At 47.4% G+C, this 143,039-nt stretch overlaps 3 protein-coding genes and 1 pseudogene across 3 annotated transcripts; 2 read left to right on the forward strand and 2 right to left on the reverse strand.

The window, feature by feature from the left end:
* The first annotated feature begins 2,436 nt into the window (after positions 1-2,436).
* Positions 2,437-17,844, forward strand: DNAJA4 (DnaJ heat shock protein family (Hsp40) member A4). Its single transcript, XM_068991253.1, has 8 exons — positions 2,437-2,516; positions 2,890-3,028; positions 8,799-8,979; positions 10,930-11,034; positions 11,938-12,165; positions 13,097-13,327; positions 16,603-16,703; positions 17,629-17,844. Exons 1-8 carry the CDS (start codon positions 2,437-2,439, stop codon positions 17,842-17,844), a joined length of 1,281 nt encoding a protein of 426 aa, XP_068847354.1.
* A 3,529-nt stretch (positions 17,845-21,373) lies between these two features.
* On the reverse strand, positions 21,374-42,878 carry SKIC8 (SKI8 subunit of superkiller complex). Its single transcript, XM_068991273.1, has 11 exons — positions 42,832-42,878; positions 39,699-39,749; positions 38,978-39,005; positions 36,843-36,948; positions 36,299-36,471; positions 27,379-27,527; positions 27,069-27,162; positions 26,024-26,117; positions 24,081-24,173; positions 23,268-23,346; positions 21,374-21,523 (listed from the first exon to the last, which is right to left on the reverse strand). The coding sequence occupies exons 2-11, from the start codon at positions 39,708-39,710 to the stop codon at positions 21,434-21,436; spliced, it is 918 nt and encodes a 305-aa protein (XP_068847374.1). The 5' UTR covers positions 39,711-39,749; positions 42,832-42,878; the 3' UTR covers positions 21,374-21,433.
* Positions 42,879-86,740: 43,862 nt separating this feature from the next.
* On the forward strand, positions 86,741-93,431 carry CRABP1 (cellular retinoic acid binding protein 1). Its single transcript, XM_068991425.1, has 4 exons — positions 86,741-86,822; positions 87,365-87,543; positions 89,569-89,682; positions 93,381-93,431. Exons 1-4 carry the CDS (start codon positions 86,753-86,755, stop codon positions 93,429-93,431), a joined length of 414 nt encoding a protein of 137 aa, XP_068847526.1. The 5' UTR covers positions 86,741-86,752.
* A 9,629-nt stretch (positions 93,432-103,060) lies between these two features.
* On the reverse strand, positions 103,061-114,868 carry LOC138094974 (POU domain, class 5, transcription factor 1 pseudogene; annotated as a pseudogene).
* Between the last annotated feature and the right edge of the window lie 28,171 nt (positions 114,869-143,039).

Consider the following 143,039-nt stretch of genomic DNA (forward strand, 5'->3'; position numbering starts at 1 on the left):
GTGAAGAGAGATTGTAATCAGTAGTGACTACTGCAATAAGGAAAAGAGATCAGCATGGACTGAACTCTGCTTTAATCTGCACAGAAATAGCTGGCTATTTTAAAGTGAAAATGAAGGAGAAGGGAGGGAGGCAAGGGGGGCGGTGCTCAGGAGTCAGAGACGTGAAAAATGACCACAGGTCAAGTGTAAATTCAACTAGGCCAATAGCGTCTGCTAGCTGATATTACTGAAGTTAGAATTCAACTGTCCCACGGAGATCAGAAGACAGAGGCCCCGCCCTCAGGGGCTGGCTGGAACAGACAATAAAAATCTTTGGCAGCCCCGAGTTTCCTCAGGCAAGCAGTCTGGGGCAGTGTTGGTGTCATCTTAGGGAGGCAGTCTTGAGCAGTTAGAAACTACGTTAGTACGTGTTGGAGTCTTTACAGGTCAAGGTTGAGGCCAAGGTGGAGAAAAGGGCTCCGAGGAGCCTGGCTAGAGTTTCATAAAGGAAAGAATCTTTGTCAGCTTCTTCAGCTTAGATAGGGCTTCCCTGGTGCCTCAGTCGGTAAAGAATCTGCCTTCAATGTGGGAGATTCAGTTTCAACCCCTGGATCAGGAAGATCCCCTGGAGAAGGAAATGGCAACCCACTCCAGATTCTTGCTTGGAGAATTCCATAGACAGAGAAACCTGGTGGGCTACAGTCCATGGGGTCACAAAGAGCTGGACATGAGTGACTAACACTTTTCAGCTTAGATAAAAGCAAAAAGAACAAAATGCATCATGGTGCGATGAGACTATGTGCCAGGTGCTTGAGGAGGTCGTGAGGCAGATACTGTTAATATTATCCCTATTAAAAGGCTGAGGAATCTAAGGCTCAGTTAAATCACCTGGCCAAGGGCAGGCAGCCTGATGTAGCAACTGGAACCTAGGTCTCACTGATTCCAGAGTTCACAGTCCCATTCTATGCATCTGGGCTCTGACCACTCACATAGGCCCTTCCTGCCACTGTCGCTGGTTCAGACTACTGAATCTGGGTAAATGTGTGGTGCAGGGCAGTGGCTCTCAGCTCTGGCTGCACACTGGAATCACCTGGAGAACTTGAAAAGGACTGACACTTGGGTTCCACCAAGAGAAGTTTGGATGCGATTAGTCTGGGGTGCAGCCTGGACACAGGGATTTTTAGACGCGCCCAAGTGATCCCCATGAACAGCCAGGTTTGAGATCCACTGTCTTAGAAGCCTTCAGTCATCATCCCATTTGATCCCTGCAAGAGCCCCGTGGGGGTGGCAGGCAAGAGGCAATGACCATGTCCTGCTGATGAAGGAACAAGTTCAGAGAGGCTAAGGCTTATCTAGTTAATAACATCTGGATATGGAATCAAGCTTGTTGACTTCCAGCTCTGAGTTCTCTGCTCTCCAGTGGTCTAATTGAGAGGGGGAAAGCAATGTTTCCAAGAACAAAAATGAGCAGCTTAATTTCTCTTGGAAGTTAAAAGTCATTTCTCACCCCCACTGACTACCTGAAGGAGGGTATGGTGCTCGCCTCAGCCACAGGACCCAAAACGAGGCCAAGGGATCCCAGGAAGGTGAGCAGCGGCCTCCCCTCGCTGACAGCGTTCCACCCGCAAAGTCAAGGCTGGGCTGGAGCAGAAGGCCTGCAATTCTCTGATAGTGCTGCCTGCCACGCCCACGTCACTACAGTGAGTAGCGATCCTGGTTCCCAGGCACCCACTGGGAGCTGGGCACAGCGGAAGAAGCCAGGGTCTTGTTACCGCACCAGGCAGGGAGGGTCCTGCTGCAGTCTCCAGAACCACTCTCCTACCCGACTCCCCACGCCCATTGCACCCACCAGCCTGGACCAACCTGGGTGGTTCAGAGGAGGAGGGTTCTCTGCCCACCTTTGGGAGACATGCGGGACGTCACTGCTCCTATCTAACGGGCGTCATCTAGGGGACGTCACTGCTTACTCTTGGGAGACTTCAGGGGTTCCCAGTTGTGGGTAGTTGAGAGACCACCATCCACAGCTGGGGCCAGCAAAGCACCACTGTACCCACCTGGAAGGGCTTTGGCTCACCTCAGCCTTGAAGATGCCCCAGGGGGTGCCAGCAGCTGCAGGGCCTCGGGAAATGCGGCCCTAGCACAGTAGAGGGCCCCTACCCACTCCAAACCCCTAAAAAATGCAACAATACGAGGCAGGCCTCAGGGCGCATCCCAGCCATGACCAAACAAGAGGACGGCCACACCCCCAGGGAGAGGCCGGGTGGGGAACGCGGGGCGCAGCCCTCCCAGTCCAACCCCTTGGGGCAGGGTTCCTGCCGACGCTGCCCTCCAGACCACCCGATCCTCGAGCCGGCCAGACCCACGGACCCGCGGAAGGGAAAGGGGACGGCCTCGCGTCGGCGGGACGGCCGTCGGAAGGCGCCCTCCACGCCGAAGCCGTCTTCCAAACACCCCAACATGGCCCGGGGCGGCAGTCAGAACTGGAGCTCCGGGGAGTCAGACGGGCGGCCGGAGGAGCAGACGACCGAGGATACCGGGTGAGCCGGGGGGTGTCGCGCCGGGCCGGGGCGTCGGGAGTCCCGGCCGAGAACCTGTCGCCGCGCTCCAGCCCACCAAGTCCAGGCGCCGCCGGAACCTCCGCGAAGGTTCTGGGCCTTTGTGGCGTCACTGTCTCCTTGCGGAACCTTCCGCCGGCGCCGAATAAAACCCGCCGCGGAGGAGCCGGCGGCTCGAGTGCGGCGGTGCCGGGCGCGGAGGTCGGCCCGGCGCGGGCGGACGGGAGGGCGGGGGCGGCGGCGGCGGCGGCGGCGGCCGTGACCGTGACGCGCGGGCGGGCGGCGGGGGCGCGGGCCGGGGGCCCGGCGGGGGCGTCCGGGGCGCGCTGACCGTCCTGCCCGCCCCACCCCGCAGAGACAAGATGGTGAAGGAGACCCAGTACTATGACATCCTGGGGGTGAAGCCCAGCGCCTCCCCGGAGGAGATCAAGAAGGCCTATCGGAAGCTGGCGCTCAAGTACCACCCAGACAAGAACCCGGATGAGGGCGAGAAGGTGCTGGCCGGGCTCGGGGCGGCGCGGGCCGGGCTCGCGCGGGGCCCGCCGTCAATTATTCAGCCCGCAGCTCGGGGGCTGTGAATTATTGAAGGCGGCGGGGAACCCGAGCCATGCTTGTTGATGAGGCGGTCGCCAGGTGCCGCGAGCACCCCGCCGCGGGGCCGGGCCGGGCCGGGCCCTGGGGTGGCCCGAGGCCGAGGGGGCGCGGCGCGGTCAGATGGAGGGCACTTCGCCGAGCCCCAGGCTCGCCGGGCGGAGTATCGGGACTGGTGACCCCTGGCGACTCTCCGCTCGGCCCATTCATTCCTCTGTTCCGCTCCACAAGTGTTTAGGGGGCGCCTCTGAATGCGGGGGAGGGCCGGGACGGAAACGTGAGGGCCCCCGTTCTCCTAGGGTTTACGGACATTCCTCTAGGAAAGGTTGCCAGCACGCAGGGAAACTGAGGCACACGCGATCAGAAGTTGTGTTCCTGCTGGGAACGACTGGATTTGAGTTAGTCTTGTTCTGGTTTTCCCTGTTGATGCACAAGCCTTGGAGATGAATTTCTTTAATCTTAGCTAGTACCTTGGACATCCCGGTGTCCCTCTGGAGAATAGCTGACTTTGTCCTGTGTGCCTATGTCCTGCCCGATCAAGGTTGTCAGACACTGAATAATCACTTTTTCTTTATTAGTCAGGGACATGGAGATCTTTAACCTGACATCATTTTATATGAACATTCTGGGTTTTCTGTGACCGATGACCCGCAGTTGACCTTAAGGAACAATAGTAGGCTAAAAAATGCTCTGCATACATAAATGAAAGGCCTAAATGAAACTTTTTCATCCTGTTCATAGGAGAGAAGAATCAACCTGCTTTTTATGCCCGAGGCTTGTTACCCACCAGAGCAGGTGTTTAGAAGGATGAGGCATTTATCCTTGGGAAAGCTTATTGGCCTTCTCACTCCTCCTCTGACTTCTTGCTGTTGTCTTATAAAACTTGGGATGTCCTGGATGGTTGTTGGGAGGTGGGGTTTTGTAGTAGGTGATAACGATGACACTTGGACCACTTTTGAAGCCGTAGTTCACTCCTCTAGCACTTAGACTTGCCCGAAACAGCGCCAGTATCAAAATACCTGTCTGTGGGAGCGTTTGCAAGCTGGAGAAAGCTGCCTAAGAAGGTTGGCTGGGTGGCAACAGTGATAGAATGTTTATATTTAGCCACATGTGCCGAGTGTGGCTGTCACAAGTTTAAAATGCTTTCCTGTAAGACCATTTGTCTGTTACTTGTGTTCTTTCTCATCTATATTTAGGTGGCTTACTGTAGCTTTGAAAGTCACTGGCTTTTTATGTAGTGTTGGTGATTCATAGATTTGCTCCCTATATTCATTGTAGGCTGTTTCTGAGAACATCCTTTAAGGAGAGCACAGCCAGGCTTCTAATTTCACGTTTCAGGGGCAGCGTGTGGGACGGCCTGTGACCCCGGTTCAGGTCAGATCTCAAAGCTCTGTTCAAGCGTAAATCATGGCTGTGTGCCTGCAGTTGGAGTGAGTCGGCTGCTGGTGTTCTGAAGCTTTTTTTAAAATTGGACTTGACCAGTAATACATTTCTGTAGGTGTTGCCTTGCATATATGTATACCTATCTGAGCAGAGATGGTTGATTTGTTTTAAACTAATATTTATAACCAGGTATTGAATTAGTGTCATGTAAGTGAGACTCTTGAAGTGTCTGGCAGGTCCCTTTCAGCTTAGAGGGAGGTAGGGGAGGGGTTCTATGATGTTTCAGGAATACAGTACTTCTCTCTCCCCACCGTCCATGAAGGGGATAAAGCCCTTTAATTTAGTTCTCAGCTAAAACTTCTTCCAGGGGACTGCCTCTGACCATAGTGTGAACCACTTTGTCCTCAACCTCCTTTAATTATGCTGCCCATATTCCCCAGAAACGAAAGGGGTTGAGGAGACTGGGAACAGAGTTTGTAGAAACTCTACTATAGGTTGCCTAGAGAGGACTCATGTGTTCATTCACCAGATGCCTCCTTTCTGGTCCTTCTATGTACTGGGCACAATGTGTCGGCCTTTGCTTCTTTGTGCGAGCCTATTTGGTTCTTGTCTACTTTATCTGCCATAGGCAGGACCTTTTTTATTTTTTTCCTGCTAAGTTAGTCACTGTACTAACGTCTCTTCAACAATAGACTAACCCAGTCCCTTGCTCCTTGCTCCGGGGCCACTGAGAAGGCTGCTGGGGTGTTGGCCTTTGTTTTGGGCCCTGTTGTCCTGTGTTGCTAAGCACTGGGTGCCTGTGCTTGTTGTCAGGTGCTCTGTGTGGAGTCTCTACTTTTCTGCAGCTGGTTTTCTGAAAGACACACAGGCAGTGTGTCGGTAAGCGAGTCCCTTTCGGGGGCCGTGACTGGGGCGGGTAGAGTCGTGGCTGTTAACCCCAGCCAGCTTTGGAGATGAGTGCTCGTTTGGCCAATTTCATTGTAACTTTCAGTTTGAATGACAGATGTTCAAATTCAAAAATATGAAGAGGGCAGCACTGTACAGGAAATGTCAGGATATTGAGGAAAACCCACCATTACACATGACCCTCACTGCTGTGGCTGTGCTTCCTTCCAGCCTTTTTCCAGAGTGACTGTATACGGGCATCCGGGCACATAGGTCTTTTTCCCCTCACCAGTTAATATTTTACCATCAGTGCTTTCCCAAGTTGCTGCATAGTCTCCAAAGCCATTTTTCCAGCTGCATAATAATCTTATTAAAAGTCCCATGGCAGGGACTTCGCTGGTGGCCCAGTAGTTAAGCATCTGCCTTCCAGTGCAGGGCATGAAGGTTGTTGGATCCTTGGTCGGGGGACTAAGATCCCACATGCCACAAGGCTGTGAAGCCCACACGCTGCAGCAGAGACCAAAGGAAAAAAAACAAAGCAGTCCTATGGCAGATTATTACTGTCTGAAAGGTGAGCTGGACAGAGTACTAATCTCCTGCTGTGAGAGTGGGGTCAGGCATGGACCTGAATTAGACTCTGGAGTGCTGAGACCCCCGGGGTTGTGGGAGCCCCATGCCCTCCTGAGATCTGGCTTCTGGTTGAATGCCACAAGGAAAAGGGCATTCCTTTTCCTTTGTAGATTAATCACCTGTTCTGTTAAGTGCAAGTGTCTTTTCAAGTATCCATAATATTTGGTGAGTGTTTCTAGCGGACATGAAGTGTATTTACCTAGTGACTATTCACCTAGTGAATATACTTCCCTAGTATATTTACCTAGTGAATATACTTCATGAAGTGTATTTACCCAGTACAGACCCCAGGGACTCTCTCGGGGCAGCCTGGCCTGATTGCTTTCTGATCTTCCGTGCCTTGCACCTCATCCCTAAACCTTCTTTTTCTGCTGTGGAAAGGAGTAGTAGTGAATGCTGCCTCTTTCTTTACAGAAATGGTGTGCAAGAATCAATATATCAAAAGACCTAACTACCTTGAGTATGACTCTGATATCTCTGAGACAGTTTTTAAAATTACTCAGTTGTTAGCTATTACTTATTAGCTATCATCGATTATTTATTATTACTTATTAGATCTCCATCCAGGATCTGCAGTACGGGAGAAAACCTAGTGCCTCTGTCATTCCCATATTTATATATTCAGAGCACTTTTTTCCCTGTATGCTTTCTGGAGCCATCTACAATAGGATGTTTATATAGACATCTGTCTCACAGACTAAACCATACCTCTGAAGAACCAAGACTCTATCTCATTTATTCATTTCTCAATTCCCAGAATTGAGCCATTCATGTAACAAGTATTTCCCAAGTGCCTTCTACATGCTCGGCAGCGTTTTAGGCTTGGATGTGCTAGTGGACACAGCTGACCTAACTCCCTGTCCTCGGGGAACTGACATTGCAGTGGGGGACACAACCCCTGCAGTAAGTGCTCAGGTGTTGGGGAACAGTGAGGAGGCCGGTAGAGCCCAAGCAGAATTTCAGGGAGCTGGAGGCAGTGGTGTCAAGTTGAGCTTGTAGATGAGAATAAGAATTAGGTTTTACTCCAAGTGAAATGGGCCCCTTGAAAGGCTCGAGGCAGAGGGTTGACATGATTAGCTGGCAAGTTCTGGCTGCTGGGTGCAGAAGACTGAAAGCTGGGCTGAGGGTGGAAGGTGGGAATCCACTAGGAAGTCACTGCTGTTATCCAGGCCAAAGAGGGTGGCCTGCACCTGGGCAGGCAGTGGTGGTGGGTGAGAAGGGATGGATTTTGGATGTATTATAGTGATTTATATTAAAAACTTCTCTGTATCTACAGAGAAGACAAGAATGGTACAACAAACATGTTTCTTTCACCCACTTTCACTGATTATAAATATGTCACCACATTTGCTTTCCCCATCTCTATTACTATTATCTGCTAAAGCTTTTGAAAGTAAGTTGCACACATCATAACCTGTCAGCCCTAAATGTTTCTCCTGGGGAAAACAATATCTTTTACATAACCATAATTATGTAAACCACAGCCAGACTCCTCTATCCATGGGATTTTCTAGGCAAGAATACTGGAGTGCCATTTACTCCTCCAGGGGATCTTCCCAACCCAGGGATAGAACCGGCATCTCCTCCATCGGCAGACAGATTCTTTACTACTAGCACCACCTGAGAAGCCCCACATAACCATATTACGGTTATCAAATTAACATTGAAAAATTATCCAATTAACATTGAGAAAAAATTCCTGTTTTTCCAGTTGTTCCAATGTCCTTTGTAGCCATTTTTTTCTCCAGTGTAAGATTCAATACAGAATCCAATTCAGGGTCACATGTTACATTTAGTGTTCCTGCCTTTTAGTTTTGCAGTGTGTGTGTGCATGCATGCTAGTCACTTCAGTCGTGTCTGATTCTTAGCGACCCCATGGACTGTAGCCTGCTAGGCTCCTTAGTCCATGGGATTCTCCAGGCAAGAATACTGGAGTGGGTTGCCATGCCCTCCCCTAGGGGATCTTCCCAACCCAGGGGTTGAAACCGGGTCTCTTATGTCTCCTGCATTGGCAGGCAAGTTCCTTACCACTAGTGCCACCTGGAGTTTTGCTACTTCAGTTTGGGTTCTCTGATTCTTTTCTTACAATTGGATTACAAAATAATTTTTGGCAGACTTGGGTGTTTTGTCTGTCTTAGGGCACTGGAAATAGACCTTTGAAGGTAGCATCAGAAGGATTTGTTGACAGATGAGATGTGAGGGAGAGGAAATGAGGTTTTGGCATTGCCAATAAGTGAGATAGGAGGGAGACTGCAAGAGGGGAGGGACTTTGAGGGGCCATCAGGGCAGTATTATGCATGCTGTCTGCAGCCCGAATGCAGAGTGTTGCTCACAAGATGTTTGTAGTTGAATTTCATGCTAGCGAACTAGGAAAGCAGCCCTCCTGAGCTGGAAAGCCAGCAGTATGCTGGGAGCTCTGGGCCTTTTCTGGTTGTAGGTTAAGCCCTGGCCTGGTCTTGTGGCATCTTAGTTCTGCTCCACTTCTTCCTGTCTGGTACAGCTTGAGGAGGCAAAAAGTCCTTCCTACCGCTCTGTATCCTTACCCTCTGCAGAGAGGCAGTGGTCCTGCCTCTCATCCTGTAGTAATGCATGCCCTATGTATCCCACGCTACAAGGGGATTGAATGGCAAAGACAGGTTCCAAATAACATACAGACCCACCAGTTTTGGGGGGTTGGATGCAGAATCCCTTTGTTACTGCATTCGTATGGTGAGTTTGCTTCATAAACAACTCAAACCTTCTCTCTCTCTCTTTAATCTTTTTTTTCTTTTAAAGTTTAAGCTTATATCCCAGGCATATGAAGTGCTTTCAGATCCAAAGAAAAGGGACATTTATGACCAGGGTGGTGAACAGGCCATTAAGGAAGGAGGCTCAGGCAGCCCCAGCTTCTCTTCTCCCATGGACATCTTTGACATGTTCTTTGGTGGCGGAGGACGGATGGCTCGAGAGAGAAGAGGTAAATAAAGACGTTAAGCAAGTTTTAGTTTCCAAATTGTATGTGTTACTGGAATCAAGAGGGATCTTGCCTTAGAAGGGTGTAGTTACCGTGTTTGGGAAATCATTAACTTTAAGTAGTTCATCACTTGCCTAGTATCCAGGCTACCCAGAGTCTCTTAGTACAGCTAGCAGTTAATTGCCTGACACTCTCCAAACCCCACATAGAAAGGAGCAGATGGTGAATTCCCTGGTGGTCCAGTGCTAAGGATTCCTCCCTTTTACTTTTGGGGCCTGGGTTCAATTCCTAGTCGGGGAACTAAGGTCCCCCAAGTGGTGTGCTCCACCCCACTCCGCCCCCACAAAGGAGCAAATGGTGGTGAGGAGGAAGGAGGAAGGTCAAGATTACCTTGCCCTCCTGTTCTTTCCTGTTGGGGTCAGACTCCCAGTGTCCTAAGAGCCGTGATGCCAGCTCCTGTGGTTAGTGCCGATGACTCTGCCGAGTGCGCGCCTCCTCCCTGAGTCTCCTGACCCGCGTGGGGCCGGCGGGCTGTTTCTGGCTGGTGTTCTGCCATGCAGAGTGCAGCCTCATTTCCTCAGCCTCCTCAGGAGATTCTCTGGTAACAAAATTCACCTCTTGATGTTTGAACATCTTTGTAAAAGAAACTACCTTGCCCATCTCTTCAGAATGCATTAGGACTAGCAGCTTCGTCCCCAGAGGTGAAAGAGGAACGTAGCTCTTGGTGGAATGGCCCCAGGGCTCTGTTTTTGAATTCTGGGGTTTGTTCTTCCTAGTTTTTCTATCTCTTACCTCCTGACAGGCTCTAGCTGTCACCTCTGACTATTACCAGTGGTCTCTTATAGCCCCCTTCCCCTGTCCAGCTTGCAGTTGGTACTCTGCTTTAGACCTCAAAACCAGATAGATAGCCAAGCTTATTACAATCCTAAATGAAATCAAAATAAACAAGCTCTGTATTGAGGTTTAAGAAGGGTGGTTTGGTGTCAACAAGAGGCCCCTGGATGAAGAAGGCTATACCGATTCTCACATTATAATTGACTTTGGGCTTTGAACACCTTGGCTGTCAATTCTGTGAATATAGTGTGCTAAAAATCACAAAGTGTTTATTAGGCAAAAATCTTTACCCTGTTGTCTGGGTGCATTGCCTGCTCATATAATTGACGGTGTGGATGTGATTAAAACCTTTGGGTATCCTCTTGCCCAGCTCTCACTGTCTTGAGATGAACAACTTCACACCCTTAATTAAGTCCTCTCTCAAGGTTGACAGCGAATAACCAAGGACAGCATCTCACTCCTTGACATGAGGACTCCTCTCAGTCCATCTCTCAGACCTCGAGAGCCCTGTGGGCACCAGAGGGGGACCTGATGCTATGGGTCCTGAGAGGCTGGGATGGCACCAGAGCAGACAGATGCCCTCCCTAAAGATGAAAGGCCCACTGTCCTGGGTGAACAGACAGGACTTCCACGGATGAAAGAGTTTGCAGTCAGTCACAAGTCACAGAAGGGCTCAAAAAGTAAAGGGCATTATGTTCAAGAAAGAGTTTCAGTTGAAGGTCCAGAGACTGACTGCGTGTGTCATCTGTAAGGAAAGGTCTCTTTTCATGGGGAACCTACTTCACCAGTCTCACTGGTTAACATAATGGGTTTCCTCATTGATCTCTCATTCTCAGATTTGTTCTCAGAAAATAAAGATGAAACGTCTTTGTTGACATCTATAAATGATTGAATAATTAGCCCATAGCTGGAAAAGGTATTAGTTCTCATATTGGCAGAGGGCCAGAAGGTGGGCCAGGTATAACTGAAGCTTTGCCTCCCCCAGGGAAGGGAATGAATGACAACGGGCACAGTCCGAGTCTCTGGAGACTTCATAAAACTAAAGGTCATACACGTGGTATTTAATACAGTGATATATTTGAGACAGTATTGCTAATTGGTTTCTTTCTCCTCCGTAAGGCAAGAATGTGGTACATCAGTTGTCTGTAACTCTTGAAGATTTATATAATGGAGTCACAAAGAAATTGGCTCTCCAGAAAAATGTAATTTGTGAGAAATGTGAAGGTAAGGATTCATTTCTGAATGAATCTCATAGTTCTGGTTCCTCAGATCTGAAAACAATTCTTATTGTTTTACAATTCAGAGAAAAACAATTGATCTTTTCAAATATGAAGGTCAGAAATTACAAACAGATGGCCTGAGGGCCAAACCCATTTTATTTGGCCCTGTACATTTTTTATTTGGATTGCACATTTATTTAATGTGTTGTCAATTATTTTAAAAATATAAAGATGAAGATAGTTCACCCAGCCCTAGGGGTCAGCACACTTTTGCTGTAAAGGGCCAGATGGTAGATACTTTGGGCTCTGTGAGCCATACTGTGTCTGTCGTAACTATTGAACTCTTAATGCAAAAGCAGCCATAGACAGGAAATAAACAGATAAATAAACAGATGATGCACCTGTCTAATAAAGATTTATTTACAAAACCATGTAGCCGGCCATAGTTTACTGTCTTTGACTTAAATGTAAATGTAATTAGCGTGGGTTTTTAAAATCTAATTTTTCAAGAAAAGTCAGATCCAGTGACTTCATCACACGCTGTCCCACAGAGAAGTGGCTGGGCTGGGTAGCTGTTCCTGTGGGCAGGGATGTGTTCTCCAGCCTCCACGGTCACGTGTAGGCATGGGTGTTTTTCCACGCTGGGGTGGAAGAAAATAGTTGGTGACATTAAAGTGATGTATTTGCCTTGGCACAGCCAAAACCACAAATATTTGCGATCGCATGTTAATATCTGGATATTGTCTGCTTGGCTAGAATCATCCAGACTCTCCCACATGGCTTTTTATGACTGTGAATAGAATTCAAACCACAGTGTCCAGTTTCATGGCTCATCACCCTTCTGTGGTGGCATCCAGCAGAGCCTCTTTTAAGGGAAGAGTACAGCCTCGTTCCTGTCTCCCCGCAGGCGTTGGTGGGAAGAAGGGGTCTGTGGAGAAGTGCCCGGTGTGCAAGGGGCGAGGGATGCAGATTCACATCCAGCAGATTGGGCCGGGCATGGTGCAGCAGATCCAGACCGTGTGCGTCGAGTGCAAGGGCCAGGGGGAGCGCATCAACCCCAAGGACCGCTGCGAAAGCTGCAGCGGTGCCAAGGTCGTCCGAGAGAAGAAGATTATCGAGGTGCATGTGGAGAAAGGTGAGGCAGCACCGCACGAGCACCCCAGGCTGGCAGAAGTGCCCCTCAGGTGCTGAGTATGGAGCACGCAGGTTAGGCATCAGGGAGAGGAGCCACAGCACAGCTGGTGTTTAGATACCCTTAGTATGCGCCATCAACTCTTCCAATCCAAAGCAATTTCTTTTTAAGGTTTTCTGATGCTCCGAAAGTCACTTGACCTTGATTTTGGAAAATTGCCCTTCCTTGCAATTTAAAACCATCCTGTAGAGTCATTTGGAGTACTCTTGCTAATGGCTTTTGTCGTGCATTGGTTGTGAGAGCTCACGTACGTCTGCATAGCTGTGCATCCCTTTCCTCCACACATTTCCCCTCTGTTGCAACAGATTCTCCCAAATGCAGCACCTTACCCCTGCTATTCATTTTGCCAGGGGCATCATTTTAAGGGCTTTCCCCCTCTTAGCTACTCCCCTGATTATTTTGTGTCTTTCTAATCCAGAGAATATATTTTAGGTGAGAGATGAGACCAAAGTACACAGTTCAGTACCCAAACCGACACATAGGTTGAGGGACTTGGCCCTGTGCCTGGGTGCACACGAGACTTGTTAGAGCGCTGCTTGTGCGTCAGGAAGCAGACGTTTGTTCACAGCCCGCTGCCAGCTGTGGTGTCGGGGCCTGGCAGACAGTGCACGGCTGCACCATGCTCGAGGTGGCAGCCTCGTTTCCCATTCTCCCTGCTGTACACTTGGCTGAGGACGCGGAATATGTGGAGGGGAGTGGGCCTCTTTGTCAGTGGTATTCCAGCCACCACTCCCAGCCCCAGGCCCGCGCAAAGTTGGGAGGTTTGACGAGTAAAGAAACCCCCAAAGGGCTCTGTGAAGCCTTCTTCAAAAGCTTTGTTGAAAGTATGGTTTTTAAGAGAAATGGCTAATCAGAAAGGGATGATGTTCCATAGGTATGAAAGATGGGCAAAAGATACTATTTCATGGAGAAGGAGATCAGGAGCCCGAGCTGGAGCCTGGTGATGTCATAATTGTGCTTGATCAGAAGGATCATAGTGTCTTTCAGAGACGAGGCCATGACTTGATCATGAAAATGAAAATTCAGCTTTCTGAAGCCCTTTGTGGCTTCAAGAAGACGATAAAAACACTGGATGATCGAGTCCTTGTTATTACATCCAAATCAGGTAATGTTTCAAATGTGTGTTTTGTTGTAGTTCCTCTGTTTGGCCCGATGATCCTGGCAACTTAACCTTGGTTTCACATTCAAGTTAGTGTGACTTGATTTTTTGTAAATTTAAAGTCATCAGTAGAGACTCGCAAATTTTGTGAATTTCTTTTACAGTCTGCTTGAAAAAAAACTTCAGAGTTGGAATCTCTGGGGATCTAAAATTCTACCTGGAACCTGCCAATCTGACTTAAATTTTTTTAAAAATTAACTTTTGTGTAATAAAACACAGCTAATAATAGGTGTTTTTTTTCCCTATCACGTGGTGATCTGTGCTGATTCATCCACATTCCTCTAGCCTCTCTGTTGTTGATTACATATGAGACATTTTAAAATAGAATGTTCCTGAAAAATGCCATCGCCTGCCAGCTTACCGTTGGTGGCATCTAGAGAACTGCTTATCTGCACACATGCACAGGAGCCGGAGGGAGCTACCTCTGAACCAGAAGGATTCTCACGGGCCTGAGAGCTCAGCCTGCCAGCACGTGTCTAGATGTCAGGCTCCCAGCTCCCAGGAGGGCTAGTGCTCACTGCACCTAGGGCCTCAGAGCACCTGCCTGGAAGGGGCTGTGGGGAGAGGGGAGAGTGACCAGGCTGGGACCCTCGACTTGAAGCTGCCTGTGAACAGCACTTCAGGTCAGTTGTCCATGTCAGAGAATGTCCAGATGGGTGCAGTGGTGGCTGAGCCACCCGGATGCTCGTGACCCCATCACTGGCCATGAGCAGTGCTGTTCTGGTCCCCTCACTGCTGGGGAGTCTAATTTTTCATGTGGGCATCTGAGATTTAAAGCTCGATGGGATGGGTTCAGGGCTGAGCTTGGAGGTAACCAGCCAGTGAGCCTGTCCAACAGCAGTGGAAATAATTAAGACCCTGCAGTCCGGTGGGGTGAGCCACCTGGTCTCCCCAACCACCTTCCGGGCGTTTCCTTCCTCTGTATCCATTTCTCTCTTTCCTTTTCTGGCCTGTTCTCTTTCTCTGCCACTTTCCTTTTGGCTCTTTCTGTTTCTTCTTTCTCTGGGTTATAAATGAAATGGAATTATATGCCCTAGTCTTGATCAGAGGTTTTCTTTTGTCTTTTACATTTTATTTGGAAACAATTTCAAACTTAACAAAAAGTTGTGAAAATAAAAGTAGCACGAGGCCCACCAATACATGATTTGCCTATTGTTAAAATTTTACCAGTTGATTTTTTGTTCTGTGTTTGCACATAGATCTACTTGAGGATTGAGGGAAAGCACTGCACCATAATACAGATATGCCTGAAAAGCTTAAATACAACATCTTCCTTTAGATTCCATTTGTAAGCCTCCCAAGGTACCCAGTTCTTCCCCTCACTTGTGCAGGAGAGTTTGAGGATTGTCGTTTGCACGAAGCCCTAGGTTGTGAGTGGGTGTGTGCCCAAGACCCCTGGTATCATGTCCAGTGTCCCCTAACATTACCTCAACCCTGATTCCAGCCCTTCTGGAAATAGGAGCTGGGTGGCATCTTTGGGATGCTGTGTGACTTCTTTGGGAAAGCTCCCTGGAGCTGGGGCCCATGCCATGGGATGGGAGCCCAGGGCTCCTTGCTGCCTTCCAACTAATCCCAGCCACAGAGACAGGAGAGAGGAGGCGAGCCCCAGAGGGAAAGAAGTGGTAAACCCTGAGAAACCCATTTCTTTGCTTAGTTACAAGGGGGGCAGGGTGTCCAGAAAACCTCCTGCTGGAGATTTCGCTTGTTTTTTCTTTCTGACCATTTGTGGGTTTTTTTGAGTCCTCCCCTTTTCTTTTCAGCTCTTCTTCTGTTGTTTTGGCTTATTTCTCTTTCCTTCGTTCATTTCCTCTTCCTTCCTGTGCTATTGTATTGCCTTCCTCGCTAGAGCCCCTTAGGCTGTCTTGAAAATGGCTGAGAATCTGGAGGTTAGAGAAAAAAGTGCCTTAAGAGCTTCAGCAGGTTGTGATCCCCCTGCCTGAAGGTGGAGCTGTACCTCACAGAAGAGCCAAGTCATCCTCTTCTCCTGTCTTATGTGTGGTTGTCCATACTTGGTCCCAGGGTTTCCTTGCCCTCAGTGAATTAAAGCAGAAGCCTGAGGAGCTGTGCTGAGAGCAATAAGAAGTGACACCTGATAGGAAGAGACAGAAAGCTATTTAAAAACAAAATGAAAACCATGACAAGCCCAGTAGCATGGGGCTGTTTGGCTAAGGCTGCCATCAGCAGCTCTAAGGGCCCTGTGTGAGCCATACAGCCCTGTGCTGAATGACCCCCAAGGAGAGAGTCCTCCGCACGCTTTATTTTGAAAAATTCCCATGAGATACTTCAAAAGATCTCCTCTGCAGAGCATTCATCCAGGAGAGTGGGATGCTGAATAAATAAGGGTTTGCCCCCCGCCGTTCATATTTTTTCCTGGGTATTTATTTCTTTACCCATTTTCATTACTGAGCTGAAAGGCATACTTTAAAAAAAGAAACCCTTTTATCTCTCTTCATATTTGGAAGGAAAAAATATTTTTAAATTTGGAGTGAACCAAGTGCTCTGGTGGAGAAGGAAATGGCAGCGCACTCTAGTACTCTTGCCTGGAGAATCCCAGGGACAGGGGAGCCTGGTGGCCTGCCGTCTCTGGGGTCGCACAGAGTCGGACACGACTGAAGCGATTTAACAGCAGCAGCAGCAGCAAGTGCTCTGGGGGTGCTGAGCTCCCATGATACCTTCTGAAAAAGTGTAGAAATGTAAGACCCAGCGAGTGCAAGCCAGGCCAGCTCTGGCCCACGGGTGTGTGAGGAGACCTCTGTGCCTTTTGAGCTCTCCTCCCGGGCTCCTTCGAGACCAGTTCCTGCTCCAAGATCTGCTTGAGTCTGTGAGGAGGAGAATCTCCTCCCAGTCATGGGAAAGTCATTTTGTAATATCTGAAGAGGCAGGCTAACATAATAGCCCTGTTTTCCCAAACTGAGTGTTGATTCCTAGTTCCCGTCTTTACGCCCGCTTTATGATGGAGGCTCCAGCCCCTCTCCTTGCATACACTGCAGGAGCCCGGCACATGGACCAGAGGGTCCCACTCCCACCCTCCTCTCACCCCCTTCGCCCAGCCAGTTCCTCTGACAGGGACCATTCTGCCCGGGACCAGCTTTCTAGTCAGATGCTCCATGACCCCTGCCTTATCCTGCTGCACTAAGGGGACTCGGGCCTGCCCCAGGCTCCAGGCCGCTGTCCATCTTCCTGTTTCATAAGTAAGCCTTTTGTGTGTGTATGTGTGACAGGTGAGGTGATAAAGCATGGGGACCTGAAATGTGTACGTAATGAAGGAATGCCGATCTACAAATCACCTCTGGAGAAAGGGATTCTGATCATACAGTTTTTAGTAAGTGCCTGTGTGTGTGTGTGTGTGTGTGTGTGTGTGTGTGTGTTATTCCCATGGGGCATAAAATAAAAAGTGCCTCTGTGTGTGTGTGTGTGTGTATGTGTGTGTGTGTGTGTGTGTGTGTGTGTGTGTGTGTTATTCCCATGGGGCATAAAATAAAAAGTGCCTGTGTGTGTGTGTGTGTGTGTGTGTGTGTGTGTGTGTGTGTGTGTGTGTTCCCATGGGGCATAAAATAAAAAGTGCCTGTGTGTGTGTGTGTGTGTGTGTGTGTGTGTGTGTGTGTGTGTTATTCCCATGGGGCATAAAATAAAAAGTGCCTGTGTGTGTGTGTGTGTGTGTGTGTGTGTGTGTGTGTGTGTGTGTGTGATTCCCATGGGGCATAAAATAAAAAGTGCCTCTGTGTGTGTGTGTGTGTGTGTGTGTGTGTGTGTGTTATTCCCATGGGGCATAAAATAAAAAGTGCCTGTGTGTGTGTGTGTGTGTGTGTGTGTGTGTGTGTGTGTGTTATTCCCATGGGGCATAAAATAAAAAGTGCCTGTGTGTGTGTGTGTGTGTGTGTGTGTGTGTGTGTGTGTGTGTGTGTTATTCCCATGGGGCATAAAATAAAAAGTGCCTCTGTGTGTGTGTGTGTGTGTGTGTGTGTGTGTGTGTGTGTGTGTGTGTGATTCCCATGGGGCATAAAATAAAAAGTGCCTCTGTGTGTGTGTGTGTGTGTGTGTGTGTGTGTGTGTGTGTGTGTGTGTGATTCCCATGGGGCATAAAATAAAAAGTGCGTGTGTGTGTGTGTGTGTGTGTGTGTGTGTGTGTGTGTGTGTGTGTGTGTGTGTGTGTGTGTGTGTGTGTGTTATTCCCATGGGGCATAAAATTAAATGCCTTAATTGGGAAGGGAAGAAACAACTACTCTTTCCCACTTCACCCTTCACAGGTTATTTTCCCTGAAAAACACTGGCTTCCCCAAGACAAGCTTTCCCAGCTGGAAGCTCTGCTGCCTCCTCGACAGAAAGTCAGGGTTACAGAGGACATGGATCAGGTGGAGCTGAAGGAGTTTAATCCCAGTGAGCAGAACTGGCGCCAGCACAGGGAGGCCTACGAAGAGGACGATGACGGGCCGCGGGCCGGAGTGCAGTGCCAGACGGCATGACGCGGCCCTGTGCAGCGTGGCCTGGCGGGACTAGCACATCATGAATGTAAAGTTGGCACAATGAAAAATGGCATCGCTTTAATGGCCTCATGTTTGGGGAGTCCTGTGTATATGTTCAGCATTCTCAACTGCTGAGTGTCTTTTGGTTTTTCTTTTGTTTTTCTTTTGGTTGTAACTTAAGTTATAGCTTAATTTATATTTAAATGTTTTAAGTGTAAATCACCTCTAGTCTGCATATGGAATCTGTTTATTTACATTTTCAGGATACTTTTGAGATGCCAGTGAACGCACTGACACTTTGTGCTTCTAGTGGCTTTGCCATAATTCAGTTCCACCAATAAAGCACAGCCAGACAGTAGCACTCGGCCCCCGAGCAAACCTCCAGGCGCGAAGTGGGTGACCTGGCCCATGTCCAGCTCTGCAGTTTCTTCCCCTCTGCACCTGCCTCCCAAGGCAAAGTTATGGAGGACATGATCTCAGGGCTGCTAATGTGACATTTCTGAATCTAGATTCTAGATGGTTCTCCTCAATAAAAGCACATCTGTGGGCTGGATTTGGCTGCAGTGCCTGGCTCACACTGAGTGGGCTGCAGGGCCAACTTGGTTCCTACAGTCTTATGCCCTTGAGTGTTTGGAGTGGGGTGGGTCTGATCATCTCTCTTGGAAGCTTCCTGAGCGTTCCAAGCCTTGTGGTAAGAACAAACAAGTGTTTTAAATGAAACACTGATGAAACTTTGCCTGCGGCCCCTGCACCTTGCCTTTTGTTGTTTTCTGTTGACAGCATTGGCAGTGCTGTCCCACCAAAGTGCTTTCTTGTAAAAATGAAACCATCCACATCCCCAGCAGCCTTAGTGCAGCGACAGAAGCTGTGGGAGATGCTGGTGACTCAGCCATGTGGCACAGCCAGTTTCCCTGCCTGACCAGTGATCCTGGATGACTTGAGGCTCTGGGAAGGCAGGGGACATCTCAGTGTTTTCCACCTCATTCTCCCAGATTCAGCTCCCTTCCAAAGGATGGATGGTTCATCTCCTTGTACAGCCATATCACAAAGGGCTTCCTCCTCAAGGGATAAAGTTTAAGTGAGAACTTAAAAGTTCTACTCTGGACTGCAGTCTGTATAGACTACCACTGTATATGATAACTTGTTCGGAAAGATATTAGTTACTTGTTTACTCCTGGCAGGTAGACTACAATGTAAATTTAGATTCCTCAGCCTTCAGCCGTTACTGCTCCTTTTTTTCACATAACAGTCACAAAGAAAACCTGCTGCCTTCTCAGCTGCTGGGTTAAAGCAGAGGCCACTTTTCAGATCCACCCTTACTTGGTCATACAGTACCTGCAAGTCTGACTCAGACCAGGGACCTCCCCAGGAGGGCCAAACGGCAGATCAGACCCCCGGCAGGTAGGTTCAGCGGATGGACCACTCTAGCAGAACACTGCTGGCTGGTGGGTGGGCATGATTTACCCAAGATAGGTACAGGAGCAGCCTGCCTGTCCCACTTTGACCACTAGTCAAGAAAGAAAGTCTATTCTTCCAGCTAAGCCTGTATGAAAATCAGTTTACAGATGGACCACAACTCCAGGGTGTTCTGTTTCTGTGCTGTGACTTCCTAGAGAATTATTGCCAGAAAACTACTGTAGTTGATAAGGCAAAATTGCATTCAGCTCCTTGTCGTGTAAATGGGATCTGGAGGGTGTTGCTTAAAATTTATTCCACCTGTACATTTGTCACTTTAAAATTAAAATTGAGCTGGTATGAGACAGATGGTTTTGTTTTTATTTACTTTCATTTCCAATAACCAGTGCTAAGGTGCAAGTTTGCCTCATATTGGTTGGTAAAATGGAATGAAGTTTCTACTCTTACGGGGCTTATATTTGGGGTGGGGATAAATACATCAGGCAATGATGACTGCAGTGCCGAATGAGAATAATGGGAAAGGGACCAGGGGAAGGCCTCTTATTGGGAGCAGACACCTGAGAACAACCTGAAAGCAGTGAGACCTGTGAAAGTCTGAGGAAGGGACGTCTGAGGAAGGCAGAGGAAATGGCCAGGGCTATGTGGATGTGACCTCGCGTGGCCTCAGGCTGCAGCATCTTGAAGTGGGGCCTGGGTTCCCAGAGACAGGTCAGGTCATGGCAGGGAGAGCACCAAATCCTAACCATTGGACCAGAGTTCAGTGAAAGGGGCCCTGGCCCTTTGGCTTTGCAGAAAAGAATTTCTACAAAGGCAAAAAACAGTAAAGCGAGTAAAAGGCTGGGGGGCGGGGCAGGGTGGGGGAAGAACAGCACGTGTAGATAGATACATGGGCAGACTCAGAGAAGAGTCCCTGAGTCTCACTCTCCTGCAGTCTGAATGCCTTTTAAGGGGCACTTTTTCTGGGTTTCCTTTGGCCAGTCGTTTAGAGTTGCCCGGTTCACAGTCCATATTTGGTGTATCTCAGGATCTTCCTCTATGTGTGTGCACACATCTCTTAGCCAAGATGGATTCTACTAAAGAGGCCTATGGGTACAACATCCCTTGACATCCCTCCCCTTTGACCTCCAAGGAGCCTTTCTGTGCATGTGTGGTCAGGGAGGTCTCCTGACTTTGAGAATGAGAAATATGTGGTATGACCAGGGCCCAGCTTCCTCCCTTAATTATCCTGCTCTTCTTGTCTTGCAGTTTCAGTCCACAGGGAATGAATCTCCAACTGCTTTACTCTGGTTGGGGGCCTATCTACTTCCTGCTTCAGTTATAGGAGGGTGAACAAGGCAGAGAGCGGCAGGAGAGGGAAGAGAGGCTGGGCTGGATTTAAGGGTTATGGGGAGTCTGGAGGAAAAGCACGGGGCCTGACATGAAGCATATGAAGTTACGATCAGGAAAAAGCAACAGACTTCGGAGTGTTAGCTACTTAACACCTTTCCTGTTACATGCAGACCATGTTTCAAGTGGGCCATTGAGAAAACGGAGGTATAGAGCTCGGGGATAACTGAAGTAGGGCTGGAAGTCAACCAGAGTAGGTACAGGCTTGAGCCTGTAAACATTAAGGCAGCAATACCCACCAGCAGGTTACAGGTTTCTCTGAAATTAACAGGGCGAAAAAGAGTGTGGCATGGATCATTTTTAATCTACCAAACAGAAGAATGCTCAGACAGGACTAAAGAATATTCCCACCCAGTCAAATAACCTGTTTCTTTCAGGATCACATTCTCAAATAGATCAGCTTCCTATCAGCCTCTGCATGGCTCATCCCCGCGAAGAGTGAGCCTAAATTTCTATACTGGAAAGTTAGTACATGCCTGGATGTCCTCATTCCTGAGGCAATACTCGCTGTCACAGAATGATGACAACTCCTCTTACTGCTCTATCAGTAACAGGGCAGATGAGAAAGAAGCATGTTGAAGAACATAAGTGTTTGCATTAAGAACACTTTATGTTAAACTATGAATGGCATTTCCAATAAAACATGAAAAGATTCATATGTATCTACAAAATTTAAGTTTTTGATAAACTTTTTAATAAATGCTATATTAACAAGCTAGAAAGGTAAGGAATGTCATAATCAATCTATACGTTCTGTCTGCAGCATTAGCCTGGAAGATGTTGATGTTCAAATGGGGCAATCATAGATGTGAATTTCCTGGTCATCTCCAACAGACACAATTTTTGAGCCATTTCCATTGTATTTTACTCCCCAGACCTGTAAATAAAAAGAGAAAAAGTTCTACTAACACCTTTATTCTTTATGAACAAATACCCTTACCCTACTCTCATTATACTGAATCCAGAAAAACAGTAGGATGAGGATGTTCTCATGCTTTCTCAACAGTGAGAATGGGGCTTTTCCTTTAATCAGGTAGCTTCTATTACTACTGTTCAATTATCACCACACTCACCTCCCAACTCCAGATAATTCATTTCTAAACATAAATCAAGGTATTCACAAACCTTTCAAAGATTCACAATTGAGGAAGTGGCCTAATGTGAAGATGGAGCCCACGAGGGACCAGCACGGGTTCCCAGGTCTCCAGGAAGGAAAAGGCCTCACAGCTACCCGGAGGTCACTGCCTACAGGGTTAATTGCAAACTGCGCTCCTCGTCCACCTCCTTGTGCCCACAACCCACCTCAGCAATTCTCTCTCTCTTATTAGAGGCCTATAGCACCTGCCTGTCCCCAGGAGCTAGGTAACTTGGTGTTGCAAGTCATTGATTCCATTTCCTACATGTTCAATTAACAGATTCACACCTCCTTCCCAGACAGAACTGATGTGGTAGGAGTTTTATCAGGTCAAGCCTGTCACTCTATCTCTGAGGTGGGTGTTCTAGCCCTAACTTCAATGCTGTGAACAGGCCAGGTGATGGCTTTATTTCCACTCCAAATGTCTTCCTCTGAGGACTGCACCACACACTGACTCTCTCACAGAAAGCAACGTAGCCAGCCAGGACTTCCTTCCTGAGTACAATGTTTAAATCCAGGAGTGAAATGTCAAGATTAACTCCTCTCAACTTCACTGGCAACAATGTAAGATTAAGTGTAAAAAAGCATGAACATTTGTTAACTTTAAAATGCATTCCAAAGAGATTCTATGAGATCATCTTAAGAACATACAAAATACATAATTAATAAAAGATGACTTTATACTGCCATGGGTATTTGATTTTTTATACTGCTTCCCCAAGACCCTTGCTATTCAAAAGTGGTTGGAACTAGCAGTGCTAGTCTCACCTGAAGCTTGGGACAGAAACTCAGGCACAGGCCAGACCTACTGAATCTGTTTTGTTACCAGATCCCCAGGGTACGTTAAAGACGGAGAAGCCCTGCCCGAATGCCTTAACATTTCACATTCATCTCACCGAAGACTCCTGTGAGAATAGAGCCTCTTTTTCCTAATTTAAAGGCTGAAATAAAACTTAGCAATATCTTTAAAGTCAAACAACCTGTTAAGAATTTCTGGCTTCAAGTATATTCAAAGGAAAAAAAATATCACATCACTTCTTTGGGCAGCTCCAAAAGAGATAGTGACGGCTGTGGGATGGAATGGAAACTCCTGAGGAAGCGGGTCCTTCCCGAGACAGCCATGGCCCAGCTGCACCCAGAAAAAGGCCCAGGCATGCCCTAGGCATTGCTGCAACATGTTTCAAAGAAGTCATTTAAAGGCTGTGCAGCTAGTGCAAGTTTTCCGGTCTACCCATATCATGGGTAGACATATCATGCCTTGTGGGTTTCCAGGCTGACAACACATCCCCAGCCTCTGCACCCGAGAGTGTCCACTGGAACACGGGCTGGATGGACATCCAAGCAATCAGAGCAGCTCAGCTCTGAAGGTCATCCAATCTTGACAACCTCAGCAGGGAGGTTAGGAAAATGAATGAGTTTTGGCATAGCAGTCAGACAATGCTAGCAATCCAAAGACAAAGAAATTTCAGTGTTAATTGTGCCATACCTGATCCTGGTGATCAAAGAAGGTGTGAACACAAGTCCTCGTTCCAACATCCCAAACTTTAACACTTTTGTCAGATGAACTATTTTAAAAAAGGAAACAGTATCAGAAAAGTTTTCAGACAGGTGTGAAGTTGGAAAGAATCTGACCAAAAATTCCACACTCCTTGACTCAACCTACCTAGAGGCCCCCTTGGTGCGTGTGTGCACAAGCGGCTGACCTGGTCCCCAAAAGGTGGTCAAGAAAGTTGGCACAACTGGCTGGCATTCCCCACTCACAGAGCAGCTATTTCCCCAAACTTCTGATCTGCTTGGCCCTCATATTAAATATTCTTGTCAGGAGTCTCGGATGAGAGGCTCCCTCTGGATGGGAGGGAGACTGGTTAAAGCTTCAAAATAAAGGCTCTCAGAGTCTTCTATAAACCTCTGTGCAGTGCTATTAAGCTGTCCACCTCCTGGTTTTCAACTGTGTTGGCCATCCTGGGCCTAAACAACATTGGGGTCTCAAAGCATAACATTTTACAGATTTTCATATCTATAGTTACTATCAGAACACAGGTATCCTTATAATGGATACCTACCTACTGTAGGTAGAGGCCTAGATTTATAAGGAAGAAATAAGAACTGAGTTGCTCAAAAGAATCCATCTTTGTTCCAGCTAAGAACAATTAACTTGACAATTTAAAAAACACTGCAGAAAACAAAGGCTACCTGAATAAGAAAAGGGTCACACCATCTTCAAATTTTAAGGCAATTCATACAAGATGACCATCTTCATCTTCCTAACATTTTGGGAACTGATAAGAGTCATAAGTACCTGGAAACAAAGTGTGTGTCATCAGGACAAAATGCAACGTTCAGCACCCAGGATGCGTGGCCACTCAATGTGCCAGCCAAGTTGGCATGTTGTCTGAAATGGGAAAGTTTCAAATAAAATGGAGATGTTAACTTTTGGAATATAATCACTGAAATGGAAGGTATACTGTGTCCATTTAATTGGACCAAATCTGCTATCCTTGAAATGACAGTATTAACATAGAAATTCTCTTTCACTAAAGTGCAGTTTCATCATTAATTTTTTCATCATTCTCTCTTCACATACTGCAGAAACAAAATTTTCAATAGCATTAACCCCAAATATGTCAGAGCCTACAAGAGCCAAAAATAGGACCCTAAACAAGCAGAGCTTAGAAGTTCAAAATAAAGAAGGCTCAACAAGCCAATTCCTAAGGTGAGGAAACAGAACCAGCAGGCAAATAGCCATCTCAGAGTAATTGCAGGTTCTGACCCCTGCCCACCTAGCATCCTTTCCATGTGGAGCCAGTGCCTGTGTCTATGGAAGGTATCAAAATGTATTCTTTACAATAGGTGTGACTTGGACAGACCATTTTTAACTTAACCAAGAATAAGACAGGTCTTATGACTATAGTCATTTTCACTTCTAAAAAAAGTGAAATCAAATCACCCTGGCAGGAGAACAATTCTAAGACCTGACTAAGGTCAGCAGTTTCACCCCTGAAGCCAGCAGAGTAGAGCAGACCCCAGTTAAGAGGAGAGGTGACCTCAGTAGAAAGCTGGAGGACCATGAGAAGGTAAAAGTCCCAGGTGTTCATTCAGTATCAGCACCTTTGCCAAACCACCACCTCAGCTTGGGTTCCTCGCCTGCAATATGACTGGGAGCTTAACCTGTGCTACCTCACCAGTAGTTGGGAAGATGATGAAACTGTAACAGTGAAAGCCTTATTAAAGAGAGCTGAACACTTAAGAAATTGCTAGTATTTATACTGGCCCTGCTGTTGACAAGCAAGCACAACTTGAGACAGGCATCTTTTCTTGGACCCTAATAACTCATTCAGCTGTAACTCTAGAAACTGCAGTTCTAATTCCATGTCTATTTGACAACTTCCTGTTGTCCAAAAGCTCCCAAGTTTAAACTGCAAAACTCTCATAGGCCCACAAAGTAACATGCGTGTGGATGGTCATGGTGTGGCACCCATCGCTGGGGCACAGAGAAGGGTAACGGATGCACCCAGTGGATCAGAATGCCACATTCGGAAGCTAGAAATCAGGCACACTGACTGCAGTACTGAGTCAAAGAATCAGGGACACACGTCAAACACCTTATAGGGGAGACCTCAGTGGGGAACAGGGTGGGGACTGAGAAATATAGGAGAAAAGGAAGAGAAAGGGCCCATGCACAGGCTTACAATGAAAGTGAGCTGTCAAGTGAAGATTAACTAACTCACTTTTATACCTGGGGTCAAAAACCAACAACAAAAAAGCTCCCTTATCTAGACTTGCTGTAAACTGGCTTATAAACAGACAACTCCCTAACTAGGGCAGAGGAATGCCTTCTAGAACGTCACACCCTCAGAAAACAAATGTTCTAATTTTTTCATCATTACTTCAAGCTAGCTACAGCCCATGGCTCTATCTGTTCATCTGTACACTACTCCCCTGTCCAAAAGAATTTAAAATCAGCGTGCCCCACAAGAGACAGGATGTGGAAAAGAAGTAGCAAGTAAGCTGATCCTAGTTGGTAACCCACGTACGTCTTCCTCTGTAACATCCTAAGCGCAAAGCAGAGATACTGACGGGAAGAATGACTGGGGAGACTACAGAGTCTAACAGGACCTGAACACATGTCTTTCCTAGACATAAAGAGGGAGCAGCTCACTTGTTAGGGCTCCTCCTAGTGGTAAGAGACAAAACAGGCATTGATATTAAGAGAGAAGTGTTGAATCCCAACAGGTAACTTACACATCATAGATCTTGATGTAGCCATCATCTGAAGCAGTGACAAGGAGCTGTGAATCCGGGGAAAAAGTCAAGGAGCGAATGGGCATAGCATGGCCTGAAATTCACAAAGACTCTTGTTAAGCTGAAGAATTACTGTCTCTTATCTCTCCATACAGGTTTCCACAAACTATGTCATCTTTAATGGCTGTTAAGTCACTGAGTTGCACTGATCAGGTGCTTCAGTCAGAGGCGAGCCACAGACTGTACCCTTCTTCCTAATGCTCCAGAAACATGCACAAAACGCGGGTCCCTCCTCCTGGGAGCCATTTCTCCTCAGATCCCTTCCCAGAGACCAACTGGACTTCAAGATACATTGCTTAGACAAAACTCCTCTGCCCCTACAAATATGGCCAGACATGGAAACATGCATTGCTTCTGATTTGTGTGTTGAACAGATAGGATGCTAGTTCCCTACCAAATCCTTTGTTGCAGGGTAAAGGATGCACTGGAGAGGTCTCCTCCCAACCCTTCCCCTGTCCTAGTACCCCATCCTCCTGCCCAGAGGTCACCAGCGCAGAGGGGGCACAGAACTTTCATTTACCTTCAAACTATCGACAAAAAGGGGCTATTTTCCAATCACAAAGTTCTTTAGAGCCAAATAGGACAGAAATAAGACACTCATGTAGCTAGGATATATTAACACATAAATAAAAAGTAAGCCTGTTCATCAAAATAAGCATTTAAAACACTGGTACAAAAACTAATATGTCTAGGTTATAACTACAGTGACCAACGGAGAAGGCAGTGGCACCCCACTCCAGTACTCTTGCCTGGAAAATGCCATGCCGTCCACCGGGGTCGCACAGAGTCGGGCACGACTGAGCGACTCAGCAGCAGCAGCAGCAGCGCAGTGACGAAAGTGAACCTTAGAGCCATTTCCGATTTCCAACTGAGAGTCATGTTTTGCAAACCTAAGGCTCATTTACCATTTAGTAGCATTTTAATGAAAGAGTAAGTCTTCCTTTGTGATCTGATAACCCAGTTTGCACAAAATGATTAACCACACCTTCCAGCGTATGCAGAAGTTTCCCAGTTGCAATATCAAAAATATTGATGATTCCGTCTATGGCTCCACTGGCCAGGTATTTCCCATCAGGACTCTGTAGAGAATGTACAAAAATCATTTCAAATTCCATGTTGTTAAGCCATCCCCCCTCAAACACAAGTAATCTGCTGGTTCCAGGTCTAATTGGCTGACTGGCAAATCAAGCCAGCAGCTTCCTAGTGAGACCAATGCAGAATGTTTATCAAGGAATACAATAGGCTACAAGAGTAAACTGAAAGAATCAGACAGAAACAAAGCAATATTTCCTTACATATGCAATACTAAGAATGAATTTTCCTCTTGTGTCCAAAGAATATTCCTTTTTCCCACTTTCCACACCAAAAATGTTCACTTTTCCCACGTGAGTTCCTGTGGCCAGATACTGAGAATCAGGAGAAAAGGCCAAAGTCCAGGCATCCACTGAACAGAAAAAAAGGGAAAACCATAGTGAGAAAAGATCTGACCCTAATTTTAAAAATTGTAAAGCTTTACCAAAAGATACATGTTTTAAAATTGGAGGAATAGTGTCCGGATTCATAACAGGACATTGTAAAGATATTAATTGTATTAATATGGGCATAGCATGGCCTGAAATTCACAAAGACCCTTGTTAAGCTGGAGAATCACTGTCTCCTATCTCCTCATACAGGTTTCCACGAACTATGTCATCTTTAACGGCTATTAAGTCACTGAGTTGCACTGCTCAGGTGCTTCAATCAGAAGCCCAACATTAATATGCCCAATATTAATATGTTGTAAAGATATTAATTCTATACCAGTTTAATGTAAGGGTTTCTTAACTTTTCACTAAAAATGTAGACAGACAGAACAATACCAAGTGTTAGCAAGGGTGTCAGTTCAGTTTAGTCACTCAGTTGTGTCTGACTCTTTGCGACCCCATCAATCACAGCAAACCAGGCCTCCCTGTCCATCACCAACTCCCGGAGTCCACCCAAACCCATGTCCATTGAGTCGATAATGCCATCCAACCATCTCATCCTCTGTCATCCCCTTCTCCTGCCCTCAATCCTTCCCAGCATCAGGGTCTTTTCCAATGAGTCAGCTCTTCACATCAGGTGGCCAAAGTATTGGAGTTTCAGCCTCAACATCAGTCCTTCCAATGAATACTCAGGACTGATTTCCTTTAGAATGGACTGGTTGGATCTCCTTGCAGTCCAAGGGACTCTCCAGAGTCTTCTCCAACACCACAGTTCAAAAGCATCAATTCTTCGGCGGTCAGCTTACTTTATAGTCCAGCTCTCACATTCACACATGACTACTGGAAAAACCATAGCCTTGACTAGATGGACCTTTGTTGGCAAAGTAATGTCTCTGCTTTTGAATATGTTGTCTAGGTTGGTCACAACTTTCCTTCCAAGAAGTAAGCGTCTTTTAATTTCATTGCTGCAATCGCCATCTACAGTGATTTTGGAGCCCAGAAAAATAAAGTCAGCCACTGTTTCCACTGTTTCCCCATCTATCTGCCATGAAGTGATAGGACCGGATGCCATGATCTTAGTTTTCTGATGTTGAGCTTTAAGCCAACTTTTTCACTCTCCTCTTTCACTTTCATCAAGAGGTTCTTTAGTTCTTCTTCACTTTCTCCCATAAGGGTGGTGTCATCTGCATATCTGAGGTTATTGATATTTCTTCCAGCAATCTTGATTCCAGCTTGAGCTACCCCGCATCCAAGGTAAGGAGCAGTGGCTGAGCTTTGCTAGAGCAGCCGTGAAGAGAGACCCCACGTCCAAGGTAAGAGAAACCCAGGTAAGATGGCAGGCACCGAGAGAGGGGATCAGGGGGCAGACAGACTGAAACTACAGTCATGGACAACTAGCCAATCTGATCACAGGGACCACAGCCTTGTCTAACTCAGTGAAACTAACCCATGCTGTATGGGGCCACCCAAGACGGATGGGTCATGGTGGAGCGGTCTGACAGAATGTGGTCTACTGGAGAAGGGAATGGCAAACCACTTCAGTATTCTTGCCTTGAGAACCCCATGAACAGTATGAAAAAACAAAAAGATAGGACACTGAGATGCCCAATATGCTACTGGAGATCAGTGGAGAAATAACTCCAGGAAGAATGAAGGAATGGAGCCAAAGCAAAAACAACACCCAGCTGTGGATGTGACTGGTGATAGAAGCAAGATTCGATGCTGTAAAAAGCAATATTGCATAGGAACCTGGAATGTTAGGTCCATGAATCAAGGCAAATTGGAAGTGGTCAAACAGGAGATGACAAGAGTAAACATCAACATTCTAGGAATCAGTGAACTAAGATGGACTGGAATGGGTGAATTTAACTCAGATGACCATTATATCTATTACTGTGGGCAGGAATCCCTTAGAAGAAACGGAGTAGCCCTCATAGTCAACAAAAGAGTCTAAAATGCAGTACTTGGGTGCAATCTCAAAAACGACAGAATAATCTCTGTTCGTTTCCAAGGCAAACCATTCAATATCACAGTAATCCAAGTCTATGTCCCGACCAGTAACACCAAAGAGCTGAAGTTGAACAGTTCTATGAAGACCTATAAGACATTCTAGAACTAACACCCAAAAAAGATGTACTTTTTATTATAGGGGACTGGAATGCAAAATTAGGAAGTCAAGAAATACCTGGAGTAACAGGCAAATTTGGCCTTGGAGTACCGAATGAAGCAGGGCAAAGGCTGATAGAGTTCTGCCAAGAGAACGCACTGGTCATAGCAAACACCCTCTTCCAACAACACAAGAGAAGACTCTACACATGGACATCACCAGATGGTTGACACCAAAATCAGATTGATTATATTCTCTGCAGCCAAAGATGGAGAAGCTCTATACAGTCAGCAAAAACAAGACTGGGAGCTGACTGTTGCTTGGATCATGAACTCCTTATTGCCAAATTCAGACTGAAATTGAAGAAAGCGGAGAAAACCACTAGACCATTCAGGTATGACCTAAATCAAATCCCTTATGACTATACAGAGGAAGTGAGAAATAGATTTAAGGGACTAGATCTGCTAGACAGAGTGCCTGATGAACTATGGATGGAGGTTCATGACACTGTAGAGCAGACAGGAATCAAGACCACCCCCAAGAAAAAGAAATGCAAAAAAAAAAAAAAAAAAACCAAGAGTGTAGTGAAACCAAAATCCTCATACACTGGTGGGAATATAAAATGGTATAGCTACTTTGAAGAACAGTTTTGATAGCGTAAGTGAAAACACACAACATAATACCTAGCAATTCCACTTCTAGAGAAATGGAAACTCATCTTCATGAACAGAACTGAACCTGGATGCTCACAGCAGCATTATTAAGAATACTCAAAAACTGGAAAGAATCCAAATATCCATCAGTTGATGAATGAATGAACAAAATGTGGAATATCCCTATAATGGAATACTTACTAATAAGCAATGCAAAGGAACAGACTACCAATACATACTACAACATGGATAAACCTCAAAAACATTATGCTAAAGAAAGATAGGTAAGACAATACAATTTCACTTATGTGAAATCTTTCAGAACGGCAAAACTATAGAGACAGAAAGCTGATCAGTGGTTGTCTGAGGCTGAGGGTGGGAGCACAGGTTAACTATATATGGGCATGAGGTAACATTTGGGGGACATGGAAATGTTCTAAAACTGAATTGGAGTGATGGCTACACAACTATGGAAATTTACTAAAACTTGTTAAACTGTATAATGGGTTAATTTCAGAGTGTAATTATAGAGTTGAAAGTCTACCTCACCAAGCTGCAAATAAATGAAGAGGTACCAGAAATATTCTCATATAAAACTATAATATGACAAAGTATTTATCACAAATTGGCAAGAGAATAAGGACTGGAAAGAGGCACTGTTGTTTTTTTTAAATCAACTGGTTTTTAAGTTATATCACACAATCTGATTTCAAAGCTTCTATTCAGATGCTATTTCTGTATTACAGTGCTTCTGTGTAAAGGTCTCCAGACCCCTGGGCAGCCTGGGTAAGCACATGTGCTTTATACTTCCATCTGGACCACTGATGTTATTTCAGCATTTCTTTTCTCAGTTATGTGGGAAACTCTTCATGGGCAATCTCAAAGAGCTTTAGGAGCCTCTGGGGTCAGAGCCTAGAGAGCAAGGAACAGCCCAGTTGTCCGGTGCTGGTCGAGGTCCCTTTGCCCATGCCCAGTCTTATACGGGAACGTTCCCTAAGTCCTGCCCTTCCTGTACCTGCCCAGAAACAGTGCTTGTAAGATCAAAGGGAGAAGAAAGGCTGCTTCCCCAGTCACTCTCCTTACTCCTAGGGGAGGGCTCGAAGAGGTCAAGCCCTTCTCAGCCCACAGGAGAGAGGTCTCCCTGAACGTGACTCATGGCAGATAGGGGCTCCCAGCACAGATGGGTCACTACCATATACCACGGTGAGTTTTAAAATAAAAATCTCTTGCAAATTTTAACACACATACTCAAAGTAGTAACTAATTTACCTCTATCACTTAAGAAATACTTGTTTCAGAAAGGAAATTAACTTCAGAAGTGCTCAACCAAGAAGATCTAAAAAAGCTTTTGTTATAATCAATCTCTCACAAGGCTGCTTTTTAGTGTCTATCTAATGACTACACCATTTATTCCAACAGGATTATGTTCTCTTATTCCTATTATAATTAGTTGTTTACAGGAATAATGGTTATTAGAAAATCTGATTATGATTCCTTGAAGTTTAGTAAAATAACTCTGGAATTACTTTTACATTTCCCTTATTAGCTGTTTGATAACATAAAACTTTTAGTGGTGAATGTCCTTTTCCTCGAAATTGAAGGAATGTTTATTCCTCAATTTAACCTTGCACTCTAAAATTTGCTTTAACATTTGCATAATATTTATTTTAATCACTAAGTTCCACCTCATCAGTGAAGAGAGTAACTCTTCTTTACACTGGGACATCCTGAACCATCTCATGTTGAGAGGCCCCTATGCTTGCACCTTCTGCTTCGACATCTTTGACATCAGTTTGCTGCAGCCACAGCCCGGGTGAGGCGTCAAATAAAGGGTCTTCCCCGTCGTCTTCCCTTTCTTCCCCAGGGTCTGCGCTTTCTCCCTCCTCCTGCTGCTCCTCCTCTCCCACTCGCCAGGCACATTTCCCAGGCTGGCATAACGTGAACGGCCATTCGCCTACATGCATTAGGTCTAGACTTGCTAGTTCTACCTTTAGATGAATTCAACTGAGCTGCTCCTCAGCTGTCAACAGCAATGCTTGATTTTATTATTTACTCAGATAACTGTTGTTTAATGGTCTGGTATAGTTTTTGAAGATTCCTATCCAAAAAAGAAAATAAATCCAACTTTATATTCATCTCAGTATCTTTTTTCTTTCCTAACAGTAATCTTTCAATGATCCCTTGCCACAACTGGAACCACTATGTAGCTTACGATATTATTTGTCAGAAAAGGCAAGCTGGATACAGACTTCATCCTTTTCCTTAGAACCAATCCAGCACTCATTTCTTCAACTGCGGTGTGCCCGGGGCTACAAAGCCACACAGTGACCTTAGCGTCATGGGAGGGCTTAGGTGCCCACGATGAAGAGGCAGCAATAGATCCACCTCTTCCTCCTCTTCTCAGCTTAACAGACTCTGTGCACTAGTTTGGGGACCCAGGTCCTCCGTAAAAGATAGCAATAGGGCAAGGACACATGTAAAAACAATTATCTGGGGAGTCAGAATGTTTGAATGACTTTTTTCAAATACATATCCTGGCCCACAGACCCCAAAACTGATTCAGTGGATCCAAAATAGGAACTGGACAGATGTATTCAATGGACATGAGTCTGAGCAAACTCAGGGAGATAGTGAAGGACACGGAAGCCTGGCACGCTAGTCCATGAGGTCACAAAAAGTCAGATACGACTGAGCAACTAAACAACAACAACATATGTGTTCCTTAAAAAGCTCCAACAGTGAAGACTCAGAGATGTCAAATATTGGCACTGAGGGGAAATGAACTCAGTTTTCAGACAACACAGAGTCCTTAAAACCCTGGGACCATCATTCTTTCCAAAATAAGTACAACTTATAGGATGCTACTGAACATAACACAAGAGAAGACTCTACACATGACATCACCAGATGGTCAACACCGAAATCAGATTGATTATATTCTGTGTAGCCAAAGATGGAGAAGCTCTATACAGTCAATAAAAACAAGACCAGGAGCTGACTGTGGCTCAGATCATGAACTCCTTATTACCAGATTCAGACTAAAATTGAAGAAAGTAGGGAAAACCGCTAGACCATTCAGGTATGACCTAAACCAAATCCCTTATGATTATACAGTGGAAGTGAGAAATAGATTTAAGGGCCTAGATCTGATAGAGTACCTGATGAACTATGGAATGAGGTTTGTGACACTGTACAGGAGCCAGGGATCAAGACCATCCCCATGGAAAAGAAATGCAAAAAAGCAAAATGGCTGTCTGGGGAGACCTTACAAATAGCTGTGAAAAGAAGAGAGGCAAAAACCAAAGGAGAAAAGGAAAGATATAAGCATCTGAATGCAGAGTTCCAAAGAATAGCAAGAAGAGATAAGAAAGCCTTCTTCAGCGATCAATGCAAAGAAATAGAGGAAAACAACAGAATGGGAAAGACTAGAGATCTCTTCAAGAAAATGAGAGATACCAAGGGAACATTTCATGCAAAGATGGGCTCGATAAAGGACAGAAATGGTATGGACCTAACAGAAGCAGAAGATATTAGGAAGAGGTGGCAAGAATACACGGAAGAACTGTACAAAAAAGATCTTCACGACCCAGATAATCATGATGATGTGATCACTAATCTAGAGCCAGACATCTTGGAAAGTGAAGTCAAGTGGGCCTTAGAAAGCATCACTACGAACAAAGCTAGTGGAGATGATGGAATTCCAGTTGAGCTGTTTCAAATCCTGAAAGATGATGCTATGAAAGTGCTGCACTCAATATGCCAGCACATTTGGAAAACTCAGCAGTGGCCACAGGACTGGAAAAGGTCCGTTTTCATTCCAATCCCAAAGAAAGGCAATCCCAAAGAATGCTCAAACTACCACACAATTGCACTCATCTCACATGCTAGTAAAGTAATGCTCAAAATTCTCCAAGCCAGGTTTCAGCAATACGTGAACCGTGAACTCCCTGATGTTCAAGCTGGTTTTAGAAAAGGCAGAGGAACCAGAGATCAAATTGCCACCATCCGCTGGATCATGGAAAAAGCAAAAGAGTTCCAGAAAAACATCTATTTCTGCTTTACTGACTATACCAAAGCCTTTGACTGTGTGGATCACAGTAAACTGTGGAAAATTCTGAAAGAGATGGGAATACCAGACCATCTAACCTGCTTCTTGAGAAATCTGTATGCAGGTCAGGAAGCAACAGTTAGAACTGGACATGGAACAACAGACTGGTTCCAAATAGGAAAAGCAATACGTCAAGGCTGTATATTGTCACCCTGCTTATTTAACTTATATGCAGAGTACATCATGAGAAACCCTGGACTGGAAGAAACACAAGCTGGAATCAAGATTGCTGGGAGAAATATCAATAACCTCAGATATGCAGATGATACCACCCTTATGGCAGAAAGTGAAGAGGAGCTAGAGTCTCTTGATGAAAGTGAAACAGGAGAATGAAAAAGTTGGCTTAAAGCTCCACATTCAGAAAATAAAGATCATGGCATCCAGTCCCATCACTTCATGGCAAATAGATGGGGAAACAGTGGAAACAGTGTCAGACTTTATTTTGGGGGGCTCCAAAATCACTGCAGATGGTGACTGCAGCCATGAAATTAAAAGATGCTTACTCCTTGGAAGGAAAGTTATGACCAACCTAGATAGCATATTCAAAAGCAGAGACATTACTTTGCCGACTAAGGTCCGTCTAGTCAAGGCTATGGTTTTTCCTGTGGTCATGTATGGATGTGAGAGCTGGACTGTGAAGAAGGCTGAGTGCCGAAGAATTGATGCTTTTCAACTGTGGTGTTGGAGAAGACTCTTGAGAATCCCTTGGACTGCAAGGAGATCCAACCAGTCCATTCTGAAGGAGATCAGCCCTGGGATTTCTTTGGAAGGAATGATGCTAAAGCTGAAACTCCAGTCCTTTGGCCACCTCATGAGAAGAGTTGACTCATCTGAAAAGACTCTGATGCTGGGAGGGATTGGGGGCAGGAGGAGAAGGGGACGACCTAGGATGAGATGGCTGGATGGCATCACGGACTCGATGGACATGAGTCTGAGTGAACTCTGGGAGATGGTGATGGACAGGGAGGCCTAGCGTGCTGCAATTCATGGGGTTGCAAAGAGTCAGACACGACTGAGCGACTGAACTGAACATAACTGGTGGGAAGCAAATCTACTGGGGCTCCAACCCAGGAAATTACGTTAAGAAAAGCCGTGAGCAGTTCTGTAATCACTCCATGAAGGGATGTGCCAGAGAGGCACCAGGCTCTCTGTACTCCTTCCAGTCATCACCCATTCTGGCAGAACAGGCTCTGCTCATGAAAGCTATATGGTCATATACAAGTAAATATAGGGCCACAAGGAATCTGAAATGTCATGTTGCTTGTCCCATTGAAATTATTAATTCCCATTATTTCAGATGTTTATCAAGACTAGTGGACAAGACTATGCTGTCCTACAGAACTTTAAAAAAATCGATTTGTTTCTTTAGCAGTTTCATGTATCAATCATACACTAGAAATAGGCACTTTAATCATACTTAGTTGAGATTACCATGACACAGATCTAGGAGGACACAGCGCTTTTCATTCTAGACCCTCTATAAGTGGATCCATTCCGAATATGGCAGAGAACCTGTGGACCATCCAGACACAGGTCCACAATCCCGAGTCAGCGATTTGAAACCCAAGGGATGAAAACTATAAGTTTTTAGAAATAATTTTAGTACCCAAATTCACTTGGCAATAAAACTGGAACTGATATAAGGCTATTTATAGCTTATCTTTATCTCCTAGTATAAATAATCATGTTTAGTTGCTGAGATACTAGTATTTGATTAGAGTGCTGTCTCAGTCCCACTGAAGTTAGTACATAACAGGCAGTTCATACACCCATATTACCAATCTCAAATCCAAAAACTTCTAAACACTAAAACACATCTCTCCCTAAAGATATCAAAAAGGGATCGTAAACCTCTAGCATCTTTTCTAAGAGTAAAACGCTTACCAGGTCCTGCATCTATAGACTTTATCTGTTTGCCATTTTCCAAGTCCCAGAGACGAATATGAGCATCAAGAGAACTGGATGCAGCGATGGGCAGGGTGTGGCTGATGTCCACAGACACTACACCCAGCTGGTGGCCCTCCAGACTCCACTGTAGGTCCAGCTTCTCATCACGCCTTCAGTGGGGGACAGAGAAATGGATTTCTTCACACACAACACATGGTACCTGGCATCTGAAATTTTGGGCTCCTGTAACTATGCATTATCAGAGGTCTGTGAAATGCAGAATCAAGACAGGAAATGAAGAGCCACAGAACACCAAATGCAGCCAACTTTTAACCATAGCAGTTTTTTTCTTTCAACTATAAGGCCTTAACAGTGAATAACAGGAAAACAACTGAGGAAAAAAGAGTCTGCCTTTTTATACCACCATATCGCCATTGCTTTCTTGCGTAGGTAATAGTAAATACTTCTCTGATTGTAACTTGGGAGCCCAGAAGAAAAACCCCAACTTCCAAGGCTGTATTGTAGAGGAAAGAGCACTCACCATTTCCAGACCTTCACCAGGTCATCCAGGGATCCCGTGACCACTGTCTCAGAGTTTTCTTTCTTGTTTGACCCCCAGGCAACTGACCAGATGGCATCATCATGGGCTGGAACAGAAAGTCACTCACATAAAGTCTTCATGCAAGTTCTAAACTGAATGTGCTAAGATAAAGCGGAAATACTGTTACACCAATTCTGAGATTTTTGAGGTAATATCCACCTGTATCTACTTTACTGTTTTGCAGATGGCTTTCCAACACAGCTTTTGTTAGAACAATGGAGGCAGATAACAAAACCAGAGGTTCTGAAAAAGTCGCTTGTCCCAAAACACAGGTTTACCAGGTGGGGGAGCAGTACTGGAATAGTCCAGTGTCCTTTCTACTTTAGTATGCTGTCTGACATGCATTAGTTTGGAATGGCCCTTACTTGACTAAAGTGAAACCCACCTCCCAAAAGAGATCAAACTTGTTAAGAGTAATTTCTTAACAGATCTTTGGAAACCAGTAGGCAGGTCAACTATAAACAGTACAGGTCCAAAAATAAATAACTAAAATAGGTGCCACATGATTTGCCTTTTGCCACAAGTCTATTATGTTTAATGGGCCAGTTATTACTTTAATCCTTTTGTAGGGATTACCTCAATTAACCACAACCCTCTGAATAGCATGTTCATGCTACAGATAAACGGAGAAGGCAATGGCACCCCACTCCAATACTCTTGTCTGGAAAATCCCATGGATGGAGGAGCCTGGTAGGCTGCAGTCCATGGGGTCGCACAGAGTCGGACATGACTGAGCGACTTCACTTTCACGCATTGGAGAAGGAAATGGCAACCCACTCCAGTGTTCTTGCCTGGAGAATCCCAGGGACGGTGGAGCCTGGTGGGCTGCCGTCTATGGGGTCGCGCAGAGTCGGACACAACTGAAGCAACTTAGCAGCAGCAGCTACAGGTAAAAATCAGAGGCTTAGAGAAGCCTAGTAGCTCACCCAAAGTCAAAAGCTACCAAGAGGCAGAGCTGGTATTCAAACCTAAAAACCTAAACTCCCTACTAACTAAAGTCCACTTTAAATTCTAAGTCTGTAAGCTGTATATCTGGTGGGCCATACTGGTGGGTCTGCAGACCTGGTATACGAATACAAATGTAACAAGTGCACAAGAGGCTTTCTTCACACCTGGCAGCAATCCTTCAGGGACACCTTTCCAAGACATGAATACAAGGACATTCAACTTAGACAGCTGTGAGTTACATCTTGGCTTCCACTACAATCCCCACCTGACCCAAGTCTGCCAGCTTGCCCCTGGATGCCACTAGGTGCATACAAGGTAGCTGACTGACAAGCAGACTAGCTGCTAGTTACCTATGCTCGCTAACTTGAAAGAATGCTTTGGGTTTAAACTTCAGACTACCTAAATGTCACTACTTAAAGCGGAAGAGCTTTACTAGGCATTCCACAAATTTCTCCAGGCTTTACGTAACCTGTCTAGGCTGTGGTGACGAAATGAGACACAGGTGAACAGTCCCTGCACACCTTCCTTTCCACGTATGAAGTCCAGTCACTGGCCAGTCACCTTTCCAGACAGACTCTGACCTCCCTCCTTCTCCCATCCCCACCACTACCACTGACACATGCCCACCCATATACTCAGTGGTCTTGACAGAAATTCACCTATTCTATCCTCCTCTTTTATTGAGGGTCAAAGGCCCTCTGTGAGACTCGCTCCACTTGTTAAGTGGAAGAGCCTGAATAAAGGCTCCCACGAGAACTTCTGCGTTCATGGCCAGGCTCAAGTTTACCTCCCCAGGTGAGCTGGTATTAACAGAATCCTGAGACTCAGAGTTTCCTTCTTTCACTCTGATAGCCGGGAAGCTCAGTCACACCTTCCTCAAGCGGGAAAAAGTTTCCTCAGCCCAGAGTTCTCCAGTCTATCATTTGCTTCTTGCTCTTTAAGTTAGTGGTTGGTGTTTTTGCTGTTGGTTGTTTGTTCCGAAGTGTATTTGTTTTCAGCTGCCCCTGCCAATTCTTATGTAAAGTGAGTATGGCTGGAACTGCATGTCTGGTCAGCATGACAAAAACCTTAAGCCAGGGACAACAGCTTTTCACAGGTGAATTTGCTTGAACTGGCAAGCTGCTTACCTTGCTCTTGTTTGAAGAGAATACTGTACTAAAAAAGAACAGAAGACACATTAAACCAATGGTCAGATTTCAGATGTGTCTCATCCCTTCCCCAAAACACCCCCCAACTCACCACCTTGTGCCCCAGCAGATAGAATCACCAGTGTTAGGTACCTCCCTTGCTGTGGCCTGACCTCCTGCGAGCTCATGCAAGGTTTGTAGTGTTACTTCTTAAAGAAACTATAGTCTCTTAAAGAAAACAATTAGTTCTTAAAGAAGCTAGAGTCTCTTCTAACTACTTCCACCCACCAAAAAAGAGTAAAAAATTATGTGCTTTTTCCTGCTCTCATCACCAGGAAGCTCAAAGTCCAGTTTGCAGCTTAATTTTTGTAGTTGTATAAAACCACACAGCCTGCATAATAACCTGTTAACTCTGTCCCTAATTTTATTACAAAGACATGTTTCTCCCTTTCTAATTTTTCTTTCTCGTTTTTGGGTACAAATTCTTTTAAGCTTCCTCAATCCCTTTGTAAACTGTGGTACAGACTGAAATAAAATTACCCTTCTCCCAGTGTTGTGCATTTTACTAATGCCACCTAACCCTCTGGTGACTAGGTGCCCAGGATACCCTCTTCTTCAGAAGCAGAGCAGATGCTAGTTTTCTGACTACAAATCCAGACAATGTATTGGGCTCGAACCCCCAAAGAGACCAACTAGTACTCTTCTTCTCCCTAGGCCTTACCTGGTTGGTCATCTCCTTAACCAAGGATGAAGGGCTAAAGGCCAGACAGCTCTGTGGAAACAACACCAGGGCTTCAGTAAGAGGTGGCCATCAGGATAGAAGGCTATAGAAGGTTCCCTGGATCAAGACTGTAAGGCAACTCTTGGCCAGAGTTGACCTGACACTTTTCTATACATTGATCCCAGGGTCCCTGTTCACAAGCCCTACCAGGTGGCACAGTCTTCTTTCTCAACTAATATCTACCACCTCTTATATTTTCTTCTCCTCAAATTGACTACAGAGAGGATCCAGTCTCCCTCCTTGCTGTTTTTCCAAGAGATAAAACCACAGGATCTTTTAATTTAAAGTATTATTTTATTAAAAACTCAACAAGCAAATATGGGGGAGCAAAGTTCTTACGGTCCATGCAGGGATCGCAGCCAAAAATGCATATAAGAGCCAGCAGGAGTGTAAACGAGGGTGTGAGCTAGAGGGAGATTACATGTCTCCCCAAAGCTATAGTAAGGCTTCTTAACACTTGTGTGTGTGCTATAGAATCCTCCGTGCCCAACAACCCCTCCCCGCCAACCCCAGGTAGCTTTGTAAAGCCTATAAATCCCTTTTCAGGATGTTTTAAAATACATACAATACATAGGATTAGAAAGGAAACCAAGTATAGTCCATTCTCGTTATTCCAGGCAGTTAAGTTCCATAAAGTCACTGAATACTGAGTTAGTGAACACTGATCCACTCCTTCTGGGGGAGACACTATATTAGGTTCCTGCAAGACTCTGGTAAATTTGGGACAACTGATCAACAAGTAACTTTATTTTCTGCGTGTTTCTGTTTAAAGACACCCTATTTTACATTGGCAATTCATTAATATTGAACTCAGAGCTAACAGCGACATAATTCATGCCTATATGAAGTTTATCCACAGATGTGTTTTCTCCATAAGACACATCACAGTCTTCCTGGACTTAGGAACACTAAGAGAGCTTTACTACTGTGCTTGGAGGGCTATTTTAAACAGTGAAGTCACCAATAAAACCACAAAAATACAAAAATCCTAACACTAACAGATTGAAAAAAAGACTTTTGTTTACAGCATAACTGAAACAAGAAAGCAGAGTGCTTCCTTGTTCAACTGCAGCTAAGAATGTGCATCAGTTGACTCAAAATTTTCACCACCTCGCACACGTCCAAGATCACAAAGTGCTTCAAATGATTATTTGAGGGCTACAAATTTTAGAATGTAGATGAATTTGGAAATACAGAGCCTGAGAATAGTAAGGATCAACTGCATACAGAAACAAAATTTTACCAAATACAAAAATTAGATTTTGTGATAGCATATGTGAGTCTTTATTTACACATTATATAACAAGATTTAGCAGCAAATCTAACAACTACCATAATTTCAAAGTTATGATGAACTTATACAATATCCTAAGATACGAAAATACATGTGATTTCTATTGGTGACAAAGTCACCCTGTTAATACTTGGTTTGCTGACTACATTTATAATTGAAGGAAATGTTAAAATTCAGTTAGAAGTCTGAGAGCATACGGATGCTATTTTTCTTCTCATGTAAGTACATGGCGCCCTCAATTCTATCCATGGACAGAGGAGACTATACATCTAAGGCATCCATGTTCAGGTTACTTGCTTTAAATTTGCAAACTCAAAAAGACTACTGTGAAGGTTTTCCAAGGATAACAGAAAAAACAATTTCTAAATAACCTTGCCTGTGAAGATCTCAGTCAAGGCGGTAGTGCTTAATTCATTTGTGACCCAAGAACAGTGTCTTTGCAAGGGTAGGAAAGACAGGCAGGAGGTCAAGCCAGTTTCGCTGGAGTAAACAGTATACAAACTAGGGCACCAACTCTCTGGCCTTCCAAATCCTGCCTCACATCCCTGCAACAGAACAAGAGTAGGAAGGTTTGCAAGAAGTCAACTTCCAAGAAGCCAGGCTCCTCAAGATGGAGGTGTGCTTCTATCAATGAATGTATGTTTGATGATGTACCATGAGTCAGGGTACCATGATGTACCCTGTTTTACATATTACATGTAGGTTAGCTCACTGAACCCTCTCATCTCATTTAATAGATATTCTTATTATAATCTTTACGTTCCTCATAAGGAAAGTGAGACTTCAAGAGAGGTTACGGAGCCTCCCCCAAGGTTAGTCTCACAGAAGAAGGTAGATACAAGCTTATAGTATAGGTTACACTACCTTGTGGCTCAGTTGGTAAAGAATCCGCCTGTAATTTGGGAGACCTGGGTTCGATCCCTGGGTTGGGAAGATCCCCTGGGGAAGGAAAAGGCTACCCACTCGAGTATTCTGGCCTGGAGAATTCCATGGACTGTATAGGCCATGGGGTCGCAAAGAGTCGGACACGACTGAGCGACTTTCACTTTCACACTGCCTTTTACATCAGTTTCTTATCTTACAATAATTTCAGCGTTAAGAGGACCCCAAAAGCCCCTTTTGTCACCTTCCTTCTTTAGAGAACTCTCCTCTCATTTCCCAAGCAGAATTCATTGCTTCCTCAATGTTTCCAAAGAACACTACACATGCCTCTATTAAAGTACTCAGGGAGGTCAGTTCAGTTCAGTTCAGTCGCTCAGTCGTGTCCGACTCTTTGCCACCCCATGAATTGCAGGACGCCAGGCCTCCCTGTCCATCACCATCTCCCGGAGTTCACTCAAAACTCACGTTCATCGAGTCGGTGATGCCATCCAGCCAGTAACCCGCAATACTACGTGGTACTTGAAGTAAAGATAACTCAGCCTGTGCCTGTACCTGTCCAGCTCGCTACCGAAAAAGACAGCGAGGCCTACCACTGGAAAACTTCCGTTAAGACAGTTCTGACTATGGACACTGAGACCAGCCCTAACCTCGAGGCTACAGACCATCCTCAGGATCAAGATGAGGCCACCTACCCTCTCTCCTCAGGCCCCACACACCGAGGCAGCCAGAGTAAATGGAGTCACAGAAGCCACCATCCTCAGGCCCTGCGGCGTGGGGCATTCCTGAGCAAACCCTCCTAGAGGTAGTCTCGGGCCTACTGTCGCTCTCTCGCCCTCCACCTGGACCGTTATCGGCACCTACGAGTGCCACCCCCAACGGATTTGCGGACCAACTCACCGCCTCACTGTCCGGCTGCACTGCCCCGCGGCTCCTCTGACTCCAGGTTCCGCGCGACCGCGACGCGGGGTGATGAGCTCACGAAGAGGCGGGACATCTCGCCGGTCCCCAAGGCGCAGGCGCACACCGCAGCGCCCGCTGCCTCAATGCGCGCGGCGCGGGGAGGAGGATGGGCGGGGGGAAGGGGAAGAGGCCACGCCCCGGTCACCTTGGTTTCCCCCGGGGCGGGGCCCCTGAGAACCGGCTTGCGGATGGATTCCAATTTCTTTATTTGTACTTTGAGATAGACTACACTTGATGACGGCAAGAGTTCTATTGCTTCAAAACTTTTTCAGTGACATAGAGCTTTATATTTCAACTGCAAAGTCACAACCGATTGTTGTTCAGTCGCTCAGTCGTGTCTGATTCTTTGCGACCCCATGGACAGCAGCACACCAGGTTTCACTGTCCTCCCACTATCTCCCAGAGTTTGCTCAGAGTCATGTCCATTGAGTTGGTGATGCCATCCAATCATCTCATCCTGTCGTCCCCTTCAATCTGCCTTCAATCTTTCCCAGCATCAGGGTCTTTTCCAATGAGTCAGCTCTTCCCATCAGGTAGCCAAAGTGTTGGAGCTTCAGCTTCAGCATCAGTCCTTCCAATGAATATTCAGGGTTGATTTCCTTTAGGATTGACTGGTTTGATCCCCTTGCTGTCCAAGGGACTCTCAAGAATCAACTGTCAACTGTCAACACCACAGTTCAAAATTATCAGTTCTTTGGTGTTCAGCCTTCTTTATGGTCCAACTCTCACATCCATACATGACTACTGGAAAAACCATAGCTTTGACTAGACGGGCTTCCCTTGTGGCTCAGCTGGTAAAGAATCTGCCTGCAATGCAGGAGACCTGATCCCTGGGTTGGGAAGATCCCCTGGAGAAGGGAAAGGCTACCGACTCCAGTATTCTGGCCTGGAGAATTCCATGGACTCTATAAAACATTGGGTCGCAAAGAGTTGGACAGGATCGAGCGACTTTCACTTTCACTCCACTTGACTAGACAGACCTTTGTCAGCAAAGTAATGTCTTTGCTTTTTAATAGGCTAAGTTTATCACAGCTTTTCTTCCAAGGAGCAAGAATCTTTTAATTTCATGGCTGCAGTCAGCGCCCGTGGTGATTACGGACACAACAGGTTAGGTTACTGTGATGCATATCAGTTTAGAAGCTCATGACCAGCATTTTAAAAGGAGATGGAAGGGTGAAGGCACTGCACCCCATCCTTGAAAAGCTGCCTGGCCCCTCCTGGCTGCTGTTCACTGTCTCAATCTCTCTGGGCAGTAGGGAGTGGAAGTTCTGGGTGGCGGGGGGCGCACCCTGAAGGGTTAAGCTTTCTTTCAGCTTATGAGAGAGAGATCACAGTCTTTCCTGATTAAAACTGGTTTAGAAGTCCAAAAAGAGTCTAGAAGAAGGGATGATGGTAAAGTATGGTCACAGTGAATGTAAACCCTTGAAATATCCATGTACCCTTACCTTACCCCGCCCACCCTCGAAAGTTAATTTCCCAGCATCTAGTTTATTAAAACATCTTGAGTTCTATGATGATTTCAGAAAACTGTTAGACCATACAACTCTTGTACATACAACTGGATAAAATCTTTGAGGGCCTTATGAGGAGATTTTATGGCCCAGAAATTTGCTAAATACATTCACAAGGCTCCCAGTGCCTGTTCTCTGGTCCTCAGGAATTCCTTCAGTGATAGCTCTGTCAATGGGAACTTCATCCAGCCCCAGTGGATCCCCTACATGTCACACAAGTTTAGAAAATTTGGGTCAAAATGAGCAGGCTTCAGCTGTTAACCTTGAATTGTCAAAACTCTTACATGGCTCCTGTTAAAAGTCACATTATCCCTGTAACCATTCTGGATATACTTGACCAGAGTGCATTTGTCCCTGAAGCTAAAGAAGAGTGTACAAATTATACCCTCAGGCCAGGAAGCGTGTCTTCAAACTGGAGGCAATTCCCATCATATTGGACCACAGCATTCAGGGAAATTCCACAGGACCCAACAAACAGAAATTGACACTGCAATGGCAGGATCCAGGTTACTTGAGTGTGGAAAGGGCCTAACATCAGTCCCCAATGCAGTGGCTTTTAACAGCAAAATGAGAAGTGATCTGCTGTCTTCCTGTACAACTGGTTGCCAGTTTTGGCCAATCTTGGTTTTTGTCCCTTTAATTTTATTGGCAGAGCTTCTGGGTTTCTCTGGGTTTTGAAAATAGACTGATTATTATATGACTTCTCCTTAACCAGGGCAACTGGGTCATCTTTATTTCCTTTTAGCTTATATAAAGAAATATTTTTGAACACTCTCACTTTAAGAATGGTGAAATTTTGTCCAGAAAAGTGCTTACAACTATGTAATTAAGTGAATTTTAATTTGTCTGATTTGGGGTTATGCGTTTTTTTTCTTTTTTCTGTGCATTAACTGTAAATAGTCCATCTCTAGATTATTCTGAGAGCACACTGATCACTTTCATGCCTTTTATCTGTTGTCAGAATGCTAAGGCTTTCACTTTTTTGTGCCTTCTTCCAAATCCACTACTATTAATTTCCAATTGAAGCAAATAGTTTGGGGATTAGTTTAATTTTTGTCAGCCATTATAGTTGTTCTGAATAAAAATTTAATTACCATCTCTCAGAAAGAAATACAATAGGTTAAGAAAAATAGGAGATATAAGAGTGTATCATGCATTTAAAGATATGTCATGCTTTATAAAAAAACTTGTTTCACATAGACAGGTAATGGATCACAAAGGAAAATGCTTTTCCTGCTGTGAGCTATGACCATGAAGTTTGAAATTCATTGCTCTCTAAAGACTTTCCAACTCTATAATTCTACAGTTGTGATAGAAACTCTATCATTCATTCAAAAAGGATGTATTGTGCACCTCCTTTGACCCGTAGAACACTGCTACAAGCCTGAGGCACATGACGTCATTGGCCTTAGTATCAAGACTGTGGGGCTTCCTGGGTGGCTCAGCAGTAAAGAATCCGGCTGCAAGGCAGGAGATGAGGGTTCAGTCCCTGGGTTGGGAAGATGCCGTGGAGAAGGAAATGGCAACCCACTCCAGTATTCTTGCCTGGGAAATCCCATGGAGAAAGGAGCTTGGCAGGCTACAGTTCACTGGGTTGCAAAGAAAGTCAGCCACAACTTAGTGACTAAACAACAACAAAAACATCTGGACTGTGAAGCAAGGATAGCTGGCCTTTTTAAACCATTTATTTTTAATTGGACGATAATTGTTTTATGATGTTGTGCTGGTTTCTGCCATACAACAACATGGATCAGCTATTTGTTGTTGTTCAGTTGCTAAGTCGTGTCTGACTCTTTACGACTCCATGGACTGCCATGCCAGGCTCTTCTGTTCTCCACTATCTCCAGAGTTTGCTCAAATTCATGTCCATTGAGTTGGTGATGCTATCTAACCATCTCATCTTCTGCTGCCCCTTTCTCCTTTTACCTTCAATTTTTCCCAGCATCAGGGTCTTTCCCAATGAGTCAATTCTCTACATCGGGTGGCCAAAGTATTCAAGCTTCAGCTTCAGCGTCAGACCTTCCAGTGAATATTTAGGGTTGATTTCCTCTAAGATCAACTTGTTTGATCTCTTTGCAGTCTAATGGACTCTCAAGAGTCTTCTCCAGCACAATTTGAAAGCATCAGTTCTTTGGTACTCAGCCTTCTTTATGGTCCAACTCTCACATCTGTACATGACTACTTGAAAAACCATAGCTTGGACTATACGGACCTTTGTGGCAAAGTGGCTCTGCTTTTTAATACTGTGTCTAGGTTTGTCATAGCTCTCCTTCCAAGGAGCAAGCATCTTTTAATTTCGGGGCTGCAGTCACCATCCACATTGATTTTGAAGCCCAAGAAAACCTGTCACTGCTTCCACTTTTTCCCCTTCTATTTGCCATGAACAGACGAGGCCAGATGCCATGATCTTAGTTTTTTGAATGTTGAGTTTCATGCCAGCTTTTTCACTGTCCTCTTTCACCCTCATCAAGAGGTTCTTTAGTTCCTTTTCACCTTCTACCATTAGCGTGGTATCATCTGCATATCTGTTGAATATCATCTGCATATCATAAGCTGTTGATATTTCTCCCAGCAATCTTGATTCCAGCCTGTGATTCACTCAGCCCAGCATTTCACTGGGAAAGCCTGGCATGCTGCAGTCCATGGGGTCAGAAAGAGTCAGACACGACTGAGTGACTGAGCTGACTGACTCTGCATATAAGTTAAATAAGCAGAGTGACAATATACAACCTTATTGTATTCCTTTCCCAATTTGGAGCCAATCAGTTATTCCATGTCTGGTTCTAACTATTGCTTTTGACTCCCATACAGGTTTCTCAGGAAACAGATAAGATGGTCTGTTACTCCTATCTTTTAAGAATTTTCCACAGTTTGTTGTGATCCACACAGTCAAAGGCTTTAGTGTAGTCAATGAAGCAGATGTCTTTCTGGAATTCTCTTGTTTTCTCTGTGATCCAACAAATGTTGGTAATTTGATCTCTGGTTTCTCTACCCTTTCTAAACCCAGCTTGTACATCTGGAAATTCTTGGTTGCTAAAGCTTAGCTTGAAAGATTTTGAAGATAACCTTGCTAATATGCGACATGAGCACAATTGTACAGTAGTTTGAACATTCTTTGGCATTGCTCTTCTTTGAGATTGGAATGAAAACATTTCCCAGTCCTGTGGCCACTGCTAAGTTTTCTAATTTTGCTGACACAATGAGTGCAGCACTTGAACAGCATAATATTTTAGGATTTTAAATAGTTCAGCTGGAATTTCATCACCTCCGCTGGCTTTGTTTGTAGTGATACTTCCTAAGGCCTGCTTAACTTCACATTCCAGGATGTCTGGCTCCAGGTGAGTGACCACACCATCGTGGTTATTTAGGTTATTAAGACCTTCCTTGTGTAGTTGTTCTATGCTCATATCTTTTTGGCTTATATGCAGAGTCAGTCAGCTCAGTAGCTCAGTTGCTCAGTCGTGTCCAACTCTTTGTGACCCCATGGACTGCAGCATGCCAGGCTTTCCCGGTGAAATGCTGGGCTGAGTGAATCACAAGCTGGAATCAAGATTGCTGGGAGAAATATCAACAGCTTATGATATGTAGATGATATTCAACAGATATGCAGATGATACCACTCTAATGGTAGAAAGTGAAAAGGAACTAAAGAACCTCTTGATGAGGGTGAAAGAGGACAGTGAAAAAGCTGGCTTGAAGCTCAACATTCAAAAAACTAAGATCATGGCATCTGGCCTCGTCTTGCCATGGTCCGCTTGAACATGAAGACTTGCCAGGTCTGCTTAATCTCTTCAGTTTCTATTGTGGCAAAGGGTCTTGTGTAACGCAGTGAAGCTATGAACCATGCCATGCAGGACCACCCAGGAAGGATGGGTCATAGCGAAGAGTTCTGACAAAATATGGTCCACTGAAGAAGGAAATGGCAACCCACTCCAATATTCTTTCCTGAAGAACCCCATGGACAGTATGAAAAGCCAAAAAGATATGAGCGCCCCGTCCTCATACCCAGTTGGGAGGTGCCCTATATGCTTCTGGGAAAGAGCAGAAGACAATTACAAACAGCTCCAGAAAGAATGAAGTGGCTGGGCCAAAGCGGAAAAAATGCTCAGTTGTGGATGTTTCTGGTGGTGAAAGTAAAGTCCGATGCTGAAAAGAACAATATTGCATAGAACCTGGAATGGTGGGTCCATGAATCTAGGCAAATTGGATGTGGTCATGCAGGAGCTGGCAAGAGTGAACATCAACATCTTAGCAATCAGTTAACTAAAATGGACGGGAACAGGCGAATTTAAACCAGGTGACCATTATATCTACTATTGTGGACAAGAATCCCTTAGGAAAAATGGGGTAAACTTCATAGTCAACAAAAGAGTCCAAAATGCTGTACTTGGGTGCAGTCCCCAAAATGACAGAATGATCTCGGTGTGTTTCCAAGGCTAACCATTCAACATCACAGTAATCCAAGTCTATGCCCAACCACTGAAGCCAAAGAAGCTGAAGTTGACCAGTTCTATGAAGACCTACAACAGAACATCAGAAAAAGATGTCCTTTTCATCAAAGGGGATTAGAATGCAAAAGTAGGAAATCAAGAGATACCCAGAAAAGCAGGCAAGTTTGGCCTTGGAGTACAAAATGAAGCAGGACAAAGGCTAACAGAGTTCTGTCAAGAGAACATGCTGGTCGTAGCAAAAACCTTTTTCCAACAACCCAAGAGACAACTCTATACATGGACATCGCCAGATGGTCAATACTGAAATTAGATTGATTATTTCCTTTGCAGCCAAAGATGGAGAAACTCTGTACAGTGAATCAGCCATCAGTTCAGTTCAGTCCCTCAGTTGTGTCCAACTCTTTGTGACTCCATGGACTGCAGCACCCCAGGCCTCCCTGTCCATCACCAACTCCCAGAGTTTACTCAAACTCAGGTCCATTGAGTTGGTGATGCCATAAGTATACATATATCCATTCCTCCTGAACCTTCCTTCCATCCTCCCACCCCACCCCTCTAGGTCATCACAGAGCATTGGGTTGAGCTCCCTGTTATACAGCAGCTTCCCACTATCTATTTTACATGGAACAACAGACTGGTTCTAAATAGGAAAAGGAGTACATCAAGGCTGTATCTTGTCACCCTGCTTATTTAACTTATATGCAGGGTACATCATGAGAAACGCTGGACTGGAAGAAACACAAGCTGGAATCAAGATTGCTGGGAGAAATATCAATAACCTCAGATATGCAGATGACACCACCCTTATGGCAGAAAGTGAAGAGGAACTAAAAAGCCTCTTGATGAAAGTGAAACAGGAGAGTGAAAAAGTTGGCTTAAAGCTCAACATTCAGAAAACGAAGATCATGGCATCCGGTCCCATCACTTCATGGCAAATAGATGGGGAAACAGTGGAAACAGTGTCAGACTTTATTTTTGGGGGCTCCAAAATCACTGCAGATGGTGACTGCAGCCATAAAATTAAAAGACGCTTACTCCTTGGAAGAAAAGTTATGACCAACCTAGATAGCATATTGAAAAGCAGAGACATTACTTGGCAACAAAAGTCTGTCTAGTCAAGGCTATGGTTTTTCCTGTTGTCATGTATGCATGTGAGAGTTGGACTGTGAAGAAAGCTGAGCACCGAAGAATTGATGCTTTTGAACTGTGGTGTTGGAGAAGACTCTTGAGAATCCCTTGGACTGCAAGGAGATCCAACCAGTCCATTCTGAAGGAGATCAGCCCTGGGATTTCTTTGGAAGGATGATGCTAAAGCTGAAACTCCAGTACTTTGGCCACCTCATGTGAAGAGTTGACTCATTGGAAAAGACTCTGATGCTGGGAGGGATTGAGGGCAGGAGGAGAAGGGGATGACAGAGGATGAGATGGCTGGATGGCATCACGGACTCGACGAACGTGAGTCTGAGTGAACTCCGGGAGTTGGTGATAGACAGGGAGGCCTGGCATGCTGCGATTCATGGGGTCGCAAAGAGTCGGACACGACTGAGCGACTGAAATGAACTGAACTGAACTGAACTGAACTGAATGTATATGTTTCAACTCTGCTCTTTCAATTCATTCCACCCTCTCCTTCCCCCACTGGGTCTACAAGTCTGTACTCTATGTCTGTATCTCTATTCCTGGCCTGCAAATAGGTTAGCTGGCCTTTTTTGTATCATAAACATCTTTGGCATCTCATGAAATCTTAGCATGATGTTTTTAAATGCATCAAAACAAAACACAGATTACAGAGGAAACCAACTATGTCAAAATAATTATCAAAACATTTGTGAAATAGTAGTATATGTGCTTCTTTATGAATGCAGCAAGTCTAATAACTTCTATAATTTCAAAGTGGTGATACACATAAACAATATTTCGAATGGTCTGCAACAGCTGTAATGTGATAGGAGAATATCTGTGATTTGTATTGGTAACAAAGCCACAGGTACTACTAATACTTCTGGCGCTTATTGCCTACACTTATAATGAATGGAAATATTAAGTCTAGTTAAAGGTTAAAGAAAATATATAATTATTTTCTACCAAAAATCACAGATCCTTCAAAGGCCAGTAGCAGAGCAAATTGGGAGAGAACTGCTAATGCGATCGCCTGCCATTTAAACATCTATAAGTTGTGATCTTGTGGATCAGGAGGGATGGAAAGGATTTTAGAAAAAAATCAAGTGAAAATCCAAGCTAACTGTGAAATAACTCAGGTGTACAGCCTGCCCTGAAAAACTCTGCAGAACGTAAGGGGGCCACCCTGAAAGGCAGCAACCCTGCAGAGAAAGAGCTGTTCCCAGAGAGTGGCTTGCTGCCTTTCCAGCCAGCCCCAGACCCAGCCAGAGGCTGAGGCTGAGGTAAGTAAAGTGATACAAGGTCACAGTTCCCACTGTGACTTCCCGCTCGACTCCTCTCCTCTTCCCTTCACTCAGAGTCACAGGTCTGAGCATTTTAAAAGGGAAAGGAGCCTTGCAGGTCTACCCCACACCTATCTCCCCCTACACAGCCCCATCATGGAATCAACAGGCCTCTGGTTGCACACCTCCAAACACAGGGAGCTCACCACTTCCTTGAGAGGAAGAGGTGCCCCTGCTCCAGTCCCAGGAAGACTTTGTCAGCTTCCTAGGAAACACCCGAGTCAGTGGGTGCAGAGTGGGGTGCGGGTGTAAGTCTTGCTTGCTGCTCAGCACAGGTAGAGGGAGGGGGGCATCTCTGGGCTGTGTCTGTCCTGTGAGGGCTCTCAAGGAACTCGAAGCGGGCTTCCTGTGGTCCTTCCCTGAACCCCATCTGGCAAAGCCTGATGTCAGGACCCCCACATCAGGCTGTGTGGGGTTCATCCTAGCCTCCCCCCACTGGCCCCCACAGCTGACCCCTCACTCTCCTCCTCGCTGTCCTCCCTTCTCCTGCCTAACCTGCAGTCTGAACACATGGTGCCTGTCTCTTACGGCCAGACCCCTCACTCCACCCCCAAAGACTCTCCCACTCTCGGATCAGCTTGCCTTCCTTCTGTCCTCCTTGCCCCCACCAACAGGCCCCCAGGCCCCTCTCATTTTCAGATTGGGTATATAAGGGTTAAACAGCTCGGTCTCTAGGGCCAGAATGCCTGGGTTCAATCTTGGCTGCTCCACCCTGCAACTCTGGGTAAATTACATATGGTAAATAATATACATAAGAAGTTATGGTAAATAACATCTCTGGGTTAATAAGATAATTTCTTTATGTCTAAATTGGGGATAATCATGGTACCTTCCTTTTAGGTTGATGTGAGGATTAAAAGAGTTAATACATAAAATGTGCTTAGAACAGTGCCTCTCACATAGTAAATAATAAATGTTCGCTATTATTACTCTTACAGTTATTTTCCGGGAAGTTGTAAACATACAGCACAGCCACAAATCACCTTTGGGAAGGTCTCAAAAGTCTCAAGGTCTCCTTCCCTCACTGGCTCCCTGGACACCTAAACATATTTGCATCTCTGAAGCTAACAGACAGGGGAACCCTTAGACATCACTCAGAAATGATCTACTTTGTGCATTTCCTCACAAGGAAACTTCTAGAAAATTATGAAGACCCTTCATCTTCTAAAGCAGTGATCTCACATACCAATCATTCAAAAAATGTTTGTCGTGCACCCCCATATGGAGAAGGAAATGGCAACCCACTCCACTATTCTTCCCTGGAGAATCCCATGGACAGAAGGCCCTGGCAGTTCTTCTGAGCAACTCCATATGTGACTATCATTTATAAATGATGTGTACATACTACTCTGATAATACATTTATGTATCTTATAGAACAAATACAGAAATAGAATTTTAGAAAGATGAAATATGGCCTTGCCTGGTGGTCCAGCAGTTAAGAATCTGTCTTGCAATCCAGGGGACGCCGGTTTGAGCCCTGGTCCGGGAAGATCCCATATGCCGTGGAGCAACTAAGCCTGTGAGCCACAACTGCTGAAGCCCGTGTGCCCTGGAGCCCATGCTCTGCAACAAAAGAAGCCACCTCAATGAGAAGCCTATGCATCACAACTAGAGAATGGCCTCTGCTCGCCACAGCTAGAGAAAGCCCACACATGAGTGAAGACTCAGCACAGCCACAAATAAACACATGAATGAATATTTTTTTAAAAGATGAAATAAAAATAATCAGGAGGTCTAATATTTTCTTTCCATATCCCAGTGGATGGTCTTGCTCACTTTCTGGTATACACAAATCCCAGATCCTAGCATCTCCAAATTTTTGGTTGTAAACATTTGGAGAGATGCAATGGTGAACGTACGACTGGAGCCATGCACTGAGAAATGCAACTGCGCAGAATGCTTGTGATCATGCTGCACAGGGATTAATGCTGTTTTACACAGAGAAGGAAACTGACCCTCCAGGGTCACTCAGTCAGCAAACTGCAGACTGAAACCCAGGCTGAACTGGGAGATGGCTATATCTTTTTTGATTCCCAATTCCATAGTTTTAGGAGAGGGAAAGGTAGGGAAGAGAAAGTCACAGGAAGGACAGGGGTGGCTGAGAGGGGTGGGGACAGAACTCTTAGTGGGCCAGAGGCAGGAGTTTGGGCTCATATCCAAACACACAGGGATCCCACCACTCCTTCTCCAGCTGGTGCGGGGAGGCTGAGTCAGGAAACTTCCTGGAAAATGGCTTCCTACCAAGCAACCTGGGTCCCTGGGTAGTCCCCACCCAGTCTGGGCACTCTCCACCCAAAACACAGTCCAGAACTGTGGAGCCACCAGCTTGGGCCTTTACTGCTGTTGGCCAGAGGGTGGCAGTCACTGCCTGCCCTTGGTCACTCGGCCCATGCAGGCAGAAAGGGATGGAGTAGCAGAAATCGGCTGTCCTGGGCTCCTCTAGATCCCAGAGGCAGAAACTGCCTACTGCTCAGTCCCTGCTATGGGACCCCAAGCAAGGGCGTCTCAGGCCTCAAATTCCTTATCTCGAAAGTGGAGGTCATAACACCATGTCCTAAACCGCTAATGGTTTTCAAAGCGTGGTTCCCAGATCGGTAGCATCAGCATCACCGGGGAAAATTTCAAAATGCAAAATTCTCAGGCCCCATCACAGACCTGAGGCTGGGCCCAGCAGTCTGTGTTAAGAAGCCCTCCAGGGTGACTACGATGCAGGCGAACATGTGCAAACCACTCTTCTCAACCAAACGAGAAGATGGAGGAGGAAGCAGGCTATCAAGGATTATTGTTATGCTCCTTGGAACAGGGTAATGGTTCTCACAAAGCGTGGAGGGAGGAGGATAGAAACCCCATTTTCTTCAGGGGCCTTGGAGACGGAGCTATGGGATTCCCCTTGGTAATCCCTGTAGGCATAGTCTAGGAAGATCCCCCAAGGGAGTGCGAGCAGATGGTAGAAGCAGGGGAAAGAGAGCCTGGCAGGTGCAGCTGAGGCCCTCACCCTCCGCACACACCTGACCTAAGGACTGCAGCCTGCGGAACGGCCTGGGGAACTGATTGGCCTTGCACCCAAGCACCGAGGAGCGTGATTCTATTCAATTCACCAGCTGCTGGACAGGGGTTGACTGTCACCTCCTGCCCAGGGCTATTGTGTCAATGTCCACCAGCTTGGCTTGTATGGGGTTAGGCTGGGAACACACAAAGGCATCAGATGGAAATGCTACTGCTCCCAATGATTCTCACCAGGCTTCTAGACCATCCTCAAAGGAGTCAGCCTTTGAATCAGAAAAGCCATAGCCTGTCTGATTTTCCCTACCTCAGAAGTCTAGGAATCACAAGTCCCCATTTCATAGAAGGGGGCTTCCCAACTGGCGCTAGTGGTGAAGAATCTGCCTGGCAATACAGGAGGTGCAAGAGACACCGGTTTGACCCCTGGGTTGGGAAGATCTCCTGGAGAAGGAAATGGAAACCCACTCCAGTATTCTTGCCTGGGAAAGAGGCAAGAATCCCATGGACAGAGGAGCCTAGTGGGCTACAGTCTGTGGGGTCACCAAGAGTCAGACACGACTGAGCACAGAGCACACGATTTTATAGAAAAGTTGGCACAGTGAACAAAGTTAATACAGAACACCTGGTAAAGCCACGGGAAAATGGGGCTGGGAACCCAGTCTCCCCGAGGCCCTGGGCATGTGGCATCTCTGACCCTGAGGGCCAGAGTCCCACCTCTTCCAGCTACCCGCAGTGCCCACACCACTCAAGAATGGGCAGGAGCCAGGGGCGAACTCGCCATAGACTAGGGGACTGGGCCACACTCCTGGGGGAGTGCAGCTGTGCTGAGGGAGAGACAGGGGCTGGGCAAGCCCAGTAGGATCTAGGATTCTGCCGTAGCTGGGGCCCACCCAACGACTTTCTGGGCACTTACTGAGTGACACAGGAAGCAGCAAAGTCAAAACAGGCTGCTGAAGAAATAGAGAGTGTCAGAGGATGAGCCAGGGAAGCCAGGATGGTGGGCTGTCAAGAGGAGGCTCTGTGTCCAAAAATGTGGTGGGAATTGGGTGGGAAGCTGTAAGCCAGTCCCACAGTCTGCAGAGAATGAGACGGGACAGGTTGGTAGGTGAGGGTGATGAGGAAGGTAGAGGGCGGGGGGTCTACCTGGATGATGAGAGTCTCAGAGGAGCGGGAGGAGGAGGAGCAGGGGTTCCAGCCGTGCGCTGGTGAATGTTTAACAACAGGCTCTTCAGAGAAAGCATCAAAACCTGGTTCATAACACAGGCCAATTACTGTGGTGTAAATATAGCTCCCGTGGGTGATTTCAAGTTACTGACATGATGTCACTGACCAGTGCACAGAATCTGCTCTGGTAAGCTGATATGCGAGGCTCCAGTACACCACTGGTGATGTTTGACCCAGGGTGTGCCCGGGGTGTGCATACCTTGCGGTGTCCACTCCAGAGGCTGCTCTGGGAAAAGCAGAGTCAGAGTAAGGGACTGAAATTTAGGAATGTTTACTTGCAAAGTTAGGGGGAGTAAGGATTGACAGCAGAGTGCAGAAGGCAGGATTGGAAGGAAATGCTGAGCAGAGGGGCCTGGACTTGGGAGGCAAGGGGGCAAACCGAGCCTTGCAAAAAAGAGAACTCACTGCCAGGGGAACTTGGGGATCTCTTCCCCTCCATATTTAAGCCCAGAATCTCTTGCCAGGACAAACAGGTGCCAGCACCAAGCTGGAAAGCTTGGGAAAGCACCAGGTATTCTGTATTGAATGCACTTCTGAAGGACAAAGGGAATAAAACAAAACAAAAAACAAAGAGAGCTCTAAAGCAGCCTTGCCACAAAGCTCCCCACCTCCCACAGCCCTGACTCACGGAGGGAGCTGAGGTCCAAGCCGCACACCAGACAGGGATTTCAAGTGCATTCCTGGGATGCTCCGTTCAGCTGAAAGTATCAACATTTTCCCTTGTCTGCCACTGCACCAGAGTTAAGAGCAGAAGAATGAAAGCATGGAGAGAACCTGCTGGGCAGTTATATCAAAGATGCCCCGGGAAGCTGTGTGGTGCGGCAGCCAGGACAGGGGACTTCACATTGGGAACTGTTATCATTCTTGCCCTTGTTATTGATAAAATTCCGATTTCCTAGCACTTATTGTATGCCACGCATGAAGCTGGCATTTCACCCAAATTGTCTCCTTTAGCCACTAGAGGATCTAGAAGAGAAGGTCTCTGGCTGGCCTCTGCCAGAGCCCTCTCTGGGCCTTAGTTTCCTCGTCTGTCTGTCCAGGGAACCCATCTGCTCTGAGGCACCTTCCAGTCTTGACCTTCAGATCCATCTCGGCTGTTCTGAATCAAGGTGTTCTGCCAGCTGATTGGCCATGTCAGCTGTGAGCTACCTGTGTTGCACATAAGGGGTACTTTCTGCACAGCCCTGAGTATCCCTCAGCCTCGCCTCTCAGTCCAGCCACTTCCCCAGGTCCTGCTCAGCCCAAGTGGAAGCCGATGGCATCTCCCCTCTCCATGACTCTCCACCTTCCTGCCTGGGGAGCTGCTCCATGTTCTCCAGGAAGGGTTGGGGGGAATCGTGGCTGGTGGGGTGGCCCTGACAAATGTGGGGCGGAAGCCACTGCGTAAGTGTTCCCCCAGTTCTGAGACACCTGTCATATGACCCTTCAAAGGCCCCACGGGGTCAAATGCCAGCCGCTGGCTCTGGGGCCAGCCCAGTAATGCATCCTCGGTTTGGCCTTCCCTTCTCCCCTGTTTCACCCTTGTCTCTCCATCCTGCTCTTGGGATTGCTTTTCTAATAAGCTCCTAGTTTGGCAGTCTTGGCCTCAGGCTCTGCTCTGGAGGGAATCCAGGCTGAGTTTCCAAGGGCCTATGGCTGAGGATAATCCACCATTTGACAAAGCAGGGGTGATTCCGTGTCCTAGTGAAGTTCTCATTCCCCTGCATTCAGATGACTTCTGGAGGAGTACGAAGGCCCATGGAACCAGGGAATCTCTCAGGAGCCTTGCTCAGCCCCGGGGAAGGGGGTATAAGAGGAAGGTCTGGAGCCAGGCGAGATCAGCGAGGAGCCTGTGCTGGGTGGGGAGGAGTCTTGATGAAACGATGAAAACTCATCACATTGGTGGGGAGAGGGGTGGGTCGTTGCTACTGAGGTGTCCTGTCCATGCAGAGCTGAGTTCTTCTCTGAACAAAGGCCTTGATGAAGAGGAACTGACTAGGTCCTCCGTAGACCTCAATTCCAGAACCAGGGAGAATGAGGCTGGGGTAGGGGGTGCCAGCCAGTAGATACCAGCCGTGGGCACTCAGTCATGAGACTGAAGGTTCTGCCCTGCCGAGTTTCCCCGGAGGAGAGGCAGTATTCAGGTGCGGGGAGGAGGTTATACTCCCTGGAACAGCTAGCTATGACAATAGCGTTGCAAGGAAGGAATGGAGACGCAGATGTGGAGAATGGACTTGTGGCCCTGGTTGGGGAGGGAGAGAGTGGGACAAGTGGAGAAAGTGGCCTCATTATATCTGCACTGTCAGATATAAGATGGATGGCTGGTGAGAGGTTGTGCTACGTAGCACAGGGAACCCAGTCTGGCATTCTGCGATGACCTGGAGGGCTGGGATGGGGGAGGAGGAGGCTAGGGAGGGAGGGGATATATGTCTGGTTGTAGCTAACTCATGTTGTTGTATGGCAGAAACCAACACAACATTGTAAAAATTAAAAAAACAAAAACAAGATAATAGCATCTTTGACCTGCAGAGACCTGGGGGTTTGGGGTGGGAGTGGAGGTGCCTAAGCCTCCTCCACAGACTTCTGCCAGGCAGTGGTGGTCAGAGGAGTGAATGCAGGCTCTGACCTCAAGGTGGGGGCACAGAGGGGTGTCTGAACTCCCAGCCAGAAGGTTCTTTGTCACAAGCACAACCATTCCACGGGGCAGGGACTGCCTCCTAGGAGTGAGCCTCTTGTTCTGGGGAAGACGCACAAGGTGTAGCCTAACAGCCTCATGTGGGACTGGCAGAGCAGAGCGCAGGACCACCACAGCGTAGCCTCGGGGCTCTCCCTCCCCCGTCTGTACTGTCTCCTCCTTGGCAGTCACTTTGGATTTGCTCCTGTTTCTGAGCTGCTGACAGCAGGGCTGCAAAAGGCTGAAGGGAGCTTAGACTCAGGACAAACTCTCAGCCCAGCACTGCTCCATCCCCCCAAATCCACTGAATCCACACCAGGATCTTCCCCTGGGCGACCCCGTACTCACAGCCCCCAGATCTTGGGGACCTCTGCTATGCAGAGCTGTAAGGTCCACTTACAGTCCTCCCCGACTGCGTTTGGGACCCTCAGTCTGGGGTGCGGCCCTGCCTCTTTGGCCTCAGTGTTTGCTTTCCCTGCAGATTCCTCCCCCTCACTGTGGCTTCTCCTCTCGCAGTCTCCAAGTCCAGCTGGTCACCAATGCCCTGTTCAAGCCATGCAGGAATCCTCCTCTGAGGCCCCTTCAGGGGCTCTTTTTGTTCAGGTCCAGGAGTGAAGACAAACCCACTGTGACGGGAAGGTGGAGGGAGGGCAGTAATAGGATTAGATGTGCTCAGGTGATGGACCAGGGGGGTGTCTGGGTGCTGGAGGCTGTGCCCCACGAGGTGACCTCACTCCATGACATAGCCTCAGGACATGGAACCAGAAAGCTAGAGTGGGGGAAGCAAGGCTAAGGGTTTGAGGCTGTTGAAATCTCCATGACAACCAGGCTGAGGCTACCAGGATGTGGCTAACCCTGTTGTTGTTCAGTCGCTGTCATGTCTGACTCTTTACGACCCTGTGGAGTGCAGCACACCAGGCTTCCCCGTCCTTCACCATCTCCTGGAGTCTGCTCAAACTCACATCCATTGAGTCGGTGATGCCATCCAACCATCTCATCCTCTGTCACCCCTTTTTCCTCCTGTCTTCAATCTTTCCCAGCACCAGGGTCTTTCCCGAGTTGACTTTTCGCATCAAGTAGCCCAAGTATTGGGGCTCCAGCTTTAGCATCAGTCCTTCTAATGAATATTCAGGGTTGATTTCCTTTAGAATTGACTTCTTTGATCTCCTTGTAGTTCAAGGGACTCTCAAGAGTCTTCTCCAGCACAATTTGAAAGTATCAGTTCTTTGGTGCTGAGCTTTCTTTATGGTTCAACGCTCACATCTGTACATGACTACTAGAAAAACCATAGCTTTGACTAGATGGACCTTTGTTGGCAAAGTGATGTCTCTGGTTTTCAATATGCTCTCTAGGTTTCCCTACTGTGGGAAGGGGGCTGAGGCAGAGGTTCAGGAGGAGAATGGAGGGCTTTCAGCAAGTCCTGCTGCGATGTGGGCTGGGCAGTTCAGAATGGTGAAGCCACACTGTCCTCTCTACCCTGCGCCTCTCCCCAGGGGCCCAGGGCCGGGCCTCCCCACTCTAGAACCACGCTTCTTGCTCTCCTGGCGGGAGCTGGGCCTCTGGAAGTCTGTCCCTCCCTGTTTCCTGGCCCCTTCTCTCTTTGTCCCCAAGCCAGAGGAGTGCCACAGGCAGACTGATGTCCTGAAACCAACTGTGTTGTCAGGCTGGGTTCTAACCTGGATTTGGCCACTACTGAGAGAAGTGCCTTCAGCTATTTATCTCTCGGTTTTCTCATCTGTAAGAGACGAGAACTTCTTGGGGTTGTTATGAAGATTCGGTTAATGAGATGACTCTGCCACACTTTGCACAGGGCTGGGTTCCCAGAAAGTGCTCCATACGTAGGAGCTATTAGGAGTTGAGTCACTAGTTTTTGTGTCATCTTTCATTTTGCTGAAAGGCAAACTGAGGTCTAAAGAGAGGGCAGGTCTGACAGAGACTCTGAGATGGGCCAGCGGCAGAGCTGAGCCCTTGAAGCCCACTCCATCCAAAGCCCTTTTTGGCTTCAGTGAGGGGCCAGCTATGACTTCAGGACTGCTGGCGCCTCCTCCATCCCATCTCCCACCCTCCACATCTGCTCTGTATCTGCTTTTAAGAAGGGCCTGGCTTTCAGGGGTTTTGCCAAGGTGGGGGACCAGGCCCTGGGCTCCAGGGAAGGCCTAGGCTCTGTGCTGGCTCTGTGGGAGGATGGGCTGGAGTCACCGGCCTTGCCCTTCAGAGGATGGGAGGCCCCACTGTGCATCAGAGCCCTTCAAGGCCTCCCCTGGGATTTGTCCATAGAGTGAGGGGAAAGGTTTGGGAGGGCAGTTAGGAGACCTGGGCTCTGGCCTCAGCTCTTCCCCCAACCAGCCATGTGCTTGGACCACATCATGGCTCTCCCTGAGACCCCATTTTCTTAATCACACAAACACAGGCACTCTGCTGTAGCCAAGGTCTTCATCAGCCCAGAAGGCCTGGCAGGGGATGGTTCTGTCCTCACAGAAAGTGATGGCTCCTGGGGCCAGGCCTCTGGGAGTGGGGGTTCCTGCTCTGTGGTGGCTGCCTCAGCAGACCCCCTGTCACTTAATTTGGCAGCTCAGTGTCCAGGGGCAAGTGGTCTTTGAAAGGCATAACGCATCTGTGTCAGAAATGAGTTAGGTGATTCACCATGGGGCCACGATCATGCCTCCCAGCTCTATGCCCTCCCCCAAGAAGCTTGCTTTGTCATCCGGTCCCTGTATTTGCATGCGCCGTTGCCCGGCCACCCCTTGGTCAGCTGGTGGCCACAGGGGACTCGTTGGAGGCCCATTATCGGCCATTGGTTGTAAGGGATGATGGGGGGCAGGCCCATCTGCACACACATTAGGCCTTTGTCTTGGAGGTGGTGGGGAAGATGAATGAGGCCTGTCGCTAGGCTTCTGCTGCCTGGGGGAACATCAGGGGTCTGAGACAGACCCTGGGCTGGGTACTAGAGGGAAGTGGCCTGCACTCACCTCTTCAGACAGAACCAGATGAAAGAGGCTTGAACAGAGTTAGCTGGAAGGAGGCGACAGTGAAGAGGCACGCCAGAAAAGCCACCCAGGTTGAGTGGAGGCATTTCTGCTGGGCCTCTGCCAGTGCTTCTCCCATTACAGCTGACGCTTGATAGAACTGGGCTCCATTTGCATTGGGTTAAGTCCAGGCTGGCAAAATCCTCAGACCAGCTGATTCACACTCTTCAATATGTGGTGGGGAAACTGAGGCCTGAGAAAGCCAGGGACTTGCCCCAGGTGGCTTCAGGAATCAGCAGCAGAACCAGCGCATGAACTGTTGTGATGAACTTCCATGGATACCCCCTCTCCATCTGGTACAGAGCTAGTTCAACACACCCCCAGTGACCCTGAAGTTCAGGTTCCCAAGGGCTGCAGAGGGCAGAACGCGGCTTTTGCTCATTTCTGGGCCTTTAAGAGTTGAGCCTGAGGCTGGGGTGGCCTCTAGATGTGGGAGGCTGGCTTGTTTCAGAGGTTGAGGCAGCACCGGCAGCCCAGCAGAGATGGGAACAAAGGACCTGAAGCCAAGAGAGCTGCTTCCAGCCTGCCTCCGTCAGCTCGTTATAGCTCACCCATCTCCCATGGACCTGGGGCACAGTCCTAACTCCTTGACCTGGTGTCCAAGGCCTTCTGCCCACTTCACATGCCCATCTCAGAAAGGCAGCTGGTCTCAGTGCCACTGGCCCTGGGGAATCTTCCTCTAGACTCACAGTGCACTGCTCCAAGGGCTGACATGCTGCCTGGTTTTAAGCAGTATGTCGATAAAGATCATTTCCATGCCTCTCCTTTGACTGAATTACATGCACTCTATGCCTGACCTGGTTCCCCAGTCCCAACACCAGCAGAGGAGCTCAGTGAATGAAGGAAGGAATGACATGACTAAAGGCCCAACCCTTCAGCAAAGTGTTTCAGGCATATTTGCTAAGAGCCCTGGCATGGCCCTATCCTCTGTCTCAGCAATCCCACTCCTGCAACAGTTTCTAAGGAAGTAATCCAAAGACAGAAGGGGAAAAACCTACAGACACACAGATGCTCATTGCAATGCTCTTCATGGTGTTAAAGAAAAAAAAAAAAAGCACAAGTCCTAAATGTCTAATAGAAGGGGACTGCTTGCTAAGTAAATTAGTGTATATCCCTATGATGGAATTCTCCACGCTGGATATTCTGAAATTGGGAGGAAAAAGAAAGAGGAGGAGGGCATTTAATTCTGGAACATTTGAATATTATGTAAGTGCATTATGTTTGAAGTGCCACCTTTTTCTTTAAAAAACTTACTTATTTGGCTGCATCAGGTCTTAACTGTGGCTCACAGGATCTTTGTTGCATCATGTGGGGTCTTTCCTTGTGGTGGACCAACTCAGTAGTTGCAGCACATGGCATCTGGGATCTTAGTTCCCTGACCGGGGATCAAACCCACATCCTCTGCATTGCAAGGTGGATTCTTAACTACTGGACCGCCAGACGAGTCCTTAAAGTGCCACTTTTTGATCTACTGCTTTTCTACCCACACATGGAAACTTTTCCGGATTCTCAGTTTTGTCCCACTGATCTGGTTGTTTATTCCTATGCCAATGCCCAAGGTTTTAAAATACTAAAGATTTCAGAAATATTTTATGTCTGGTGAGATGAGTTCCCCCTCTTTGCTTTTTTAAAAAATTGTTTTGGTGATCTTTGTATATTTATTCTTCCACATAAATTTTAGAGCCAGCCTTCCATATATAAAAAAAATCCTATTACTATGTTTGATTAGACTTGAATTTATAGAGTATCTTGGGATCGAAAACTATATAATATTGAGACATCCTATTGCATTATTTTTGAAAATTTTAAAAAAGTAAAGTGAATACCATACTGCAACATGGAAGCCGCTTATGCTATAAAAGTAAGAAAATAAATATTGTCCCTATTTGAGGGGAAAATTGGAAGGAAATGTAAAAATACAAACAGGGTTTTTTTTCCCCATTTTCTAATTTTCCTTTAAAATACTTTAATCTTTAAAATATGTGCATATATTTTTAAAATGAAGGACATTGACAAAGGAGAACGTATCTCCAAAATGAAGCCCAGGGTAAGGAAGAAACTCAAACGTGCTTCATCAGAAAAGACTAGGAGGGTGCTGGGGACAGGAATCTTGGGGAGGAGATGGCACGGTCCAGTCACACCGTCTGGCTGAAGCATCTGCATTGCTGCTGTGGCTGAGGCCAGAGCCCCACAAAGGCAGAACCAGCTGAGCGAGGAAAGGTGGATGAGCCAGGCCATCTCACAGGCTGTGCCTCTGATGCTCAGTAGCTTGGACTGCCTGAGAGAGGGCGTCTGGAGGAACTGCAGACAGAATGCACAAAAGGTGGAGAGGGTCTCTTCTAGAGGCCTGAGGCCCAGTACAGCCTGGGAATCTGTACGTCTCCACACCTGGGGCTGAGAAGCCCCTCTGTGCCCACACCACTTGATACCTGGCAGTGGACTTGCCTCTTGGAGGATCTCTGGTGAGCAGTGCCAAGGGCTGGTCTGGGTTGGGGAGAAGAGGTCCAGCGCAAGTCAACTCAGAGAACAGCTCGACAGCCGAAAGCCACATCTACACAAGGGTCAGCAGAGCCCCATCTTGGTGATTGAACCACAGACAGCTGGGCAACGTGAAATAGCCCATCATTTACTCATCTCTTCCATCGCCCTCCAGAAAGTTGGCAACGCCTAGACGAGATTTCCGGAGGCTCTTCATAAGTTATGCATACGGACTTGATGCCCAGGATGTGAAGCTGTCAGGTCAGGGTTTTCCAAGTGAGCGTGTAAACAGCGGAACAGCGTTGTCATTTTCAGGCTAGCAATCCTGGCATCTAAAAAGTGGGAAGCGCCGGTATCCCCATCCACTGTCTTACTTAACTTTACAAACACCCCATTCGGGGAGGGGTTGGACTCCAAAGTTTATAGAGGAAGATGCTGAAGTTCCTTGAGAAGGGAACTGACTTGCCCCCTGAAAGGGAGCAGGCTTCTTGGTAACCCCACAGCATTCTGTGGTTTTCTAGTGGTTGAAACAAATTTTCAAGCAGACATTTTATTCTCCCACCCAACAATCCCACTCCCCATCCCCACACTGAGGGTGATGCCTCCAGGACAGTCATGTCAGCTGTCAGCGGCGATGGATGTGTCAAGGCAGAGAAAGAAGATGGATGGGCCATGGTTAATGAGTTAGTGAGTCTGATACCCCCTTTGTGGGCTGGGCGGATGGCTCTAATGACTGCGGGGCCTAGCCTCCCTGAAGGCCATCAGCCCAGTCTCTACTATTCTTCATTTATGCCCCCCCAAATGACTTTTCAGGGAACCCCCACCTCCCCTTGTAAGATCCACTCTCCTCATCTCTGAAGCACCCATGCCAAATAGGAAGAGAGGAATCTGAGCTTTGTTAGGGACAAGCCAAAGGCGGCATCAATAATGGCCGCATTTCAAGGAAGGGGAAAGGGCAGGAGGTGGGTAAAGGCCTTCCCAGCCGAAGTGTGAGGTCACCTGGGCCCAGAAGAGCCTCCAACTCAGGTGAAGGCAGGAGCTCCATGCCAAGGGTCTCACTTGCCTCATGAAACCAGGTGTTGCCCCACTTCTCGGATCATATTTTTGCTTCTCTCTACCGTGGAGAAAATAGGACACAGAGAATGATGAAAGGCCTCGGACAAAAGCCCCTAACCTCCATTACCACCTGCCCCACCCCCAGGGGAGGGGCACAGATTAGGAGCCTGATAAGCTCATCAGATCCTGGGGCCTCCCACTGGACTCCAGAGAAGGAGCATTGATTGGAACCGGGCCCCAGATGCAGGGGGCTCCAGCCTCCCCCTCTGCCTTCTCCTCCTCTGTCCTGTCCACCCCCATCTCCAGGGCCTTTTGGCTGTCAGCCCTGAGGAGCCCAGCAGACAAAGGCCTGGGAAGGCAGGAACGTGTGCAGCCCACAGAACAGCTGCTCTATGGACGTGCATACTTGTGGAACCAGCCAAGAACCCACCTAGAGAAGTCCTCTCATTCAGTCACCGACCTGTCTACTCATTGGCCATCACCAAAGTCTGCTCTATACTGTGCCCTGGGCTGGGCACTCAGCCAGAGCTGCTCTTAGACTAGGCAGAACACAGAGGCATAAATATACAGGATGGGGATGCTCTGAGAGTGGTATGATGGGGGCTGCCAGGTGCCAGAGGCAAGGGTCTGGGAAGATTTTAGAACTGGGGACAGGTGAGCTGGGTTTTGGATTGTAAGAAAGGAGTCTTGTCAAGCAGATAGAAGGGGGAGCAGTGTAAAACAGAAGTGGAAAGAGGGGCGGATACAGGGAAATGAGGGGAGGTGGGGTGGAGGGACCCAGATCACAAAGGCGCTTGAAGCTGGGGCAAGGACTCTATGCTGAAGCTGGGGGACACATTAGAAGGGTTTCAGGCAGGGGAGGCCACAGTCAAATCTGTGACCTGCTGAGTGAAGACTGACTTGAGGACTGGGAGACCCTTAGGCTGCCCCTGAGAATCAGGACAAGGCCTGGCCGGGGCAGTGACTGAGGGAGCACAGGGAGGTGTGAGGACAGAGAAGGCCTATCCATGGTAGTGTCCCCAGGGTCTGTCCTCATTTACTGGGTGGATATCCCACAAGGTCAGCCCTACCTGGGCTCTAAGAGAGCTACAGGGGCAGCTTGAGATAGTCCTCCACTCCAGACCCCAAGACTGAGGATCTGCCCAGACAACCAGCTGCCTTTGGTCCCCTGCATGTGAGCACCAGCCCCCAGGCTGCAGCACCCCACCTCCACCCTCGGTGAACACACGGACATTCCCGGCCTGCACTGTGTCTCGGGGAGAAGTGCCCACCCTTGGTCTCCTGGGGTGAGAACCACTGAGCCAATCTGGGAACAGAGCTGAAAGAATGAAATGGTCCATTTCCAAACTTTGTTCCAGAAAAAACCTCTAGTTGAGAGTAAGCCGATCCACAGTCAGTCCCAGTTTTGACTGTGTTCTAGGCATGTCCCTTTCCCTCTCAGAGCCTCAATTTCCTCATCTGTATGGTGAGAGAGTTAGCCCTTCCAGCCTTGACTATGTGTTACATTCCCCAAAATGCACAGAATTTTTTATGGTTTCCCCAGCCCTTGCAGCATCCCATGAGACTGATGGAATAGGTATTAGTACATGCATGATGTAGATGCTGAAATTGAGGCCCGATGACCTACCCAAAGTCAGGAGCACACGGCACCAGAGCCCACAAAAGAACCCCAGGGTCCTGCTCCTCCATCTGACGCTCTTCCCTCAGAGCACCGCCATCTGCCCTGCTCACGCTGGTGGGAAGATGTTTGGTAATTATGGTCCACTCTTCTTGAATGTGTTTGTTTCTGAGTGGGGCTAGGGAGGAGACAGTTTTCCCATGGAGGTGTCCCCTTCTCCCTAGAATAACTAGCCTGAGTCAGGCCTCTGCTCCCGGGGCAGGGTAGGGGGGCGCCTCCTCAAAGACCCGTTAATGAACTGTGGTCCAAACCCAACATGAAGCGTGGCCTCCGATTTCCACCCTGGGTTCCATGGAAGGGAAGGCAGGCTGTGTCCAGGCCCGGAGCCCCTACTGCTGCCAAATCCTGCAGGGGCACAAGGTGTGGACGGACCCGCGAGGACGGGGGTGTTAAGCTGCCAGGTGGCTGACTCTGCCCGAGAGATGCTGCAGGCGGAGCAGAGCTCCGTTGAGGTAACAATGTGGCCATGAATCATATTTACAAACACTCCAGTGAGCAGGAGAAAGACATTAATTAAATATTCACATCCTGCAGGGCCTCGGGGAGCCGTGAGGATGAGGACATGATTGCAGCCCAGCAGGAAGCGCCGTGCTGCCGGAATGCGGGCAGCCATTCGTCTCCTTCAGCAGCCGGCAGGTCTTATTATGATGATTAATTTTCAAGTTATCAGCAGTAATGCAATCATCCTCCTAGGCCAGGAAAACCCTCTTCATCACTCAAAGCCCAGGCTGGGGCAGCCTCAGGAGGCAGAGGGGCACACTGAGCTTGTCACTGGGGTGACGAGAGAGAAGCAAACCAGCCCCCAAGCTCTCAGGATCGAAGCCCTGCCTGTGCAGGGCCATGTGGTCTGACCCTGAGGCCCGAGGCCCAAGGCCCCTCAGGTGGGGCTCCCAGGGCTTGCCCAGCTGCCTTTTGATGCTCCCAGGGCTGGCCCAGCTGCCTTGTTGATGGGGAGAAGAGAATGGATTCTCCCGGACATCTGGGAAGGCTGAGGCAGCTGTCCTGCCCATCAGCCCCGCAGAAGGAGCCCGGGGGCTTCTATAGACCCACTCGCCCCACATCCGTCAACCTCGATCAAGGAGGGCAGCAGGGAGCTGGGGGCTGCTGGGGCCGCTGCAGCATTGTCCTGGAGACGCCTGGTCTGGGGATGAGGGAGAAGGAGGCAGGCGTTTCTCTCATCTGAAAAACCATTAATCCTGCTACAGTGATCAAGCACCCGTGACGAGCAGGCTTTGTGCTGCGCCCGCACGTGCCGGGCAAGGGGCGGCAAGAGGTAATTGATCAGGGACGAACGGGTCTCTTCCTTTGTGGACTTTCAAAGGCACCATTTGGCATCCCGAGCAGGGCGATCGATGAGAGGCAGCTGACCCCCCCTGTGGCCACCTCCAGGCAGCAGGTGGACAGGCCCAAGTGGGGGACAGTCGGGGGCCAGCTCTGTATCACGTGCCGTGCACTGTTAGCTGGGCCGGGGGCCTTCCTAGTGCAGGGCTGTGGGCCATCAATTTACCTTCTCTTTGCACTGAAAGGGAAGCTGGAACAGTTGCCGTGTTTTCTGATAAATTATAGCCAACCTTTCCCCAGCCTTGCAGTCCTGAGGATCCCAGCACTTGTATAAATCAGACTAATGAAAGCTGAGGTTGTCATCTTCGAGAGCAGGCATTCACTCAGTAAACCTCATGGCATGCCCGCTGGGTGCCCGCGCCTGAGCCGAGCCCTGGGGCCATGCAGAGTTGCTGGACTTAGTCTCAGCCTACAAAAGGCCCACGGGCCAGTGGGGCAGGCAGATTACCCAAGGCAGCACACAGGGGGCCTGGTGGGAGGAGTCTGTACTTTGGAACAGCTTCACCGTCTCCTAGCTGTGTGGCCTTGGGCCAGTGCTTCAGCCTCTCTGAGCTTTGGTGGCTTCACCTGCAAAGCAGCTGTGATAACGCCTACCTCACAGGATGGTTATAAGAATGAAATGAATGAAATGACAATACAGCACCGGCCTAGTCTGGGCTCAGTAAAGGGTGAGTTCCTTCCCTTTCTGCTTGACTCCCTCCACCTGTAGGAAACTGCCCCGGGGCTGTCGGAGGGCAGAGGAAGAAATGCTTAGCTCCGCCTGGGGTTGGACAGAGAAGGAGTCACAGAGCAGGGGACATCGAGGAAAGACTTCTAGAACAAGGGTTGGGGAAAATTGGGGATATAGGGGCATGGAATATGGAGGAGAGACAGAGATATGAGGAAATAGCTAATGCAGAGTGGAGGGTGCTGAGAAGGGGGAGGTGGGACGTAGGCAGGAGACTGAGGGGTGCCTGAGAGCACAGCAGTGTCAGAGAGCCTCGGAGGTTGCACTGAACTGGCTGAAGTTCAAGTTCAACATTTACGCCCTGAACCTCGAAGGATGGATTGGGACAGAGAACTGTCTGTTGAGATGGTTCTGGGCTGGGCCCAGGCCTGAGGATGGAGAGAAGGTGACTGAGAAAGAGCTTCACTGAGGAGTGGGGATGAGTCAAAAGGGCAACTGAGCCACAGGAGGGGCCAGCTTGGCAACAAGTCCACAGCAGGGACACGACGTCTACTCCAGAGAACACGTACCCCCCAGACACGGGCTCCCAGGCAGGGAGGTTCACAGACGCAAGGCAGAGACCAACTCACACAGAGAACGCCTCCCAGAGCACGCAGATACAAACTAGCAGAGACTGGGACAGGCGGGCATGCAGAGATGTGCAGTTTGCACACACACAGAGGAAGCTTGCGCATGAAGCACAGTCCCGGAGCATGTATATCCAGATGGTCAGACTAGGGTGATCAACTCATCCCGGTCTGCCCAGGACTTCTCCATTTTACTGCTTCATCACGTTCCCCATGTCCTGGAAACCCCCTCAGTCCCAGGCAAACTAGGACGAGAGTTGGTCACCATAGCAGAGACATGCACGACACACAGGTGTCTGCACACATGGAGACACAGACACACCTGGGCAGACACACTGAGTCACACACAGAGCAGAGAGACACAAGGCACCCAGACATGCCCCAGCCCATCCCAGAGACCAAGTACACACAAACACACACCTAGATACAGACACACAAGGGCTGACTCGCATGCATGTACACACACACACACACACACACACATCTACTGAACAAGAGAAATACCAAAACCTAAACCACTAAATATGCATTGGAAGGACTGATGCTGAAGCTGAAGCTCCAATACTTTGGCCATGGGATGCAAAGAGCCAACTCATTAGAAAAGACCCTGATGCTGGGAAAGATTCTGGGCAAGAATGAAAGGGGGTGAAATAGGATGAGATGGTTGGATGGCATCACCAATTCAATGGAAATGAGTTTAGCAAACTCCAGGAGATAGTGAAGGACAGGGAAGCCTGGCATGCTCCAGTCCATGGGGTAGCAAAGAGTCAGACCCAACTGAACAATAATAAAACCAATAAAACAAAGGCCAAGCAAATTTCAGAAAGAACAAAATCAACCATTGAATCAATAGACTAATGGGAGGTGGGCCTTGCTTGAATGTTAAAGAAATGCTCCTGGGAAGGGAAGAATAGGAGTGAGCAGACCACAGCCGGGGCCCACACCAGAATCCTCCCAGCAAGGGAAGCTTCTCCAACCTGACTCAGCTAGCCAAGTCCACAGGGGAGGGTCCTGCATGCAGTTCACTCCGTGAACTGGACACCACCTTCCATCCTCACAGGATGTGGGTGGGATTAAGTGAGCAAATGTGTGTGAAGCACCAGGCATAGTGCCAGGCACATAGAAGGTTATGTTCAATACATCACGACTGTTATGGTGCAGATCCCTGGTCCCTGTTTTTAATTTCTGAAACAGCAAACTTACTGAAAACAGAACATCTCTTCCTAACTGGTTAGGAGGTACAACCTTATCCAAACTGACATAAGGTTGTTTATCCAATTTCGTGTGACTATGCATGTGTCTCTGTGGGAATGTTAAGGTGCTTGCTTGTGGGAAATCATATTAGTTTTGAAATGTGCACAGTTCAGAATCTGAAACATATTGGTCTCAAAGGATTCAAATAAGGGACCATGGACCTGTACTTCTTTGAATTCAGATAGATGGTATATCATTACGTGTGTGTTTGCACGCACTGCCTAACACAGGCCTCACCCTTAACAGTATACAAAGCATAGGTGTCTGTCCAACAGGCATTGCCCTTAACAGTACATGTTCACATACATTATCTCATGCGACCCTCCCAGAACCAGGGAGGTCTATGAGCATCAACGTTACCTCTAGTTCACAGACCCACAACCGAGGCTCAGAGAAGCTGAGTGACTAGCCCAAGTTCACACAGCTAGTTAATGAGGAACTGGGTCTCAAACCTTGGATCCCAGGACTCCAGAGCCCACGTTCTTTCCCTTACACTCCCTTACCCCCTACTGTCTCAGCTACTTAGTGAAAAACATTCATGGGCATCAATGGAAGCAAATGGAAAGTAATTTTAACCTCAAGTTCAACATTTATGCCCTGAAGGCCCCAGCTGCCTATCACATAGACTAATGTCCAGATTGCAGGCTTTGGGCTGGGACGCCCTGAAAATTTGGGAGCAAGGTCCTGCCTTTTCTCCCTCTGCTGGTCCCTTGCTGGTTTCCAAGAAGAAATGTTTTTTCCCCTTCTGCTTTCATTATAACCATCTGGTCCTCAGAGTCAGTAGCAGCCTGTTTGCCTTTCCTGAAGTTCATCAGTGTTGGACATAGCTTGGGTCTCACAACAGGAGCCTGGAGTTGGCTCAGTGCTTCAGGACATGAACCTTTTATGACAGTACACATGACAGTGGGTTCTGGGCCCCAGGGGACAGACTATAACATTGACTTTGAGCAGCAAAGTGCTCCTACAAGGACCCAGACCCACCCAGAGGTCCCAGCCCTGCCAAGAATAGTCATGAGCTCTTGGGTAAATTACTTAACATCTCTGGGCTCTAGGCAATATTTCCAAGTCCCTCCCAGGACTTAAATGCCACATAGTCCAAGAGCCTTCTCAACTCACTTGAACAACGCCCCGACCGTGCCTTTCACTGGTCAGGGACCATCTGCAGTGGCCCCTCCCCAGAGAGCCAGGGTCATTTGGGGGTTCTCTACCTGGACTTCCCAGCTCTGGTTTTGTTATTTGCTATAAAAGTTTTCTGATGGGAAAGGGAGTTAGTGTAAAGACCTACAATAGAACAGCAGTTCCCATATTTGGCTGCACATTACGATAAACATGGGAGGCTTTTAAGAATCAAATGTTCAAGCCACACCCTGGAGTGATTACATCAGGGCCTCTGGGGGAGGCACTCAGGCATTTGTAGTCACTTAGTGTCCCCAGCAATTGCAGTGTATTGCCAAGTTTTATTCATTCCGTTAATAAATTTTCATTTAATTCTTACAAACTGTTTGTGATTCAACTGATTGTTTCCCCATTTCTCTTCCTTTACAGGTATAGAAATCATTCTCATCTTTACAGGTCCTTTTCAATTTGCTTTGTGAGTAAGAAGCCCTCTGATCGACTGTTTTTCTTTTGACTTTCTTTTCTTTTTTTAAATTTTTTAATAAAGAAGCATTTATTTAAGGTTTGTTAGTACTGAAGCCTGGGAGATACAGGCGAAAGAAACACTTAAATTGTGTTCCACCAAAATGGGGGAGACTCATAAAGGCAAATTTTCAATTGTTATTTAATCTTTTTCACCCTAGCTAAGCTAGTTTATTTACTGTGCTAGACCATTCAAGTATGACCTAAATCAAATCCCTTATGATTATACAGTGGAAGTGAGAAATAGATTTAAGGGCCTAGATCTGATAGATAGAGTGCCTGATGAACTATGGAATGAGGTTTGTGACACTGTACAGGAGACAGGGATCAAGACCAAACCCATGGAAAAGAAATGCAAAAAACAAAATGGCTGTCTGGGGAGGCCTAAAAATAGCTGTGAAAAGACGAGAGGCGAAAACCAAAGGAGAAAAGGAAAGATATAAGCATCTGAATGCAGAGTTCCAAAGAACAGCAAGAAGAGATAAGAAAGCCTTCTTCAGCGATCAATGCAAAGAAATAGAGGAAAACAACAGAATGGGAAAGACTAGAGATCTCTTCAAGAAAATTAGAGATACCAAGGGAACATTTCATGCAAAGATGGGCTCGATAAAGGACAGAAATGGTCTGGACCTAACAGAAGCAGAAGAAATTAAGAAGAGGTGGCAAGAATACACAGAAGAACTGTACAAAAAAGATCTTCACGACCCAGATAATCATGATGATGTGATCACTAATCTAGAGCCAGACATCTTGGAAAGTGAAGTCAAGTGGGCCTTAGAAAGCATCACTACAAAGCTAGTGGAGGTGATGGAATTCCAGTTGAGCTGTTTCAAATCCTGAAAGATGATGCTGTGAAAGTGCTGCACTCAATACGCCAGCACATTTGGAAAACTCAGCAGTGGCCACAGGACTGGAAAAGGTCCGTTTTCATTCCAATCCCAAAGAAAGGCAATGCCAAAGAATGTCCAGAAGGGCACTAGAGGTAACATTTGCATAGAATCGCAGGACAGCTATGTCAGTGGAAGGGAGGGCATCCACATCAGGAAGAGTATCCTCTGGATGTTAGACAATAATGAGGATGGAGGAAGTTTAATTCTTTTTTATTAAAAAAAAATCTTTTTTTTGTTATTTATTTCTGGCACCACAGGCATGTGGGATCTTAGTTCTCCAACTATGGATCAAACCTGTGCCTCCTGCTTTGGAAGGGCTGAGTCTTAACTGCTGGACCTCCAGGGAAATCCATTTATTTTATTTTTTGGCCACATTGTGCAGCATGTGGGATCTTAACTCCCCAACCAGGGACTGAACCCACACAGTCTGCGGTAGAATCATGGATTCTTAACTACTGGATCATCGTGGAAGTTCCTGAAATTTATTTCTGATGCTACTGATTTTGGTGAATTAAGAGCTAACAGTGAGAATTCAATATTTATATTCGGTTCTCAGAACTTCAGTTATATGCACTAGTAATATGTTTACATGCCTTTATTTGTAGGCAATAAACAAAATAGTAAATTTGCTGTGGTTTTTCAGTCTCTAAGTCATGTCTGACCCTTTGCGACCACATGAACTGCAGCTCGTCAGGCTTCCCTGTTCTACACTACCTCCCAGAGTTTGCTCAAACTCTTGTCCATTGAGTCAGTGATGCCATCCAACCATCTCATCCTCTGTCCTCCCCTTTTCCTCTTTCAATCTTTCCCAGTATCAGGGTCTTTTCTAATGTGTCGGCTCTTCACACCAGGTGGCCAAAGTATTGGAGCTTCAGCTTCATCATCAGTCCCTCCAGTGAACATTCATGATTGATTTCCTTTAGGATTGACTGGTTTGATCTCCTTGCAGTCCAAGGGACTCTCAAGAGTCTTCTCCAGCATCACAATTCAAAAGCATCAATTCTTCAGCACTCAGCTTTCTTTATGGTTCAACTCTCACATCCATGCATGACTACTGGAAAAACCATAGCTTTGACTATACTGACCATCGTTGCCAAAGTGCTGTCTTTGCTTTTAAATATGCTGTCTAGGTTTGCAATACTTTTCCTTCCAAGGAGCAAGCATCTTTTAATTTCATGGCTGCAGTCACCATCTGCAGTGATTTTGGAACCCAAGAAAATAAAATCTGTCACTGCTTCCACTTTTTCCCCTTGTATTTGCTGTGAAGTGATGGGACCAGATGCCATGATCTTCATATTTTGAACGTTGAGTTTCAAGCTAGCTTTTTTACTCTCCCCTTTCACCCTTATCAAGAGGCTCTTTAGTTCCTCTTCACTTTCTGCCATTAGAATGTTATCATCTGCATATCTGAGGCTGTCAAAACTTCTCCCCCAGTCTTGATTCCAGCTTGTAATTCATCCAACCCAGCATTTTGCATGATGTACTCTGCATAGAAGTTAAATAAGCAGGGTGACAATATACAGCCTTGTTGTACTCCTTTCCCAATTTAGAACCAGTCAGTTGTTTCATGTCCAGTTCTAACTGTTGCTTCTTGATCCACATAGTTTTCTCAGGAGACAGGTAAGGTGGTCCGGTAGTCTCATCTCTTGAAGAATTTTCCACAGTTTACTGTGTTCAATATAGTCAAAGTCTTTAGCATAGTCAATGAAGCAGAAGTAGATTTTTTCTGGAATTCTCTTGCTTTCTCCGTGATCCAACAAATGTTGGTAATTTGATCTCTGGTTCCTCTGCCCTTTCTAAATCCAGCTTGTACATCTGGAAGTTCTTGGTTCATGTACTGCTGAAGCCTAGCTTGAAGGAATTTGAACATAACCCAGCTAGCAAGTGAAATGAACACAATTATATGGTAGTTTGAACATTCTTTGACATTGTCGTTCATTGGGATTGGAATGCAAACAGATCTTTTCTGGTCCTGTGACTACTGCTGAGTTTTCCAAATTTGCTGACATATTGAGTGCAGTGCTTTAACAGCATCATCTTTTTAGGATTTTAAATAGCTCAGCTGGAATTCCATCACCTCCACTAGCTTCATTCGTAGTAATGCTTCCTAAGGCCGCCTTGACGTCACGCTCCAGGATGTCTGGCTCTAGGTGAGTGAGCACATCATCATGGTTATCTGGGTCATTAAGACATTTTTCGTATAGTTCTCCTGTGTATTCTTGCCACTTTTTCTTAATCTCTTCTGCTTCTATTAGGTCCTTATTGTTTCTGTCCTTTATCATGCCCAACCTTGCATGAAATAGTCCCTTGATATCTCTTTATTGAACAGATATTTAGTCTTTCCCATTCTATTGTTTCCCTCTATTTCTTTACCTTCTTGAATGGGTAAAGAAGGTGTGGTATATATACACAATGGAATATTACTCAGCCGTAAAAAGGAACATATTTGAGTCAGTTCTAATGAGGTGGATGAAACTAGAACCTATTATACAGAGTGAAGTGAGTCAGAAAGAGAAAGATTCTAACATATACAGAATCTAGAAAAATGGTACTGAAGAATGTATTCAGGCAACAATGGAGAAACAGACATGGAGAACAGACTTATGGACATGGGAGGAGGGGAGGAGAGGGTGAGATGTATGGAAAGAGTAACATGGAAACTTACATTACCATATGTGAAATAGATAGCCAACAGGAATTTGCTGTATGGCTCAGGAAACTCAAACAGGGGCTGTGTATCAACCTAGAGGGATGGGATGGGGAGGGAGATGGGAGGGAGGTTCAAAAGGGAGGGGATATATGTATACCTATGGCTGATTCATGTTGAGATTTGACAGAAAACAGCAAAATTCTATAAAGCAATTATCCTTCAACAACAAATATATTAATTAAAAAAAAAAGAGAAGGCCTTCTTATCTCTCCTTGCTATTCCCTGTAACTTTGCATTCAGTTGGGTATATCTTTCTTTCCCTTCTCCTTTGCTTTTTGCTTCTCTTCTTTTCTATTATTTTTAAAGCCTCCTCAGACCACCATTTTGGCTTTTTGCATTTCTTTTTCTTTGGATGGTTTTGGTCACTGCCTCTTGTACAATATTAGGAACCTCCATCCATAGTTCTTCAGGCACTTTGTCTAACAGACTGAATCCCTTGAAACTATTTGTCACCTCCACTGTATAAAGGATTTTATTTAGATCATAGCTAAATGGCCTAGTGGCTTTCCCTACTTTCTTCAATTTAAGACTGAATTTTGCAATAAGTAGCTCACGATCTGAGTCACAGTCATCTCCAGGTCTCGTTTTGCTGACTATATAGAGCTTCTAAAATCTTCAGCTGCAAAGAACATAGTTTGATTTCAGCATTTACCATTTGGTGATGTCCATGCATAAGGTCTTCTCTTGGATTGTTGGAGAAGGGTATTTGCTACAACCAGTTTGTTCTCTTGACAAAATTCTGTTAGCCTTTAAGACCAAACTTGCCTGTTACTCTGAGTATCCCTTGACTACCTACTTTTGTATTCAAATCCCCTATAGTGAAAAGGATATATATATATGTGCATGTGTGTGTGTGTGTGTGTGTGTGTGTGTGTGTGTGTGTGTGTGTGTTAATTCTACAAGGTGTTGTAGGTCTTCATAGAACTGGTCAGTTTTAGCTTCTTCGGCATCAGTGGTTGGGGCATCAACTTGGATTACTGTGATGTTAAATGGTTAACCTTGGAAACAAACTGAGTTCATTTTGTCATTTTTGAGTCTGCACCCAAATACTGCATTTCGGACTCTTTTGTTGACTGTGAGATCTACTCCATTTCTTCTAAGGGATTCTTGCCCACAGTAGTAGATATAATAGTCATCTGAATTAAATTCGCCCATTCCCATCCATTTTAGTTCACTGATTCCTAAGACATCGATGTTCATTCCATGTCCAATTTACCTTGATTCATGGATCTAACATTCCAGATTCCTATGCAACATTGTTCTTTCCAGCATTGGACTTTAACAGCCAAACACATCCATAACTGAGTGTCATTTCTGACTTGGCCCAGCACTTCAGTCCTTCTGGAGCTATTCATAGTTGCCTTCTGCTTTCCCCCAGTAGCATATTGGACACCTTCTGACGTAGGGAGCTCATCTCCTGATGTCATATCTCTTTGCCTTTTCATACTGTTCATAGGGTTCTCGTGGCAAGAATACTTGGATGGTTTTCCATTCCCTCCACCAGGGAACCACGTTTTGTCAGAACTTTTCACTATGACCCGTCCATCTTGGGTGGCCCTGCACAGAATGGCTCATAGCTTCATTGAGTTATCCAAGCCCCTTTGCCACGACAAGACTACGATTCATAAAAAATAAATGGATACAAATAAATAAAAACATTAAAATCTGATGTCCAAACCACATCCTAGAACAGTTTTATCAGCACCTCTGATGGAGGCACCCAGGCATCAGCATTCACTTGGAGTCCTAGATCTCAATGCACAGCCAGATTAAGAACCAGGGCTTCTCAACCTTGAAAATGATGCCTGGGAATCTTGTTCAAATGCAGACTGTGATACAGCAGTTACACTGGGGCTTGGGATCTGCATTTTCCAAAAAAGCTCCCAGGTGCTTCTGATGCTGCCGGTTCTCAGACCACAGGGCTCAGTCATTTAGGAAGTCCCTTCAGGCTCAGATGATTTAATGAGCTCACTCCCTTCCTTCCAAGGACTGACTGTGAGACCTCACTCTCATGATGGGCCACCAGCCCACCAACTAGGCCCATCGGGTTTTTCCATCCCTCTGCACCTCCCCAGTGAAGTAGGTTATGCCAGAGTGTCCTCAGAGGCCCTGCATCACAGTGGGACAGACACGGGCTAAAAGGCTGAGTCTCCACCTCCCCCATGGCAGGGGCCAGGCCAGGGCAGGGACCAGACAGGGCCAAGGGGAGACTTGACCAGCACTCATTCTCAGGCTGCTATAACAATGTATTGCCACCAATGGGCTTCAACAATAGAAATTTGCTGTGCACAGTTCTGCAGATGAGAAGTCCAAAATCAGGTATCGGCAGGGCTGGTTCCTTCCGGGGACTGTGAAGGGAGAAATCTGCTCCAGTTCTCTCTCCGGGGCCAGCAAATGGCCGTCCTCCCTGTGTCTCATCACATCACCTTCCCTCTGTGTGTGTCTGCATCCAAATTTTCCCCTTTTGTAAGAACACCAGTCATCCTGGATAAGGGTACCCCCTAACGACCTCATTTTGACTTCAACATATGATTTTAGGGGAACATGATGTAACCCACAACAGCTTGTTATATAAGAAGTCAGCCCCAAGTTATGAGATCATTTGAGTTTTCAAGAGGAGCCAGAAGTCTGGATTTACATGATTTTTTAATGTTGGCAATGTCTTTGATTTTAGAGCAAACTGTGGGGACCTCATGCTCTACATCTGTGCCTGGGCTGCTCACCTTCCCTCCCGTAGAAACGGTGCCCCAGAACAGGCTGCAGCACCCTCCAGCACCTCCCTGCTGCCCTTGCAGTCTGCCTCCCAGCTCTCAGCTTGCCCTGCTCCCCCACCACAGCTACAGGATTCCCTCCTCTTACCCTCCTCTCCCTTCTTTTCCTTCCCTTTGTTTCCCTGCCTTTCAAGCCACCAGATTTGTGCTCTTGCAGTTCCCTCTGTCTGAAACGCTCTCCGGGCAAATGAAGTTTTAAGCTTCAGCTCAGGGGGTCATCATTTCTCCAAAGCCTTCCTGTATTGCCCCTGGCACCATCCTTGCTTCCTGCTCCTGAACCTCTTAGAACTGCCGCCATGCCCTGCTTCTATCATTGTGCCCCAGCTTCAGGGCACTTATTAGGCTTGCTTGCTGCTCTGTCCTCCTCTTTCCCCTCTATTCTGTGGCACTATGGGAGTTGGGAATGAGCCTCACTCATCAACTCCTAGGAGATTCAGGCAATCACAGATTCAATTTCTGGCTCTGCCTGGCTTCAGCGACCTGGAGCAAGTCACCCAACCTCTCACCCTCAGTTTTAAAATCAATAAAATGGGTATAACAAAACCCACAGCGTTATTTTGAGAATTTCAGAACCTGGTACATAACAGGTACTTTAATAAATATTTGCTAAATGAGTGAAACAGTCACTGTAAGGGGAAGCCCTCAGAGCTTCCACTGGGGCTGATGAAACGCTAGGAGTGAGTTGAGTGTAGATTCTAGCGGCCAACAACTGTTTCATCTTTTGTGTTCACAAGGTTTCATCTTTTGAATTTCATATTAATTCATTTTCCATTTTACAGCAGGCATGGCTGGTATTCTCACTTTCATTTCGCGGAGGAGGAAACTGAGGTTCATAGCGTTGTATCACTCCATGTTGCACAGCCACCCAGTGGCTAAAGCCCTGGTCGACAGACACACAGATCTGCCACACCTGTTTCTCCTGGTCCTGGTTTTAGGCAGAGTTGGTCTCATCAGCAGTCATGCGGTCAGACATCCCAGGCTGCAGAGAGCGCCACAAGCCCAAGACCCCTGGGGCTGGTGGGCCAGGACGAGGGCTCCAGCCTGCTCCACTGCTTGACCTGGGCCCAGGCACCCCTCTCTGGGCCTCTAGGTCCCCATCTGTGCAATAAACCAGCTAGCCCACCTGGGTTCACCTCTCACATCCGTCTTAGCTAGCTCAGTGACCTTGAACATGGTGTTTCATCTCCTGTGCTTCGGTTCTCTCATCTAGAAATCAGTACCTCTCACAGGACAGGGGCAAAAACATGAATGGCCATGAAGCACTTACTACAGGGCCTGGCCCATGGTAAACGCTTGGTAAATGTTAGCTACTTGTCTTTATTCTATTGTGGGTCTCCACGATCCCCAGCACCCCTTCAGCCCTAGCGCTGCCTGCTCTCGGACTCCCAGTCCACTGCTCCTTCCACTCCATTAACCTAGAAGAAACCCACCCAGCAGGGCAAGGGCAGCCCCACCCCCAGTCTTCCCCAAGAATCCAGCTCTTCTTTGTCCTGTTCTGCTGACTCCCAGATTGTCCTGGCTGAGCAGCCCCAGCCCCCACTAGGAACGCTGTCCTGAAGACCCCCACTGGGACCCTGTCAGAGTCCCCCAGCTTTGGGGGGGCTGAACTCTGACCTCCATTCTTCCAGCATGAATTCGGCCTGCCTAAGGGCATGGGGCTGGGCCAGCAGGGCCCCTGGAAGGCTAAGGCTCTGGCATGACTCCAGGCAAAAGTAGCAAAGCTCAGCAGAAATATCCCGACAGGGATGCAGGTCAGTGGCCTGGGAGGAGCTGGCAATAAGGGGTCTGCAAAGGCAAGGGCTGCCAGCCAGAGAACAAAAGGGTCTTGGAGAGAAGGCCCAGGCTCCAGCCCCGGCCCCTGAGAAATCTATACCAGAGAGGAAAGGCCAGGAATTGGCCATATAGCATAGGCAACTTCAGGGTGCTGATGATGCCTACTTTTAACCTGGACTCTGGGATCCCTCGGAGAAGGCAATGGCACCCCACTCCAGTACTCTTGCCTGGAAAATCCTACGGATGGAGGAGCCTGGTGGGCTGCAGTCCAAGGGGTCGCTAAGAGTCGGACACGACTGAGCGACTTCACTTTCACTTTTCACTTTCATGCATTGGAGAAGGAAACAGCAACCCACTCCAGTGTTCTTGCCTGGAGAATCCCAGGGAAGGGGGAGCCTGGTGGGCTGCCGTCTGTGGGGTCGCACAGAGTCAGACACGACTGAGGTGACTTAGCAGTAGCAGCTGGGAACTCTGGATTCTAAAGTGAGGCCATCTGCCTCTGAGGGAGAGAGACCCGTTTCCTGTTGGAGCTGTAAGGGGCTCAGAGCGCTGCTTGGCTCCAGCCCTTTGCCTCCGCTGTTTCTGCTGTCCTTCCCCCTTGTCTGCCTGTCGAAATCCTCTTCACCCTTCAGAGCCCTGCTTCAGCTTAATGCCACCTTCTCTGGGAAGTTCAGGTGCCCTAGAAGTGAGATGTCTTCACCTGGGCTCCCAAAGTGCCTCCCCTCCCTGCTTCAGAGCACTTACCACATTGTCTCAAACTTTCTTGGGTGCTTTTATCTTCCCTACCAGGCGTGAGTTCTGGAACCATGTCTCTTCACCTCTGAACCCTGTGCCTGGTCCACAGTACTCTCTCCATAAAGCCTGAGTGAATGAATCTACCAATGGGTCTTAGGTTCCAAAAGGGTCTTTTTGCTCTAGAGATTCGAAGATCAAAACAAAAAGAGGCCCCTGACTGTGAACACGTATGTGTGAGCATGCAACATTTACACAGGGCACCCTGGGAATTTGCTAGAATCCCATAAATGAAGAATTGACCAGCAGGGTGTAGCTGTGCTCAGCCAAGAAGTCACCTTTGTCTACCTTCCAGTGTCAGTTGAATCTCCTTGGACTAAGGAGTAAGGAGCCAGAGTTTGACCCCTGTTCTCGGCCACCCAGGCAGGACACTGCCCCCTTCCCAGACCGTTTGTCACCAGAATTACATTTAGAGTTCCAGGCCCCTGTCCCCTGGCCTCCCACTCCCCCCAGCAGAGATGCACTCTGAAGCCTGAAATTCAAATATTGTGATCCATCTTAACAAAGACCTCCATCTCTTGCCAGGCTGTCTCTCTACTCCAGAGCCCTCACACTATGGCAAACTGAATTCTTCATCCTCGAGGCCTTCCCAAATGTTCCCTCTTGTTGCTTTATGGAATTCCACTTCCTAACGGTTCCATCTGCGCATCCCCATGAACCTCAAAGCTTTTATATCATCCAAGGTGGAGGTCAACATCCTTCCCATGAAAATCATCTACCACAGTCTGGGTGGGGCTCTTACCTTCCACGCCACCTCTAAGCTAAAAACCCCATACAGATATATCCTTCTTCAGTCATCTGACCCCACTGATTTACCTTTCTAAATATTTCTCAACTTGCTCCCTTCTCAGCCTTGAGCGCTCTTTATCTCCTGCCTGGATGGTTATAGTAAACTCCTCATTGGCTTCCATGCATTAGCTCTCAATCTCCTTCGACTCATCCTCCATACAGGTCACCAGTGGGATCTGTTTAAAATGCAATCTGATCAAGTCACTTTTTCCTTAAAAATCTTCCATGGCTCCCATTGCTTTCAGTGGAACTGATCACAGTGGGTTTAGCGCCACATCAGTCCTGCAGGATATTTCATAGACGTAAGATTCAGGAAATGCTATACACAATTTAAGATTCATAATGTACATTAGCATCATATGGATGGCTTCAGGACTTCCCCGATGGTTAAAAATCCACCTGCCAATGCAGGGAACAAAGGTTCAATCCCTGTTCTGGGAAGATTCCACATGCCGTGGAGCAGCTAAGCCTGTGCACCACAGCTAGTGAAGCCTTCGTGCCCTAGAGCCCACACTTTGCAATAAGAGAGTGGCCCCCACTCACCACAACTAGAGAAAGCCCACAAGCAGCAACGAACACTCACTACAGCCAAAAGTAAATAAATAAAAATTTAAAAGATGGCTTCATCATCCTAAACTCCAGCATCTTGCTCTCTGACCATGCCCACCTTCTTGCTATCCCCCAGGACACGTGTTCTTCAGCTTCACAGGACATCCAGAACTCAAGCCCTTCCATTTCTCTCTGCCCCAGTCCTGTCAGACCTCACTGGAACCCTGCCTCATGCCCAGCATCACTTCTGTGCAGCCTGAGTCACTTCTCCCATTTTCAGAAGGGGCTCTTCTAAGTTTGCAGAAGACCATCTCCTACTTATGGGCTGAGGAGAGAACTTAGGAACTCCCTTCATGTCTGGTTCCCTTTCCTCCTGCCTCCCCTGAAGGCAGACATCTCCACCTACATTCTGCATCTAGTCCTCTCTCCCCTTTACCACTTGTATTCATCTTCTTTCTCCTATTATCTTCTACCTTTGCTTTACTCTCTACCTTCAGCCTATAAATATCAAACTCCTCCATCCAACATGCAAACAAACCCCCCCAGTAGTCCTTTGAATGCTGCCTCCTTTCATAACTGCTAAGCCCTCTCTCCTCTCCCCCATATAGCCTTGCTTTTCTAAAACAGAGTCTACCTTCTCCACTTCCATTTCACTCTTTTCATTGCAGACTCAACCCACTGCAGCCTTGCAGACTCCACCATCTTCTGAAACTGCTCTGGTCACAGTCGCCTAGCTACCTGACTCATGCATTCACTGCCTTGCCTTCACGATCCTCCCTGGAGCAGCTGGCACTGATGGCCCATCCCTTCTTTTGTACATGGCTATGTCCTAGCTGGTAGGACATGAGCCCCTGCTTTTTCTCCCGCTTCCTTCGACTCTGCCCTGCTCACCTACCCTCTACACGCTGAGTCTCCAAGCTCCACCTTGGTCGTCTGCTCTTTTCTATGTGTGCCCTGTCCCTGGGCATCTCATCCACACTCATGTCTTCAACTTCCCCCCAGGATGTGACCACCCACACCCCTGTCCTTATCTCAGACCTCTCTGGAACTCTGGGACCACACTGCCCACTGGATGCACCAGACAACTCACAGCCAACACGTCCTGAGAAGGACTCATCTCCTGCTTGTGTGCTCCCCCAGCAGCAAATAAGACCATCTAGTACACAACCCAGACACTAGGGTCACCCTTGTCCCTCCTTCCACTTCTCCTTCCCTCCCAGGCTTAGCTGGTCATACAGTATGGCAGAGCCAACCTGACCATACAGAGGAGAAAACTTGCCAAACACAGTTCCAGGGGCCCTACCCTGACTTACTGAATCCAAAGCTCCCAGGCTGGGCCTGGGAATCTGAGTTCCTAGAAAGCACCTCCAGCCTGCTAGGATGCCTGGCTCAAGTCCCAGACTGGCATTTAGGAACCACTGTTCTCTGATTTGTCCCCTGCCAACCTCCACTGCCAACAGCACCTCTGCTTGCCCCCATCTGATCCATCTTCCACACTGAACCTAAAATGCCACAGGACTATGGCTCACCTCTCCTAAAACCCTTCTATATGCCTTCTCCAAGAACCCTACTTCATAGCCATGTGCACTTAGTGGGGTGACTTCTGCTCACCTCCTATGTCACCTCCGGCCTCACTCCCCGCTCCTCAGATGATCCACTCCAGCTGCCCCAAAGGATAATTAGTCCCCAAACCCACAGCCCTGTTCTACAGCTCCTGGCTTCGCACACGTTGCTCTTTCTAATCAGACCTCCTCATTCCCTTAGCCCCTCTGGATTGACTCTAAAGGCTCAACACAAGCTGGGCTAAAAGCCTGGCCCTTACGCACTGTTAGCCCACACGGGGACCACAGATTTCCTAGGATTTTCCCCCCAGGTAAATGGTGGGCCCTTAAGACAAAGCCTGGACTTTGATTGGTCATCATCCCCAGACCTGAACCCAGCAAGATTAGTGGATGGAAGGGTGAAATAGGAGAAGCAATGGGAGAGAGCAGAGAGGCCCAGAGAAGTCGGGGTGATTCTGCCTATCTGTCCTTCAGCCCAGGCCACCAACTGACCTCTCCTTAGCAGGGACTCTGCTCTGGATTCTCAGGCTGGGTTCTCAGAAATACCACCCTTGTGAGGTTTGTGCTGTCCCCTAGGCTCTGACATTCCCCTAGTAGCCAGGTCAGACAGGGAGCTGCATTCCCCCCTCTCCATGTGCCCTCTGATAAGGTCTGGGGCGTCTTAGCTCCTTCTATCTGCCCTGGTCACTTCTGAACTTCATTAACAAGGACAGTGGGTTCATAGGACCCCGGGACCAACTTGCACTCTGAACTAGCAGTCCCCTCCTCTTCCTGGACTCTCTCCCACCCTCACTCAGTGCCTGGGCAATGCACCACGACTCCCCCATCCTGTCTCTTCCTTTTCCCCTCTTTGCCGACTCAGTGCCTTTGCTGCAATACCTGCCAGCCACTTCAAGGCTCTCCCTGTGGCTTTGACTCCCAACTTTACTTCCCTCCACTGTCCTGTTTCAACCCCTCCCCAGCCTGGTCTGAAGATGGCAGAGGCCATGTTGGGGAGGAGAGCTGGATGGGGGCAGCAGTCTGTGTTAGTTGGATGGCAACCCCACTTGGCCCCCTCACTGTGCAGACCCCAGACCCTCCATAAAGTGGACTTGATTCTGTGGCAGCCCTAGCCTCTGCCTCCCACACTGAGGATCAGGTACATAATTTGTGGATCTGGTGCAACATGAAAATACAGGACTGCTTGCCCAAAAGTAGTTAATAATTTCCCAAGATGGCAGTAGGAGAGCACTGAACCAAATGCCAGGCCCTCCTAAATGCATGGCTCTGTGGACTACACAGGTCTCACGTCCATGAAGCTGGCCCTGCCCACACCCTTTCCCAGCTGGGGACAGCCCCTCTCCCTCTCCTGTCCTCAGCTGCTTTCTAGGGCAGCTCCTTAGGGCCTGAGAGCAGGACTCCAGCCCCAGGCACCTGCAGAGGTCCAGAGCCCTGTTCAGCAGGCACTCAACTCCTGCAGTCCCTCTGGGGATCTTCACCCCCACACTACCTCTGGGCTGCAGGGTACATACACCCTCCTCAGATCAATGCTTATTGACTGAGCCCCACCTGGCTAAGCCTGTGGAAGAGAGGACAAGTTGACAAAGGCTCAATCACTGCCCTCCAGGTGTTCAGTTTAATAGCAGGATTAAAACTTAAACAAGACCAGGATCAAACACAGAATTCAGCGGGTTCAGAAAAACATAATCATTTGATCAGGAAGCTGAATTTCAAAAGAGACGGCATAAAGGTGGACTTCCATGAGTGGGCAAGATTTTATTTACCCGAGGAGGAAAAGGGCTTTCCCCAACGGTTGCACAGCAGGCGCTTAGAGGTGGGAAGATGCCTGACAGGTCCCAGAATCCTGGGTTGTGCAGTTTGCCAAGGCATACTGACGGCAGAAGAGCGGGAAGAGACCGGAAGGGAATTTCAGGGTCTGTGTGCAAAGCTCTAAGCGCTGTGGTGAAATGTTTGTACTTTCGTAGCGGAGGCACTGAGGGGGCCTTAGGTTTGGGCCATATTTCGGATTAAAGGGAGAAAAGTGGCGATTTCCTCCACTTGGCCCTCCCAGCCTGCCGGCAAGTGCAAAGTCTCACTTTTCTGCCAAACAGGCCACGGATATACAGGGTTCTGGAGCTTATTCAGTCCACCCTTCTCTGAGCTACCCACAAGGGTGCAGCGGCCTGGGCTCCCTCCCGCCACACCAACGCGGAGGACCCCACAATCTCGCGCGATCCTGGGTTCCGAGCAGCAGCGCCGGGCGGTGTTGGAGTGGTTTGAGGCTTTTCCGCCGTTTCCTTCCGTGGTCCTGCTCGCGGTGGTGGTGGTGCGAAAGTAAGGTGGGTTGGTGGTGGTTGCGGAATAGGATCCAGGACTGGGAGTGGAGGCGACCTACTGGGCGCATCCAGAAGCCATGCCTGGGAGTGGGGACAGGGTGGCTGTCATCCCCTGGTGGACCTACTACCCACTTATTTTAACTTTATATTATGTATATTCTCAAACATATACGAAAGTAGAGAGAGTGGTATAATGATTTCGCCAACCCCCACCGCCGAGCTTCAACGATTTTCTCCTCTTGGCCAATTTTGTTACATCTAACCCTCTCCCACCACCCACTTTAAAGAAGGATGTGGGTGGCCTGGGGGTGGCAGAGACGCCCCCCCCCACCCAGAGTTGTAGGAGAGCTGGTACCAAGCTTGCACCCCTGGCGAATGGACCGCCAAGGGGCAGAGCGCGGGCACAGTAGGGCTGGGAGAGGGGCTCACGCTGGGTAGGGGCCGCGGGGGGTGGGGGCGGGGCTAGCGGGGCGGGGCTTGGAGCGGCGAGGGGGTTGGGGGCGCTCTCCCGGTGACTCAAGGCGCGTGGGGCTGGGCGCAGAGCTGCAGTCTCCGCCTTTGCAGCTTGGAGTGTGCCCGCTGCGCCGCAGCTGTCCGTGCCTGCCGCCGCCTTCCCGCCGCCGCCACCGCTGCCACCATGCCCAACTTCGCCGGCACCTGGAAGATGCGCAGCAGCGAGAATTTCGACGAGCTGCTCAAGGCGCTGGGTAAGCTGGCCCGGGCAGCGCGCCCCGACGGAGAGTAGCGGCCGGAGGCGCCCCGGGGCCCGCGGGGAGTCGGCTTTAGGGACCAACACCAGACAGGAGGGAGTCCTGGGTGCCTTAGATCGGGGCGAATTCCAAGGAGCATCCCATCTAGAAGTAGCGAGGAGAGCCTGGGATCCACTCATCCAGCGAACGTTTGCTGGATCCTTGGCGCTTTCCCCGACGGCTCGGCCTTTATCTCGCGCTAGATCATCGCGAGGAGAGATTATTACTGAAATCCTGGGAGGGTCAGGGACTTTAAATTTAGGGACTCATTTTGAGACCAGGCCCTACCACGTGCTACCGAAGGAAAGCCATTTACCCTCTCTGAGCCTCAGTTTCTCATGTTAAAAATCAGGGTGAGAGCCGGGGGAGGAATGGTTCATTTTTAAGTCCCCCTTCTATAGTCAGAGGGTTTGGGAAATGCCAGGCCAGTTCTGGAACAATGGGCGGGTGACGAGACCCCGTGACCCGAACCCGGGTCGCCCCTGTTCTTCCCGGGGCAGGTGTGAACGCCATGCTGAGGAAAGTGGCCGTGGCGGCTGCGTCCAAGCCGCACGTGGAGATCCGCCAGGACGGGGACCAGTTCTACATCAAGACGTCCACCACGGTGCGCACGACCGAGATCAACTTCAAGGTCGGAGAAGGCTTTGAGGAGGAGACCGTGGACGGACGCAAGTGCAGGGTGAGGTCTCGGAGTCTGGGCAGCCTTCCCGGATCCCTGCTCCCTACCCAGGACCCGTTGCAGCCAGATGAGACCCCCGTCTCCTTTTGCAGCCTGTGCCGCGCCTTCCTTGCAGGGCGTGTGCATCGGCTGTTTGCCCAGAGGATCTGTGCAACTCGTTGCCCTGGGCTCAGGAGAAAGTCCCACCCCAGCCCCTCCCAACCTCCTCCCTAAATTGCCTCCCAGGGTGCTAACCGCCGCGCTTAAAGCGCGGGCTTTGGGTTACACCGCGTTCTCTGCAGGCGTTTCTGCGGCATTTTGCAGCGATCCTCGCGCGAGCGCAGGCGGCTGGGGAGGAGGAGGAGGTGGCTGGGCCGCGTTGCCCGGCCGTTCGGCTGCCACGTTTCCTGTCGCAGGTGGAGCCGCAGCTCTTGCGTCCCGCCCTCCCAGGTCCTGGGCCCTTGGGAATGCTCTGGATCCAGTTTCAACACTCTTGATGGCCCCGGTACCTCTCCTGCCCGCCCTCAGTTAGGTTCCTTAAAGGAAAAGACGAAACCTTTCCAAAAGCAAGGCAGATTCTGCCCGGAGAATGGACTGAGTGCCCTCTTTTAGTCCCCAGGGGCAAGAATTCTGTTTCTCTCCGTTTATCGGTCCCAGGGATGAATCGGTGGACTGAAGCAAGGGGTTATAAATTCCTTTTTCAGATGGGCAAAGTCGCATTTGGTTGGTCTGTGGAATAGAATGGAGGGTTGGCTACTCATGTATTTTGAGGGCAGATGGACTACCACTTATTTAAAAAGTGACAAAATGTCTCCCTCCTCTCCCCCAAGGTTTGAAAAAAGAAAAACTCATAGCATTCCAGAGAGTGAGAAATTGTTTTTCACCTTTCTGGAGCCATGCCTGTCTGATCTAGAGTGAGACTCTCTGGGCACCGGGTTTGGGAGGACATAGAGACACAGCCCCCCAGAAGCACCCTGGCCCATGAAGCAATATTTGACCCCTAGAGTTGACACAGCCTGAAAATGATATTTGGGCTTGGAGCTGGCAAGATCCAAGCCCTCAGCCACTGCTCTGTTTGCAAAAACAAAAGAGCAGGACCTCTCTTCAACGTAGAGGGAAGGTCTGGGAGTCTAAGGTAAAAGGCCTGGCAATAGGCAGAATCAGTTTGGGTACATCTAACAGTGAGTACTGCTGGAGACAGTAATTCTGATCAGAAATCAAAGGTTCACAGGACAGCCTGGGGAGTGGGGCTTTATCCATCCCCACCCTGCCTAGTGAACGTGTCCCACGTGTTAGTTAAAAAGACAGTATGTGCACATTCAGGACAGATGCCTAGCCCAACTGTATACCATTTTGCTTCATGCAGACGCTGGGGAAAACTACAGCGAATCCCTTCTTTGCCTTCTACCTCCGACAGCATGAAGACCCTTCAGATCTTAAAAAAAAAAACTTGTTTCTAGAGAGATGTAACCTGGGAAGTGGCAGTGTTTTTATTCTCAGAGTCAGAGAAACTCAGGATTATCAGAGCAGGGTGTGTACTGCGTCTGCTGAGTACAAACAGAAAGAGAGGCATTATCCCCAAATCCATGCAAGGAAAAGCTCCTGATTTGTGACTAGATGTGGTCACAAATATGGTGTCTTAACTGTTCTAAAATTTTGTATTTCTGTTGTGAAGCTTTTTGCCCTCAACAGCCAAATTGCTCGAAGGGGGAGTCCATTTTGACATAAATGAATCATTGTATGCTCTCAATTTTATTCCTGAAGATGTAAGGCATGCCTGGGGCTTTGCTCTTCTGTGTGTGTGTGTGTGTCTCTGTGTGTGTGTGTGTGTGTGTAATATAAGGTATATTTATACTCCCATAAAATCTGTGGTCAGCCCTCTGAATTTGGGCTTGATAAGGCACAGTAGAGAAGGTTCTGTGCGTTGCTGACAGGGACCATGTGTTGCTTCTCTGCACAGCGATTATTCTCCCGTGCTCATTGTTGTCTCTGCTCCCCGCTGCCAAGACTGTAATTAATGTCACTAATGGTTTTCCTGCCCGCCAGAGCTTACCCACTTGGGAGAATGAGAACAAGATACACTGCACACAAACTCTCTTGGAGGGGGACGGCCCCAAAACCTACTGGACCCGCGAGCTGGCCAACGACGAACTCATCCTGGTGAGTGAGACCCCCTCACCCCCAACCCTGAAAGGAGCTCGCAGGTTTCCAGCCGCTGCTCGCAGCCCGGCCCCACCGACGTTGTCCTCACTCGCCCATTCAGGGAGAGACCCTCTATGCTCTGGCTTAAAATGTAAGCAGAAAAGCTCGAGATGACAGTTTAGGCCAAAGGAAATCACTGTTAGATGGCTGGCAGGAGAGCGGGGTGGCTCAGGGGGCAGAGCAGGGGCTAGAGACATGCTGCGCTGCCGGCCACTATCCAAACCCACACATCCCGGCGGTGACTTGCTGACTTACTTAAACCAACCTCCCCCTCCAGTTGAGCTCAGCGTGCGTGGGCTCTGCGAGGTCCCAGAGTTCACTCTGCAGAAGGGGTTTTCCTCACTTCATTCTCCACTTTGCTGCCTAGGAAAGATTTCAGAAATTTCAGTATGCCTGCACTGGAAGTCTTTTTACCGCACCCCCCACCGCCCCCCCACCCCCACCCCTGCCCCTGGACTTACAGACTCCGATGGCTTTCCGGGAGACAGGCAAGAAATGCTAATTTAAGACAGTCTGAGGGTTAACTGGAGAGGGTAATCAGGGAATCAGATTGAAGTATTTTAAACATCCCCGACCATGCAAAATACACCTGCCGAGGCCAAGTTAGAAACCTCTGTAGTTAAATCACACACCTCCTTTCCATTTAGGGGAGCAAAGGAAGTGGGGGGGCAGGAGTGAAGGACAACTCCCTGTTATGCTCCCTTGGTGTTTCAGAACAGACCAAGCTTTCCTGACAACAGCCTTTCCCGCCCGCCTCTTCACTCCCCCCAACCACCCCCGCCCCACCCCACCCCCGCCCCACCCCACCCCACCCCACCCCGCCCCACACTAGAAAAGGGGAAAGCTGTTGTGGGTAACCAGCAAATGATATCCTTTGTTCTCCATCAGGCCCGTTGTTAACATCTCCCCTCTAAGACTGCCTGCTTGCCCCGTCTTAATGAGCGTCACCCTGAAATGTCGGGAAAGGAGGTGGCAAGGAATGCTAGGTCAGGACTCACTGTGAACCGGGCCTGGCCCTTCCCTCCCCGAGCTGTAAAATGAGGGTTTGGACTAAAGCCTCGTTCCCCCCCACCCAGGTCCCTCTCAGCCCTGAAATTACATGTTTATTCTGTAGGAAGACCCTCAATTGAGCTGTTTCTGTTACTTCAGTGGAGGCTGCTTGATCTCACTCTTGCCTTCTTGTCCTTCCCTGAGATGATTTCCCAGACTTCCTCCTTTCACACAGAAAGGACTGGCTTCATTTGCAACCTGGTTAATGTTGTTTCCAGGGCAGGAATACATTGATGGGGTTGGGGGAGCAATTTGAGGCCGAGAGATGGAAATCTAAGAGAAAAAGGGACATATTCATTGGGACCAGGGATAGCAAAGAGGGAGATGATGTTTAGAGTTCTTGAGGGTAGCTGAGGGTTAAGGAGGCTCGGTGTGCTTGGTGAGAAAGCGTGATTTTATTAATCTCTAGTATCTGAGCAGCCCGCACACTGGCTTGATTGTTAGGAGATTTCCCTCACTTCCAACTCCCCACTGCATCCCCACCCGTGCGTCTCTCCCTTGCTCAGCAGACATATACATACATACATACGAGCCTCAAAGGGAACATTAATTCTTGGCATTTGGATCTAAAATATGGGCTTTTATTCCAAGGGTTATTATCATTAATAAATCCAAATGTAGGGAGATGCCGTCTCTATAAACAAGAGGCAATTTATTCTGGTTAACTTGAAATAAGCTCTCCCAGCAACCCCGGGCTGTAACTTGCCTTCTTTTGAAAACTGAGTAAAGCCCCTTAAACCACTCTGGAACAGTGTAGAGAGAGTTTCTTTCAGGAACCTCTCATAATAGTTTGCAGGCTGAGAAGGACATTTTGAACGTGGTTGGAAATGTACCCATTTCTTCTTGTTTCGTGAAGCCATTTGATGGCCTGGGTGAGGTGACGATCATTCTAGCACAGTCCAGTCCCCAAACTTTGGCCTGCCATGGGACACTCCATGGCCATAGAGCTGGAAGAGTTTTGGAAAACTGACATGGTTCTGACAGGTCTGGACACTTGAGAGGTGAATTTCTATAGGAAGCCCTGCCTCCCCCTCCCCCAGCACCCAGCATCGTCTGCTAACTCCTCACTAATGAGGAGAGGGAGGAAGACCGAGAAGGTGTCCAGAGCAGGCACGGCTGTGCCGCCGGTATGATCAGTAGTTCCCTATTTAGGCTGGTGATGAGTGAGCATTTGATTCCTTCATAATCACTAATGACTAGTATTTCCCTGAAACACACATTAGAATAATGTCCCAGCTCATGTTTTCTGAGAGCAGCTCATGACCAATTGAGTGACCCAGGGGAGGATACAAGTATGTTCAAGCTATTGCGTGCATGTGTGCTAAGTTGCTTCAGTCATGTCCAACCCTTTGTGAACCCGTGGACTGTGTAGCCTGCCAGGCTCCTCTGTCGATGGGATTCCCCAGGCAAGAATACTGGAGTGGGTTGCCATGCCCAGGGGATCCTCCCAACCCAAGGATGGAACCCATGTCTCCAGTGGATCCTGCATTGCAGCAGGATTTTTTTTTTTTTACCACTGAGCCACCAGGGAAGCCCATTCACGCTCTTAGTTCAGGGTTTTTAACCTAAGGCCCTTTTGACAATTTGAAAGATAGGGGCTCTCCCACAGAAAAATGTATGTCTACAAACAAACATATCTATGTCAGTCGACAGACTGGGGACATCCTGTTTGTTTGTCTTAAATTTTTTCTTTTTAATATATTGCTTTTTTCTGTCCCAGTTATCTGTGAGAGACCCAGGAGAGCAGGCCTTGTGAGTAATTGCCAGTTTGGGGAAGAGTGGAGACAGCTTACTTACAGGGATATCTTTTCAGAGGCCAGAAGAAAATGGTCCTTCCTCCTCCATTTGTGGAATGATTTGTGCCCTCTCCACAGCAAACAAACTAAAAGAGTCATAAAACTGTAGCTGAAAGAACTTGGGATCATCTTGTTCAATTGCACTCCTGCCCTCAGCTCCCTGCCGCTCCATCTCTGAATTGTCCAAGAGACAAGAGCGGTGCCCCAGCTCACCTGGCTGTGAATTGCAGGCCTAGGTTTGGCGGCCTATGCCATTCTCTTGCAGCCAAGACCACGTTTCTAGCTCAGGGGTTCCTTGAGTATTACTGACACAACATCTCAGGTGTCTCTCAGGATGGACAGCCGCTTCCTAGAAGGCACTTCTACACCCTTTCCAAGGATATCCCGCTTGACTGTTGATTACTGGATCCCAGGGCTCAGTGGCCCCGGACCCACTGCTGTCTTGAAATCACTTGAAAAGAGACAGAACCACTTCAGAAATGTCCAGTATGACATACCACCACCCCCACTTCAGTTTAATTTAGAAAACCAAAGCCAGGAAACTTGCATTTTTTATGTCAGCACTCCCAGGTTCCAGAAGCAAAGGAAAACTGCACACAATATAATTCTATACCCTAGTTGCCTCTCTGCCAGCGCAGAGCTCAAGGGAGGGAAAAAAAAAATTCTTAGCGCTGAGCATGAACACACAGCACAGGAAATTGAATGTCTGTTACAAAGAGTTTTTAACAGGGCAGTAAGTGCCCTTATTAGCGATATGCTTTAAATATTTTTGCACAGACATCTGCACTGATTGGTTTTCCTTCCCTGCAGACGTTCGGCGCCGATGACGTGGTCTGCACGAGGATTTATGTTCGGGAATGAAGGCGGCCAGCTTGCTCCAGCTTTGGGGGTGGGATGCATGTTCCTCCAAGAATGTCATAGTTCTGAGCCGCCAGCGGACCTCCTCTTCCCCGGTATTAACGTTAGGTGATCCCGATGTCCCCCCAGTAATGCTGTAGTGTTTTCCCCAAGGCTTTGTGCCTCCGTGTCCCTGGCGCTCCATAGTCTGGCATCTGTATGGGTTCATCAGTCATTAAACTGGCTGTACACACCTCAAGGCTTTCTCCTTCTTTGGACTGCCTCTTCAGTTTCCACAAAGGTCTTGGTGATCCTGCTGACCCGAGCTCTGCACTGGTCTGCGTAGGGGCTTTCGGCTTCCACCTGCTGCCCTGGTGCAGAGCTTGGAGCATACGGCAAGGGTGGCGAGCTGGGCTCCCTCTGAAAGGATTCACACTGAAGATCCAGGTGTGCTTAGACCTCCCTATGCTGGTGTTTTAATTGAATTAGTTGATATATTGGTGGTTCCCAGCAGCAAAGTGAGGGAACATTCGAAAGGGTTAATTGAGGAGAGCTCAGAATGAAGGGGCTATTTACACAGGCCTTTACATGGACGGGGTGAAGAGAACCAACAAAGGATGGTGAGGTACTCAAGAGACCAGCAGTAGGGAGCTGGTATACTCCCCTAGAGAGACGGACAGAGGAGTCATCAGACCACAGGAGCCTGGAAGAGAGACCACTACGTACAAGAGTTGTGCAATACACAGAAGAATGTGGTCACTGCCAAAGCCCCAGTATGTGGGTAGAGGGGGGTTCAGAGGGTCGGGGAGAGTCTCTGGTTTGGAACAAGGGGGTTAAATATACTGACCACCCAACTTTCAATCTCTGATCTACTTATTCTGTCCACTGGCCAAACCCATCTGGAATCTAGAGGGCAAAAGAGTGGGCAGGTGTGGGGAGGAGGGTACTGCCCACAAGAGTTACCCTCCTAGGACATAGACAAGGGGAGAATGGATCCCAACATGCAAAAGGACAATAATCCACAGTTACCAACTTGAACATTCGAAAAATCAGAAGAATTCATATGAAAATCTGCATTTCTATTCCCTCAGAAAAATGGGGAAAATCTGGCATCTCTTACAGGGCAACAGTTGGCTTAGCAACTTTCCCCCTTAAGTGGAACTTACACTCTCTGCCTTCCCATGGGCCCCACCATTGCCCCTGCCCTCATTTGCATTGCTTGCCTAGCTTCTCAGGCATCTCTCCCTGCCATCCTAGGCACAGGGGTTCTTGGCAAAGCCAGGCCAGAGTCGGCTGGGGAGTTGGCTGTGTGGGCATGGGTGAGGCCCAGTTTAGATGACTGGTTTAAGGTGACCCTAAAGAGCTCACCCTGGGTGGCTCAGATGGGAAAGAATCTGCCTGCAATGCAGGAGACCCTGGGTTTGATGGGTGGGGAAGATCCCCTGGAGAAGGAAATGACAACCCACTCCAGTATTCTTGCCTGGAGAATTCCATGGAAAGAGGAGTCTGATGGGTTACAGTCCATGGGATTGCAAAGAGTCGGACACGACTGAGCGACAATACTTTCAGTTTCAAAGAGCTCATACCCTGATGGGCAGACACCTAAGGCCCAGGTGCCACCACCTGTATGTAAACGAGGACACCTTTACCTGACTTATCACACCGCCGCAGTCCAGAACCCTACTTTGCTGATGAAAACTTTGGCTCTTTCTCAAAGATCCTACTACTTACATGTAGGAGGAGTTGCCTAATGGTTTCTTGGAGGAAGGGGGCTGGAGCGGCACCTCTAAGGAAGGGGAGAAGCAGGACTGTCTGAAGCACCACTTTACTTAGACTCAGAACAGAGGCTGTAGCCTGTTTCTCTTGAATCCTTTTCTTGTTCATTTTCCAGAGAAAAAGGCACAGAGTTTCTCACCCCTCTTGGAACACTCCTCACAGGACATTAGCATGGGACCCAATATGGGAATTGCTGCTATAATTTTCAACCTTTAAATATTTATGTGTACACACATCGGTGGCTCAGATGGTAAAGAATCTGCCTGCAACGTGGGAGACTCAGCTGCCATCCCTGGGTTGTGAAGATCCCCTGGAGGAGGGCATGGCAACCAACTCCAGTATTCTTCCCTGGAGAATTCCACGGACAGAGGAGCCTGGTGCGCTACAGTCCATGGGGTTGCAAAGAGTCGGACATGACTGAGCAACTCACAGACACGGTACATATGATATATAATTTACACATACATGTAGGATGAACACCTACACAAAATACCACTGTCATCAGATTAACCTCACTATGATGCTATTCTAAACATGTCACTCCTCTGCTCAGCAAACCCACGGTCTGAGACAGAAAGGTCAAACTCTCTGGCGCCCTCCATGTCTTGGTCTCAACAGGTGAAACAAAGAATGAGGGTTTTGGTGTCTGTCACACCTGGCTTCAACTCCTGGCCACACCTTTGGTTTGCAAGTACAAGAAACCCAACCCCAACCAGCCCCAGCATAAAGGAACATACTCTGCAACAACACAGCTGAACCTTGAAAACGTTATGCTAAGTGCAAGAAGCCAGTAACAAAGGACCTCATAGTGTATGGTTCCACTTCTATAAAATGTCCAGAACAGATGAATCCATACAGACACAGGGTGGACTGGTGGTTGCCTAAGGCTGGACATAATGGGAGGAAATGGGAGTAAAAAGTTTCTTAGGGGTGTGGGGGCTGGTGATAATGAAAATGTTCTAAAATTGATGTGGTAGTAGTTGCACAACTCTACAAACACACAAAAACCCACTGAATTGCGCATTTTAAATGGATGAATTATATATGAATTATCTTAATAAAGCTATTGCTTTTTTTTTTTTTTTAAGGAAGTGCTGACCTGGTTGTGAAGAATGCTGGGAAAACTCTCAGGATTCAAGCAAAAGCTCCCGGAGCTGGGCCTTAAGCCCTCACCCCTCCATCTCTGACTCGATTTTGCCTTCTTTATAGAACTGATTCAGGTCATATGACCACCCCTGGACCAATCACAATTGAGGGAAAACACAGTACAGTGATTGGCCAGGTCTAAGACATGTGACCTCTCCTGGGCTAGTGGGCAGAACCTTTTAGAGAAGAAGGAATAGCGGGGAAAGGACTGGGTAGGAAGGAACTGATTAAGCTATCCTCCGTCAGTTCAGTTCAGTTCAGTTCAGTTCAGTTCAGTTCAGTTCAGTCGCTCAGTTGTGTCCGACTCTTTGCGACCCCATGAATCGCAGCACGCCAGGCCTCCCTGTCCATCACCAACTCCCGGAGTTCACCCAGACTCACGTCCATCGAGTTGGTGATGCCATCCAGCCATCTCAGCTGGCTAGCAAACCTTGGACAAATTGTTTAGTCCCTTGCTATGTAAAATGAGGACAATAAAATCCATTTGGCCTGGCTGGTATGGAGATTAGTGGAATTAAGGTTTGTAAAGTACTAAAAGCTTTATATTTATCTTCCCTAGTGGCTTCTGGTAGAGAATCTGCCTGCTAATACAGGAGACATGGGAGACACAGGTTCCATCCCTGGGTGGGGACGATCTCCTGGAAAAGGAAATGGCAACCCTCTCCAGTATTCTTGCCTGAAAAACCCCATGGACAGAGAAGCCTGGCGGGCTACAGTCCATGGGGTCGCAATGTCAGACACGACCTAGCGACTGAACAACAAAAGAGCTTTTGAGATTTCTGCACAATCCTGCCCTGTAGCCACATGGGTCCAGACCCTGATTCCCACTCCTCTGAGTCTCTCAGATCTTTTATGTTTTCAAGGCCCGCATTCACCTCCTCTAGGACATCTTCCCTTGATGTCTCTTGCGCCCACATCAGGCTCACAATTACAGCCTGCCTTGTGCTTGAAGGTCTTCTACTGTGGTCCTGTGTTGTCGTTCCACATCTCCTAGGTTTCTGACATTTTCTGCCAATCAGCCTGTGTGGTCCCGGAGGCCAGGAATGGCTGCTTAACCATCTCTGCCTCCTCCCCCACCACCCCCTACTGCCCCACCACAGGGCTTGGCAAATGGGGATAACTCTGTAAACATGTGCTGATTATCTGACTGATGAAGGGCCAACATTTTCTATAAGATCCAAACCTTCCTGAATGGATGTCTGCAAGGAAAAGCAGACATATGGGCACAAACAGCAGTACTCAACTCAAACACCATCCAACAGTAAGAGAAATCCCTCAGGTAGGTAGTATATATAATACACATAGCATATTATATCTCAGAGGCAGGGGGATAGAGATTGCAAGACTCATTTAAAATAAAAGTGAGAATAGTGCAGGAAGCCCTGCTCAGGAGCAGGAAAACTTGGAAGAAGCAAACTTACTGATTGCTTGTCCCAGCACCCCTTCCATCCACCTCCCACAGTAGAGGCTGGGAAAGTCAATGCTTTTTTTCCCAGCCTGCATTGTAACTAGCATTGAGCATGTGACCCAATTCTGGCTAATAAAACATAAAGGTAAGTCTTCCAGAAGTCTTCCGGGCAAGACTTTTCCTTCCTGATAAGAGAGGAGAGCCTGAGAAGGTAACATCTTACTGCCTCTCAATATGGTATGTGATTGTGATGCCTGGAGCTGGTGCAACCATCTTATAACCATGAGGAAAGGAGATGTCAGCTCAGACTCATTGAGATAGTACAACCCCTACCTCTCTTTGGATGTATTGCTATGTGATCTAAAAAAAAGAAAAAAGCCCTTCTTTGTTTAAGCCTGTTAATTCAGTGGTTTCCATACTTGCAAGTAAAAGCATTTCAAACTGATACACTGAGGTGGTGGAAAAGACAGGGGCCTGTCTGGATCACAGATTTCTAGGAAGTCTTGTCTTGATGATGACTATCAGTGCTATGGAACTAGACAATGTGCCATCTTGCTTAAAGGAAAAAATAATGTCAAAATATTCTGTGGCAAGTAAGATTCTTTGCATATTGTAACATCTTTCTTAATTCCCTTTTTATTAAAAATTTTTTTTAATTTAATTTATTTATTTGGCTGCACTGGTCTTAGTTGCAATAGGTGGGATCTTCGATCTTTCTTGGGGCATGTGAACTCTTAGCTGTGGTATATGGGATCTGGTTCCCTGACCAGGGATTGAGCCCAGGCCCTCTGCATTGGGAACACTGGAGTCAGCCAGTGGACCACCAGGAAGTCCCTCAAATTCCCTTTTACTTCATCATCTTCTCCTCATCATGGCAGCCAACATTTCCAAATGAACAGCGGATGTTATCAAGAAAATGTAGGGCAACCAGCCTGCCAATGCAACCTGTCGCACCACCAGTCTAACCCCACCCACTGCTTTCAGAGCCATCTGTTCTCGGGGAATACACTCCAGGGCTCTTCCCTCCTTTACTTTAAAGCTCATTTGTGTCTGGAAAGTCCTTGGATCTTCTCAGAAATGACTCTTATATCTATATCTGCCGTCCCCAATGTCCAGCAAACTATCTCCTCTAAGATAAAAGAAAAGCAGTATGTCACTGGGTGAAAAATTAATCTTTGCAAAGTCCCCGATGGTCAGATAAATGTGGGTCAGAGTAGATTTGAAGTCTTCTCTGACTGAAAACCCTTAAATTGATTGGACAGTTGTGCTTATCCCAACTCATCAGGGCCGCTTTGCTTGTAAGTGCTCTCAACCGTGAAGAGATGAAACTCAGAGAAGAGAAATGATTTGCCCAGGGTTATCATTGTAGGTGTTTGTCAAGATCAGGAGGACTTCTTTCTCTGGATTGAGAGGTGTATTTTTTTTAACTCTTTATTATAGAAAATCTCTAGCATACACAAAAATAGAATTGTATAATGATTCCCTGTATACCCGCCACCCAGCTTCAACAGCCATTATGTCCCGTCTTGTTTCATCTATCCTCTCCTCTCCTGGATTATTTTGAAGCAGATTCAAGACATTTTAAGATTCTACTTACAAGTATTTCAGTATATTGTCTCTAGATGTTAATAATTACCTTAGAAGGAACTATAATATCATTCTCACATTTTGGAAATTAAAAATAATTCCTAATATCATCAAATATCTTATCAGTGTTCAGAGTTTCCAGTCTCATAATTTTTGTCTTCCTATTTGTTCAAATCAGGATTGAAATAGCCATACTTTGTGACTGACTGCTACCTCTCTTAAGTCTCTTTGAATCTGTAAGTTCCCCTCTACCTCATCTTTTTTTTTACAGTGTATTTGTGGGAGAAACAGGTTGTTTGTCTTGAAATTTTCCTATAGTCTAAATTCTGATGATTACATTTCCATGGTGTCTAACCTGTTTTGTTTCTCCTGTATTTCTTGAGAAGTGGTAGTTAGAGCCACAAGCTCATTTAGATTCAGGTTTGATTTTCTTGGCCAGAATACTGCAGAGGTCGTGGGCCTGCTGTACGCCCCTCAGTGGACTCGTGATGTCTGTTTCCCTCTCTGTGAAATTAGCAGCCACTAGTGACCATTGCCTAGAGTCATGGTTTCACTAGAGGTTGAAACCTGGGGCTATTCTACTTCTATCATTGTTTCTCCACTTTTGAGCTAGAATATTTCGATTAGAAGATAATTCCTCTCATCTACTATGTGATTATCATGAGGCATAGTTTATATAGAAAGTGAAAGTGAAAGTCAGTCAGTCAAGTCTGACTCTTTGTGAACCCATGTACTGTAGCAAGCCAAACTCCTCTGTCAATGGAATTCTCCAGGCCAGAATACTGGAGCGGGTAGCCATTCCCTCCTCCGGGGGAATCTTCCCAACTCAGGGATTGAAGGTCTGCCACATCGCAGGCGGCTTCTTTACCGTCTGAGCCACCAGGGAAGCCTTTATATAGGAAAGGCAGAATCAATGTTTGATTCTTTCCCTGTATTTACTAGTTTTCAAAGTAATGTATTGGTCCTCTTGACATCTTTTAAAAGAGAGCAATGTATTTTTGATGAGTTGTTTGTTTGTTTGTCTGTTGTTTGGTTGGTTTGGGTTTTGTTTTTGTTTTTGTTTTTTTTGCCACACCATGCAACATGTGGAATCTCAGTTCCTAACCAGGGATCATACCAGTGCCCCCTGCATTCAAAGCATTCAAAGTGCCGCCTGGACCACCAGGGAAGCCCCTGTTTTTGCTTTCTTTTGGAAAGTCACTGTGAATTTGTAGAGCTAAACATAGTTGACGTGTTTTAACTCATCACAGTTGCTATCCTTATAGATGCTGAAAGTGGCCCAGCTTTGGCCAGTGAGAGCCTTTTCAAATTGACTCTTGAGTCCTTCAGGAGGGCCCCGGTCATCTTTGGTAAATTCCTTGCTGTTTGTTATGACATGGTGTTCCAGGCTCATTCTGTGTGTTTCCTGCTCCAGACCTGGAATCACCCATTTCTTCAAGAAGTCCAGTCCTTCTGGAAGGCAATGGGATTTATCAATAGAAGCCACAGTTTCGGAGCCAGGGGAGGAGTCTAATTTGGAAACCAGAGTTCTAGGACCCAAGAGGCAAGTACTAGACAGAAGAGTTGCTCTGTAGTCCTGTGTTCCTTTATCTTTTGCCCAAGACAGTGCTAAACAACATTCAGATGTTACCAACGCTGTCTGTGGTCAGTTTTCTGAGAATGACATCTCTTCCTTTTTACTCAGAAATGTGAGTAGTTTCTGACCAACCCCTTTGTAGTAGAGGCAGTAGATTGGGAAACATCTGTATGCAATTCAGCACCAAGCTCTGAGGGCATCTGCTTTCACAAGCATGTGACTTGATGCACAGTGGTCGCTTCCAATCAAACCTCTCTTTACTCCATGGGAGGCGGGATTAATGTTCCATCCTTTTGTAGGAAAATTAAGCACAATTTCTGGGCAAAGGGCAAATTCCCACAAGGGTTCTGCAAATATTATGCATCATATTTGTTACAACTGGGTAATTTATCTTTCTGGGAAAGTTACCTACAGGACTTAGAGAAATTTACTTAATAAGAAAATAGATGACAGTCACAATTGTATAATTCCATTTGTTTCCAGAAGAGGAAAACTCATCAATTATGGTGAGTGAAGGGGAGGGCCTCGGGGTCCCTAAAGTGGAATTTTATCAGGGTCTCCAAGAATAGGCATACTCAGGGGAAGTGAGATTTGGGGATTGTAGCATTAAAAAAAATTGGCTTTGCAAACAATGTGCAAGAAAAAATCATTGAATCATGGACTTTTACAAAGAACATAATGAAATGTGAAAACTCTGAGACTCAAAGTTTGGGGGTAAACCCAATTTTCAGAAATACACACAACAAAATTAACACTGAGTTTGTTTTTTCTTTTTTCTCTTCCTATCAGGAATAGGTTCAGAAAATATTAAGTTCCCTAGGTCATTAAAAAAAATAATAACTGTAATGATATAGTTGAATGCAAAGAGCACATGAGAGGATCATAATTGTAAGACTGGCTTTGCCACTAATTTGCTTTGTAAGTTGCTCTTGTTCTTGACATCCCTTCCCTGAGGCTCTCACTCCCCATCTGTGCAGAGCAGAGGTTGCCAAATGTGAACAGAGGCTGGACTGGCTGCATATGAATCACCAGAGGGAATCCAAAATGTCCACCAACAGAGAAATGGTTAAACTAACCACAATAAACCACAGCATGGAATTCTCTGCAGCTGTCAAGGAGAATGAGGCGTATGCATGTGTACTGATGTGAAAAGATGTCCAAGCTATATCGTTTTTAAAAATGAGTGACGATCTTGTTTAATGGGAAAAATAAAAGCTACATGGTCAGCTCTTTTCAAGACAAATACAAAACCCTCGAGGACACACACCAAACTGCTAAATAGCAGTTCCCTCTGAGAATTGGCTGTTTTTAACTCTCATTATTTCTGTATTGCTGGAATTCATTTAGAAAGAGTATGTATTACTTTTGTAATTTAAAACAAATTTTCATTTAAAAAGTAAGAAATCCTGATTCTTGTCGAGGTTTGGGATAGAGCCTAGGAATCTGAATTTCTTTGTGTTTCCCCAAGTGATTGCTAATAGAAAAACTGAACCCATGATCACAAAGTTCTCCTGGCTCCTAACACTATGACCCCATGAAGTTTTTTGACTCAAGACTTTGGGGAAAGGAAGAGAAGGACCAAAGAAGAGAAAAGAAGACAGCAACAAGCCACAATAGTGGAAGCAGAGATAACAATGACCAAGGTGTATGGCTGTGTATAGTGTCCAGTACTGTTCACACATGTATCCTTTGTGACATGCACAGCAATCTTGGGACGTAGGCAAGTCAGGTAATATCAGTGTCCCATTTTATAGGTAGGAGCACTGAGGTTTAGAAAGGTTAAGTCCTTGGAGTGAGTTACCCAGTTTGTAAATGGCAGAGCTGGGATTACAATCCTGGGCTGTCTGACCCCAGAATCAATGCTTTTTCTACCACTGGTGACATGAAATGTTTCCCTTGCAGTAATCACCAGAGATTGTGTTCATTTTTTTAGGTCCCAGACTTCTTCATGGAAGAACATAGTGATGACTGATGTGGGGATTAAAATCAAGAGCATCAGTGAACTTCACCTTCCCTTCAACAAGTTCCCCAAACTCCCTTCCCCCAAACCCTTTGTGTTCCCAGTTCCTCTCTTAGTGAATGAAGAACTTAATCCCCCACCCCCCAGTACAAACCCACAGGATTCTCTCCCTAGCTCTCCTGTTCCTTTGCCCCCCATTCCTAGGAAGGGCAGGTCCTGCGGTTTGAATGCACGGGAGAGCCCAGAGCAGTGACAGACTCCTGGGGGAAAGGCCTCACCTTCAGGGAATGGGACTAAGGAGTACAGACTAGTGAAGTGAGGGCCCCCATATCCTGGGGTACCAAAATGGGGCCCTGCACCACAGGAAAAGGTATTGGTCCCCCTGAGAAAAGAGACCTCAAGGATTTTGCAGCAACCTCAAAGTCCTCTCCTTGGGAATGAACAGTCATTGCTTGATTATTAGCCCTTCTGGCAATGGTTGCAGAACCACATCCTTCTCAAGCCCAAAATGCTGGGCCACTAGGCTGCTGCAGGGTGGGCTTCAGGCACTGCAGGAAGCCTCTGTTCTTCCTGTTGCTGTCCAGGTTGCCTCTCACTCAACGCTCCATACTCGTCTGCTTTCTCTTACAGGCCTGCATGGGGCTTTCTGCCTTGCGTATCTCCTGCAGATTCTCATTCTTGTCAGTTTCCTCTACCCCCCTCTGCAGCAGGGGCCACAGCTTATACATGTCCTTGAAACTGAGCCTCAAAGCCTCAAAACGGTAGATTGTAATTTAGCTGAACACCTTCCCAAAGAGAACCCCTAGGGTGAGCCCCACAGCAGCCTGAGTAGATTCCAGGGTGACCTTTTCTGCTTTACGAGCTTGGCAGATTGTTCGGGGGTTTTCTGAAGAGCTTTGATGTCCTGGGACTCCTTGGGGTTCAGCTCCAGCTTCCTGTGCAGCTTCACGGCGCCAGCGGGGGCGGTGCAGGGCTCCGGAGAGGCTCCCTCGGAGCTGGGGTTGCTCTCCATCCCAGCTCCTGTCTCGCCCTCAGGCTGAGGGGTCTCTGGGCCACCTTGGGGCACCAGCTCCACTCCAACCTGAGGGGCACAGGCAGTTCCTCCACAGAAGTCATAGGCCGAGAGCACAGGGTAAGCCCCCACACCTGAGCACCAGGCCCAACCCCCAGCCCCATCTCCCACCCAAGGAACCCCCTGGAAGCTCATCCAGGTTCCTAGCCTGGCTTCAGCCCTCTCAGCCTGTTGCCTCCACCATGTGCTGGGGTAAGAAGGTAAAGTCAGAAGCCAGGTGTCCTGCTGTGGGGGAGGAATGTGCCCCAAGCCCAGGGCCTAGGAAAATGAGAGCTCTTCAAGGGACTACAAAATAGTGTTTATAATTTAATGATACCAAATGGCTTCTCATAGGGGGGAAAAATAAGACAGTATAACAATAACTGACATTTAATAAGGGTTTACTCTGTCCCAAGGCATCCCAGGTGGTCCTAGCGGTAAAGAACCCTCCTGCCAATGCAGGAGACTTGAGACTTGGGTTCAATCCTGAGTCTGGAAGATCCCATGAAGAAGGGAATGGCAACCTACTCCAGTATTCTTGCCTGGAGAATCCCATGGACAGAGGAGCCTGGTGGGCTATAGTCCATAGGGTCACAAAGAGTCAGACACAACTGAAGCGATTGACAGGACACACGCTATCCCAAGTTCTGTGCTAAGCACTTTTCAGGCAGTATCACTTTTAATCTGACAATAAACTAATCAAGTTGGTACAATTTTTATCCCCATTTTACAGATGATAAAACTGAGGCTCAGAGAGGTTAAATAACTTTACCCCAAATGGATAAAAGTTGGTAGTGGGTTTGAACCCAGGCCTTCTATCTAAAGAAAAAAAAGCAGACAAAGAGAAGTGGGAAGCCAGTGACAGAGCAGTGGGTGTGTTCCTCTAGTCTCCAGTTTCTTAGAGCTGTCATCACCTCACATAGCAAGGGCTCCTGGGGACCTTTCAGAAGGAAAGCTCAACCTGCTGCCCAGCCCAGGGCTGCCGGGCTGCTGGCCAGATTCCCTCCCTCCCACAGTATATTTCCTTTGCCTCCGTCGATAGGTATCTAGTTTCACCAAAGGTTCCAAGCCCCTGGATCTGGTTTTAATCAGGAGCTAGAGCTGAGCCCTGGAGCAGTGGCCTGGCAGTCCTCAGTGAGGCCCGGATGGAGCCCAGCCACCTTCTCTTCCTCAGAGGCCTCCTGGAGAAAGGTGCTAGATTTCCGGAGCCCCTGCCTTGGGTGGTGGCCCTGTGGATGCACCATTCAAGGCCCCTTCCTTTGGGCAAGGTTTGCAGGGGCTAGGAGAGGGGAGATAGAAGATGCACGGATCAGGCCAACAGTCATTTTATAACCAAAGTGCCAGACTCGCATTCCCCTGTAATTGGCTGCTGCAGCCACAGGTAAGAGAGAGGCTAGGCAGCAAGGATTGTTCTGGTCTCTTCCCATCCACTGAACAGATCGCACCTTTGCAGCCCTCCTGCCAGCCAGAGAGGGGAGCTCACACCCACTCCCTGTTTTCCTGGAGCCCGTCTTTGGCCAGGTGAGGAGATATGGATAAGGAAACACAACTGTTCAACTGTATGACCCTGAACTGAGGCAGAAGCTATAATTCTGAGAGCCTGTGGGGAATTCAGGTTGGGAAGACCCTCTGGAATAGGAAATGGCAGCGCACTCCAGTATTCTTGCCTATAGAATCCCATGGACAAAGGAGCCTGATGGGTTACAGTCCATGGGGTGGCAGAGTCGGACATGACTGAAGCAGCTTAGCACACATGGGAAACTCATGATTCATCACAGTCAGTTCAAGGGGGAGAAGGCATTTGAACAAGGACATGAAGAAGGAGGAGGGATTTTCCAGGCAGTATTGAAATACTGGGAAATGGAGAGTGTGTGGTCGACTTTGCAAAGACTGGCAGTAGCCCACATATCCACTTTTGTGTGAATTAGAAAAAGAAATGTTCTCTGGGCAAATACAGAAGGCACTCCATCCTCCCTTGCAGAGTGCACAAACTGGGCAACTGTTTAGTGGCTCTGGGACCATAGCAGCTAAATTTTGCCTGCCCTTCACATTTTCCTTTTCCATTCTAGTTAAACAAACCTTATTTTTTGAAATGAAGTGATTCTATGTGGTTACTGCAGGGGTAACCCTTAACCCCTACTTAGCTTGATTCAGTCATAGTCAGAACACTACATGTTCTTGGCCCCGGTGATTGGTTCTGGGAAGGGGCATGTGATCGGAGCTGGGCCAATCAGAACCCTCTTTGGGAAGGAAGGGGCCCCAGGGAAGAGGAACCCTCTTTTGGCTGGGTTTTCTGGCTCTCAGAATTTGTTAAGCGGACAGCTTTCAAGCCCGGAGAAGGCAATGGCACCCCACTCCAGTACTCTTGCCTGGAAAATCCCATGGACGGAGGAGCCTAGTAGGCTGCAGTCCATGGGGTCGCGAAGAGTCGAGCACGACTAAGAGACTTCACTTTCACTTTCATGCATTGGAGAAGGAAATGGCAACCCACTCCAGTGTTCTTGCCAGGAGAATCCCAGGGATAGGGGAGCCTGGTGGGCTGCCGTCTATGGGGTCGCACAGAGTCAGACATGACTGAAGCGACTTAGCAGCAGCAGCAGAGCTTTCAAGCCAATGGTCATTACTTTTGTGGAGATGCTGCCTGAAAATGGTCAATACAGAAAAATGTACAGCTAAGAAGCTTAGAGGAAGAGATAGAATTCTGATACTGTTTAAACTCCATAGTTCACTTCTAGAACATTTTAGTTACAAGAACCAGTAATTTCCCCTTTTTGTTTAATCTAGTCTGAGTTTTTATGCCTACAATCAAAAGGAATAACCATTATGGAAAGAATTGCTGGGATTCAAGCCAACAGACACAGAGCCTTCAGTGCTGTAAGAAACCAAACCAAGAAAGCTTTGGCTGAGCTGCAAGGGCTTCTAAATCGAGAGCTGAAGATGAGAACATGTGTGTGGGGAGTGGCTAGACTGTATTCAAGCCTCTTCCAGGTGGCATCTCCCTGCGTGCTCACAACAGCCTGGGGAGCCAGGTGGGACCACTGGGATGTAGATATGCCATTTAAATCCCTGATTGAGATGAGCTCTCAGTTGGGGAGCTGGTGTCTGAACTCGGGGGCACAGTGGGCCCTGGCAGTCTGGGGAGGACCAGCAGAGAATAACCGCTTGGTGAGAGACAGTCAGGATACCTTGCTGAGCTCCTAGGAAATCTGATTTATTTCATGTAATACAACCCACTCTTGTGTCCCTGGGACTTTGCATATGCTTATATCTCAGTCTGGGACACCCTCCCCACTTTGTCCGTCTGGCGAATTTCTACTCTGCCTTTAAAATTTAGCTCAGAGTGTCTCTTCCAGAAGACCTTCTGTAGCAGTTTGAAATACAGCTGCAAAAAAATTTTTTTTTGCTTCTCCTCCCATGAAGAAGTGGATTCTATAACCCGTCTTATGACTGCTTGACCCATAGAACATGTTGGGAGTAGTACTGCATTCCTTTTGAGGCTAGGTCATAAAAGTCTATGAAGCTTCCAGCTTGTTCACTGAGAACACTCACTCTGAAATCCCTGAGACACCATATAAAAAGCCCAACTATCCTGAGACCACCATGCTGGAGAAGCCACAAGTAGGTACTCTGGTCAACAGTGCCAGCTGAGCCCATTCTTCAGCCAGCCCAGCCCCGACACCCAATCTTCAGGTCTACGTCCAGCCTGTAGAGTCACCCCAGCTGAAGCCCAAGGTATCATAGAACAGGGAAGTGCTAGCCTCACAGCACCCTGTCCAAATTCCTGACCTCTATAATCTGTAAATGTGCGTGGATTTTTGTGCCACTAAGTTTTAGAGTGGTTTGTTTTGGAGCAAGAAATAACTGGAATACCACCCTTGACTCCTCTGAGAGAACTTCAATGCTTCTTCCCTTATTTGTTTTGTTTATTTTTTTCCAGAGTTCCTCGTACATTGCTCCAACAGAGCGCTGGCCACCCTGGGCTGTAGCTGTCTCATTAATGCCTGTCTCTTCTGCTAGTCCTGGGGACTTAGGGGACCAGGGGCTGTATCTCCTTCATCTCCAATTTCCATGCCCAGGAGCTGCACAGAGCAGACATTAGCAGATGAGAGAGAGAATGAGGATGGCTCAGGGAAGCTGACAGCAGGTCCAGCTGTTACAGGCAACAAGGGAAGTCTAGCCAAGTGAGCAGCTGCAGTATGCTATGGGAGCTGACACAGCAGAGGTAACACTCCAGGTGGGAGGTCACAGTGAGGCCCATAGCGAGGACGATCTGAAATTAAGCCACCAAGGTAAGTAGCAGCCTCGGGCTCCTTCCATTGGTACCAACCATTGACAACCTCAGTCTCAGAGGCTGGAGAGGGGCTGAGCCCACAATGAGAGCTGGGCTCCATCATAAAGAAAGGAGAGCTCTGGGGCCAGGAGCCAGGCCTGGGACATTCACCAGGGAGACTTGTCTTAGAAGCACAGGTATAAGCCATCCCATTCAGCAATAGATCCGGTTGCTTATTTAGATCATCATGATGGGGGCGGGGGTGGGGGAAGAGGGGCAGATATGGGGGAGCTGAACAGAGTCCCAGATGTGCTAATGCAAGTCCATCTGCCAGAGAACCCACTTAGCCCTGCCTTTGAGGAGTCAGAGGCTCAAGATGATGGAGCATTTTCATCTCCTTTTTTTTTTGGAAAATTGTTCAGAATTTACTTGGGAACACAGTCCTGGAAATGTTAATAACAGGGGAAGTTAACCCAACGTTTGCACTCGCTGTCTTGAGTTAGGATGGCAAGCCAAGCGAATCTGGATCTGGGTTTCAGGGCAGAAGTATCCAGAATGCAGAGCCTAGCTCCCAGGCCTGCCCAGGGATTTTGGCAAAACCCGAGGCTTCTGGAGGAAGGGCAGTGTTCTTGTCTGAGCCTCAAGCAATCTGTGAGGTTTCAGGACAAGCTAAAGAGAAGGAAGAAGGGCACTCATATTTGTGGAGACATATGTGCCAGAAGCATTACTGTCTTTGGCAAACCTCATCAAAACCTTTTAGATGTGTGTTAGTGGTCCCATCTTATACCCAAGAAAACGAAGATTCAGAGAGCTTTAGTGAGAAATTGCTATTGTGGTGCTGGAGAAGACTCTTCAGAGTCCCTTGGACTACAAGGAGATCAAACCAATCAATCCTAGAGGAAATCAATCCTGAATACTCATTAGAAGGACTGATGCTGAAGTTCCATCTGATGTGAAGAGCCAACTCATTAGAAAAGACCCTGATGCTGGGAAAGATTGAAGGAGAAAGGAGAAGAGGGCAGCAGAGGATGAGACGGTTGGATGGCATCACCAATTCAATGGACATGAACTTGGGCAAACTCCAGGAGACAGTGAAAGTCAGGGAAGCCTGGCATGTAGCAGTCTATGGGGTCTGCAGAGTCGGGCTGCAAAGTCGGACTGAACAACAACAAAACGGTCAAGGGAGGCAGCAGAGAAGGACACAGACCCTGGGCCGACGTCTCTGTGACCTCCCTGGTAGCCTTGGAGTTCCTGTCCTTCAGTGAGAGGGCTGGACTCATGATCCCACCCAGAATCGGGTTGCATCCTGCCTCTGCCCCACTCAAGCAGTGTGACCTCGGGCAAGTCACTTACACTTTGCCTGCTTCTGCTTTCCCGTCACAGAGTTCAAGGGTAAATTTTCAAAGAAGGGGCCCCTCCCTTCTTCCATTGCCCTTCTTTATGGAGTATTGAATGTAGAATGTGACATCCATCAGGGGCAGAGCCCAAGAGCACAGGGTCCTGTGCCATCCTCCCATGGGCATCTGGGGCTTTGGCAGCGGCAGCCAGTGTGTGCTGTTCCCTGGGGGAGGGTGAGAGCCCCACTCTGGAGCAGCCGCCGCTGCCAGGAGGTGGTAAGCCCGGTGCTCTGGCAGGCAGGCGCAGCTCTAAGCCGTGAGCTGAGGTCTTCCGGCTGGCAGTTTTCTAAGTGGCTACAGCTGTGGTGTGAGATCATGCAGCCGGCCAGCTGCTGATGAGAGGGAAAGATATTCCCCACATCTCTTTGCTCTCCCCACCGCTCTGCCTCCGCTCAGGGCCATGCTTCTTCCTCTCAGGGATGGGGCCGTGAAAGGAGAGATTGGAAGAGGACACTTGTAAGAAAGACCCACAGAAAAAGAGCTATGCTCTCTTGGTAGGGGGTGGTTGGTATAATCACAGGAGATTTAGGGGGAGATTTTGCTAGCACTATTTTTCCAGGACTTTTCTCAATGAAAAAATTTAACAGCCTTGCCCTTTCTGATGTACAAAATATTCCCTGTGCCTCCAGGGAATGTCAGGCAGGCATCTTGTTTCAAAAAGGCAATGCGAGCACATGGTACAAAATTGAAAAGTACCAGGGGAACTTAATATAAAGTTTCCCTCCCAATCTCCAGCAACTAGAGGCCAAGCTGTTACTACTTCTTATGTGCATTTTATAAGCACGTACTCCTGTGGCTCAGATGGTAAAGAATTCGCCTGCCATGCGGGAGACCTGGATTTGATCCCTGGAGAAGGGAACGGCTTCCCACTCCAGTATTCTTGCCTGGAGAATCCCATAGACAGAGGGGCTTGGCAGGCTACAGTCCATGGGGTCTCAAAGAGTTGGACACAATAGAGCGACTAACACTTTGGTCTTCATCACGTTCATGCATTGTTACGCTAGCCCACAAGTCCAAATCTCGCCTCCCCTGCCCTTCTCTGTGCCGGAAGACGCTGTTCCTCACAGGCTACTGTTTCTAAGATCCTGGGTCGGCCGTCTTCAGGTTGAGCACAAGTTGAGGGCAGGCACCCAGCAGGAAATAAAGGGCAGACGGGGGAGAAAAAAGGTCCTCTGTTCCCCTCCTTCTCTGCCATGTGTGGATTCTCAGCAGCAGCTGTGTCTCTTCCATGGATGAAGGGTGCATCTGCCAGGGTTCCAGACCCACTGGGACTCCAGCTCCTCCAGCCCAGGAACAGCCTCATCCCTTGGTCCTTCCAGGCGACAGGTCCAGCAGCTTCTTTGAGTTGATAGTTTCTGAGCTGCCTTGCCTTCCCCTATGTGGCTTCTCATCTCTTACACCACTTGTCTAGTCAATTCCCTGACTTAAATTCTCTCTGTCTGAGAAACCTTTGGTGGTTTGTTTTTCTAACTGGACAGATTGATTCCCTCATTAAAATGAAAAACTCTTGGGCAACTGAGAACTCAGGCGTATATGCTCAGCCGCTCAGTTGCGTCTGACTCTTTGCAACTCCAGGACTGTAGCCCACCAGGCTACTCCGTCCATGAAATTTTCCAGGCGAGAATACTGGAGTGGATTGCCATTTCCTGCTCTCCTCCAGGGGATATTCCCGACCCAGGGGTTGAACCCACCTCTCCTGCACTGGCAGGCAGATTCTTTACCACTGTGCCACTAGGGAAGCCTGAGAACTCATCAGTTCAGTTCAGTCGCTCAGTCGTGTCCGACTCTTTGCGACCCCATGAATCGCAGCACGCGCCAGGCCTCCCTGTCCATCACCAACTCCCGGAGTTCACTCAGACTCACGTCCATCGAGTCCGTGATGCCGTCCAGCCATCTCATCCTCAGTCGTCCCCTTCTCCTCCTGCCCCCAATCCCTCTCAGCATCAGAGTCTTTTCCAAGGAGTCAACTCTTCGCATGAAGTGGCCAAAGTACTGGAGTTTCAGCTTTAGCATTATTCCTTCCAAAGAAATCCCAAGGCTGATCTCCTTCAGAATGGACTGATTGGATCTCCTTGCAGTCCAAGAGACTCAAGAGTCTTCTCCAACACCCCAGTTCAAAAGCATCAATTCTTCGGCGCTCAGCCTTCTTTATAGTCCAACTCTCACATCCATACATGACTACTGGAAAAACCATAGCCTTGACTAGACGGACCTTTGCTGGAAAGTAATGTCTCTGCTTTTGAATATGCTATCTAGGTTGGTCATAACTTTTCTTCCAAGGAGTAAGCGTCTTTTAATTTCATGGCTGCAGTCACCATCTGCAGTGATTTTGGAGCCCAGAAAAATAAAGTCTGACACTGTTTCCACTGTTTCCCCATCTATTTGCCATGAAGAGATGGGACCAGATGCCGTGATCTTCGTTTTCTGAATGTTGAGCTTTAAGCCAACTTTTCACTCTCCTCTTTCACTTTCATTAAGAGGCTTTTTAGCTCCTCTTCACTTTCTGCCATAAGAGTGGTGTCATCTGCATATCTGAGGTTATTGATATTTCTCCTGGCAATCTTGATTCCAGCTTGTGTTTCTTCCAGCCCAGCGTTTCTCATGATGTACTCAGCATATAAGTTAAATAAGCAGGGTGACAATATACAGCCTATGGATCCACATAAATATTTCCCCTTTTTTCCCACCCCAAATTTGACATTATATATGATTCTGCATCTTCCTTTTATTGTTATTTTTTGTTTACTAATATGTCTTGCAGTGTTGTTGTTGGGTTTTTTCATATGTATATGTATACAGAGCTCTTTTTCAAATAGCAACATAGGATTCCTTTGTGCGCACTACATTTATTCAACCAGTCTCTATTGAACACTGAGGTTTTCCAGTTGTTTGTTACTATAAATAATTTCTTGGTGAATATCCTTTACATTTGTCACTACACCCATGTGGAGATCTATCTGCAGGATAAATACCTAGAAGTAGATATGCTGAGTAGGTTCCTTTATAATTTTGATAATATTGCCAACTTGCCCTGCAGAGAAGTTGTGCCAACTCAGTTCCCCATACAGCCTCCTGTACTGAAAGGTTTGTGAGATCCTGGACTATAAGTGTCCTGAGGGCAAAAACTATGTCTCTTTTGCTCACTGATGGACCCCCAGGGCCCAGCGTAGTATAATTAGTAAATGGAAATTTGCCAATAGACTCGGCCAGATCAGCAGCCTCCTGGCCTTGAACAAGTCCCTTGGATGCCAGGATCTCAGAGTCCAGCCCCCACCCCCGCCGCCACCCTTCCAGTTCTGGGATCAATGACTTCCAAACTGTGTAGAGCATCAGAATCATTGGAAGAGCTTTAAAAATGACAGGTCCGGGACTCCATGCGGGGATCCAGCTGCCGTGGGCCTTAGGTAGAGGCCCTGGCAGATTGTGAGCCGTCACCAGGTCCCCTCAAGGATGGGTGGCTTCTGCTGGCAGGGAGCCCTCAGCTGCAGACTCCCTTTGGAAAATATCATGGCTGCAAGAGCAGTCTTGCCCAAGGTCTTATCCCTTTCCAGGAATGATTGCTTCTAATAACTAGTCAACAGTCGGCTTGGGATCGACACCCCAACTCATGGCAAATCTGAAGAGTCATCCCAGGCCCAGAACTTCACAAGGGGCAGGCCGAGACATCTATGAAGACTACATTTTTTCCCTCTGCCCAGTCCCTCTTCCTCACTCTCCCTTCCTCAGGTATGGATCCCAAAGTCACTTCCTTTTGAACTCTGAACTCTAAACCCCTTCTGAGAGTAAGCTTCCCAGAGAACCCAACTTGTGAATCTGTATTCTAACCCCTCTCCCTTGGTGATGTGACCTGTAACTTCTGTCCACTGCGAAGGTTACTTTGGATGTATGAGGTCTTAATGCTTTTATTTTCTTGGTGCCATAAACCTCTTCTCAGCGTAATGTCTTTAAATACCTAAAATAAAATACATAGGATTGCAAATAAAATCAATTATATTGGAATATGGTAAATCAAAATATTTTTTGAATTCTGAGATAGTCATGCATGTTTCTTTATTAAGCCATCCACTAGGACCTAGCAATGCATCCGACAACTACCCTAATTTTGAAGTAGTGAAGAGCACAAACTGCATCTTAAGATACCTGTGACCACTGTAATATGATATGAAAATATGGGTGATTTCTGTGGGGACAGAACTCCAAGTGCTGCTAATATTATTGGGGTTTGTTGCTTGCATTCACCATAGGGCGAAATGCTGAATTACATTTAGAGGTTAGGAAAACAAAGGTGTCATTTTTGTGTGTTTAAGTCTACAGACCCCTCTGAATTCTATCTGCAAGTCTGTGGTCCAGTGAGTGACCTGCTCCAGTGGGTCCCTTGTCTAATCATTGCAGCAGTTCCCAACCTTTTTGGCACCAGGGACTAGTTTTGTGGAAAACAGTGTTTCCATGGACCAGGAGAAGAAGGGATGGTTTTGAGATAATTCAAGCACATTAAATTTATTGTGTACTTTATTACATCAGCTCCACCTCAGATCATTGGGCTTCCCTGGTGGCTCAGTGGTAAAGAATCCACCTGCCAATGCAGGAGATGGGGGTTTGATCCCTGGGTCTGGAAGGTCCCCTGGAGGAGGGCATGGCAACTCACTCCAGTATTCTTTCCTGGAGAATCCCAAGGACAGAGGAGCCTGGCAAGCTGCAGTCCATTGGTTCACAAAGAGTCGGACACAACTGAAATGATTGAGCACCTAGCACCTCAGATCCTGGAGGTTGGGGACCTCTGGACAGGGTTCCTTGGTCTGTTCTTACTACAAGTCTCCAGGTAGGATCTACTACCAACCTGAGGGCAGACGGTTTTTAAGCAAAGGGTGGGTGGGATGCCTCTCTAATCTCTGCCCTTCATCAGGTGCAGGTAGAGAAAGCATCACTAAATCAGCATTGCTCAGCAAGGTAGGGGCACCCAGGCCTCCCAGTCTGAGCAGCTTCCAGTTATACTGAAACAAAGGACCAAGTTGTTTCCCAAGTCCTCCAACCTGGCTGCCTGTTCCTCCTGTCAGTGCAGTTGAGCTTCTTCTGCTTTTGGCCCTGATGCCCCAGGAAAGGCCAGCCAGCTGCTCCCCTGATGGGACAGCCCTCAGTCTAGTTGTTGTTCATTGTTCAGCCACTCAGTTGTGTCCGACTCTTTGTGACCCCCTGGACTGCAGCACGCGGCTTACCTGTCCTTCACTATCTTCTGGAGTTTGCGTAAACTTATGTCCAAACTCACGTCGGTGATGGCATCCAACCATCTCATCCTCTGTTTTCTGTCGCCCTCTTCTCCTCCTGCTCTCAATCTTTCTCAGCATCAGGGTCTTTTCCAATGAGTCAGCTCTTCCCATCAGGTAGCCAAAGTATTGGAGCTTCAGCTTCAGCATCAGTCCTTCCAATGAATATTCAGGGTTGATTTCCTTTAGGATTGACTGGTTTGATCTCCTTGAAGTCCAAGGGACTTTCAGGAATCGTTTCCAGTGCCACAGTCGAAGCCATCAATTCTTCAGTGCTCAGCCTTCTTTATGGTCCAACTCTCACATTTGCATGTAAAAAACCATATACAGGAAAAACATAGCTGGAAAAAACATAGCTTTGATTATACAGACACTTTTTGGCAAAGTGATGTCTCTGCTCTTTAATACGCTGTCTAGGTTTGTCATAGTTTTTCTTCCAAGGAGTAAATATCTTTTAATTTTGTGCCTGCCGTCGCCACCCACAGTCATTTTGAAGCCCAATAAAATGAAATTTGCCACTGTTTCCACTTTCTTCCCATCTATTTGCAATGATGAGACCAGATGCCATGATCTTAGTTTTTTAAATGTTGAGTTTTAAGTCTGCTTTTTCACTCCTTTCACCCTCATCAAGAGGCTCTTTAGTTAGACCCACAGCAAATGTACTGGCTTGTTCAATTAAAGGCAAAATCCATTCAGAGCATGTTAATTTCCTTACTCCTTTGAGTAAGTATTTGTGATTTATCTGCCCTGAGGCCTGTAATGTGGAAACTGATGTAATGATGGTTGGGGGCAGCAGGGAGTGATTGCTGAGTGTCTTAGAGGTGTGTTCCATCAGAAGTGGAAAAAGTGAGAATGCTGAGGAGGGCAGGGAGGGGTGGAGAATGTGGGTAGCTTTCTAAAAATGAACCTCCTAAAGGCTGGGCCTCTGGTAGCAGGTAACAAGATGGAAACCTTGCCTGCTGAAATGCATGCTCCATTCCCTGCCCCAGGGCCACTTTACACTGAGTGACACAGGTGGCACTTCCACATCCAGCCCCAGCACGTACTAGCCCACTGACATTGGCAAGTCATTCATGTCTTTTAGCTTCAGTGTTCTCATCTCTAGAATGGGACGGTAGTACCAACATGGCCAATGTCTCAGTGTTGTTGTGAGGACTGAGTGAGAGGGTGTGGAGGAAAGCTTTGAGAGTTTGTAAAGATTGAGCTTCTGTGAAATAAATTCACATATGGTGGGGGTACGGGGAGATGGATGCAGCTGGGTGAACAGGGCTGCTGTGTCCAAATCTACATGTTGTTGACTCTTCAAGGGAGTCTCGCCAGACATCCAGCGTTTACTGCTTGCCAAGCCATTTGCCCTGGCACAGGACCGTGGAGGGCATGCCTTTTCATGGTGCAGAGTGTCACTGCCTGCCCTTGCAAACCTAGGCCGTGTCCAGCTAGAGGGAAGGAAATGAACCTCCTCCACCTTTTCTCTAATGCACTTTTGTGGAGCTCTTCGATTATAACTGTTCAATGGACACATAACAGCAACAATCTCAACTTGTTTCTCTTATTATCTATAGAGATAATTTAAAAAAAAAAAAAACAGTAGATAGGTTTTAACAGCTTAATACACAGTGAATGCAGCTCAGTGCAGACAGCAGAGTGCCCAGTACTGAAGGGAGGTGGCCCTGACCTGGCGCTGTGGCAGGGAGATGTCACACTTGCTTTGTGGACAACCCACAGGCAACGAGAGCATCAGAGCTGCCTTTAACTTCACCCTCCTGACTTCCCGAGTCCCAAATATGTTACAGTGTTCAGTATAAAAACCCTAGTTTGGGAGGTTTGCACAACTTCCGCTTGCTTTCTCTGATCCCCAACACGGAACAGACTCAGTCCCCCATGGTTATAGGGTTGTGGTGGTTGGGGGAAACAGCAGCTGGTGCTCAGCAAGGAGTGATTCCTTAGGTCCCAGGGGCTCAGGGGATTGGGAGCTACAGTTGACTGAATGACGTTCCCCCCAGATATCCATATCCTAATCCCTGGAACCTGTGAATGTTACCTTTTATGGCAAAAGGAATTTGAGATGTGATTACATTGAGGATTTTAAGATGGGAAAATTATCCAGTTTATTCAGATAAGCCTGATGTAATCCTACAGGAGGAAGAGGCAGGAGGTCAGAATGAGTGGGTAAAAGGAAACGGTCATATGAACGTGAAAGCAGAGATGAGAGGGATGAGGCCTTGAGCAAAGTGGTGCTGGAAACCACCAGAATGGGAAGAGACAAGGAATGTATTCTCCCCTGGTCTGCAGGAAGAAACAGCCCTGGTGACACCTTGATTTTAGCCATGGAATTAAAAGATGCTTGCTTCTTGGAAGGAAAGCTATGACAAACCTAGACAATGTATTTAAAAGCAAAGATATCACTTTGCCAACAAAGATCGGTATAGTCCAAGCTTTAGATTTTCCAGTAGTCGTGTATGGATGTGAGAGTTGGACCATAAAGAAGGCTGACCACGAAAGAATTGATGGTTTTGAATTGTGGTGCTGCAAAAAACTCTTGAGAGTCCCTTGGACTGCAAGGAGATCAAACCAGTCAATCCTAAAGGAAACCAACCCTGAATATTCATTGGAAGGTCTGATGCTGAAGCTCCAATACTTTGGCCACCTGATGCAGAAAGCTGACTCACTGGAAAAGACCCTGATGCTCAGAAGGATTAAGGGCAGGAGGAGAAGGGGGTGACAGAGGATGAGACGGTTGGATGGCATCTCCTACTCTTTGGACATGAGTTTGAACAAATTATGGGAGACGGTGAAGGACAAGTAAGCCTGATGTGTTGCAGTCCATGGGGTCGCAAACACCTGGACCCAAGACTTAGCAACTGAACAAGGCTCATTCTAGACATCTGAACTTCAGAACTGTAAAAGAATACATTTGTGCTGTTTTAAACACTGAGTTTGTGATAATTCATTGCAGCTGCAATAAGAAACAAAAACACAGTGATAAACCTGGCTGCATGTCATAATCTAAGAGGTCGGAGGTAGTATGGCTTCAGGAACACTCATGGTGGCCCTATGCCAAACCTTCACTCTCAGTGTCTAAAGTTTGATTGTTAAGGCTACCAGAAATAGTAGCAAACTTTAATAAGCATTTACTATGTCCCAGACTTGTTTTAAGTGCTTTAATTTAAAACCTGTCTCCCTTTGGTAGTTCAGTCACTCAGTCGTATCCAACTCTTTGCAACCCCATGAACCGCAGCACACCAGGACTCCCTGTCCATCACCAACTCCTGGAGTCCACCCAAACCCATGTCCTTTGTGTTGGTGATGCCATCCAACCATCTCATCCTCTGTTGTTCCCTTCTCCTCCTGCTCTCAATCTTTCCCAGCATCAGGGTCTTTTCAAACGAGTCAGCTCTCCGCATCAGGTGGCCAAAGTATTGGAGTATCAGCTTCAACATCAGTCCTTCCAATGAACACCCAGGACTGGTCTCCTTTAGGATGGACTAGTTGGATCTCCTTGCAGTCCAAGGGACTCTCAAGAGTCTTCTCCAACACCACAGTTCAAAAGCATCAATTCTTCAGTGCTCAGCTTTCTATATAGTCCAACTCTCACATTCATACATGACCACGGGAAAAACCATAGCCTTGACTAGACGGACCTTTGTTGGCAAAGTAATGTCTCTGCTTTTTAACATGCTGTCTAGGTTGGTCATAACTTTCCTTCCAAGGAGCAAGCGTCTTTTAATTTCATGGCTGCAATCACCATCTGCAGTGATTTTGGAGCCCAGAAAAATAAAGTCTGACACTGTTTCCACTGTTTCCCCATCTATTTGCCATGAAGAAATGGGACCAGATGCCATGATCTTAGTTTACTGATGTGGAGCTTTAAGCCAACTTTTTCACTCTCCTCTTTCACTTTCATCAAGAGGCTCTTTAGTTCTTCTTCACTTTCTGCCATAAGGGTGGTGTCATCTGCATATCTGAGGTTGTTGATATTTCTCCCAGCAATCTTGACTCCAGTTTGTGCTTCCTCCAGCCCAGCGTTTCTTATGATGTATTGTACATATAAGTTAAATAAGCAGGGTGACAATATACAGCCTTGACATACTCCTTTTCCTATTTGGAACCAGTCTGTTGTTCCATGTCCAGTTCTAACTGTTGCTTCCTGACCTGCATACAGGTTTCTCAAGAGGTCTGGTATTCCCATCTCTCTCAGAATTTTCCACAGTTTATTGTGATCCACACAGTCAAAGGCTCTGGCATAGTCAATAAAACAGAAATACATGTGTTTCTGGAACTCTCTTGCTTTTTCCACGATCCAGCGGATGTTGGCAATTTGATCTCTGGTTCCTCTGCCTTTTCTAAAACCAGCTTGAACATCAGGAATTTCACGGTTCACGTATTGCTGAAGCCTGGCTTGGAGAATTTTGAGCATTACTTTACTAGCATGTGAGATGAGTGCAATTGTGTGGTAGTTTGAGCATTCTTTGGCATTGCCTTTCTTTGGTATTAGATGAAAACTGACCTTTTCCACTCCTGTGGCCTCTGCTGAGGTTTCCAAATGTGCTGGCATATTCAGTGCAGCACTTTCACAGCATCATCTTTTAGGATTTGAAATAGCTCAACTGGAATTCCATCACCTCCACTAGCTTTGTTCGTAGTGATGCTTCCTAAGGCCCACCTGACTTCACATTCCAGGATGTCCGGCTCTAGGTGAGTGTGAGTGATCACACCTTCATGATTATCTGGGTTGTGAAGATCTTTTTTGTACAGTTCTTCTGTGTATTCTTGCCACCTCTTCTTAATTTCTTCTGCTTCTGTTAGGTCCATACAGTTTCTGTCCATTATCGAGTCCATCTTTTCATGAAATGTTCCCTTGGTATCTCTAATTTTCTTGAAGAGATCTCTAGTCTTTCCCATTCTGTTGTTTTCCTCTCTTTCTTTGCATTGATCACTGAGGAAGGCTTTCTTATCTCTCCTTGCTACCTTCTCAGACAGCCATTTTGCTTTTTTGCATTTCTTTTTCTTGGGGATGGTCTTGATCCCTGTCTCCTGTACAATGTCACGAACCTCCGTCCATAGTTCATCAGGCACTCTATCAGATCTAGTCCTTTAAATCTATTTCTCCCTTCCACTGTATAGTCATAAGGGATTTGATTTAGGTCATACCTGAATGGTCTAGCGGTTTTCCCTAGTTTCGTCAATTTGAGTCTGAATTTGGTAATAAGGAGTTCGTGATCTGAGCCACAGTCCGTTCCTGGTCTCATTTTTGCTGACTGTATAAAGCTTCTCCATCTTTGGCTGCAAAGAATATAATCATTCTGATTCCGGTGTTGACCATCTGGTCAACACTCTGGCAGAGAGGTCCTCAACTCTGAATATTAATTAGAAGTAACTTACAGTGTCAAAAGAATAGATAGACATGAGCACCTCACCCAAGACTTTCTGAATTGGAATACAGAGGTGCAGCCTGGGTATCTAAAAGTTTTAATTGCCCCCCACAGATGATTCTAATATGCTCCAAAGGTTGACTCAATGTACACAGAACTTATAACAAAAATCTATAACACAGAGCTTTCATACAAACATGTAATGGACATATGTTAAAGATTTGTTGAATTCATGAATGAGGGCAATGGGGGAAGAATTGAACCCAGCAGAATGGCAAAGCTGGTTCAAAGGAGGGCATTAGACACTGGGGTCTGTATAGCTACCGAAAGAAAGAAAGCTGCAATGAGATGGCCAAATTAGATACAAAACTGCTTCATGTCCCACAGGACAGTCAAACCATAGCCTGTAGGGCTGTTTTTTTCCTGAATGTCTGGAAATCTTTTGTAGCTTATCAATTTTCTACAGTTAACATCAATGTTTACAAATCTGGGCCCTGACTAATGGTAAATAGTAATTCAAATGATGTTACATCCCTAGAGTCAGTAACCTTTAGGCAATCCTTAGAAAATGCTTTTTTCCCTTATTTTTTTTAATTGAAGGATAATTACAATATTGTGTTGGTTTCTGCCCTAAATCAGCATGCATCGACCATAAGTCTATATATGTCCCCTCCCTCTTGAGCTTCCCTCCTACCTCCCACTTCCCACCCCATCCTACCCCTATAGGTTGTCACAGAGCCCAGTTTGAGTCTCCTCAGTCATACAACAAATTCCCACTGGCTGTCTATTTTACATGTGGACCAGGAGCTGACTCTGGCTCAGATCATGAACTCCTTATTACCAAATTCAGACTTAAATTGAAGAAAGTAGGGAAAACCGCTAGACCATTCAGGTATGACCTAAATCAAATCCCTTATGATTATACAGTGGAAGTGAGAAATAGATTTAAGGGCCTAGATCTGATAGAGTGCCTGATGAACTATGGAATGAGGTTTGTGACACTGTACAGGAGCCAGGGATCAAGACCATCCCCATGGAAAAGAAATGCAAAAAAGCAAAATGGCTGTCTGGGGAGGCCTTACAAATAGCTGTGAAAAGAGAAGTGAAAAGCAAAGGAGAAAAGGAAAGATAAGCATCTGAATGCAGAGTTCCAAAGAATAGCAAGAAGAGATAAAAATGCCTTCTTCAGCGATCAATGCAAAGAAATAGAAGAAAAGAATAGAAAGGGAAAGACTAGAGATCTCTTCAAGAAAATTAGAGATACCAAGGGAACATTTCATGAAAAGATGGACTCGATAAAGGACAGAAATTGTATGGACCTAACAGAAGCAGAAGAAATTAAGAAGAGGTGGCAAGAATACACAGAAGAACTATACAAAAAAGATCTTCACAACCTGGATAATCACAATGCTGTGATCACTCATCCAGAGCCAGACATCTTGGAAAGTGAAGTCAAGTGGGCCTTAGAAAGCATCACTATGAACAAAGCTAGTGGAGGTGATGGAATTCCAGTTGAGCTATTTCAGATCCTAAAAGATGATGCTGTGAAAGTGCTGCACTCAATATGTCAGCACATTTGGAAACCTCAGCAGAGGCCACAGGACTGGAAAAGGTCAGTTTTCATTCCAATCCCAAAGAAAGAATTCCAAAGAAAGGCAATGCCAAAGAATCCTCCAACTAATGCACAATTGCACTCATCTCACATGCTAGTAAAGTAATGCTCAAAATTCTCCAAGCCAGGCTTCAGCAATATGTGAACCGTGAACTTCCTGATGTTCAAGCTGGTTTTAGAAAGGGCAGAGGAACCAGAGATCAAATTGCCAACATCCGCTGGATCACGGAAAAAGCAAGAGAGCTCCAGAAAAACATCTATTTCTGTTTTACTGACTATGCCAAAGCCTTTGACTGTGTGGATCACAATAAACTGTGGAAAATTCTGAGAGAGATGGGAATACCAGACCTCTTGAGAAACCTGTATGCAGGTCAGGAAGCAACAATTAGAACTGGACATGGAACAACAGACTGGTTCCAAATAGGAAAAGGAGTACGTCAAGGCTGTATATTGTCACCCTGCTTTTTTAACTTACATGCAGTGTACATCATGAGAAACGCTGAACTGGAAGAAACACAAGCTGGAATCAAGATTGCCAGGAGAAATATCAATAACCTCAGATATGCAGATGACACCACCCTTATGACAGAAAGTGAAGAGGAACTCAAAAGCCTCTTGATGAAAGTGAAAGAGGAGAGTGAAAAAGTTGGCTTAAAGCTCCACATTCAGAAAACGAAGATCATGGCATCTGATCCCATCACTTCATGGCAAATAGATGGGGAAACAGTGTCAGACTTTATTTTTCTGGGCTCCAAAATCACTACAGATGGTGACTGCAGCCATGATATTAAAAGACGCTTAGGCCTTGGAAGAAAAGTTGTGACCAACCTAGACAGCATATTCAAAAGCAGAGACTTTTCTGTCTAGTCAAGGCTATGGTTTTTCCTGTAGTCATGTATGAATGTGACAGTTGGATTGTGAAGAAGGCTGAGCACTGAAGAACTGATGCTTTTGAACTGTGGTGTTGGAGAAGACTCTTGAGAGTTGGAGAAGTCTCTTGAGAGTCCCTTGGACTGCAAGGAGATCCAACCAGTCCATTCTGAAGGAGATCAGCCCTGGGATTTCTTTGGAAGGAATGATGCTAAAGCTGAAACTCCAGTACTTTGGCCAGCTCATGCAAAGAGTTGACTCATTGGAAAAGACTCTGATGCTGGGAGGGATTCAGGGCAGGAGGAGAAGGGGATGACAGAGGATGAGATGGCTGGATGGCATCACTGACTCGATGGACATGAATCTGAGTGAACTCCGGGAGTTGGTGATGGACCGGGAGGCCTGGCGTGCTGCGATTCATGGGGTCGCAAAGAGTCAGACACGACTGAGCGACTGAACTGACTGACTGAATGACTGACTGACTGACTGAGTGTATATGTTTCCATGCTAATCTCTCCATTCGTCCCACCCTCTCCTTCCTACCCCCTCCCCCTCCCACCCCATCTCCGTGAGTCTGTTCTCTATGTCTGTGTCTCCATTGCTGCTTTGCAAATAGGTTCATCAGTACCATCTTTCTAGATCTTCTGCTGCTGCTGCTAAGTCGCTTCAGTCGTGTCCGACTCTGTGCGACCCCATGGACTGCAGCCCACCAGGCTCTTCCATCCATGGGATTTTCCAGGCAAGAGTACTGGAGTGGGGTGCCATTGCCTTCTCGTTTCTAGATCTAGGCAGACTTTTAAAGGGCACATTTTTGTCTTAATTCCAGGTTTTGGATAATTACTCTAATTTAGGTTAAATGGAGAGGTAACAGCACCCACTCCAGTCCTCTTGCCCAGCAAATCCCATGGATGGAGGAGCCTGATGGGCTGCAGACCATGCGGTCGCTAGGAGTTGGACACGACTGAGCGACTTCACTTTCACTTTTCACTTTCATGCACTGGAGAAGGAAATGGCAACCCACTCCTGTGTTCTTGCCTGGAGAATCCCAGGGATGGGGGAGCCTGGTGGACTGCTGTATCTGGGGTCACACAGCGTCAGACACGACTGAAGAGACTTAGCAGTAGCAGCAGGGTTAGTGGTGATCTCCATTAAAATGCAAATTCCCCTGGACCAGAAATACTTCTGACTGATTTTAGAAGTCCACTTATGCCTTTATTTGGCCAGTATGCATTCATTGAGCACTTGCTGTGTGCATGGCCCTTGAGGGTAGGAGATGGATAAGACCCTTACACATACACTGTCCAGAAAGAGAAGGCCACACACACAGATAATCTACACTTGAGGCAGTGAGCTAAGTGTCCTAAGAAAGTCAGAGAAAAATAGCCCTTCAAGATCCCCTGGAGAAGGAAATGGCAACCCACTCCAGCATTCTTGCCTGGAAAATCCCATGGACAGAGGAGCCTGGCAGGCTCCATGGGGTCACAAAGAGTCGGACACAACTGAGCAACTAAACAATAACAGGTTTGAGAGCTGGAGGAAAAATCCATGAAAGGAGGTGGTGCCAATAGAACTGGACTTTGAAAAGAGGGTAAGATTTCCATAGGAGAAGATGGGAATGGAGGGCATTCCAGGCAGAGGGAATAGTGTGGACAAAGGCTCAGAGGTAGCAAAGCAGCAGGAGCGTTCAGAGGAGTAGTAAGCGTGTAATTTTGCAAAGAGCTTGTTTAAGAGACCGGGGAGAGAGACGAGGTAGGACAGACAGCCACGGATGAGGCCAAAGAGCACCATGAATGCCAGCTTAAGATATCTGGGCTAGTTGACAACCAGCAACCATTGCTAGTTTGGGGACAGAAGTGGGCCTGTTTAGCTTGTTAAGAAGGAATTGAATGGGAGGAAAGTGCATGGAAGAAGAGCCCCCATGGCCCCTGACAAAGGTCTCACATGTCATGGTTTTGGGGTGTCAGCTCAGGCCATGACCTGACTTCTCCTTAAGAACCTATCTTTTCTGCACCCAGATGAAGTCCTTTAGGATAACCCCCTAAAACTCCACTCCAGTTTTAAGACCATCAGAGGCCCGAGTGAAGAAGGGCCTGCGCCTGTGCAGTTAGTATTTCAGAAAGGGAGGCCTCGTCTTCTGGGTTCTGAGTGTTACCTCCTCCCAACTCTGCCCCCAAGGGCCAGGGGTCAGGGGCCAGGGGCCATGTTCTCAAGAGGCCCCTGCTGGGCCTTTTCGCCTCACATAGGACACACTGCTCAGCCAACTCTACCCCTCAGGCACCCCTTTCCAAACCATCCTGGTGCAGGACATGGTTTCTGAGAATATCAATCTTGGGGGCAGATATATCGGGATTCAAACTCTCTCTTTAGCTCTCTCTCACCAGCTTCAGTTGTCTGAGTCTCCAATTCCTCAGCTGTAAAATGGTAACGAAAGTGCCTCCCTCCGGGCTCATGTGGGATTATGCGAGTAGATGTATGAAGACACCCAGCACCAAGCTGGCACACAGCATGTGCTCAGACATGGTGGGCAGCGTTAGTAGTAGACCCCACCTGCTCCTGGAAGCCTTCTCTTTTATAGAGTTTGGAGAGGGAACCATCTTGCGTTTGAAGGAAAGGATATCTGGGTTTTAGTCTTTTGGTGGGGGAGAGGCCACTACCTCTCCTTGAGCAAGGCCCTGCTCCATGGGGGACTTCAGCTTCTTTGTCTGGGACACATGTGGGTGGTATAGGTCGGGACAAATGACCCCTGGGTCTTTCCAGGCATGGGGGTTTGTTTCATTCATGCCTGTAAACCTCTGTCCCATTGACAAGTGGTTATTGAGCTAGAGTTCAGCAGTACATGAACTGAGAATTTCCAGATGCACAAGCTGGGTTTCAAAGAGGCAGAGGAACCAGAGATCAAGTTGCCAACGTTCATCAGATCATGGAAAAAGCAAGAGAATTCCAGAAAAGAGTCTACCTCTACCTCACTGACTATGCTAAAGACTTTGAATGTTTTGAATCACAAACAACCGGAAAATTTTAAAGAGATGGGAGTATCAGACCACTTTACCTTGGGAAACCTATATGCAGGTCAAGAAGCAACAATTAGAACTGGACACGAAACAATGGACTATTTCAAAACTAGGAAAGGAATACAACAAGGCTGTATATTGTCACCCTGCTTATTTAACTTCTATGCAGAGTACACCATGCAAAATGCCAGGCTGGATGAATCACAAGCTGGAATCAAGATTGCCAAGAGAAATATCAATAACCTCAGATACACAGATGATACATACCACTCTAATGGCAGAAAATGAAGAGGGAGTAAGGAGCCTCTTGATGAAGGTAAAAGAGGAGAGTGAAAAAGCTGGCTTGAAATTCAACATAAAAAAAAAACTAAGATCATGGCATCTGATCATATCACTTCACGGCAAATAGAAGAGGAAAAAGTGGAAGCAGCGGCAGACTTTATTTTCTTGGGCTCTAAAATCACTGCAGATGATGACTACAGCCATGAAATTAAAAGACACTTGCTCCTTGGAAAGAAAGCTATGACAAACCTAGGTGTGTGTGCATGCTCAGTCATGTCCAACTCTTTACAGTCCTATAGACTGTAGACTGCCAGGCTCTTCTGTCCACGGGATTCTCCAGGCAAGAATACTAAAGTGGGTTGCCATTGCTTCCTCCCGAGGATCTTCCTGACCTAGGGATCAAACTCACATCTCCTGTGGCTCCTGCACTGGCAGACGGATTCTCTACCACTGAGCCAGGTGGAAGCCCATGACAAACCTAGACAGTGTATTAAAAAACAAAGACAGCACTTTGCTGACAATCATCTATACAGTCAGAGTTTTGGTTTTTTCAGTAGTCATGTATGGATGTAAGAGTTGGTCCATAAAGAAGACTGAGCACCGAAGAATTGATGCTTTCAAATTATGGTGCTGGAGAAGACTCTTGAGAGTCCCTTGGACAGCAAGGAGATCAAACCAGTCAATCCTAAAGAAGATCAACCCTAAATATTCACTGGGAGGATTGTTGCTGAAGCTGAAGTTTAATACTTTGGCTACCAGATGTGAAGAGCTGACTCATTGGAAAAGATCCTGATGCTGGGAAAGATTGAAGGCAAAAGGAGAAGGGGGTGGCAGAGGCTGAGATAATTAGATAGTATCAGTGACTCAATGGACATGAATTTGAGCAAACTCTGGGAGGCAGTGAAGGACAGAGGAGCCTGGCGTGCTACAGTCCATGGGGTTGCAAAGAGTAGGACATGACTTAATGACTGAACAACTACAACTATGGTCAGGCCCTGTACTGGGCAATGGGATGTGGCAGACAACAAGGAGGATATGATCTACCCATAGGGTGCAGAACCGAGGCCCTCTCCAAGGTGCTAATATTCTCTTCTTCCCAGAGTCACTGGGCAGCCTGGCTGTGGGCAGCTAACGCAGGTTCCCAGGAAATCGGGATTCCAGTCTGGGCCAGGCCCAGTACCAGGTGTTTAGGTTGCTCAGGTAGGAGGCAGGGCCCCTGTCCTTGAGATGGCTCACAGTTGAGGGAAGGGTAGGGACACATATACAAGGCTGCACGGTGATAGGGAACCTAGAGGAAAGCATCGAGCTTCCATGCGAATGGGCTGTGGAAGGTTCACAGAGCTGAGCCCCTGAAGGCTGGGAGGTTTCCCAGCTGGAGAGGGAAAGGGAGTTCCAGGCAGACAGGACACAAAGGCCTGGAGGCATTCCACGCAGGGGAGGATCTGGAGAGTGGTAAATAAAATCTCTGCAGATGGTGACTGCAGCCATGAAATTAAAATTGCTCCTTGGAAGAAAAGTTATGACCAACCTAGACAGCCTATTAAAAAGCAGAGACATTACTTTGCCAACAAAGGTCCATCTAGTCAAAGCTATGGTTTCTCCAGTAGTCATGTATGGATGCGAGAGTTGGACTATAAAGAAAGCTGAGTGCCAAAGAATTGATGTTTTTGAACTTTGGTGTTGGTGAAGACTCTTGAGAGTCTCTTGGACTACAAGGAGATATAATCAGTCCATCCTAAGGGAAGTCAGTCCTGAATATTCATTGGAAGGACTGATGCTGAAGCTGAGACCTCCAATACTTTGGCCATCTGATGCGAAGAACTGACTCATTGGAAAAGACCCTGATGCTGGGAAAGATTGAAGGCGGGAAGAGAAGGGGACGACAGAGGATGAGATGGTTGGATGGCATCACTAACTTAATGGACGTGAGTTTGAGTAAGCTCCAGGAGTTGGTGATGGACAGGGAAGACTGGTGTGCTGTAGTCCATGGGGTCGCAAAGAGTCGGACTGAGCAACTGAACTGAACTGAACTGGACTGAAATAGAGAGGAGATGGAGGTGGAGAACCCTGAATAGCCCTGAGGTGGAATTTGGACTTTATCTTGTGGGCTGTGAGGATCAGAGAAATTGAAGAAGGGGTGTCAGGTGACCATATTTACATGTTGGGCTGATCACTCTGGCTGAAGTGTGGAGGAGGGGTTGGCTAAGGCAGGAGTATATGCAGAGGCAGCTGAGGCAGACACCAGGAGGAGGAATGAGATGGTGGGGAGGAGAGAGTGCCGCAGACCCAGGGTGGCAGTGGGGAGGGGAGGGCGGGTGTGAGGTGGATGTCAGGGCATGGTGGTGTGTTGGATGTGCTGGGAGGAGTCCAGGAGTATTCCAGGTTCGACCACAAGGTGGAGGGTGAGAATAGTCACTGAGGCAAAGAAGAGGAAAAGGAGCAGGTGGGGGTGGGGTGGAAGGGATGGAGATGATGGGTATGTTTGAAACATGGAGCCTGGGAACATGAGATTTCAAGAGGAGAGACCCGGCTGGGTTACATTGGTGCTGATAGCAGGCAGGTGAAGTGGAAACCCAGGTCTGCAGGGCTCGGCACAGGAAGGGACTCTTGTAATGAGAACAGAGGACTGAGAATGCCAAGGGCCCCCACCACTTTAAAAAACCCTCCATTATCTTCTGATTGTAAGAATAATACATGCTCCTTTTGACAAATGTGGCCAGTGTTTTGGTTTCTTTCCTTGTTGGTGAGGGGCTTCCCTGGTGTCTCAGATGGTAAAGCATCTGTCTGCAATGCGGGAGACCTGCGTTTGATCCTTGGGCCGGGAAGATTCCCTGGAGGAGGAAATGACAACCCATTCAGATATTCTTGCTTGGAAAATCCCATAGACAGAGGAGCCCGGGGTCACAAAGTGTGAGACGCGACTGAGCGACTGAACTTTGATTTTCTTTCACTTGTTGGTGAAGAGATGGTCTATTTATTCAACAGTTATTTATTGCGGACCTGCTATGTGCCAAGCATTATCCCATCATTCTGTTTTCAGTTTTATTGAAGTGTAATTTTCATACCATGACATTCATCCGTTTCAAGTATACAATTCAATGATATTTAGTAGATTTAGTGAGTTGTGTAACTATCAACATCATCCGGTTTTAGAACATTTTCATCACCCCCATAAGATCCCTTGTGCCCACTTACAGTTAATCTCTGGCCCCACCACCACTAAGCTATTCTGTCTCTGTAGTTTAAGCTTCATTCTGATCTCTTTCTTCAATGTCACAGTTTGGGTTGTACCTCATAATGGCAGCCCTTCTTGTTGTCCCTCAGGGCATCCATAGCTATTCATGCCCCTTTAACACCCCAGTGCCAATACCTCTTTGCCCACATGCCATCACCACCAAGCTAGCACCAGTATCCAAAGCCAGCACTCCCAAACCCACACATCCTTCCCATTACCAATATGTCCCACTGCCCCATCACCAACAGTTCTTCCAGGAACTAGCTGGTCCTTTGCTGCCAGCTGCTCTTCTAAATGCCCGGTAACCCCAGCTCTATGTCATTCATATGTTTCGATGGCACCCCTCTTTCCGACAGTGCCTTGCCACCAAAAAGTATCCAATGTGCCAAAACAGCACAGAGGAAAGACTTCTCTGCCAAAGAAGAATCAGGCAGGCCTCCAAATGCAGAGAGACGCAAATGAAGTCATTCCACCTCCTTGCTCCAGACACACCCTCCCCTCAACTATTTCACTCTAGTTTTACGACCCCAGACTTCAAGTGGGTGCTCAATACTGCCGAGCAAACCTGTCACTGTTTTCCTCAAGAATTTACTTTCCCACTCCCTAGAATAACCATTTCGTACATTCTTCTTGACCCTCCAGTATCTTCTGTCACAGCCACGTCACCCTTAACTGATGGTCTCACCATCCTCCCATCTATTCATCATCCCGCTGTGCTTAAACCTACACCCCCACCTTCCTTCCTGTTCCGTGAAATGAACTGTCAGTCTCAGGCCAGCTCCCACTACCTACTCACCCCTGTTTCAAAGCTCATCTCATCGCTGTGGCCTCTTTAAGGATCCTGCCCTTGCAGCCATCCCCTCCCCTTCCTGTCTTACCCATTTCCCACCCTGCTTGACCACGCTCACCAATGTATAAACACCAGAAACCTTTCCTTGACCCCACAACGATCCATTTTTCTCTTCCTTTTTGCAGCAAAATATCTCCCAAGAGTCATTTATATTTGATATCCCCACTCTTGTTTTACTGCCCATTCTTTCCTCCATCTGCTGGGACATTTTGAATAGGTGCTTGTAACAAGGGTATAAAACACACAAAGTGATATCTAGCGAAAGGAAGGCAGTCCCCTTCCCCTTCTCCCAACAACCCAGTTTCCCTCCCTAGAGGCAACTGATAGTCCTCTCTTCTTATTCCTTGTAGAAGAAGTAAATATTAATACCTCAATTCACTCTAAATCTGCTTTTATGTCCACCCATAACAGTGACCTCTCTCAGGCCAGAGTCAAAGACCAGCTCTGTCTCCGTCTTACTCAGGTTCTCAGCAGCATTTGACTGGTCTACCAGTTCCACTAACTTTTCTCCCTTTTCCCCCCTGGCCATTCTTTCCCCAGTCTCCTTTGTGGGCTCCTCCATCTCCTTTAGATTTCAAGGTGGTAGTGTGCCCCTAGGCTCGGTCTTCAGTCTTATCCCTCCCTAGGCATTGTTTTCTGGTAGCCCTGTAGCTCCCAATCTTCTCTGCATTCTGACTACGAGCACATTTTAAAAAATCTCAAGAACTTGCGCGCCAGACTCCTAAATGTTAATCCACCTGGCTATCCTAATGGCATCTCAGAGAAACACTGATTTCCTCTTCCAAACATTTTCCTTTCCAGAGGTGGTGGTATCATTCACCCATTTACTCAGGCACCTGAGCTTGACCTTCCCACAAGCATCCAGGTCACAGGAAGACCTGTCTGCCCCTCTTTCAGGATTTATCCTGAGTCCAGCCTCTTATTCCTCCACGATGAACCCTCCACCCAAGTCTCCACCCTCTGTCACCTGGAACACAACAGCCTCTTCCCTGTTCTCCCTGCTGCTGCTCTTCCCCCCAAAGTTATAGTCCTTTCTCCATATGGCAACCACAGTAAGCTTAGGAAATATCACTCCTCTTCTCAAGACACAAGCCTTCTAATGGTCTCCTACTTTGCTTAGAATAAAATCCCACCACTCTGGCCTGGCATGATTCACTCCATCCCTGCAACCCCTACCCCTATCCTCCTCGAAGTGCCTTTCCCTCACACCTTCAGGGCCTGCCTTCTTCTCACTCCTCTAAGGACACAATGGAAATGTCACTTCCTCCATGAAGCCCACTTGGACCACTATCATGCCTCTCTACTAATTTTATCCTCCCGACAACCGTTCTCAGTTCCTGAAATTACATGTGTACATGTCTCTGTCCCACTCAGATGCAGATGCATTGAGGACAGGGGTCTCTGATTTGTTTCATACTGTTTAAGCCCCCACCACCTAGAATAGTGCCTGGCACATGGAAGGAGCTCAATTCTTGTTTGCTGATAGACTCCTGGAATGAAAGAGCAACCTTATCAGTGATGGATAGGGTCTGTGAGGGCTAGGAGCCCTTCCTAGCATTGTCTGATCATCTGTGGTCTCTTTAGAGTTAAAAAAATTTCTCCAGTGCGACCCTCCCCACGAGTCCTCCTGAAGACTTAGCTGAGGTCAGAGAGGTAAGTCCCATTTAACTCCTTCCCCCGGTGTCCTCACACCCACAAACCCAGTAGAATCTGCATCTGGCTGCATCATACACAGGCTTGTAAATATAGAGCCTCCTCTCCCCCACCTTTCCACCTTCCTCCTACTCATATTTCCCCTGTGATGTCAAGGGGGAACAAGCTGGCTTCACAACAGACCCAGGGAAAGAAGGAAAGACTTGTACACTAGCTTATCTCCCCTCAGGGAAACGTAAAACTTGCCCATAAATAAAAGATTTTATTATTTAGCTTGAACATTAAATTTCATCAGTCTACAGCATGTGTTTCATTACAGCAGACACTAACGTGTACTTAAAAATGAGATTCTGAAACGCTGCCCTGGCTTGCAGAATTCTAGCTGAGAGACTCCAGTGTGGTCTTAGGGAGATGGTCCAGACCTCACCTTCCCAAATGGCACTGGTCATCATGATCCTTATAGTCACAGGCACTTTGTGCTGATTAAACAAGTGGCATTAGAGGCGGCAAAGAGGCTCCCATGGTGCCCCTACTGCTGCTTCCAATCTACTGCAGACTGGGAAAAAAAACATCCCCCAGCCAGCGCTGTGAGAATGGACTCCAAAGTAAGCATCAACACCCCCCAGATAAATGCTGCGTGAAAGATACAAAGATTTGATGATAGTTGTTCTTTCTGTCCACTAGCTTTATTCCTTGCTTTCTGTTTTCTCACCTCCTTTGTTCTTGACTGTGCTCCAGAGAAACCTTTCTCAATTGCTAATGTGCTTCACCTGGGATCCTGTTACAATGCTCAGTCTGATTCAACAGATCTGGGGTGGGGCTTAGTTCTAATAAGCTCTCAGGTGATGCTAATGTTGCTAGTCATTAGAACCACCCTCTCCAATATGATAGCCCCTAGCCATGTGCGGCTATTTAAATTCAAACTAATTAAAATTAATTGAAATTCAAGACATAGTGTGAACTAGCCACATTTCAAGTGCTCGGGGGCCACATGTGACCAGGGCCTTCCATCCTAAGATGACAAAGATATTGGACATTTTCTTCCTCGCAGGAAGTCCCATTGGACAGCCCTGCTCTTCAGACAGGAAGGTATTGGAAATAGTTACCCACCCCCTCACCCTGCAATGTGTGATACGTGACATTCCCTGACACCCCTGGAGTGGCCACAGGCAAATAAAAATCTACTTGAGATCAAATGCATAATCATTAAGTATCATTCTTGTCCAGATGAAGTCCTTGGTCTGACACTGCAGGTTTCTCTTCCTCGTGGCCAGGCCCACTACATGGATGCACTTTGGTCATGACCATGGCCGTCACTTCTGGGAGACATGGAGCAGGGATTCAGCACAAAGACTGGCAACCTGCCCCCTGCCCCACCCCCAGCCCCAGTCTCTTCCTTCACCCTCTTTATTTGCTAGAAGGTCTGCAATGTGCAGGGAGCTTTACCACAGTGGTCCCAACCTTTTGGGCACCAGGGACCAGTTTTGTGGAAGACAATTTTTCCACAGACCAGGGTAGTGGGGGATGGTTTCAGGATGATTCAAGCGTATTACATTTATTGTGCACTTTGCTTTTATTATGATTACATCAGCCTCACCTCAGATCATCGGGTGTCAGATCCTGGAGATTGGGGACCCCTGCTTTATCGGACAAACTGCAAAGAAACTGAGGCTCTTTGTCTTACTGCTTCCACTTCTCTGAGCATCTTCATTCCACGAAGAGGTGGGGAGAAAAGATTGCCAGAGGACTGAGTTGATTCTGCACACATTGGAGCAATAAAGCAACGAGAAAGCCCAGCCCCCTCTGCTCAAACCCATCCGGGCCGCCAATTGCTGCAATAACTCACAGCACAAAATTCTCCAGCAGGGGAAGGAGGGAGGGTGGAGAGATTTTTCAAGAATGCCTTTCATGTGGACCCAGAGCTGTCATTTTCCCGGCAATTCTGTGAACCAGGACCTGGGGCAATTGACCAGAGTGCAGTTGGTGAACATGTGGCCAGCTGTAGCCACCACCCCCGAGAGGCGCATAACCCGGGGCCCCGGAAATGCCTGCCTCACCGCCCACAGAGTTCATGGCCCAGTAGGGCAGGAAAGGACCAGAGAACAGGGCTGTCTGGCTGGGGAACTGCTGTCTCCAGCTAAGTAGGGAAAGGCTGGCCTGGAGCTGAACCCAAGCAGCCTCCTTCCTTGGGCAAAACCTCTGCTAATTTGCATTGGAACTGCAGCCTTTCCTCTATAGCTTCACATGCAAGATTGATGCCGTCCACCCCAAGTAGTCAGGTCAGTCCTTCAGCCAACCCATAGGGAGGCAGTGGAAAGAATGCTGGTACCTGGGTCAGAAGAACTGGATTCAAAGCCTGCCTCTGGCCCTTACAAAGCATGAACTTGGAGCAATTCTTTCCTCTCTGGGCCGCAGTTTGCTTCTCTGCAAAGGGAGGATAATACCCATTTTGGGGGGTTATTCAGCATTTGGTACACAGGACCAGGTGCTCAGTGAAGGTTGACCGATCCATTTCATACTTACCAAGTGCCAGGAGCTAGGCAGGACAGTGGGGGAGATGGTGGTAAGTCCTCCTAGACTTGGCAAAGTGGAGAGGGAGACAGACAGTCATCAAAGAGGCACGTGAAAAAGCATAAAATGACAACCGTGGCAGATTCAACAAGGAAGGTTACAGCCTGGAATGAGAATCTGTCTTGCAGAAACTGGCCTAATTAGGGAGGCTGACTTCTCTGAAGATGTGATGTCTGAGCTGAGAGCTCAGAAGTTATAGAGGTTAACTAGGTAAGTGAGGGAGGGAGGACACGCCAGGCTTAAGGAAGGTATGTGCAAAGGTCCTGTGGCAGAAGAGTGGCAGTCCAAGGATAGTTGAGGCAGAGGATACATGGAGGGATGAGAGACTGGAAGGGGTGTTGAGATAAAACTCTGCATCTGCCTCCTGGGGGCCTGTGCCAGGTCTGGGAGGTCAAACTAATCATAAACATGTCTACCCTCAAGGAGCTTACACTCTACTAAAATATGACAACTGTTAAATGTTTCCTTTGTGTTCTTTGATGTATGAAATACATTATTGCATCTTGGCCCATGGCTTGTAAGAAATTAAGATGATGTCAAACTCACACACTTGGAATTTCTAAAACTCCTGACCTTTTATACACACACATAGCTCATCTGCAGGGAACCAAGAACGGATCAGACCCTGCTTCCCAAAGAAGTCCAGAGATGGTTGCGGGAGAATGAATCCAGCCTGACCAGAAACGTTCCTTTTCTGCAAAATGCCCTGCCTTCACTTTATTGACAGCAGGCCTCTTAAAAAAGAAGCTGGAAAGTCCATGTGAATCACGTCCCGTTTTCCTTCTGACTACACAAATGGTTTGCATTAGACGACCATAGTGCTTTGCTGCCTTCATTCTTTCCAGATGAGGGTAGAACTGCAGGCATAATTGGATGAGTGAGTGGGGTGATTGATGGCTCCAGCCAATCAGAGAGCGCTTTCTGCTGGAGTCAAGAGAAATGGCCCAACCCGACCCACTTGGAATGGCTCAACCTAAAAATCAGAAACCCTTGACCAAGGAAGAGGAAGCCACATCCCCAGTAGTAGGTATATCTCTGTTCTTGCCCTAGGTGAGGTGGCACCCTTTCCTGCCCCTCGGCAGGTGGCGGCAGTGGCAGGAGACGCAGCAATAGCAGGGAGTGGCTCTCCGGTCCCAGGAGGTGATTGAGATGAGGGTGAACTTAGCCCACTAACTGACAGTAGTCTGTAACTGAGCCAAGTTTCACTGGCGAGTCCTCTTCTATCAGGTGGGAGAAATTTAATCTCAGTCTTATTTTCCCTCCCTGTTTTATCTGAATGGTGCCTAAGCTCTGGGGAGGTTTATGGAGAACCAGTGGTGGTGGGGGGAGGGGGTTGGTATGGAATCTGATCCTCAGTGTGGTCAAGCATCGGCGTGGGCCTCACCCAACAAGGCGCCCTGATCTTAGCAATACAGTGGAGTGGTTATGAAGGGAACAGATTCCAGAGCCAAACTGCCTGGGTTCAGAACCTAGCCATGTCTCTGACTGGCCCTGGGGCCTTAGCTAAGTTCTTTAACCTCTCAGTTTCCTCATCTATAAGATGGGGATGATAAAGTGCCTACCTTCCTGAATTGTTCTGAGGACTAAATGAGTTAATGCTTTAGAATAAATGCTATATATAATAAATACTTACTCCTCTTTATATGGAAGCTTGACATTGATGTGCTCCCACCATTCCTGGTGGGTCTTTCTGGGTTCCCAGGACCCCACCCAGGCCATTTTTAATCACACGGGGCTAAATGTGGTACCAGCATCAAGCTGGACCCAGAGAGCTTGGGGAAGACTCTCCTGAACCCCACTTGGGCTGGACATACCCCACAGTCACCACTTCTGCCCCCATTCCACACTGGGCACTTGATCGAGAGGAAGGCAGAACACAGACCCCTTTCAATGGCCCCTCCCCCTCCCCAGTATCCAAGCTTCATTTTCCTCTCCCTCCCCTCCCAACCATGAATTTACTTCTCCCCCTTCATCCTCATGCCTTAGTCCCATAAATATCTCCAGGACCTTAGTATTTGTGACTCAGTAGTTGAAAGGACCGTTTTGGGGGTTCTACTCTATCATCTCTTCCATCAGGGAGCAAAGGAGGAATCCTTCAACTGGTGGAAAGGGAAAAGATCAAGAGACGGAAGGAAGTGCTGGGGGTTGGGGAAAACGGGGCCCAGCTATGATGTCAGATGTTTTTCTCCCAACCTGTGTTGTCACCTTACTGGAGATTCCACTCAGGGCTAGAGTCTGGTTGTGGAGATAGCACTGTTTTTGCTGGAGGCCTGCTGCTGTGGGACCACGCTGTACCCCTGATACACTACAGATAAAGCTACAGAGCCCTTTAGACCACATATAGGAGCACTTGAGAATCCCTGCAGTTCGTGTGTCAGGAAGCGTGCTCTCAGCACAGCCAATTGGTCCAGCTGATTGCTGCCAGGTGCCCTGGGCACTCTGCCAGCTGCTGGTGCTAGCATTTCGAGTGCTTCCTGCTAACAAGCCCTATCAAGCTGATTCTGACTACACAATGGTACTTACCCCTGGCAGAGAGAGAGCCAGCCATATACATCCTCCTAGAACCAGTTTCTATGGAAACCTACTGCTCTTCCTTTCTAGGAAAAAAAGACTGTCCTCCTTACTTGGCCTTGAACACACCAAGCTGGCAACCACCCCAGGGCCTTTGCACTAGCTGTTTCTTCGGTTCTATAGCTCTTTCCCCAGGTATCCACATGGCTGGGTCCTTCAGATCTTCAACCAATTGTCATCTTATCACTAAGTCTTTCCTTAATTATCCTATTTCAATTTGTTATCCAAACCCCTATTCTCCATTCCCTTCCCTAATTTATTATTCTCCAAGGCATGTAGTGCCATCTGTCCTATTTGTTTACTCTTTCTCCCCACCCCATGAGGGCAGGGATTTTGTCAGTCTTATTCACTGCTTTAGGAAAGAAGGATGAGATGAAAGGGCCTCACAGGAGCTCTCTGCCTTCTCTGTGTTGTGTACACAAAGCTACCAAGCCCAGAGAGGTTAGGGGACTTGTCCAAGACCACACAGCCATTAAGAAAAGAAAGGGAATCTCTCCTAGTTAATTTCTAGTGAACTTGTTCCCTGAGTATCTCCCGCTTTTTCCAGCCTTCCCATGGGTTTCTCACACACTGCCAATACCCTTAATTCTGCCCTTTCCATCTCTAGCTGTGGAAACCCTTCATCTTTCCAGGCCCAGCTCATGGCCTTCTCCTGGGAGTCTTCCTGGGTGCACTAGTTGGGAGTGACGCTTTCCCCCTGGGAACTCCTGGTTCTCTTTCTCTGCCTCATGAAGGCACTTATCAGAGTCAGCCTTGCATTGTAGCTCTTCCTGTACTTACCAGGCCTTGTGCAACCCCAGGCAGGGGCTGTGCTTCCCATCTCAGTATCTCCTGTCTGCACCAGCCCCCGGGAAAGAAAGGGAAGTAGGAAAACAGCCTCTCTTCAGCTTCAGAATTTCCACATCCACCCCCAAACCTACCCATTTCCATCTGAGGCTTGAGGGGAGTAGAGGGCCTTGGTGGCTGATTACTCACCCAGAACATAAAAGAAAGAACGGAGGGATGACTCTCTCTGACCTCTCTCTAAATTGTTCTTTCCTTACAGGCAGGATCTGTGCATGGTAATTCTTCCCCCATCCCAGTACTTGCCTCTGGGTTTGTGACAGTTGTTTCACCCTCTTTATGAAAGGAAAAATGGAAGAAATGGTAGAAAGGATTGCAGACCCATTTCAAGTTCAATTCTAGTATTGTGAACACACTGTCAAACAGCTCTTTGCTGATGAATCCCCTGCTCTGCCCCGCAGCCCCCACCTCCCAGTGGGAAGGTCAAGCCCAAGTCAAACGTTCCACTCTCACCCACACACACCCCCCCGAGCCTAGTGGGGCTGGCAGGCCCCCACAGCAGGTGCACCCAGGGGGCAGGACCACCGATCTGGGGGAGGCTCCAGTGGGGCCAACATCAACAGGGAGAGCATGAGGGAGGGGGTTGGAAACAGACCTTCCTGAGCCTCAGTCCTCCTTTCTCGCCCCTAGAATAATTGTAAACAATTCAAGCACCCGCTGACAGCTAAGATGGGAGAGGCAAACCCCGGCTGGGGCGTCCAGCTTAGATTTCACATAATGAGCCTCTGGAATCCGGGAAGTGATTACCAGCCCACTGGGAAGGGACCACCTACAGGTCCTGAAACCTTTCACCGCTGTCCCACATGTGGCTCAAAGGATGTTGGGCTCACCAGGAAGCTGCACTTGGAGGAGAAAGATGCAAAACACAGATTCCATCACAGCACAGTTCAGCAGGGCGGGGCTTGAGAATTCTGTGATGGAGATGGAGACCCTGAAGGGTGAGCCCAGGGGAAGACAGATAAGGTCTTAGTTTTCAGCATTCTCCAAGAGGTGAGGCTTGAGAAGGGCCCAGAATCCTCCCTAGGAACCCCGCATCTCGTGCAAGGCCCATCTCCCCACCTGAATGTATTAATTGAGTTTACCTATTTTAAAATCATGGAGCTGGAGAGAATTTGGGTTTCACAGTCGAGCTGCCTCATTTACAGGTGAGACCACGAAAGAGAGGAAGGAGGTGGGTTACCTGACATCATACAGGCTGGGAGGGGCTCAGCCAGGCCTGGGTCTCAGGCCCTCTGACCTGGTGGTGGTAGCCCACCAAGCCATCCTCGGCCGGTTTAGTGCCCAGAGGGAACCAAGCCGGCCTGGAATTGCACCCACTCATTCCTTGTCTGAAGAGCTGAGCCATTGGAAGCCTAGACCTCGATGGGGGCTAGGGTTGGGTTGTGGGGACCAGTGACAACCCTGTCTGCTGGTCACTGTGCCCAGTCCTTCACCACATCCTCTCACTCCCTAGACTGCCCCCGGAAGGTGGTGGGAATCATGTTCTTTATTTTACAGACTAGGCAGTTGCGGCTCAAAGAAGTCACTTGCCCAAGGTCACACAGCTGAAAAGCAGTAAAGAAGTGATTTGAACCCAGGCCAATCTGACACCGAGCCTTTGCCCTTCCAGTGTGCTGGGCTCAGGAAAGATAGCCCGGTACAGTTGAGGCAGAAGATGTCACACAAGGTTAGGAAGAACTTTGGGAACTATAGCAAGGAAGAGAGAGAAGATTGCATCCTTGAGGCCAAAGATTCTTAGTCGCAGAGATATGGCTACCAGACCCCCAGACGGCCATGCAACCTCTCTGGGCAGTTTTTTTCTGCTCTGACTACAAACACAGAAAGATTCTCCAGACAAGAAAGGCCAGCTCGTAAAACAGAAAGCTGCACAGAGTCGGGGCTTCAGGGAAAGGTCAGAGGCGTTGTCCTTGGATTCCTCCGGCGAGGCAGAGGAGTTCAGGGATGCTGGCAACAAGATAATGTCAGCCTGGTATGTAGGGGGCACTGGCCAGGGTCTGGAAGTTCAAGGGAGCAGGCAGGGCTGGGGACATGGATGCCTGCCAGAGTCCAGCTTAGCCTTGGGCCAGGCCCAGAAACCAGTCCTGTTAAACAAAGGATTGCACAACCACCTCATAAATGACATCAATTGAGAAGGTCGAACTAACTCGTTCCAGCTCTGTGAGGCTCTGGTCAGAGGGGGCAGGAGAGGGCAGGCTCCTGAGTTCCGGGGCAGTATGTCCATGCTGGTTTAATTAACAACATGATTTCTGCTTTCCTTGGGCACAGCCTCGCATGCCAGGCCCCTGGCAGCTGCCTGGTGTCCTTAAAGGAACCAGGGAAAGAGAGGGGGTACCCTAAGGCAGTGAGTGGGGTGCAGACAGGAGAGCATTGCTTGCCCAGGGCAGCCAGGGCAGGAGGTCTAGGGGTGGCAGAGCAGTGATACAAAGACCAAGGCTGGAGGTGCTATTGTAGGGCTCAGGTCAAAAGGACCAGGAGAGGCTGTCGTGGGAAAATGAGGCCAGCAAACTTGCAGAGTGTAAGGCAAGTCAAAGCAACCAGTTCAAGACAGAGTCATAACGAACACAAAGGCATCACTGGCCAAGTCTGGGGCATTGCCAGCTATGCATATGACAGACTAGTAACATTAAATTGTCACAAGCAGGTAGGACTACAGACTAACTGAAAGAGAAGTCGCTCAGTCGTGTCCGACTCTTTGCGACCCCACGGACTGTAGCCTACCAGGCTCCTCCCTCCATGGGATTCTCCCGGCAAGAGTACTGGAGTGGGTTGCCATTTCCTTCTCCAGGGGCTCTTCCCAACCCAGGGATCAAACCTGGGTCTCCCACATTCCAGGCAGACACCTTAACCTCTACAGAACTCAAAAGATACCAATAAAAGTAATGAAAAGATTGGGAGACTTTGGTTCTAAGTGCAGTGCCTAAATCTGCAGCATTAGGTTCTCTTGAGAAATTCTTAGACATTCCAAGTATTAGATCCCACCCTAGGTCTACAGAAACAAAATCTGGGAGTGGGGCCCAGTAGTCTGTGTTTTATACCAGCTTACAGGTGATTTGGATGCATGCTAAACTTTGAGATCCATTGGCTACTCCAAGTGTGGTCCATGGACCAGCATCATTGGATCACCTGTAAGCTTGTTAGAAATGCAAAAATCTCAGGCTTGACCCCAGACCTGCTGAATCAGACTGCAGTTTAACAAGATTCCCAGGAGGTTCACATGTATCTTACAGTTTGGCAGCTGAGTTCCAACCCTTTGATTCTGCGGTCTGAGTGTGCACAGGTCTGTAGGACAAATAGATGCAGATGACAAGTGGGCCACACAGTTCCCATCATAAACAAGGACTGTCCTTATCTCTACATGAATCCATGCTTCTCCCAGAAAATGTCACTGAGAAAAACAATGGCTTCACCAAGCCTCCAAACATGCCCCATCTAGACATTGTGCAGAAAGCAGATTGCAAAGGTGACAAGACGAATAGCCCGACAGGCACTATTCATAGTCCACAGGAGACAGCTGGAGCCCCTGAGATGCAGGCAGGCTCCCAACCTGCTGCGATGCAGAGATGATTTAAGGAGAAGCAGCTGAGGGTGGCTGCAAGTAAGTGAAAGACCCGCAGAGACACTCCTGAGAAGACAAAGCTGCTGAGACAGGAGGCTGGATCCGTGACCTGTCATCCCATCTGCCCAGGGTGACCTGGGCTCTCATTCTTTGCAGGGAAACCAGCAGGGCAGCAGTGGTGATGAAGTACAGGAGAGGAACTTGCCTCCAATGATTCTAAGCCAGAATACAAATAGCTTTATCCTCCCCCATCTTCCTGCTGGCTTCCCAGTGCCTGATTCTACCAGACTAGCCTTTCCGTGTTTTTGTTGTTTAGTCTTGACATACCCATTAATAACATCTGCTAGTTATTATTTGGTGAGGGTTTACTACGTGCCAGGCTCTGGATTAAGTACTATGTACCTACTTTTTTCACTTAATTCTTTTATAACAATTCCATTAAGTAGATAGCACTATTTGCGGTTTTCAATAATAACTAGGCATTTATTAAATCCTATTAGGTATTTGCTACTCATTTATTGTTGTTCAGTTGCTAAATCTCTGTGACCCCATGGACTGTAACACATCAGGCTCCTCTGTCCTTCACTACCTCCCAGAGTTTGCTCAAATTCATGTCCATTGAGTTGGTGATGCCATCCAACCATCTCATCCTCTGCTGCCCTCTTCTTTTGCCTTCAATCCTTCCCAGCATCAGGGGTCATTTGCAGTGAGTCAGCTCTTTGCATTTATTACAACTACTTAGATGGGGAAACTAACACGAGGAACAAGTAAGTAGCTTTCCAAAAGTCAGCTGGATAGAAAAGTGGGCAGACATCCTGACCCCAGAGTCTCCACCAGACCACTGTCTGTCACTCAGAGTGTGGTCCTTGGGCCAGCAGCTTCAGCATCCATTTGGAAGCTCATCATGTATGACCAAGACTTACAAACTCAGACTCGGCATTTTAACAAGATCCCCCAGGATTGGTCTGCACATTATAGTTTGAGAAACATGTCTGGTTATAAGTGCTGCCTTCCCTTGCAATGATGCAAATCCCCTTCGAAGGAGGAACACAGCTGACATCAGTCAGAGACACTCCAACAGGAGTGAGTTTTAGATTGTTTTGGGGAACAGGATGTTAGGAACCCGGAGGGGGCACCAGGTTCTAAAGGGACCACGAAGTGGGGGAAGAGAGGGAGCAGTGTGTGCCTTTCTTAGAAACACAGTGGCTAGAAATCCGCCTTCCCAGGGTGAAGTTCTGCCTGCTTTGTCTCCTGCATGTTGCAGAGTCTAGAGAACTGACGGCTCCCACAGACTCCAGTGGGAAAAAGCCGCAAGAAAACATGTCTGAATTTCATTTTCCTTGGGCCTCAGCAGCCTTCTCTGATGAGGGTCATAATGCTGCCACCTCCTCTGCAGCTATGATTTAAGGCCTGCCAGGATTTGCAGGATTCTGAGCAGACCACAAGTCTAGGCACAGTCCTTATTATGAGGTCGACCAGGTGTCTGATCCCTCTACCCTGAAAGACTGCAATATGAAATCTGCTGAGAGGTCAGATCTGGACCTCTCTCAGAGTTCCTCCCAACCTCGCTCCCCTCTTCTCTTCACACTCACTTAAAGACATTCTTGAAGCAGCTTCCTCTCTTCTGATACTTGCACTAAAATAGCCTCTGCCCATTTATGATTCTGCTCTTTCTCATGGAATGCAGTCCTTCCAAGGCCTTTGATGACCTTGCCTATGTCCTTCATAGTCACTGCATCATAAATCTGATTCCAAAGATCAGGGTTATGTGGTT

Source organism: Capricornis sumatraensis, chromosome 19 (genome assembly GCF_032405125.1).
Source record: "Capricornis sumatraensis isolate serow.1 chromosome 19, serow.2, whole genome shotgun sequence".
Lineage (NCBI taxonomy): Eukaryota > Metazoa > Chordata > Mammalia > Artiodactyla > Bovidae > Capricornis > Capricornis sumatraensis.

Excerpts from the sequence above, each read along its gene's own strand:
- DNAJA4 (XM_068991253.1), top strand. The coding sequence starts at position 2,437 with ATGGCCCGGGGCGGCAGTCAGAACTGGAGCTCCGGGGAGTCAGACGGG. Across the intron at positions 12,166-13,096 it reads CGAGGTGCATGTGGAGAAAG|GTATGAAAGATGGGCAAAAG; the intron begins GTGAGGCAGCAC and ends GATGTTCCATAG. Across the intron at positions 13,328-16,602 it reads TGTTATTACATCCAAATCAG|GTGAGGTGATAAAGCATGGG; the intron begins GTAATGTTTCAA and ends TATGTGTGACAG.
- SKIC8 (XM_068991273.1), bottom strand. Across the intron at positions 27,163-27,378 it reads TCATTCTTAGTATTGCATAT|AGTCCTGATGGGAAATACCT; the intron begins GTAAGGAAATAT and ends CATTCTCTACAG. Across the intron at positions 23,347-24,080 it reads GACACACACTTTGTTTCCAG|TTCATCTGACAAAAGTGTTA; the intron begins GTACTTATGACT and ends TTTTTAAAATAG.
- CRABP1 (XM_068991425.1), top strand. The coding sequence starts at position 86,753 with ATGCCCAACTTCGCCGGCACCTGGAAGATGCGCAGCAGCGAGAATTTC. Across the intron at positions 86,823-87,364 it reads CGAGCTGCTCAAGGCGCTGG|GTGTGAACGCCATGCTGAGG; the intron begins GTAAGCTGGCCC and ends TTCCCGGGGCAG. Across the intron at positions 87,544-89,568 it reads TGGACGGACGCAAGTGCAGG|AGCTTACCCACTTGGGAGAA; the intron begins GTGAGGTCTCGG and ends CCTGCCCGCCAG.